Source organism: Saccopteryx bilineata, chromosome 1, assembly GCF_036850765.1.
Source record: "Saccopteryx bilineata isolate mSacBil1 chromosome 1, mSacBil1_pri_phased_curated, whole genome shotgun sequence".
NCBI classification, from domain to species: Eukaryota; Metazoa; Chordata; class Mammalia; order Chiroptera; family Emballonuridae; genus Saccopteryx; species Saccopteryx bilineata.
In genome coordinates, this window is record NC_089490.1 from 245,683,684 (window position 1) to 245,804,980 (window position 121,297).

General features: G+C 42.2%; 3 protein-coding genes and 1 pseudogene across 5 annotated transcripts; 2 read left to right on the forward strand and 2 right to left on the reverse strand.

Moving 5' to 3' along the window:
- The first annotated feature begins 7,884 nt into the window (after positions 1-7,884).
- On the forward strand, positions 7,885-19,446 carry PTGER4 (prostaglandin E receptor 4). Its single transcript, XM_066240250.1, has 3 exons — positions 7,885-8,436; positions 8,894-9,806; positions 17,632-19,446. Exons 2-3 carry the CDS (start codon positions 8,937-8,939, stop codon positions 18,217-18,219), a joined length of 1,458 nt encoding a protein of 485 aa, XP_066096347.1. The 5' UTR covers positions 7,885-8,436; positions 8,894-8,936; the 3' UTR covers positions 18,220-19,446.
- A 4,062-nt stretch (positions 19,447-23,508) lies between these two features.
- TTC33 (tetratricopeptide repeat domain 33) lies at positions 23,509-67,829 on the reverse strand. Its single transcript, XM_066240265.1, has 5 exons — positions 67,546-67,829; positions 63,232-63,453; positions 31,808-31,889; positions 29,837-29,968; positions 23,509-28,328 (listed from the first exon to the last, which is right to left on the reverse strand). Exons 2-5 carry the CDS (start codon positions 63,450-63,452, stop codon positions 27,975-27,977), a joined length of 789 nt encoding a protein of 262 aa, XP_066096362.1. The 5' UTR covers position 63,453; positions 67,546-67,829; the 3' UTR covers positions 23,509-27,974.
- Positions 58,438-59,496, forward strand: LOC136320351 (E2F-associated phosphoprotein-like; annotated as a pseudogene).
- A 3,637-nt stretch (positions 67,830-71,466) lies between the features above and the next one.
- Positions 71,467-107,012, reverse strand: PRKAA1 (protein kinase AMP-activated catalytic subunit alpha 1). 3 transcript variants are annotated; one of them, XM_066240281.1, is made up of 9 exons: positions 106,863-107,012; positions 92,071-92,212; positions 89,953-90,046; positions 86,288-86,432; positions 83,859-83,946; positions 81,548-81,772; positions 79,593-80,079; positions 79,370-79,496; positions 71,467-74,673 (listed from the first exon to the last, which is right to left on the reverse strand). In XM_066240281.1, the coding sequence occupies exons 1-9, from the start codon at positions 106,987-106,989 to the stop codon at positions 74,429-74,431; spliced, it is 1,680 nt and encodes a 559-aa protein (XP_066096378.1). In that variant the 5' UTR covers positions 106,990-107,012; the 3' UTR covers positions 71,467-74,428. The 3 variants fall into 3 exon arrangements, with proteins under 3 accessions (XP_066096378.1, XP_066096395.1, XP_066096388.1); XM_066240298.1 differs by lacking the exons at positions 86,288-86,432; positions 89,953-90,046 and having other exon boundaries at positions 106,863-106,993; XM_066240291.1 differs by lacking the exons at positions 89,953-90,046; positions 106,863-107,012 and having other exon boundaries at positions 92,071-92,205.
- Positions 107,013-121,297: the final 14,285 nt, after the last annotated feature.

The following is a 121,297-nucleotide window of genomic DNA, read 5'->3' on the forward strand; positions in this document are numbered from 1 at the left end:
CCAGACATCCTTGTAGTTTCTTTTCTTATAGGTGCAGATGCTTTGCATCTATTTTAGGTGAGCTTTCTTGTCTAGCTACATATTTAAAGGTCATGATCATGCTCCCACGATATATACCCTTTCACCTTCTCTTGGCACAATGTTGGCCCTCCAAAGCAAAAGATCCCAATGGAAGTTCTTCATGGCCCTTCCAGAAGTGCCTAGGTGTATGGCCAGTAGTCGTGACTGCCACAGCCATGTAAGTGCAGGTTCCCATTAGATTTGGACAGACAGTAAAGAATCAGCGGAGCCGAAAACTGGTGGGCCATTCCTTTTATTCTAGCTCGCACCCACCAGCCAGGGAGTAAACACAAACACACAGGGCTCCAAAATCCACTCACACATTCTCTGGTTCCACAACCAGGAGGATGTTTTCCAGTTTTTCCTAGAATCAGAGGTTCCCCTACCAGCTCAGTCACCTCTAGCTCCCCATCTTCCTTCTCATCTCTGCAGAGACTCTGCACAAACTGGCTTCTCCTTCAGCACCCTGCCATCCTGGCTGCCTTCTCTGCAAAAACATGGCCTCCTTCCTCCTCCTATTCCTCCTCCTCCTCCTTTTCTTCTTAAAACTTTTTGGCTGAAAACCCCTCCTCCAGCACACATTAGAATAACAATGGCCCTTCCCAAGCAGGGAGGTAATTAGCAGTTTCAAAGATTACATATCTGGGCAGCCATTTATAATAATAAAAGCAAGCAAAATCAAACAACATAAATTTTACAAACTTATTTGCCCAACACTAGGTAAGGAGGACCTCACACACATACCTACACAGTTTTAGAAAACCACCATGTTAGGATCTCTGCGAATTAATTCTGCACATATCATATGCTAGATCAAGCATGGCAAAGAAGTCAACCCTGACTGGGTGGCTCAGTGAATAAAGCGTCATCCCATTGTGCCAACGTAGCGGTTTCCATCCCTTGTTGGGGCACACAGAAATAACCAGCGAGTGCACAGCTCAGTGGAACAACTGAGTGGATGGTTCTGTCCCTCTCCCTTCTTCTTTCTCTCTCTCTGTCTCAAATCAATAGAAAAATATTTTTAAAATATTTTTTAAAAGCATGGCAAAGAAGTTTCTCTTCTTCTGCCATGGCTCGTAGATTGGTGCTGTGCCTCAGAAGGAAGGCTGTCCCTCTCTCTGACTCCAGTTGTGGATGGATAAGCACTGTGTGTAGTGAGTAGAGAGAAACAAAAATTGGTAGGTGATGAGGCTCCCACTTGCCTCATTTGCATCCCTAAAGTTATGATAATTCTTGTTTATGCCCATTCCCACTCTCCATACAGAGACATCAGAGGAGGGCCGATTTTCCCACTGCCTTTATATCCTATTATATCCTACAGGTGTTCTAATGCTACCTCCCTGGAAAGTTTACCATAGGCTTATCTAAGATCAATATTAAGGTTTTAGTATAACCCCTGGCACAGAGCTTATACTCAGTTGGTGTTACTGAGTACACTGTCCACTTACGTGTTGGCTCAAACAAAGCAGGAAAGTTGATTTTGGCTGTGTGTATGTGTGTGAACAGAATAAGCCAGAACTTCATGAAAAAGTATCTGAACATTTAAACATCAAAGAAGTTGTTGTCTGTCCCCTTGGTAGTCGCAGAAGGGGTAAACTACCCCAGAGAAAATAGAACATTAAATTAGGTGGTTATAAACTCAAGCCAGAAATGTTGTGAAGGGCTTTCTGCCTCCTGCTTTTGGCACGGGCTTCCTGGAAGCACAGGGTTGGGTGGTGAGTGACTAGATGAATGTCATTACTATCAGAGAAGTCTTACCTTTATCTTTTCCTAGAATTGGGGGGGGGAGCTCTGGTCTTTTGGGGGTTTGTTTGTTTGTTTGTTTTCCTATTAGACATTCATAAACCTTTTTTATTTTATTTATTTATTTATTTTTAGATTTTATTTATTCATTTTTATAGAGAGAAGAGAAAGAGAGAGAAAGAAAGAGAGTGGAGGAGGAAAGAGCAGGAAGCATCAACTCCCATATGTGCCTTGACCAGGCAAGTCCAGGGTTTTGGACTAGTGACCTCAGCGTTCCAGGTCGATGCTTTATCCACTGCGCCACCACAGGTGAGGCCGGTCTTTTGTTTTTTAACAAAAAGATAGGGAGAGGTGTTTAGGAGCGGCCCCTGGGGACGGCATGTAATTCAATGGTCAGTCCCTCCTCCGCCCCCCACAAGGTCATCACATTGACTCCCAGCTTCCAAGCAGATTGGGATTCATCGCTCCCAAACTAGCGTGCCTCCAGTTTTCTCACAAATATCTCAAAATAATACATCAGAAACTTACTCTAGAATAGAACCAGGTAAATTATGTGTCTGGGGTAAAATTCACTAATATCTCTTTAATTAGCACTGTGATTACATAGTCAATATTAAATGCACTCCTGAGCAATTATCTAATGCAGTTCAGCATCATAAGCAGGCAATAGAAATCATCTCATTGAAAGCAATTCTTTCCTTCTCATCCAAACGCAGGGAAAGGGGTTGCCTAAACTGTCGGAATAATTGTCTTAAGTCTCTCTTTGTGACTATACACACAACCAGTCTTTGGATGTTTTGGGTTAGCTCCAGGGAAAAATAAGTCCTATCAAAGTTATATATATATATATATATATATATATATATATATATATATATATACTCAACTTATCAAGATGACTTCTAATCAGTTTATGCCCAACAACCAATCATTTAATCATTAGAAGTAAATTTGGGGGACATAATTGTATGTAATAATAATAACTACAATAATAGACTATTGGTGTTAATATAGAAATGACATTTTATTTGTATTCTTTATTATATTGCTTAAACTTCGAAAGAACCAACTTAGTAAAAACTACTTTTCACTGCAGCAAATACCTATCATGGCTTTGAACCCAGATTTTCTTGATCTCAAAGCCATTAACGCTGAGGAAGAAATAAAAGAGTACTAAGAGTCATAGGGTTGGAGTTTCAGTTGGGCCAAGTAATACAAAGGTTAGGGGTGCAGTTTGGGGGATCACACAGGTGTAGATTAAAATGTTTGCCTTGCCATTTATCAACAGTGTAATCTGTAACACACTCAACCTCTCTGAACTGGGTGGGGTTATTATTCACAAGCATCAGAAACTGAGTGTGGTCAATGTAAGCAGGAGAGTAATGCATGGGAAAGACAGCCAGTCACACAGAGTCAGTGGGAAGGCTGGCAGTCGCAGTCACCTTCCCACCTAACCCAGGTGGTGAGGATGCCTCCAGTGGCAGCCACTCCTACTGTGGGGACCTCAGCACCATCCCCAGAGTCTGTGTAGTCCTTTTATAAATCACCAAACTTCAGTTTGCTCATCTGTAAAATGGGCTTATTATTATGTTCTATAGTAGGTACAAAACAAAATTGTACCTTCCTCATAGCTTTGTTTGAGAATTAGATGACACGAAGTATATGTATAAAGCATTTAGCACCGTGTCTCACACAGACCGAGTTGGATAAATTTCAGCTGGTCTCACTAATTGTGCCTTAGAGCAAGTCACATAGCTTTTCTGAGCCTGTGTTGTCATGGCAGAGAGATGATTCCAATCATCAGTATGAGTCAGAGGCTCCCATGGAAACAAGCAGCCCTTCAAGTCTTCATGGGTTGTTTCTCTTTCAATTCATTGTCCCAGATAGATCACTGGGATTGGAATAAAGTCCCCAACTCATGAAGACATTCAGCAACCCAGTCACCTCCATCTAATGGCTCTACAATACACCAGGGCCTTATATCTCATGGGCAGAAGAAAGAAGACAGAGAGCACCTCCGAGGATCACAGTCTTTCAAGGGCCAGGCCTGGAAGTGGCACACACGCTACCTATATTCCATTGACTGGAATCCGGTAGCAAAGGCTTCACATAACCCCAAGAAGTAGGAGAAATAACATCCAGCTATGTGTTCAAGGAGAAAGGGAAATAGGATTTGGTGAGACAGGGCAGTCTGCTTCACACCTGCCTAACACCCTCAGGAAGTCACTAATAAGAGCACAGCAAGTGTGAAATGCTGTGGAAAGTGGTTTACAAGCTACAGATAAAGGCAATGTGGTTGATAAAACCACAGAGTCCCTGTGTGCTTTCTGAAGTGCTAAAATACACAGCAACTCTGGGGGCGTGAGAAGGAACTGAAATATAATCAGAATGTCCATCGTACTGTAGAATAAATACCTGAACTCATAAGGCTTTATCTCGCCACCTATATATTCAATAAATGAGCAACAATAAGTAAATAATTCCCTTGCTTTGCTAATTAGCTCAATCTACAATGGGTGTGCAGTGGGAATGCTGAGGGGGTGAGGAAGGGAGAAAGAATAAAAGGGAACAAAGCCATCACTTTGAGGAGTATAATTGTCAGAGAAGGAGGCTGCCTGAAGCAATTACTTGGAGGCAACCAGTCTCTCAGCAGTAATTTATCACCACATGAGATGTTGGGGAGTCAATCATAGTACTGACGTTTGTAACAACTCCACGCACTAGATTCAGCATAAAGTTCATGCTTAGAAAATAAAAATGATTAGGGGACCACATATTTGAAATGCACCATTAAAATGGGAGGGCAGTCCTCAGGGTCACAAACACAACTGTGGACTTTTTTCATGCCCAAGTTCAGGTGAATTGCATGCTTGTAATGCACTGAACCAACTGGGTGAGTGTATGAAAGGCAAAAGTGTCCAAGACTACAGCGTTATTTTTATGAGAGAGATGCCTGTTTCACTCTGTTTTGAGTGTCCACATGGCCTGTCATGGAAGACAGAAAGCAAACACAATTTGCACAGGCTTTGCTCCATGCGTTAGTGCTTTAGCAATGCCCTAACATCTGGCCAGCTTCGGCTTCTGATTCATCCTGCTGCCTTCCTCCCAAAAAGTCAAGTATCCCCTTTCTCACCTATTCCTTTGACCCAAGGACTATACAACTGAGTCAAAGAGAATGTGGTTGGTGACTCCCAAGCAGCCTTCACTTTTGGGTTCTCACCTTATGGTGTTTACTCCAAAAAGTAGTCAAATAACTAGCCAGAAGAGAGCTATCAAACTGATCAGTCAGAGCAGATTTAATGATAGTTCTAAAGAATTAAACCAGCCCTGGCTGGAGGTTCAGTGGATAGAGCGTCGACCCTGTGTATGAATGTGCTGGGTTCAATTCCCAATTAGAGAACACAAGAGAGGCAACCATCTTCTTCTCTCCCCTTCCCTCTCCTCCTTCTCTCTCTCTTTTCGTCCCAAAGCCAGTAGCTCAATCATGGCCTCTGGCGCTGAGGATAGCTCGGTTGGTCTGAGCACATCAGCCTCAGGTGCTAAAAATAGCTTGGTACTCTAGCATCAGCCTACCCCCAGTGAATCCTGGTCAGGGCCCATGCCAGAGTCTGTCTCACTATCTCTCTTCCTCTCATTTAAAAAATGAAAAAAGAAAGAAAATAATTAAACCAAGGTGTCCCAGTGCAGAGCAGAGAAGCAGGATTGAGGCAGAAACCATAGGGGAGGATAGAAAACAATGTTTTAAATTAAAAGCTCTTTCTTGAAAATATACAAACAGTGTCCACATAGTCATGGCAATTCTTCATTTTCTTTTGCAATGTAGATTCCTGGCAGAGTGTGTAGGACATTGGACTACACTGTCCCAGTTTTTCAGATCAAGAATGATTTATTTACCAACTCCTCAACTTCTGCTATGGAAGCTAAACTTAAGCTTTAAGAAACATGCGCCAAAAAAGGGGGGGTACAGGTAAACCTCATTACATTTTTTTTCAGTCTTATGTCCTCAGATTCTTATTTCTTTTCATCTTCCTAAAGTTACTGTTGAAAGAAAAATTAAACCACTAGTAAGAAAAACAGCTCCATTAATAAAAAGCCCAATTTATCAATGACCTGCTAAAATCTGTAATATCTAGAATCACCAATTACTGTGTAATCATCTCAGCAGTCTGCCTTAATTTATATATCTAATATACTCTATCCTGAAAAATTAACACATACCAATCCTTTTTTCCACTGTAGGAACTTTGAATGGAAAGAGTACTGGATATTTTTATTAGCAGAAAGTGAGACAGGTAGGACTTCCTACCTCTCCAACCTACATTTACTGACAACCATCTGACAGTGACAGTGATGCAATGTGGTTAGAGAAGAACAGGGACAGAATGTGCAGTTTCTCATTTCTAGTATTGACTTGTTTTTAACGCTGACAAGATCGTAGAAGTTTCTATTCAAAGGAAGCACAGGTATCAGAAGTAGTTATGGTGGTAAGACAGGACTGAGAAATGGACCAGTCGTCATCAATTCTTTGTGTATTGGCTAACAAATGCATTTTTGTTTCTGAACCCCTGATATTCATGAGGAAATTGTATAAATAATAGAATGATGCTGTATTAATATATGCCCTAGTGCCTTACCCATGTCATTGTGAGTCTAGATACCAAAAGTCCTGTAACTGAAACCTGGAAGGCCCTCTTTGTTTCTGTCACTCATTTGTTACTGTGACATTTGAGAGTAACTGGAAAACCAGATAAACTCTTAGGTTTGTTCATTCATGAAATAACATTTAAGGACTCAGTGCCTGCTTATCATATAAAAGAATCGAGTCACTTACTTACCATGTGAGGAAATGTAATATGTTAAAAGGCATGTATAGGGCACAAGCAAAGAGGTTTTTCTAGGAATTTATATTGTGTGCAGGCCCACACAGTCTCACTTTATGCTTTAAAAAAAATGGTGAAACGGTTATAACACCATAAAGTTTCACAATCTTTATTGTTTGTTTGTTTTCAGTTCTGATTTTAGGAAATAGAGCAGTAAGAAGTGAATAATGAGCACACAGAAAAACTGTTCCCATCGTTAAAAAATTTTAATCAAAGCATAATTCAAAGGAATGAAGTAGAGCAAACTGGTCTTCCAAGAGTGAACCATGGAGAGTTCACTGGAGAGTTCCTGTACTCTCCTGACGTTCAAATCCCTGTCGCACCTTGCATCAGCCTTTCAAAACTTTCGTGGCCAAGGTGTCTAACGTGAATTTAACAGAGCAAAGTCACACAGCTCAGTCTAACCAACCGTTTGTTCCTACACGGCGGAATTCCTGGAAGGAGGAGCAAGATCTCGGCGGTTAGACAGGCACTCTCCCACGTGGTACGCGCGGGCCACCTCTCTCCACTACTGCAGGGCTCTGCCACCTGCGCGGGAGAGGCTGCTGTCCCGTCTCCTTTATCGCCTGGGGCTGCCCTACCGAGCGCAGCACACAGCCTGAGAACCGCTAACCAACCCCACTTATGGTGAGAGGATGACTTCTTCGTTGTTTCCCCGCCCAAGGCTGGTACCCGCCCGCCCATCCACCCACCGTGCCTGTAGCGCGCACCCTACTTCTAACCCGGGGCCACGCGCACGCTCACACACACCCTCAGCCGCTCCTGGTAGAGTCCTAAAGCAGTTGGCCTCCCTTCCCAGCCACCACGTTGCGACCCGCGTGTAGAAGTGCGAGAAATGGCCCACTAGGGGCGGGGAACAGTGAGTTAGGGGTGCGGGGTTCAGAGGGGCTATGAGGGTGCCTGGGAGAGCACGGGGCTACCCAGACGTCCCATTGACTCTCGCCATTGTCAACACAAGGCGAGGCTGTCTCCGCGACCTTCCAGCCTCAGCAAGGCAGCGAAGCCGCGGAGAGCGTCCCCGAGCGGAGCAGCGGGACCCGCATCACCCGGAGCCCCGCCCTCCCCGCCTCGCAACCTCCCCGCGCGGCCGAGCGAGGGCGCGCCCCGCCCCTGCCTGCCCGGCCAATGGGCGCCCGGGCCGCGCACGGTGTGTCCCGCCCCCGCCAGGGAAACTTGAGGCAAGAGAAAAGTTTGTACAGAGAGAGGCTGGAAGGCAAGAGAGGAGCTCGGAACCCGGCGGCCCGAGAGGAAGATGAGCGGTCCCAGGTCAGAACCTCGCGCCCAGTGGACCTCGAGCCGCCGCCAGGACGCCAGAAGCGACCTCAGTGGCAGCCGCCAGCCCCGATAACTGCTCGTGCTGCCCAGGACTGCGAAGGAGGGTGGCCCGAGCCGGGGACTGAGGCTCGGTGACACCTGCGCGCGGGACCGCACACCTGAGGGCTGTCCGCCCGCGGACTGGACCTGTGGGCTCCGCCGAGCTTGGATCGTCTTAGAAGAAACGGGAAAATAAAAAGAAAGGCGCCCAAAAGCCGGCTTCACAGATCCATACCCACTGCCTTTCTAGTTCCCCAAGTTTTTGAAAGCTGGTCACTGACTCCAGTTCCAGAAAACTGGCATCCACCAAGACCCGGCTCTGAGAAGGCAAAGGATTAACAAGCCTCCCATTGCGCGGGCCGAGGCTGAGGGCAGGTTGGAGGCGTGTCCAGCACTTCGGGGCTTGACGCTGGGGGCTTACACGCCGCGACCACCACAGGTGAGATGGGGTGGGGGGCACCGGGCAGAGAGCAGAGGGTGGGCGCTCCTGGAGCGGAGCCAGGGAGGGGAGAGCCGTGCTCTCCAAGTTGTCCTCCATGACTTGTTTTCAATGAGAATTTTATTGACTCAGAATCTGTCGGGAATTAGAGCGAGCCACTTTTCCCCTGAGATAGATCTTGTTCATCTTGGCAGTGGAGTGGAGTGGAGTGGAGTGAAGTTAGGTTGGGGGAAGAAGGAGAGAGAATGGCAATAACAACTTATAAATATTAATACGAGTGGAGTGCTGCTGCCGGCAGGACGTATCCGGAGCCTGGAGAGTTCGGTAGCTGCAGTTGGCAAGTGGCTACAATTCACAAAGTAGCATCAGCATATTGTGTTCTGCGCGGGTCTGACACTTACTTTGCAAGTGGTAATTTCTGCTCACAGCGCCTGTGTCTTTTCCCTGCCATCTCCAGACCTAACCTCGCACGTCAAGGCCGCGCACCCCTGGCCAGCACCATGTCCACCCCTGCGGCCAATGAGTCCACCTCCTTGGTCCCAAACAGCCCGGTGACCATCCCAGCGGTGATGTTCATCTTCGGGGTGGTGGGCAACCTGGTGGCCATCGTGGTGCTGTGTAAATCGCGCAAGGAACAGAAGGAGACGACCTTCTACACGTTGGTATGCGGGCTGGCTGTCACGGACCTGCTGGGCACATTGCTGGTGAGCCCGGTAACCATCGCCACGTACATGAAGGGCGAGTGGCCCGGCGGCCCCGCGCTGTGCGAGTACAGCACCTTCATCCTGCTCTTCTTCAGCCTGTCGGGCCTCAGCATCATCTGTGCCATGAGCATCGAGCGCTACCTGGCCATCAACCACGCCTACTTCTACAGCCACTACGTGGACAAGCGGCTGGCAGGCCTCACACTCTTCGCCGTCTACGCGTCCAACGTGCTCTTCTGCGCCCTGCCCAACATGGGCCTGGGGAGCTCGAGGCTGCAGTACCCGGATACCTGGTGCTTCATCGACTGGACCACCAACGTGACGGCGCACGCTGCCTTCTCCTACATGTACGCGGGCTTCAGCTCCTTCCTCATTCTCGCCACCGTGCTCTGCAACGTGCTGGTGTGCGGCGCGCTGCTCCGCATGCACCGCCAGTTCATGCGTCGTACCTCGCTGGGCACCGAGCAGCACCACGCGGTCGCCGCCGCCGCCTTCGCCTCCACCGCCTGCCGGGGCCACCTTGCCGCCGCCTCTCCCGCCCTGCCGCGCCTCAGCGACTTTCGTCGCCGCCGGAGCTTCCGCCGCTTCGCGGGCGCAGAGATCCAGATGGTCATCCTACTCATCGCCACCTCCCTGGTGGTGCTTATCTGCTCCATCCCGCTCGTGGTGAGTGGCCCGGCAGGGCACCCCTCGGCCCCTCTCCCGCACTCGCCTCCCTCCTTCGCCTCCTGCCCCCCCCCCCCCGCACCTTCCCCTCTCATTCCCTGGCAGTAAGTAGGCACACCTCCTCCAGGTGTCAGCTCCAAGTGGGGGCTGGGGTCCCCACACTCAGCGTCTCAGAGCTGGCCCAGCCCTAACGAGATGTAGCAGGTGCTTCCCAAAAGCCCGGTTTCCTTTCTCAGCTGGGACTGCCCCTCCCCGCTGCTGCCTGACATTGGCCTTGAGCCTTACGGGAACCCCCGCCTCTCCCTCAAATGTGGAGGGGAAACCGCTGTCTTGTGACTGAGCCCTGTCCTCTACACTGTGAACTTCAGAATCCAAAACATGAGGGGTGCTGGTCTCTGGGTGCTCCATTCCTTAGGGGAGCGGGGATTTGATTTATGTTGGGTTTGGGCGTAGATTCTGCAGAATTTTCGAGCCAGAAGACAAATGCTTTTTAGTCTAGTCTAACTCCCTTACTTTACATAGGAAGTGACTTGCTTAAAATAATCTAGCAGAACTCGACTGCGGAGGTGCATCGTCTGGTTCTTCCCCTGCTGTGCCTGGAAGAACATCTCAGGGAAGGGTTGGATTGCAGCCGATCCCACACGGGGGCGGGGGACAGTTTCCTTCGTCCTCTGTAGGCTCAGGAGAGCAAGGTTTCTCAGGGGACCAGTTAGGGGCAGGCTGATGGACAGAGGGTGCTGAATCTGAATTCTCAACAACTATGAGAGGTACAGGTACCATTCTAGAGGAATGGTGCTTTCAAGGTGATCATCTTATTTACTGTCGCCCCAACTCTGCAGCTCCTGATGAAGCTCAGACCTCTAACTCCGGGATTACATCATGCCTTCCTTCTAGAACACTTCTAATTTTAGCCTTCATGCCCAGTGTCCTTGGGTTTTGGTACACTTCATTTTTAGAACCTCACCTTTTTTAAAATTGCCTCTGGATTAACTTTTAAATAAGCAGAAAAGCTACCTAGTAGTTCTCCTCTACTTCACCCGTCATTAAGATGGAATGCACCAGAAACCAATGGGCAGATGCACGTAACACTTAATCTAGAGTTTTCCTTAAAAGCAACTACTTCTGAGGTTTTATTTTCTGTTTGTTTGTTTGTTTTTTTATCTCTCCAAACACTGCATTCCTGGAAATTCTAAACTACGAAGTCAAGAAGAGATGACTTCTCTTTCTTATGCTGATTGAGAGCAAGAGAAAATAAATATAATGGGCTGTTATTCCTTTCTTCCCCTTAATAATACTGTCCAGGAATATTTAATATAAAAAATTATGTCTCTGATAAAAGTGACTGTAAATGGAAGGAACTTGGAGGAGGCTGAGGGCCAGTGTACAGTAGCTTCTTGCCAATTTGTATGAACAGAAGTAAATATAATTGGCTAGAAGGGCCTTTAAACCATTCCAGGACCAAATATAATTTAGAGTTAAGTCATACTTGAGTCACATAAATATATTTCACTATGTGTAACGGCAACTCGGAATACAGTGTGATTTTGGAAGGACTAGAGAAGCTCCCACTGGGGCTTCGTCTCTGGCCTCGGTCTTGTGCTTTCTCGGCCTTGTGTTGCACAGGACCATAAATGACAAAGTGAGTGGTTGCTATTTACAGAATATCCACTTTAAGGGGCCGAGGAATTAGAGCTAGAAGGTTAGCAACATTCATGTACTTTTTAAATGTGTTTTGGTTGGAGGTAAGCACCTGAAGCCATTGATTTAGTTCATGGTCACAGATGTATTGTTTTCTTCCAAAGCATCGAGAGAGACATAGAATGCTTAATTCATCTTATGGACCAAAGGGGCAGCCATGGCCCTATGGTGCAGGGCCATTTATTACAAAGCCTTTGTCATTATTGAAGAGGCTAGAGGCTAGAAATTATAGAAGCTGCATTTGTGACTTGAACAAATTAACCACATTTTAAGTACCAAATACTGTCCACTCTGTGGAATAAAGTCATTGATGTGTAGTCGATAGTAAGTTCTTTTACCTTGAAAATTGAAACTGGCCCAGCAAAGGAGTAAATACACAGTGAACCTCTGACATACCTTTGTTAAGTAATAAGAAATTATATAAGTCGTCATAGCTTCGGTTTTTAGCCTTTAGTTTCGGCTACCCAAAACTAATTTCAGAATCATTTTAATTGTAAACGAATGATATGCAGTAATTATATGCATACTACTCATCCACCCACAGTTTAGCAATTACTGAAGGAACTAACAGGGAAACTTATCCACAACTTCAGTCTTCTTGGACTTCTATCTACCACGTTCTTGTTTTCTCATTTTCCTCACATTCATATTGTAATTTAAGCTTAAGGTTTCTGAACTCTGACATTTAAAGCAGTCAGAATTCAGAATTACTTTCAGTTCTAAAAGAACTAATGAAGCATCTCTTTTTTTAAACTTGATCAAATCAAGTCAGTTGCTAATCCTATTTGAGGAAAATCAAACTCTTCAAAACATTGAGAAGCTTTGGAAAGGCTAACAGACTTAATATAGTTTACTTGGAACTTCAGAAAGCTTGTGATACAATCATTAAAGAGCAGCCAAGTTTTTGTCTTTTAAACATTAGAGAAGAAAAAGCCACGGCGACTCTTAGAGGGCTGCTGATAGTTCAGTAGAACAAGTAAATATTAATTTGTTATCCCAAAATATGGATGTCTCATACATAGTGCTTGGATTGGAAATTTGAGAAAGATTAGGAAATTAGTTGTGAATATAAGGAACTGTGCTGAACTTGCAAAGGTTTCTAAAGTGAGTCATAAGCAACTAACAGAAGGTGTGAGTACAAACTACAAAGGAACATTACATGACAGGAAGGTGCTTCTTGTCAACCAGGCTGTGGTGTTTTTAAGGACAGGAGAAGCTGAAGAAAGAGTTTATGCTTAAGATAAATAAAAGGGATTGTGTCCTTTAGAAATATGCAAGCAAGACAGCCTCATAAGGTCCCGTGTTACAATGCTGTAGCTAGATCAACCCTGGTGCCTATGTTTGCTATTACCAGTGTTAAGATAACAATTATAATCTAACCTCTGTCTCAGAACTAAACAGGTGCACTATAGGATCTGGGAAGGCATACCCGGCCCCCATGCAAGCATTACTGTGTTTATTGTTTACTTATTTCTTTTATTTTCTTTCTTCCTACTCTGCAGGAATAAGGATCCATTTCTGTTAGGGGTAGAATGGACAATTTGATTAACCTTCTGGCTGAAATTTAGGAAAATAGCTTCCTGTGAGCGTTTTGATTGCTTACCATAAATTGATTGTCTGCATAAAGCCCTCCCCAGCATTTGATCCGCAAAGGTTTGTTAGGGCAGATGACAACTATATTGTAGATACACTTCTGCTTCCAGCAGGCAGACTGCCTGTGGAGTCAGAATCCCTGATGGGATGTCTGGTAACTGAAATGCGCATGTCCAGGGACAAGTCTGCCACAGATCTGGGTGCCTTACGGCAGAACTTGTAGGACTGATGATTTTTCAAATAAATGGAGCTGAGGTTTTTTTAAAAATAGCAATTTCTAAAAGTCATTTTTCGGTCAGAACCTAACATTGCATTTTTGTTGTATCTTGAAAACTGCAGTGACAGAAAAGTATTTTCTGTCGATGATCCCCCATCATCTCCATGAAGCCTGAGGAATTAAACAGGGCTGGCCAGCGTTTTCACTCTCCCTGTGCTGGTTTCCTCAACTGCAGATAGAAAGTTTAGATCATTATGCAACTTCCTGCGTGGCTGTGGGTGGGTCCCGTCCAGGGCTCTCTCCACCAAGCTGTGCTGGCTCGTCCAGGCATGGTTTTATTGAACATCTACGAACAAGGTTTCCTTTCCCCAGAGCTGAAGTGGTTCTCCAGTCTCCTTAGTGGAATGTTGAAAGAGTTTTAAAAAAAAGTGCTTCAGAAATAAATTTTTGATTTAGAGACTGACCTGGAGAGATTAAGTAATTTGCCTGCAGTATCTGGCCAGTTAGGGACCCAGAGGGAAGGAGAACTGAGCTCCAACCACCCAGTTGAGAACTCTTTTCATTATTCTTTATTTAAAGTGTTTTGTGCTTTTTATTTTTGTCACTAAAGCAAGGTAATAATTTCTAGTCACAGCTGTGTCAACTTTGGACTCTTCACAAGAAAGTGAGATAACTGAGCACACACAGGTCATCCTTTGATGTGCTTGAAACAGAACAAGCAGACACACACACATCCAGTGACAGGATTGGGTCACTTATTGGAAAGCATTTCTGCTTTGACAGTCAATTACTAAAAATCGGTTTCATCAAGATCTCAGCATTCTTTTTTCAGATGTTTCCTACCAACAGGTTATTCTTAACAGGAAGTTCATGTTTTGATACAGTGTCATTAGCTGTACTGAAAAAGCTACAGCTAAACTGTGGTTTTCCAATTATTGATATATTCTACAGTAGCTAAGCTTCTACATATGGGTTACCAAAAGAGTGTTAATAGCCAGCGAATATGTCATAAGTGAGCCATTTTACTAAGTGCTTTCATAATTTATACATAAATTTTCAGGAGCAGAGCCAGAATCTGAATAGAGATTTGTTTTAATTACAAAGCGTGGGCATTTACCTCTACAGCAAATAGCCTCCTCATAATTTGGCTGTTGTCATATGTTCTGCTGAATTTATCGTATTTTCTCCTGCACCCAAAACTGTAGTCATCCTCAAGAAGTTGAGAATACTGTAAGGTACGCCAACGTTAACAATAAACTACACGCACAGCTCTGCAGCTGCTAAAAGTAGACTAACTTTTAAAATTGCAACAGACTATTTTTGTTGTTTGTATTCGGTGAATTTTTTCATGGTGTTTTCCCCCCTGAGTCAGAGGTTCTGTTTTTATCAGCAACACGCTCTCCCAACCCTGAGGGCCGCCCGCACGGCACATGTCTATTCATGTAACCTAGAGCACCTGTAGGACGAGAATCCCAGAAAGTGCTCACCTGCTCACGTGACATTGCTGTGGATAATTCCCATCCTCATCTGGGGTTTCTCCCTTTGGGAAGAACACATCAGTAGCTTTGAAAATGAGGGAGAGATTACTATAATTTTTCAAGTGTTATAAAGTGCATGGAGCTTGTGCTCATTCTTGTCTTTATTTTCTGTGCTTCACGTCAATCTCCATTGAGAAGATGCTGCGAAGGCAAACTCATTCGTCTTGATTCTTTCCAGACAATGTGATCAACTTCTGAGAACGCTGTAACCTGAATTTTGACTTTTGCTTTTCTACTCACCTTCTTGCGCGCGGGTGAACTCCCTCTACTGAAACAATATTTGGTGACCAGGCTCGGTGCCTTTTGTTCATTGTGAGCTCTTCCCCACCCCACGGAACTCTAAATTAGGGTTTCCTTCATTTCCTGCCCTTATCTGCTGAAAAGCAGGGCAGAAATTTCCCTTTGTGAAGGTAACAAATCCTTCCCTCCCTCCCTCCCCAGGACCGGGAGAGGAGAGTGAGCGTTTTATCACAGGAGCTGGGGCAGCACCAGCATGAGCCTGCATAAACCTTACTAAAAAAATCCAGCCCTTATCTCCCACTAGCTCCCCGTGTATTCCCAAGTTGCTGCCCGCGTCTGACTTCCCTGGAAGCCCCAAAGCTCTTTTCCCTGTTAAGAAGAGAATAGAAGCTTCTTTCAGTTACTTTTTTTTGTGAACTCCTATGCATGTAAAAATTATGAATACAGTTGAATTTCTTCTCTCCTGTCACAAATAATCAATTAAATAGAGCTTCCTTTCATTTCCTTCTACGGTAATCAAAATTAGTTACTGCTGGGGGGGGGGCTCAGAAATGATTCTTTCTCTGCCTTCCTGTCGTCACCTTTGATTATGAAAGCCCATTAAATTTTGACAACCCTCCGACTTTTCTAAAAGGTCACAGAAATTTAAAAATAAAGGGCTAACCCCCAAATACATTCCTTTAGCTGCAAATTGTATTCCTTTTATATCCATTTTAACTGTTCAGAAATTTTCTTCATTATTAACCATGTTTTCTTTGAGGTAGTGGTGGGAGAAGCAACGAGCAGCAAAGCATTTAAACGTTAAAAATATCAAATGCGAAGTTCAGACTTAACAGAAGATTTTGTTCTGAAAAGGGCGAGTCTTAGAGATAGATACCAAATGCTTCTTAGGAAGATTCCGTGGGACCAAAAAGTCCCCGGTGGAGCAACACTGCCCCCTAGCGGCCGAATGTCTCGAGTTCTATAAACCCTGCCATCGGTTTTTTCCTTTGAGTATGCACACACCGAGACTTGACTTAATCTGTCATTTCTTTGATCCTTAGGAATATAGTATGTGATATAAGTAGATATAAACCTCATGCTTTTTGCGACTAATCCCACTGCCTGGAAATAATTGTTAAACAGAAAGCCAGCTAGCCTGATAAAACAGAAAAAGCAACGTAGAGGTCATCTGTAGACCTGGGGCCCAGGCTGGAGTCGGCCACCAGCAGAGTGGGGCATCTTGATAAGGTGCCCCAAATCTCTAGGTCTCAACCGCATTGCACCTGAGAAGAGCTCGTCGATCTAAAGGAGGTAAACCTTACTTTGTCCACACACAGCTGGGAACCTCAGTAGAGATTACACAGAAGGAAGAAACCCATACGCCTTGTTCCACAGTTTTTGCACTTAGATGAAAAAGCTTTACATTTCAGAATGAAAATGATAATAATAATAATAATTGTAACTGATTATAGGAAGAGCAAATCTTTTTAACTGTTAAAAATAGGATTCTGAAGTAGCAAGCAGGTCGTTAAGGTCTCTGGTGCTTACTTCCCTATACCTGGCCGTGGGTAAGTGGGCTGGCCAGCCCGCCTCCTGCCTCCATCAGCTCAGACCGCACTGGACGAGCCTCCCTCCTTGCGTGTCGCCTGCTCTGGCGGCTCCTGGCTGTTTACCAGCTCAGATGCGATACAGGCATGAAGGCAGGGTTCTGAGTGGCGTTTCAGGACAGAGTCTCTGAGAGGACTGGGCTCGCAAGCGCGCAATAGCAGGGAGCCACTGAGGCGGCGGAGCAGCATGGCCAGGTCTGCGTTTTAGAAAGAACCTTCTGGTGGCGTTTGGAGGATGGACCCGAGAGGAGAGCCGCTGGAGAGGGGAAGCTAGTTTCGCGGCTGATGCAGGAATCCAGGCGAGAATTGCAGGCGGAGGGAAAAGACTGGACCAGGCTTCTAAGGGAATTTATTATGACTGGGGAACAGGCTCACAGAAAAAAAAAAAAAAAAAAGCTTCTCTGGTCATTCTGGAGAGGAGATGCAGACACTGGTTTAAAAGTTTCCAGCATATTCTTTCTAGACTAAAATAAAGGACTCTCTGGGCTTGTTGTCTGTGACAGCTAGATGGTTAGTTAACCTACAGAATGAGTTTTATTTTTTTTAAATACATAAATGACAGCTGGAATAAGGGAAATCAAAGACTATTGGGGGGGGGGGACATATTCCTTAGAATCATCAAACCTTTAAAAGCACTCAGAAATGAAGTTAATAAAATGCTTCTCAAGGGAACTTTATGCATATGTTACCTGTATATACATTGCATTTTTGTATGACACCTTTGATCTAGTTAAGATATTCATAAGATAGTTTAAAAAATATTTAAAGTTTTACTAATTTAAAATATAAATGTAATTTCAACGGTTAGTGGTTTTTCTGAGACTGATGCTGTTCTTTTTGGCCCTTATAACCGGAAAAGAGGGTAGGGGCCTAATGTTGCTAAATTAAGCACCGCATCGAACCTTGCTGATTAATAATACAATCTAATTGTGGCCATCTTCTCTGTGTAGGTACGAGTGTTTGTCAACCAGTTGTACCAGCCGGGTTTAGTACGAGAAATCAGCAGAAACCCAGACCTGCAGGCCATCCGAATTGCCTCTGTGAACCCCATCATGGACCCGTGGATATACATCCTCCTGCGGAAGACAGTGCTCAGCAAAGCCATGGAGAAGATCAAATGCCTCTTCTGCCGCATAGGCGGATCCCGCAGGGACCGCTCGGGGCAGCACTGCTCGGACAGCCGCCGGGCATCCTCCGCCCTGTCTGGCCAGTCGCGCTCCTTCCTGTCCCGGGAGCTGCAGGACATCAGCAGCACATCTCAGACCCTCCTTTACATGCCAGACCTCAGTGACAACGGCCAGGCAGGCAGGAATCTGCTTCCAGGGGTGCCCGGCATGAGCCTGCCCCAGAGCGCAGACACCACCTCCCTGAGGACTTTGCGAATATCGGAGACTTCAGACTCCTCGCAGGGCCAGGACTCGGAGAGCGTCTTACTGGTGGACGAGGTCGGGAGCAGAGCTGGGCCCACCCCGAAGGGCGGCGCCCTGCAAGTCACATTTCCCAATGAAACACTGAACTTGTCAGAGAAATGTATCTAGTAGCTAAGGAAAGAAATACAGCACTATTTCTGGAAGCTTATAAAATCCCGTGCAATAGACACATAAAAAGTGACGAGATGAGCCGTGTTCAGAAGGGCTATTTTCGTCCTGTGACTCACATGGAAGAACATCTGGGTTTTGAGCACTTTTCAAACAATCAGGTTGATTCAAACGGCTCCTGAGGCCTGAAACACACCTGCCGCCACCTCTCGAGGTTGGACTTCAGTCGCAACTTGATTGGCGAGATCTACTGTCAGTTTTCGACTTGACAGGAAGTTGGCAGAAGTTTAGCTATTTTTAGAACATCGGGAGCTTTATGTCAGCAGGCAGCAGAAGGCCCAGTGGGGAAGGGCTTCAGTCCTGTAAACCAGGAGGACTATTTTGTGGACCATTTAAGTGTCTCACTAAAGCATGAAATGTGAATTTTATTGTTGTAGATATGATTTAATGTATTTAAAGTATTTTCTTCTCTGTGAGAAGGTTTATTGTTAATACAAGGTATAATAAAATTATGGTAAACCCTCTCTTTCCAGTATAACTAGCTGAAGTTATAGATGTTAGATTTTTTTTTTTCATAAACAAATTCAGGCCAAGGTGTTGAAAATTCAGTGACACTCCTCTCTATAAAACAGATATAGATTTTTTAAATAAGTTTAGTCCTATTAAAGGAATAAAGAAAAATACTATTTAAGACATGAAAATGATAGATCAAACTATTCAAGTTGTTTCCCAAGCTATGTATAATACATAGTGAAAAAAATGTTTAGTGCTGACTACATGTATTTATCTAGAAAACTGATTTCTGGAGAACCTAACATGCTAGCCAGTATTTTTCTACTTTTGTCCCCACAAACTGGTACTTTTAAAACTGTTACATAAGTTTTACAAAGTCTTTAATTAATAACCCATAGTTGAAGTGTACAATATCAAAGCAAATGTCCGAGCAGCTTGTTTGCCCCGACATTGTGCATAGCTTTACTTCCCTAAGGAATGATCTAGAATATCCTTGAAAATTTAAGAGGAAGACAGCTTTGCATGCACCATAACAACCTTCACTTTGAGATGTGGAAGGATTGGTTAAATTAGCCTTTCACAGATGCTAGAAAAGTCTAACGAGATAAAAGATGCAGAATTGTGGGCACGTAAGGGCCACCTTCTAACAATTCCGTGTAATGCCCTGTAATGCTGGACATGCACATGAAATAAACTTTCTCAAAGAATTATCAAGCATGTTTTGTTGCTTAAAAGTGTTGTTTTTGTGACTTGCCTGGTTGTAATTAAATTCTGAGCCTGAGAGTCATATGGCTTAAAGAAGCAGTTGTAACAACTGAAATTATTTTGGAGATTAAAATAAACAAATACACTCAATCTGAGTTCTGTATCTTTGGTTTTGGAGAACTGTAGGGTTTTCGTTTCAGGTTGTATTCTGTATCTTTTCAACTGTAATATTTCAAAATTTTATTTTGAAATAATGTCCAATTTAGAGAAAAGTCGCAAGAACAGTACAAAGCCTTGATCTACTTAATGGAGAACAGTATTTAGAAACCAAGACCTAGTACCAGGTGTACTCAAACTCACCAGTTTGTGTGGGTGCTGGGAAAGACAGCATTACTTCCCACTTGTAAATTCTCTAGATCAGTAAGAGGTTCTCAAATTAGAGCACGTATCAGAGTCACCTGGAGAACCTGAGAACACAAAGTGTTTGATACAGTAGGTCTGGGTGGGGGGTGGGGTGCACATTTCTAAAAAGCTTCTAAGTGATGCTGTCTCCACCAGTATGAGGACACACTTTGAGGAGCAATAAGCCCAAGGAGTGGGGTCATAATTTGCTGTTTGCAAGTTTTTAAATGTACTTTTGGGTGACATCAGAAAAGCAAGACTGTCGTTTTCACAGACCTGATGGAACAGAGATTCCCAGCTGAGGCAGGGATAACTCAGACTTCTAAAGTGGTCTAGTAGTTCACCAGTTCATACCTATGAGGTTTTCAGTGAATGTTTTACGTGTGAAAGAGGCGTATTTCAGCCACATAAATAATGAGACAACACCTAGATTTATATATTAATGAATATATATATATATTTTTTTTCACTATGTTCATGGGGGGGACAAAAACTTCATTCACAACTTAGCATTACTCATATGATATTAAGGCATAAAATCACACATCTTTTACTTCAGGTTTGCCATCCAGACATTGATTCTGGCTTATTCTTTTTCATTGTGATATGTCACTTATTTTGAAATTTGCCTTGTATTTTCAGTATATTTAGAGTGCAACCGCCACTGCTAGCTAATTCTACAATAGAACGTGTTCATCGTCCCAAAAAGAAACTACATACCCATTTGCAGTCTCTCCCTATCTCTGCCCCCAAGCCTGGCAACCGCTATCTGGATTTGCCTGTTCCGGATATTAATGGAATCATGCCATGCAGGTATGTGGCCTTAGCTGGCTTTTCCCTCTTAGTATGTTTTCAGGGTTCATTCATGGTGTAGCACTAGTCCACACTTCATTCTTGTTGATGGCCGAATATTTAATTGTATGGATAAGCCACATTTTGTTTATCCATGCCTTAGTTGGGTTGTTTCCACTTTTTTTGCTATTATTAATAATGACAGCAGTATTTGTGTACTAGTTTTTGTGTTAACATATTTTCAACTCTATATATCTGGAGTGATATTGCTGGGTCATATGGTATCTAGTTGTTTAATTTTAGGAGGATCTGCCAAAATATTTTTCCAAGTAGCTGCACCATTTTACATTGCCACCAGCAATGTACAAGAGTTCCAATTCCTCCACATCCTCATCAATACTTGTTATTGTCCATCTTTCTGATTACAGCCATCCCAATCAGTGTGAAGGGGTCACACTATAGTTTTGATTTCCATTTCCCTAGTAATGAATTGATGAATTGAGGCTGAGAATATTTTCATATGCTTATTGGCCTTCTGTATATCTTATCTGGAAAAACATCTATTCAAATTGTTTTATGTGTCTGTATTAGTTTGCTAGGGCTGCCATGACAAAATACTATGAACTGGGCAACTTCAACAGAAACTTATTTTCTCTCACAGTTCTGGAGGCTGGAAGTCCTAGATCAAGGTGCCGGCAGAGTTCGTTCTTCGTAAGTGCTCTCTTTCTGGTTTGCAGATGGACGCCTTATTGCTATATTGTCACCTGGCCTTTCCTCTGCACATGCATCCTTGGTGTCTTCTTATAAAGACACTAGTCATACTGGATTAGGGCCCACCCTTAGGACCTCATTTAAACTTAATCGTCTCCTTAAAGGCTCTATCTCCAAACAGTCACATTGGGGGTTAGAGCATCACCATACGAATGCGGTGGTAGGGCACAATTCAGACCATGACAATGTCTTCATTGTTGGGTCTGGCTTATTCTTAAACTCCAATATTATTTTTAATCCACATTTATTCCTCATTCCTTATTTATTCATGAGGTTTACCAGCTACATTACACAAAGATGGTTTCATGTTGTGAAATGAAACCATTAGAGCTTCAAGACCATTAGAGCTTCAAATTTTCTATGCAGGGAAGTTCTGGTTGTCTACTTGGCTTCTAAGAAATCTTACCTAGTCCCAGTAGGATATAGCAGACAAGTAATTTTAACACTATCTCCTAAGCTTTAAGACAATCTAAACATCCAGGTCAAATAGTTTGTGAGTAGTAGAGCTACTAAGGTACTTTGACCAGAAGATCATGGAATGCAAGAATCCCGCCCCAAAGCACTGCCAACTCTCTCCACAAGTCTCTTAACGCAGTCACAGATGCAAAGGGCTATGGACAAATCAAAGCAAATTTGTATTTACGCATAGCCATGCCTTTGGCTGTAGACCTTAACATGGAAACATTCAGTCTCCCTAAAGCACCTGTGCTAGTTTCAAAACAAAATGAGACATGAAACTCGCTCTCCCCCACCACTCCCAGCACCCCCAAACCGGAGTCTGAGATGCTGCGAATATCAGTTCGTGACCGCTCTCCTGGCATTCCAAAATGGAACCAGACAAAAGAAGACTGGTAGCAAGAGAGAGCATTTGACCGTTATAAGCTATAAGGTCAATAGACAGATTGATTGTATTTCATGTATCAAACTGGAATAAGATTTTAAAAGCACTCCCTGAAAGTGTCAAAAATATGAAATACGGCCCTAGCCGGGTGGTTCAGTGGATAAGAGCGTCGGCCCAGAATGCAGACATCCAGGGTTCAATTCCCGGTGAGGGCACACATGAGAAGTGACCATCTGCTCCTCTCCCCCTTCCATCCCCCTTCTCTCTTTTCTTCTCCCACAGCCAGTAGTAGCTCAACTGCTTTGAGAGTCGGGCCTGCTGAGGATAGCTCTGTTGATTCAATCCTCAGATGAGGGTTGCTGAGTTCAGGTGCATGTGGGAGTCTGTCTATCTCTCACTTAAAAAAAATGAAATATTTAGGAATAAATTTAAAAATATGGAGACCTATTCACAGAAAACTAAAAACCATTATGAACTTTAACCTAAAACAATGACAGTTATGCCATGATCATGGATTCAATTAACATTGTTAAGATGGTAATTCTTCCCAAACTGAGATTCAATGCAAGTGCAATCAAAATCCCAGCAGACTTTCATATAAATAGAGACAAACTGATTCTAAAAAGTATAAGGAAGGGCTAAGAAACTAGAATAGTAGCCTGACCTGTGGTGGCGCAGTGGATAAAGTGTCAACCTGGAACGCTGAGGTTGCTGGTTTGAATCCCTGGGCTTGCCTGGTCAAGGCACATAAAGGAAGCAACTACATATTATGAGTTGATGTTTCCTGCTTCTCTCTCTCTCTCTCTCAAAATCAATTAATAAAATCTAAAAAAAGAAAAAGAAAAACAAGCCACAGACAGGGACAAAACATTTACAATATACATACAGGTCATAAAGGATTATTAACCAGAATAGAGAGAAAAAATTCTTACAGCTCAATAAAAAGATAACTCAAAAGGCAAATATTTGAACAGGTACTTCCCCGAAGAAAATACAAATGTCAAGCACATGAAAAGATGCTCATCATCATCAGGAAATACCACTTACACATCCACTAAAGTGACTCAAATTAAAAACAATGACACCACCACGCAGTGACAAGGCTATAGAGCAACTGAAGCACTTTCATACACTGCTGGTAGGAATGCAAACTGGACAAGGTTCACAGCTTCCTTTAAAGTTACACATACGCTTACCATTCGACTCAGCAACTCCACCCCCGGGGTATTCATCCAAGAGAGATGAAAACATATATCCACACAGACTTGTGACATATATACATAGCAGCTTTATTCATAACAGGTCAAAACTTAAGATACTCATCAACAACCTAGATGTCCAACAATATGAAAAGCTACAAATTGTGGAATATCCATACAACAGAACAGTACTCAGCAATAAAAAGTAACATACTACCGATATGCACAGTAACATGGTGAATCTCAACATGGGTGCATTTCAAAAGTATTATACTGAGCAAAGCAGTGCCAGATGGAGTACATATTGTATTATATCTGAAATTCAAATCTAATTTATAGTCACAGGAAGCAGAACAGTGCTGGCTGTTGGGGTAAAGGGGAATGACTGCACATGAGCATGGGAGAGCTTTGGGGTGATGGACATATTTCAAAACCTGATCTAATGGTGATTGCATAGGTGCTTACATCTGTCCAAACTGTAAATTTATAATGGGTGTGTTTTCTCCTGGGTAAACTGTACTTTAAGAAAGTTGACAGTGTGCAGAGGATATCATGGTTCGTCTCACATTCTTTCCTGCCCATTAAACCTAGAGTCAATATTGTGGTCTATCCCAAGTCTAAGTCAGTAGACCTTTTACATATCCTGAACAAATGTTTACATTTGCAATAGAATTTCCACAACTTAAAAAAAAAATCTGATTAATCTGATTATTAGAAAAAATGTCCTAATTTGGTTTTTGTCTCATGCTTACTTTGAAATACAATCTGCACTAATCTTTGTTGGGGTTAGAGGGATTCCTGTAAATATCCCCTGTCCACTCCGGACTTCTGAGCCACTTGACTAAAGGAGCCAGGCGAACAGAGAATCGGTATATCAGGCTTATTGCTGCAGAAGTCTAGGTTAGAGGGTGTAATTCAGGTTTGTGCCAACACTGGCCACTTAATATCAAACCCCCAATTAGACAGACCTGCTCCCCAAGGTGCAGCTGTCCTGTACTACCACAGGTCTCCCTTGTAGAGGCAGAGGGAGATGCTTCACTGCAAAACTTACACATCTGTGAGGTCTGGCTCTCCGCAGGCTTGACAAGGCTAAGAGAAGAGAGAAAGGAGCTTTATGTCCAGTTGTTTATCATAAAGTCCCTCTCCTTTATGATAAACATAAAGGTGGGGAGGTGGGAGGGGAGAGATGAGGACCCTTGTTAATAGTCATCCAAAGCAGCACTGTGAAAGGAAGCCGTCACCACCCTCTGCCTTCCCAGCAAAGTGAACATCAGCACGTCTCAACCTTTCTTCTCCACGGCACACACAGCATGCGCTAAGGCACAATCCACGGCATGCCCGCAACAGGCCACCCCTTCTCTTCCGTTCCGGTGGGCATATTTAATTGCAAGTGACTAAAGTGACACTGAAATTTACTTTGATAACGATTTACAAAATAAAAATTTCTGTATTATGGTTAAAAAAGAAAACACTATTTTCTCAATCCTAAAATGACATCAAGTACAAAATACAGTTTAATGCCTCCCAGAAAAAAACAACCCACACATACACATTTAATATATATAGCCTTTGATTTGAAGATAATTACAAATCTATGGTCTTGTGTCAATTCAGAACTTCTTTAGAGATGGTTATATATATCATGAAATCAAAGTCCAGAGTCAATTTAGAAAGGCTCCTGACTCACAGAGCCTGAAATTAAAGAAATGATTGACCATTTCCTGCTGCTGGGAAAGCAATGAAACAAGTTTTTGACATCGTGATATAAAGCATAATATTCAAACTAAAAAGGCTATCCTGATCAGTGATAACCATGGAGACCCCAGCTTTCTGAGACAAAGCTTTTTTATTTAGGTCTTTTTATAATTTTGCCATACAGCATCAATTTAAAAGCTTTGCATACTGAGACAACTACCATGAAATGTTGTACACAGGCCCTAAGTGTGTGATCTATACCTTGAATGACTTTTCAATGTTTACGTAGCATTTTTTAGCATATTGAAGGTAAATGCTCTATAATCTAAGAACCTGCTGTCTAGAGAATAATATATGATTCTCAAATTATCAGGCATAGTGTGGGTGTATAGTGTTCTGACTAATGAGTGTTTATGCTACACAATTTCAACCAAGAAAAATACAAATTACATTTGATACAATTTTGGTGTTTAGTGTGTCAGGAAGTATAAATATCTTTAATACTACCATGAGCATCAATTATTTTTCTTTTAGAGTCAAAAGAATTTGTTATTACAGTTGGTAAGTTTAGTAAACATCAGTACATCAGAATTCACATCCTTATAAAATAAAACATAAGCATTTTTCTCTTCATGCAGAGAAGAATGTTAGCTAAGCATTTGGGGGGCCTAGGGAATGAGCTGCCTTTCTTCTCCATGATTTAGGATTTCTTTTCCTCCTCCATCTATGTGTAACCACTGTATGTCTTATATCTAAGCAAGGAAGAGATGACCCTGGCCTACCAATGTCAATCCAGGGGGACCACAGGCTCTAAAGCAGCGTCCTGTGGCAACAGGCACCCCACCCTGGGTTTTGCCTCGTCTGGGGTTGAGGCATGAACCTTCTACCGGAAACAGTCCCCAACTGACAACTATCTGTCCTATAATATCAAAAGTGATGACTTCTTGCTTTCAGATAAGGAAAATATTACAAAGAAATCCTCTTCCTTTTTTACAAACAGAAGAAACTGAGGTTAAATTACTCCAAACTAATTCAGCTCTTCATAGAAAAAGCTAGCATTTACTGAGTACTTCATAGGCAAGATACCATACAAGTGCTTTACATACTTTATTTTCATACATGAAAAAAGTAAATCAAATTTTTTAAAGGCGAACAACACAAAATAATGGGCAAATCTTTGAAATACAGAAAAAACTATTCACAAATTACACAATAACAAACACCTATTACTTAAAACATACCAACTTCTTCAGATATCCAACTATATATATACCCTTTGAGAAAATCCCTTATTAAACAAAATAAAATATAATTAATATTTGTCTTTTAGGATCACTCTAAAACTAACCTCTCCAACCAGAGCTAATTTTCTAATATAACTTTGGGGGGAAATGTAATACTTTTCAAGCCAAGTACTCACTTCTCTGATTCTGAAAAGAGAGGTAAATATTCCAGTACAAGAAAAAACTTTTTAATCATCTCAGAAAAATAGAAACCATTACTGACATGCTCCAACAGGGTAAGATTTCTTAAAGTAAAATAACTTACTTTCATCTCTAACAAAAATAAAATGAACTGTACACCAATAATAGCTTCCTGAGTGGGCAAAGTAATAGTGCCCGGCAGTCCTATATAATTGTACCACAATGTATGTACTACAAAAATAATTCACATTAGCAATGACAACATTGATTAGTGGGCCTGTGTTGCTTCAGTGAACTGTTTCTTCAAATATATCCTTCTCTATTCATGGGATCATACCATAAACCACATTTCAGGTTCCGTGTACCCTGTGCCTAAGTTATTCACTCATTACAACACTAATAATAACATCCCTGGGTTGTTTTGTTTTGTTTTTTTGAAGATATAGGTAATTCATTTATTTAAAATTGTAATTATTTCTCATTTTACTGAGTAGTTCCAAACAAGTTATCTAGAAAAGGAATTCAAAATCATCAGCTGGAAAGTTATAAGCTATCAATTATATTTCCAAGGTTTTTAAGTTTTTATAAAGAAAGAAAATACTGCTTGTGACTGGAACAACATTGCAGTACAATTAATTTATGATGTAACTATAAGAGCCATTCATTAAAAAGAAAATGCACATCTTAAAAATGACTCACTTGTGGTAAGGACTATCTACTTTAATAATTCAAAAAATAAAACCACCATTCTCACATTTATCAGTACTTCCCACATCCAACAAATACTGAAGGTGGCAACTACCAGGACTATCATAATTTTAAAGTCCAAACCACCACCAATCAAACCTAAGGGAAACTACAGAAAATGTTCAGAACATACACATTTGCACTCATTTCCAGCTGAACTTTCAAAGAATCTACATATAACCAGATGACAATTCTGAATCCAAATAAACGTCAAAAGTAGTCAAGCTTTGTGACAAAGTCATTCTAATGAAACAAGAACACAGCAGGCTTTTTTTTTTTTTTAGGAGGGAAACAAACCACTTACTTCCTTTATCATAAAAACATCAACAAATCCACATCCGAGTAACACTGGCCATCAGGTTGTTCGCTATTTGAGCAGTCCCTTCCCAGGTGCATCATTAAAGTATCCCCTTATATATTTGGATTAAGTTTAATCAAAAACCGTTGTAGTCAGAGTTTTGATCTTAAGAAGTTTAAATTATAACTTACACCAAAGCAGAGTCCAAACACTATATAATAATTCTACCCTTTAGTTCTTCTATGCCTCATCTGAAAAGCTTATTTTACAAACAGGAGTTTTGCCCTGTTTCTCCAGAGTAAATGCCCATGCGCCTAACACTTTAACTGGCAATCAAAAAGGTAGATTCAAATAGTTCCCACTGTGCTTCATCGGGCTTTGATAAAAACAGAGCCATCGGGCGCGGCTGCACCATCTTCCTCCTCGGTGACGGTCTCCACAGCCCCAGAGGCTGAGACAATGACCATCGTCTTGTTTGCTGAAGCAGGCTTCTGTTTTTCAGCAATAGCTGCACAGACAGCCACAATCTCATCACTTTCAAAGTCATAGTCGGGGATGGACTTGGGGGAGACATGCATCACTTCCGCCGGTGCATCACTCTTTTTAATCCTCTGCGCAACCTTCTGCTGCTCCTGGAGAGTTCTGGCCCAAGACAGGTCTTCTTTCCATATTTCCGGGTTCATAGGGTAGATATGAAGGGCCACCTGGAAACTTCGAATTGCCTGGGGAAAGAAAAGGTCAGGTTTTTTTCTTCTGCTGTGACTGTAATTCATAATGTCCAAATATCTTTTATTAACACACTAGACTGTTAGGATGCCTTAACCACTGGTTATGACTGGGATGAAAAAAAACAAAGGTTATAAAAGTGTGAAAGAGACTGACAAACTGCTGAGGAGGACTAAAAGTCCATTAAAACAGAAATATTATGGTTCAAAACAAGGTAAATGTGTTGTTCAGCTTCTGTAGGTCAGAAAATACAAGAATCTAGGGATTTCCTGGGCTATATCACACTCAGGAAGGTAGCAGGAATACACAACTTTGAAATCAAAGGCTGAGATCGTTATACTGCTAACATGCACTGACTGTCACAGGAGACAAAGATGTAGATGCTGCATAATGGTAAAAGGGTCGATTCTCCAGAACTATGTACTACATAAATACATATGCACCCAACATCAGAGCATCTAAGTATATAAAGTAAACACTGGCAGAACTGAAAAAAAAAAAAACATAAGGAAATAAGGAAACAGAAGACTTGAACAACCCTAAAGAGCAAAGGACCTAACAGACCTGTACAGAACACTTCCTAACAGCAGCAGAATGCACATTATTCTTAAGTAATCACGAAACATTTTCCAGGATAGATCACATGTTGCACACAAAACAAGTCTTAACAAATTTAAAGACATACCAACCATCTTTTCTGACTACAATAGAATAAAACTACAAATCAACAACAAAAGGATAGCTGAAAGATTAACAAATATGTAGAAAATTGAACAACACACTCTTGAACAATCAGTGAGTTCAAAAAGAAATCAAAAGAGAAATTAGAAAATATCTTGACACAAACAAAAATAAAAATACACTAAAACTATGGGATGCAGCAAAAGCAGAACCAAGAGGAAAGTTCATAGCATTAAATGCCTATGTTAGAAAACAAAGATCTCAAGTATAAGAGCATACCTTTATACCTCAAAAGATTAGAAAATGAAGAACTAGGCCTATAATCATTTTCCAACATACACACCTAATTCTGCTCAGAAATCTAAATAATAACTCATAGAGATTATCCAATAATTAACTTTTAACTTATTGGCTGTTGTATTTAATTATGTATTATGTTTTTATATATGGAAAAAAGTAAGTTTACCCTTGTGAGTCTGCAAGAAGTTTATTCTTGTATTATTATTTATTAATTACTGTATTATTTTCCATAAGAACAACTGTAAACCTACTTCTGCCCATGCCTGTAGTAAGAATTGTCTGGTCCAGACAAGTTGAGAAATGCATTAAGTACCAGATTATAGTAAACTTGACACAATGAGTATTTCGTTTTTATCATGGAAATAACGGTAATAACTCTCATCTGTGTTTGTGGTTTAATACCTTTAAGAGATAATTTGCAATTTATTTTTTGCACAGATTTGATAAATGACTAACTTTTGGGTTCACTTAATCAAAAATGTTAAAATAAAACATTAGCATTATAATCATCTGAATTCTTTACCAAGACTATCTCTCCTAATCCAAGCTGAGCGCGCCCCAAAGTCTGCCAAGACTCCCACGAATGCGGGTTTCTCTGGACAGCCATCTCTGCAGCATGAACAGCAGGGAACATTTCATGAAGTGACATCAGGACCTATAGTCAAAAGACAGAAACCAAACCTGTCAGTAATATTCAGAAACTAGCAAACCACTAATAGACAACCATGCATAAATAACCCTTTTCATTTTTAAACATCTATTTTTACCCTAGTAAACAGAGTATTTCAGTGGTTTTGACCCTCTCCATTGCCATTCAGGGTCAGAAATTATATTCTTCTTCCTGCTCCTGAAATACTACAAAAATATAGACTAGTCCCTTTCCAATTACTGTGCCCTGCTGTCCATTTGGTTAAAACCATGCAGTCCTACTCCAGCCATGGTTGCCCAGAGCTATCTGACCTCTCAATTCTACTTCTATTTATTCTGCTTACAATGTGGATTTTATGTACCCGAGGTCTTGCTGTTCAACTATGTATATTTAAATTTGTTCAACACTCATCCTGTCCCTAGTGAACTCCCTCTTGCTATAAAAATCAGTTAAATACTCCACAGGCCTCCCCACCACTGGGTTCTTCAAACCACACAAACCATAAAAAATCAGGGACTTCTAGAACCCTCCCCCCAACCTAGGAAAAAGGGCTTGGTTTTATCTATAATCTTTGGGACCATATGCATCTCACAAAATCTGTGACACAACCATCATTATCAGTTGCACATTAATCAACTCATCTCATAGAGTTTACCACAAATCCTGTCTTGAATATGTACAAATTCAAGATTGAAAATGACTTATCCAAAAAAAAAAAAAAAAGAAAAAAGAAAATGACTTATCCAAATGAAGGTCCTCATACCACTATTATTATTTGTTTGTTTGTTTTCTGGATAAACTAAAATCAGAGCTGATAAAGAACATGCCCCCCATCTGAGGTGACCATCAGGAAAGATATCTGTTAGGTGTATAGACAAGGAGGCCCTGGCAAAAATATGTCCAATGCTCTGAGACTTGGAATCTTTTGGATAACTTAATCAAAGCGCTCAGAGGTTTTCTTTATAAACTTTCCCACAAAAATATTAGAAATGTAATTTTAAGTACAAATGTTATTTTTAAACTATTAATAAACTGAGTCTGTTCTGACCTCTGGCTAAGGACTAGTCCATTTGCAGAGAAATATCTTCATCTAGATTCCAATCCATCAGAAGAAACTAAGTAATTGCTAAGTCCACTACAATTAATTTCCGAGGAAAGCAAACACATTTTTTATTTAGGAGACTACCAGTGACTTTTTAAAATGTGTCCATCTGCTTAGTTAGAATGAATAATTAACTGCACTGTGAAGGTAAACAAATTTGTAACTTGATTTGTAAGGAAAAGCCATAAATAATACTGTAATAGTTTGTTGTTTTTTAGTGAAAGAGACAGAGAGAGAGACAAAGGGACAGACAGACAGGAAGGGACAGGGATAAGAAGCATCATTCTTTGTTCTTAGTTGTTCATTGACTGTATTCTCCTATGGGTTTTGAGGGGGTGGGAGGTAGAAGCGGGGACTACAGCTGAGCCAGTAACCTCTTGCTCAAGCCAGCGACCATGGACTCAAGCCAGTGACCTTAGGCTTTAAGCAAGCAACCTTTGGGCTTCAAGCCAGTGACCATGGGGTCATGTCTATGAGACCATACTCAAGCCAGCGACCCCACACTCAAGCCAGGTGAGCCCACACTCAAGCTGGTGACCTCAGGGTTTTGAACCTGGGTTCTCTGCATCCCAGGCTGATGTTCTATATACTGCGCCACTGCCTGGTCAGACTGTAATATTTTTTTTCAAATAAATTGTATTTAAAAAAGAAAACAAAAGGACATGCTGTTTTGGTTCATTGTTGCTTACCAAACAAACACAGTGCAACTTCACAATGCAAGGAAAACCCTCCCCAGTCCTTACCTGGGATTTCATCTCATACAGGGTAGCATCGTTCGGGGTTAACTGCAGCGCCTCATCCCACTTCTGAATTGCCTCTCGGTATCTGTGGTTGTTAAAAGTTACACTTACATCATGTTTCCAGTTAAGTCCTTGAGAGTACATAACCAAATACTAAGGAATCATTGTTTATCCAGAAATACCACTATTCAAAAACCGATGAGAATGACATTACAAAAAGAGGAAAATTTAAGAGATAAAGGAAAGGGACAGCAAAAGAGAAAAAAGCAAAACATCAATAAGAGACATTGAAAATCTTTCTCCTAGATTTTACTTTCTGGGCTGAGCAATCTCCACAAGCATTTCTCTTTCTGTCCTCCACCTCAGGGACTGCATATGCTGTCATTCACTTTCGATGCATTATAAAGAACTTTTCCGAGGCATTTACCAGCCAGTTGCAACGCTGGGCTCGAGACTACAGCAGTGCAGCCGACAGAGATGACAACCTAAAACGTTGCCAGGTGATTTTGTCCAGGTTCTTCACTTTTAAGTTTCCTTGTCTACAAGCTCTGTGAACACAGAGACCATGTCCTGTTCATCACTATAAACGCATGGTAAGTTTATAAGATACAAGTCGGCCCTGGCTGGTTGGCTCAGTGGTAGAGCGTCGGCCAGGCGTGCAGGGGTCCCAGGTTCGATTCCCGGCCAGGGCACACAGGAGAAGCGCCCATCTGCTTCTCCACCCCTCCCCCTCTCCGTCCTCTCTGTCTCTCTCTTCCCCTCCCGCAGCGAGGCTCCATTGGAGCAAAGATGGCCCGGGTGCTGGGGATGGCTCCTTAGCCTCTGCCCCAGGCGCTAGAGTGGCTCTGGTCGTGACAGAGCAACGCGCCGGAGGGGCAGAGCATTGCCCCCTGGTGGGCAGAGCGTACCCCTGGTGGGCGTGCCAGGTGGATCCCGGTGGGGCACATGCGGGAGTCGGTCTGACTGTCTCTCCCCGTTTCCAGCTTCAGAAAAATACAAAAAAATAAAATAAAAAAATAAGATACAAGTCAAATAAATGATAAGCAGTAAGGAGATGGTTATTTCCACCACCACTTTTTCACTGATGTTCTCCTAGTCATGTCTCTCTTTTTTTTTTAACTTTTCTAAATTGATTTTAGAGAGAAAGGAAGTGGGGGAGAGAGAGAGGCAAGAACATTAACCTGCTCCTGTATGTGCCCTGCCTGGGGATCGAACCAGCAACCTCTGCAATCGGGCCAACACATTAACCAACTGACCTGTCCAGCCAGGAAATATCTCTTTTTTGAGATCCACAAGACATACAGTCAGCTAAAATCACCACCTAGATGTCCCCAAAACATCTCAAACTCAGTATGTTCAAAACTCACATTCTTACAGGGTAATTTTTAAACAACTACCCTGGCCAGCAGCTCAGTTGCTTAGAGCACTGTCTTGATATTGTTGGTTGAAGCCCTGGTCAGGGCATATGCAAAAGTCAACCAATGAATGCATAAATAAGTGGTACAACCAATGAATGCATAAATCAGTAAAACCAACCAAAGAATGCATAAATAAGGGAACAAATGAATGCATAAATAAGTGGAAAAAAACAAATATGTCTTTCTCACTTTTCCTTCCTCTCTCTCTAAAAATAAATTTTAAAACTTTCTAAAATTAATAAATAAAAAAAAAATCTAGAGTTGCATTTTGAAGAAATCAATGACAAAATAATGTGTAGTTACATACAATGAGCATTCACTGTAAGAAACCTAATTTCCTGTAGCTTAAGAAAGGCTCAGCCTGACCAGGTGGTGGCGCAGTGGATAGAGCGTCGGACTGGGATGCAGAGGACCCAGGTTCAAGACCCTGAGGTCGCCAGCTTGTGTGAGGGCTCACCTGGTTTGAGGAAAAGCCCACCAGCTTGAACCCAAAGTCGCTGGCTCCAGCAAGGGGTTACTCAGTCTGCTGAAAGCCCGCGGTCAAGGCACATATGAGAAAGCAATCAATGAACAACTAAGATGTTGCAACATGCAATGAAAAACTAATGATTGATGCTTCTCATCTCTCTCCATTCCTGTCTATCTGTCCCTGTCTATCCCTCTCTCTGACTCACTCTCTGTCTCTGTAAAAAATAAATAAATAAATAAAATTTAAAAAAAAAAAAAAAAAAGGCTCAAAAAGAAAAAAAGTATTTCCTAACTGCATGTTTTCTCAAGACAGCCAGATTTAGGGAAAGGGGAATGGATCAGAAAGAGGTTATAGAGATGACATGCTAGATGCAGACTACAGGTCCAGTAAAATATATATATATACTTTAAAAATGAATATTAAAAAATATGCTGTTTTACTCACTGTCATTTATTAAAAGTATGTAAACATAGGATTAGGTTGTCATAAAATCTACTTTCAGTAATTTAAACTACTTACACAAAATAACAAATGAGTCTTTAAAAGTTTCTATTGTAATTTATTACAGACAAGAACAAACAATTCAAGATGGATCAGTTCACCCGGGAAACAGTAGGAAGGAGCTCTGAAATTACATGAAGGTATACACATGCTGAATAAAGGTCATTTTTCAAAGCAAATTAAAACAATGATGTCAACTTGTACCTAGTACAGGACATTTCTTAGTTGTTACTTTATTGAAAGGAACTACCCTATTCTACTCCTTGCTATACTGCACAATGTATTTTCTGAAATAAGTAGAAAGTCACAATTTTAATCTCCCAACTGTACTTCAGTTACAGGGATCACTTAAAACATTTTACCATTTATATTATTCATTCATAACATTAGCATGCACCTAAATGTTACAAAATAAAATTCACCAGAAATTAACTTCAGTATCTAGGAATAATTTGGGTCAAATAAATATATATATATTAGTAAATGGGCAACACCATAATTTCCTGCCTTAGTTTAATTATAAGTATACAATAAAATCACAAAATATAAAAAAAAGACAAAAAATAAATAGCCCCCCCCCCCGCCTTCACCAGGATAAACCCAATCACAGGTCTTTGTGCTTCCTGAAAGAACAATGCTGTGGCCCCTTATCTAAATCATTCTGGTAAATAGCACCTCATGGCCCCAGTTCTTTTTCTTTATAGAACAATTTGAAAGTTTACATTTGTTTCTGTGTTTGGGTAAACCAAAAAGCTCTATGTAGACAATGCGATAGGTATTCTGCAGACCAAGGTACATACAGCTGTAGCACCCAGCAAGATAGCACTTAACACATACCAATAGTTTCTGAAGGAAGAGGGTGGACAGACTCTGTGGATGAATTAGCACAATGTGGAGCAGGCCCTGACAAGAAAACAGCTCCCACTGCCTCCTGCAAAGCTTTCAATTCCACAGCTAGAAATGTAGTCTTAAGAATCCTAATGTATCGCAGCATAGTTGGAGGAACGAGCAATAAAAATAGAGTACAGGGAGATGACGTCAGAGTAATGGTGCGGTAGGAAGCGATACCAATAAATATCCCCCAAAACTCAACAAGATCTTCAACCAGAAACAGAAAAACCTATCCTTGGAGCCTCCAGATATTTCGCAATACACCCGAAGGTATGGTTGAGCAAAAAATTGGCTAAATATATAATCAAACCCCGAAGGAAATAGGGAGTAAGAAATGCTCCGCCCTCCTCACTAACCTAAATAGGGCTGCTTTCACTGGGAACTGAGAATATAGAAACCGAGGTGGGCAAAAGGGGTGAATAGATCCAGGCCGCGGCACAAACGGCCGAACCAGGCTGTGGCACGGAGATCCAAGCCAAGAAAAACTGTGCCTGTGGAAACCCAGTCAATACAAGCTAACAGTCGCGCCAAACCCAGACAAAGAAAGACAAGCGGGGCAGCCATTTTTCCCAATCTCCTGGTCGGCGCGCACAGATAGTGGGCGAGAGATTCCTCCGAGTGCCTCGGAAGTGCGCGCCCGTGTTATCCCACAGAGGGGCAGAATCAGGGGCCTTTGTGTGGGTCAAAAGCGGAATCTCCAGGCTGCCCCAGCGCCCTGAAAAAGCCGTGCAAGGGGAGGGAGCGAGAGCCAATTCCAACGCTGGAACTTATCCGTGCGGGCGGGGGTTTCACTCAGAATGTGAGACTGCCAGCCTGATATCCTGGTCTGCGCACAGATAGTAAGCGAGAGATTCCTCCAAGCGCCCCGGGAGTGGGCGCCTGCCCGTGTTACCGTATAAAGTGGCAGAGCCAGAGGTCTTAGAGTGGGCAGAAGCCCCGCCTGATTATGCTAGCAGCTCTGACTGACTGAGCCTTACCCAGAGCACTGTGCTGAGTGGGAACAGAGTGGGGAGTTGCCAGCTCTTTGAGCCTCTTACTATCCAGGCAGAGGCAGCAGCAACCCCATAGCTGGATTATCAGGCTACTAATTGAGGAAGGAAAGACTAGGAGAGAGGCTCCAGGAACACAGACTCTCTCACTGTCAGAGCCTATAAATGCTAATGAGCCTCGACTGCCAACGAGACTGAAGCACAATACATGATACTGCCATAGAGACTTATCAACTGCAAACCTCTACCTGAGCGTGCCAAAGGGGCAGAACCCGGGGTACAGAGTCACCGACCAGGAAGAGAGGGAGAAAAGACAAAGCAAGAAGATAACCTCTCAAAATCAAGAATAATCCGCAGACTTTATAACCTATCCCATTTTATTATATTTCTTCGTTTGTTTCTCTTATCTTCATTCTTGATTTTTTTTTCCTCCTACAATTTGGTCATTTAACTCTCTGCCGGTCTTACTCTCTCCTCTCCTTGAACTACACTACCCATAAGTGTTACATCTCCCATTATTTTTTCTTTCCTCTCCTTTCTCTCTATGAGGGTTGCATTCCAAAACCCTTAACTCTCTCTCTATCTTCTCTTTTTTCTTCTTTTAGTGGTTCCCTCTTTTTTTCTCTATCTCTTTCTTTTCTCCTTCTGTATTAGTTTCTTCCTCTCTCCTTTACGTCTCCTCTCATTCAAACCTCAATAACGAACAAATTATCTTATCTGGGACTCAAACTTATATTTGTGGCATTTTGGGGGATTTTTACTTCACCTTTTTAACTCACTAGCAGGGCTCCCATCCCTGGCTCTCCATTTTATCTAGTTCTTATTCCACTAAATACAATAGTAACTTTTTAATTTGTCCCCCATTTTCCTGTTTCCCGCTTATTCCTCTCATCATAACTCTGAGTAAACCCAAAAGCAAATCATTTTATTCTTGACCCAAATTTTTTCCTTATTTGCTTTTTGTGGGTCCATACCCCCTTTTTTTTCTTTCTTTTTTTTTTCCCCCTTTATTACTTTTCCCCAATTCAGGCCCTCCATTACAGGAATTGTTTGTTCTATTTAGTACAATAGAAATAACAGTTCACCACAGATTTTCTCAAGAAAGAGGGGAGAGGAGAGGAGAGGAAAAAAGGAGGGGGGGAATAATTTCCTTTGTTTTTAATTTTTATTTTATTTTACTTTTCTTTATTTAATTATTGATTTCTTTAAAAAAAAACAACTCTTTTTTATTAGATTTTTTATTTTTATTTTTTTAACTTTTTATTCTTTATTAAATTTCATTAATGCTATCAACAAAACCACCCCCAGATGCCATTAAAAAAGAGAAAATTGAATATGTATACAAAAGAAAGAGAGGTAACACAGATAGATGAGGAAAAATCTATGGAGAAAAAATTTAATATATTGGAAACCTTGGAGTTAAACGACAGAGAATTTAAAATAGAAATCCTAAAAATACTCAGAGATATACAAGAAAACACAGTAAGGCAATTTAGGGAGCTCAGAAAACAACTCAATGAACACAAAGAATATATGTCCAAGGAAATTGAAACTATAAAAACAAATCAAACAGAGATGAAAAACTCAATTCACGAGCTGAAAAACAAGGTAACAAGCTTAGCTAATAGAACAGGCCAGATAGAAGAGAGGGTTAGTGAAATAGAAGACAAGCAACTTGAGGCACAACAGAAAGAAGAAAGAGACTCAAAAATAAAAAAAAAAATGAGATAGCCCTACAAGAATAATCTGACTCCATCAAAAAGAATAACATAAGAATAATAGGTATATCAGAGGGAGAAGAGAGAGAAAATGGAATGGAGAACATAAACAAATAATTGAGAACTTCCCAAGCCTGTGGAAAGAACTAAAGCCTCAAATTCAAAAAGCAAACAGAACTCCGAGTTTTCTTAACCCCAACAAACCTACTCCAAGGCAAATCATAATGAAATTGGCACAAACCAACAGCAAAGAAAAAATTCTCAAGGCAGCCAGGAAAAAGAAGAATACAACATATAAAGGAAGGCCCATTAGATTATCATCCGATTTCTCAAAAGAAACTCTACAAGCTAGAAGAGAGTGGACCCCAATATTTAAAGTACTGAAAGAGAGGAACTTTCAGCCACGAATACTATACCCATCAAAGCTACCCTTCAAATATGAAGGAGAAATAAAAATATTCACAGATACAGAAAAGATGAGGGAATTTACCATCAGAAAACCCCCACTATAGGAATTACTAAAGGGGATTCTCCAATCAGATACAAAGAACAAAAAAAAACAAAGCCACAAGTAAAAGCTCCAAGAAGAACACAATGAAACCAAATTTAAACTGTGACAACAAAAAGAAAGGGGGGGAGAGGATGAAGATTAACAGTAGCAAAGGACGATGGAGTGCAAAAATACTCACAAAATAGTGCACTACAATGAACAGGGTAGGAACCCTTTTCATTACTTAAAGGTAACCACCATTGAAAAAACCACCACAGAAGCACATGATTTAAAAAAGATAGCAACAGAGGAAAGATGTATGGAATACAACCAAATAAAAACAAAAGATAGAAAGATGAAAGAGAAGGATCAAACAAGACACAAAACTAAGAGAAAGCAATCTATAAAATGGCAATAGAAAACTCACAAGTGTCAATAATTACACTAAATGTAAACGAATTAAACTCACCAATAAAAAGGCATAGAGTCGTCGGCCTAGCGTGCGGAGGACCCGGGTTCGATTCCTGGCCAGGGCACACAGGAGAAGAGCCCATTTGCTTCTCCACCCCTCCGCCACGCTTTTCTCTCTCTCTCTCTTCCCCTCCCGCAGCCAAGGCTCCATTGGAGCAAAGATGGCCCGGGCGCTGGGGATGGCTCTGTGGCCTCTGCCTCAGGCGCTAGAGTGGCTCTGGTTGCAACATGGCGACGCCCAGGATGGGCAGAGCATCGCCCCCTGGTGGGCAGAGCGTCGCTCCATGGTGGGCGTGCCGGGTGCAATCCTGGTCGGGTGCATGCGGGAGTCTGTCTGACTGTCTCTCCCTGTTTCCAGCTTCAGAAAAATGAAAAAAAAAAAAAAAGGCATAGAGTAGCAGAATGGATTAAAAAAGAAAATCCAACTGTATGCTGCCTACAATAAACTCATCTAAGTAACAAGGATAAAAACAAATTCAAAGTGAAAGGCTGGAAAACAATACTCCAAGCAAATAACATCCAAAAAAAAAGCAGGCGTAGCAATACTCATATCTGATAATGCTGATTACAAGACTGCAAAAGTACTCAAAGACAAAAATGGCCATTTCATAATGGCTAAGGGGACACTGAATCAAGAAGACATAACAATTCTTAATATATATGCACCAAACCAAGGAGCACCAAAATATATAAGAAGCTACTTATTGACCTTAAAACAAACACTGACAAAAATACAATCATACTTGGAGACCTCAATACACCGCTGACGGCTCTAGATCGGTCATCCAAACAGAGAATCAACAAAGATATAGTGGCCTTAAACAAAACACTAGAGCACCTGGATATGATAGACATTTACAGGACATTTCATCCCAAAGTGACTGAATATACATTTTTCTCCAGTGTACATGGATCATTCTCAAGAATTGACCATATGTTAGGCCACAAAAACAACATCAGCATATTCAGAAAAATTGAAGTTGTACCAAGCATATTTTCTGATCATAAAGCCTTGAAACTAGAATTCAACGGCAAAAAAGCGGAAAAAAATCCCACAAAAATGTGGAAACTAAACAACATACTTTTAAAAAATGAATGGGTCAAAGAAGAAATAAGTGCAGAGATCAAAAGATATATACAGACTAATGAAAATGATAATACGACATATCAGAATCTATGGGATGCAGCAAAAGCAATGATAAGAGGGAAGTTCATATCACTTCAGGCATATATGAACAAACAAGAGACAGCCCAAGTGAACCACTTAACTTCCCACCTTAAGGAACTAGAAAAAAAAGAACAAAAACAACCCAAAACTAGCTGAAGAAAGGAGATAATAAAAATCAGAGCAGAAATAAATGAAATAGAGAACAGTAAAACTATAGAAAAAATTAATAGAACAAAGAGCTGGTTCTTTGAAAAGATCAATAAAATTGACAAACCCTTGGCAAGACTTACCAAGGAAAAAAGAGAAAGAACTCATATAAACAAAATCCAAAATGAAAGAGGAGAAATCACCACGGACACCGTAGATATACAAAGAATTATTGTAGAATACTATGAAAAACTTTATGCCACTAAATTCAACAATCTAGAAGAAATGGATAAATTCCTAGAACAATACAACCTTCCTAGACTGAGTCAAGAAGAAGCAGAAAGCCTAAACAAACCTATTAGTAGAGAAGAAACAGAAAAAACCATTAAAAACCTCCCCAAAAATAAAAGTCCAGGACCTGACGGCTATACCAGCGAATTTTATCAAACATTCAAAGAAGACTTGGTTCCTATTCTACTCAAAGTCTTCCAAAAAATTGAAGAAGAAGCAATACTTCCAAACACATTTTATGAGGCCAACATAACCCTCATACCAAAACCAGGCAAGGATGGCACAAAAAAAGAAAACTACAGACCAATATCTCTAATGAATACAGATGCTAAAATACTAAACAAAATACTAGGAAATCGAATACAACAACATATTAAAAAAATAATACATCACGATCAAGTGGGATTCATCCCAGAATCTCAAGGATGGTTCAACATACGTAAAACGGTTAACATAATACACCATATCAACAAAACAAAGAACAAAAACCACATGATCTTATCAATAGACGCAGAAAAAGCTTTCGATAAAATACAACACAATTTTATGTTTAAGACTCTCAACAAAATGGGTATAGAAGGAAAATATCTCAACATGATAAAGGCCATATATGATAAACCATCAGCTAACATCATATTAAATGGCACTAAACTGAAGGCTTTCCCCCTTAAATCAGTAACAAGACAGGGTTGTCCACTCTCTCCACTCTTATTTAATGTGGTACTAGAGGTTCTAGCCACAGCAATCAGATAAGACAAAGAAATAAAAGGCATTCATATCGGAAAAGAAGTAGTAAAGGTATCACTTTTTGCAGATGATACGATCCTATACATCGAAAACCCCAAAGAATCCACAAAAAGACTACTAGAAACAATAAGCCAATACAGTAAGTTCGCAGGATACAAAATTAACATACAGGCCCTGGCCGGTTGGTTCAGCGGTAGAGCGTCGGCCTGGCATGCAGGGGACCCGGGTTCGATTCCCGGCCAGGGCACATAGGAGAAGAGCCCATCTGCTTCTCCACCCCCGCCCCCTCCTTCCTCTCTGTTTCTCTCTTCCCCTCCCGCAGCCAAGGCTCCATTGGAGCAAAGATGGCCCGGGCGCTGGGGATGGCTCCTTGGCCTCTGCCCCAGGCGCTGCAGTGGCTCTGGTCATGGCAGAGCGACACCCTGGAGGGGCAGAGCATCGCCCCCTGGTGGGCAGAGCGTCTCCCCTGTTGGGCGTGCCGGGTGGATCCCGGTCGTGCGCATGCAGGAGTCTGTCTGACTGTCTCTCCCCGTTTCCAGCTTCAGAAAAATACAAAAAAAAAAAAAAAAAATTAACATACAGAAGTCAATAGCCTTTCTATATGCCAACAATGAAACATTTGAGAACGAACTCAAAAGAATAATCCCCTTCACGATTGCAACAACAACAACAAAAAATACCTAGGAATAAACATAACAAAGAATGTAAAGGACTTATATAATAAAAACTATAAACCATTTTTAAAGGAAATCGAAAAAGATATAAGATGGAAGAATATTCCTTGTTCTTGGTTAGGAAGAATAAATATAATCAAGATGGCCATATTACCCAAAGCAATATACAAATTTAATGCAATTCCCATCAAAATTCCAATGACATTTTTTAAAGAAATGGAGCAAAAAATCATCAGATTTATATGGAACTATAAAAAACCCCAAATAGCCAAAGCAGTCCTAAAGAAAAAGAATGAAGCTGGGGCATTACAATACCTGACTTCAAACTATATTATAGGGCCATGACAATCAAAACAGCATGGTATTGGCAGAAAAATAGACACTCAGACCAATGGAACAGAATAGAAAACCCAGAAATAAAACCACATATATATAGTCAAATAATTTTTGATAAAGGGGCCAACAACACACAATGGAGAAAAGAAAGCCTCTTCAATAAATGGTGCTGGGAAAACTGGAAAGCCACATGCAAAAGAATGAAACTGGACTACAGTTTGTCCCCCTGTACTAAAATTAACTCAAAATGGATCAAAGATCTAAACATAAGACCTGAAACAATAAAGTACATAGAAGAAGACATAGGTACTAAACTCATGGACCTGGGTTTTAAAGAGCATTTTATGAATTTGACTCCACAGGCAAGAGAAGTGAAGGCAAAAATTAATGAATGGGACTACATCAGACTAAGAAGTTTTTGCTCAGCAAGAGAACTGATAACAAAATAAACAGACAGCCAACTAAATGGGAAATGATATTTTCAAACAACAGCTCAGATAAAGGCCTAATATCCAAAATATACAAAGAACTCATAAAATTCAACAACAAACAAACAAACAATCCAATAAAAAAATGGGAAGAGGACATGAACAGACACTTCTCCCAGGAAGAAATACAAATGGCCAACAGATATGTGAAAAGATGGTCATCTTCTTTAGTTATTAGAGAAATGCAAATCAAAACTGCAATGAGATACCACCTCCACACCTGTTAGATTAGCTATTATTAGCAAGACAGGTAATAGCAAATGTTGGAGAGGCTGTGGAGAAAAAGGAACCCTCATTCACTGTTGGTGGGAATGTAAAGTAGTACAACCATTATGGAAGAAAGTATGGTGGTTCCTCAAAAAACTGAAAATAGAACTACCGTATGACCCAGCAATCCCTCTACTGGGTATATACCCCAAAAACTCAGAAACATTGATATGTAAAGACACATGCAGCCCCATGTTCATTGCAGCATTGTTCACAGTGGCCAGGACATGGAATCAACCAAAAAGCCCATCAATAGATGACTGGATAAAGAAGATGTGGCACATATACACTATGGAATACTACTCAGCCATAAGAAATGATAACATCGGATCATTTACAGCAAAATGGTGGGATCTTGATAACATTATACGAAGTGAAATAAGTAAATCAGAAAAAACCAGGAACTGCATTATTCCATACATAGATGGGACATAAAAGTGAAAGAGACATTGAAAAGAGTGTGGTGGTTACAGGGGGAGGGGGGAGAGGGAGAGGGAAAGGAGGAGGGGGAGGGGCACAAAGAAAACTAGACAGAAGGTGACAGAGGAAAATCTGACTTTGGGTGATGGGTATGCAACATAATTGAACGACAAGATAACCTGGACATGTTATCTTTGAATATATGTATCCTGATTTATTGATGTCACCCCATTAAAAAAATAAAATTATTTAAAAAAAAAAATAGAGTACAGTATCCTAAGAAAGATATGTTATCTGAGAAAAGAGAATCCTAGTGATCACTGGAAACTTTGTGAGCCATAAAATAGATATAAAAATTCTAAATAAAGGATTAGCAAACTAAATCCAGCAATGTATTAAAGTACAAAATCTCAAAGATATAAACAGCTGATTGTTCACCGCAGCATTATTCACAGTGGCCAAGACATGAAGACAACTGAAGAGTCCCTCAATGGATGACTGGATAAAGAGTGGTGCATGTATACAAAGAAATACTACTCAGCTATAAAAAAGATGAAATACTGCCATTTGTGACAACATGGATGAACTCTGAGAATATCATGCTAAGTGATATAAGTCAGATAGAAAAAGTCAAGAACCATATAATTTCACTCATATGTGGGACATAAAACTGAAAGTAACAAATGAATAAACAAGACAAAGACTCACAGACATAGATATCAATATGGTGGTTACCAGAGGGAGTAGTGAAAGATAAAGGGAGGTCAAATGCATGGTGACTAAAGGAGACTTGACTTTGGGTGGTGGGCATACAATACAATATACAGATGATGCATCATCACAATTGTGCACTTGAGATGTTCTAACCATCAGTGGGCTCCTGCTGAATGCAAACACATGAGTAACCTAAACATGGAGCAGAAGAACAGCCCAGCTGAGCCCAGCTGTCCCACCCACCAAATCATGAGAAATAATAAATTGCAATTTTAAGCAAAAAAAACAAACCCAAAAAACTTACACTTGAAACCTATATAATTTTATTACCTAATGTCATCCCAATAAATTTAATAAAAATACATTTTTAAATGTGATTTAAACAATAAACTATAAAATCCACATGACCACGTACAGTACACCTCAGAAAAAAATTATGAAAGGTTTCATATCTAACAGATGATGGGGTGAGGGGAGTATCTGACAATAATAGTATAATTTAACAGCCATTTCTGATTATTTATAGTTATTCCCTAAATGTTCTTTAAAAAGAGTATATATACATCAAAGAAATTTAATCTCTTGGTGCTATACCCACTTAGATTTAATATTACTTCTAGAAGCAGTAGGTGATTTCAAGCCTATCTCTAAATAATATTTCTAAATTTATTATACACACAACATGAAAAACTTCAGAAAAATGCTATGTTCTGGCTTCTTTTTCTGGAAAATTAACTTGTTCCTTCATAATAATCTTTTACCCACAATCTTCTAACAGATGAAGCAAGAGTCAATTCCGTAGGACCTAAGAGCAGTAATGCATTTCCTCCAGTATCGCCCACCTGTCCGACCTTGGCCCCGCCCTGCCCACCCAGCTGCGCTTTTCCACAAGTCACACCTTGGTTCAGGAAGGCCCCAGTGCACACACACATACACAACTTCTGTTCCCCCTCTTCACCTGTTCAAAGGCACTCTCTCTCAACTCTAAAACCAATTTAAAATCCCGTTCTTCATAAATACCGCTTAACTGACGGCACAGTAATACATTTCATAGTAACACTTTGTTTGCAAAAGTATTTTAAATATAATTATTTAACAGACAACTATTTTCACAAAAAGTTAACTCGGTACTTATAAAAGCCCTACAAGACTGGCGTTACTTGATCTTGTTTACTGATGAGGCCAGAGGCGGAAAGCAGCTGCACTGCTATCCTGAGGCAGGTGTTCATCCTGCCGAACCCAGTACTTGAAGCTAGCTCTCTAACCACAAGGCCAACATGCTCTCCAGCAATCCCAATGCCATCTCTGGTTTAACATTTCTCTAACTCCTCCATGAATTTTTCTTCTCTTTACTAATGAGTTCAGAGACCAAGGGGTGGATTCAGTCATATTCTTTCTCGACACACTCCACAACATGGCGAGGCACAGAGATGGTGCTAGTGTCACAGATTCTACCCACCTCCTTTATCCTACCTTCTCCAAGGGAAGTCTTGGGAGGCATCAGAGAGAAGCATGGAAGACATGACTAGAGGGGCAGGAGCTAGCATGCTGATCATACATTTAAAAAAAGGAAAGAAGAAATAATAATAACTCTACCTAAGACAACAGTAGCCAACACTTTAACCCTTATTTTTTCCATCTTATCATTCCAGGTATGGAAATTATAAGAAATCCCAAGACCAGGGGATTGAGAATATGGGTAATAAGAAACAAGAGATCAGAGAGCTAGGTAACCTAGTTGTTAAAACCCTGGGATGTCTGAGGTTTCAGGAATCTTGGACATAATAAAGGTCCAGTGGCCCTGGCCGGTTGGCTCAGTGGTAGAGCGTCGGCCTGGCGTGCACGAGTCCTGGGTTCGATTCCCAGCCAGGCACACAGGAGAAGCGCCCATCTGCTTCTCCACCCCTCCCCCTCTCCTTCTTCTCTGTCTCTTTCGTCCCCTCCCGCAGCCAAGGCTCCATTGGAGCAAAGTTGGCCCGGGCACTGGGGACGGCTCTGTGGCCTCTGTCTCAGGCGCTAGAATGGCCCTGGTTGCAACAGAGCAATGCCCTAGATGGGCAGAGCATCGCCCCCTGGTGGGCATGCCAGGTGGATCCCGGTCGGGCGCATGCGGGAGTCTGTCTGACTGCCTCCCGTTTCCAACTTCGGAAAAATACAAAAAAAAAAAGGTCCAGTTAGTGACCAGCTTAGGCTTTGAGGGACAGTCCCCATCACAGCTAGTTCTCAGCTCCGCTGTGCTGCACACGCAACCTCAGACAACACATAAACACCTGTGCCTGGGGCCCCAATGAAGCCGTATAGAAACAAGCTGTGGTGTGCCAATGCCACTCTACTTGGCCCAACCGATGTTCAGTTTGTCACATCTATCAAATATCCATCTTATTTTCAGTCCTACTTTCTGTCTAACTCAGCCAGGAGCAGTTATCAGCCCATGAAGGGCATTTAAGGCAATGACATACTTGGAGGCACTAGTGGTGAGGACCAGGGCCGCTCCTTCAAGGCAAAAGGCAATCCTGCACAAAGAACTGCCCTGCCCTAATGCCAGCGGCACTCTTGCTGAGAAACAGGACAGCTTACCCTTCCCCACCCCACAAAGCTGCTCAGGTACCAGCGCTGCTTACGTTACCCCAAAGTACAAAATAAGCTAACACGTTCAAGCTGACACTGACCATCACTAGTTCTAACTGCCCTTTCATTAGGCAGATGCATCGTGCACTCACGTGCCAACATGCACATGTGCAAACTCAGTCACGCAGATTTCAGGAAAGAAGAAAAATGTCCTCTCCCCTGGGCTGCACTGCCGTCGTTTGAGCACGGAGCACTCCTGACTGCAGAGGCGTGGCTAGGTGAAACCTGCTCTGCTGCCCACCAGGCACACTGCGGTTAGACACTTTCCGCTGGCTGAGCAGCAAAACGGCGGGCACAAACTTCTCCACTGTCAGCGTGTTGAGTTCCCTCTCCTCCCTCCCTTCTCTTTGCTTTACTTCTCCTGGCCTACAAATAAAGGGTCACACCAGCTAGGCTCTCCATCTTTGGATCGTAGGAAACTTGGCACCTAATGAATAAATGGTCTCTCATAAATTCTATAGCATATATCTTAATTCAACTTCAGTTTGAAAAAACTGAGCAGACACAGCCCTACTGCAGCTGTTGGATAGGAAGCATTAAAAGATAAAAATTTGGTTTAAAGTCACTATGGTTAATAAGTGACCAAAGTCTGATTCAACCAGTTTAAAGACAACCTGGACAGTATCCAATTAAACTAGCACAGGAAGGAAACAAAATGAACAGCTCCAGGGGTGGCACAGGGCAGATCAGACAATATCCTGCACTGAGGTAAGGAACAGCTGGTGATCAAGCCAAGAAAGGTAGATAGCACACTCATTACCAGAAAGAAAGTCAAAGTGTTTAGCTACCTTGCTCCCAATCAGATTTCTTTTTATAGCTTTAAGTTTATAGCTTTTAGCTTATTCTTTTTTTTTTTTTTTTTGACAGAGACAGAGTCAAAGAGAGGGACAGACAGGAACAGACAGGAAGAGAGATGAGAAGCATCAATTCTTCATTGAGTACCTTAGTTTTTCATTGATTGCTTTCTCATATGTGCCTTGATGGGAGGGGGCTACAACAAATTACAACAGAGTGAGTGACCTCTTGCTCAAGCTAGTGACCTTGGGCTTCAAGCCTGCAACCTTTGGGCTCAAGCTAGCAACCATGGGGTAATGTCTATGATCCCACGCTCAAGCCAGTGATCTCGGGGTTTCGAACCTGGGTCCTCCACATCCCAGTTCAATGCTCTATCCACTGCACCACCGCCTGGTCAGGCAGCTTATTTATTTCATAAATATTTATTGAGCAACTACTCTGGGCCAGGTAGGAGTCTAAGAACTGAGGATGCAGCATTCAACAAGACATAAACAGACCTGGGGGGATGGGAGGAGGTGGAAGAGGGTAAAGGGGAGATCAATGGAAGCGGAAGCAAACCAGACTCAGGGAGGTGAGCATACAATACAGTACACAGATGATGTATTACAGAATTGTGCACCTACAACTATATAATTTCATTAATCAGTGTCACCTCAATACATTCAATAATTTTAAAAAGATATAAACAGATATTACTCTTCTAGATCTTACATTTCAAAACATTTGCATGTGGAAAGAAGACAGAAAAAAAGCAACAGAAATAGAAGGTAAAACGTGGTAAGTGCCATGACAACAAATGGGGTGATGTGCCAGAGTGACCAGCGGCTCCTCAGAACATGGTCAGGAAGGGTCTCTAGGAAGACATCTGAGCTGAGACCCGAACGTTAAAAACGCCTCAGCCAACTGAAGGGCTGGAGAGAGTTCGTTCCAAAGAGCAGGAGAGCCCAAGGCAGAACTGGACACCCACGTTCTGAGGAAGGAAGGAAAGCCAGCATGGCCTAGCAGGGAGAGGGCAGGGAGAGGCGGAAGACGGGGCCACGGCCATGGTCACGACCACAGCCACACAGGGACTAGAAGGCCTCTATTACGAGGGTGGATTTAACTGCGTGTGATGGGAGATCCGTACCATTTTTATGTTACAGAGACACCAACCGATCTCCATTCTGAAAAGATCAGTCAGGCCCAGGAGGAGTGTGCCCGGGAGGGTATGACAATGAGCACAGGAGAGCCGTTAGGAGGCTGACCAAGTAACCTAGTAACAACACCAGATGACAACACTGAAAACGGGGGAAGAGAGAGATTCAGCCTATGCTTAAAAAACAAAGTCACTCGGCCTGGACCGGACACAGGAGTGAATAAAGGAAAGGGACCCAGGATGGTGTCCTACTCGGGGTCACCCGGGAAGCAGTCTGGGGCTTCAGCTCACTCTGTGGAGCAGGGCCCCAGGGAAGCAGGAGTGAGGGAAAGAGAAGCAAGGCAGGAAGAGGGAGAATGAGCACCAGGTGCATGTTAAGCTACAACAGCTTCAGAAACCACCAATGATCGCTAATCTTGAACCACTTGTTCAGAGACTGCATGAGACCTGCATCTTGGAAGCAGCCCGGCAGGGGGAGGGGAGAAAGACTCTATCTGCAGGCTTCCTCCTGGACCCTGTTCCCCTCAAGGCTTCCCATCCTTCCCACTCCTGCTGTGACCCAGTGCCTCTGGACCTTAGGACCTTCTACAGGTCCACCTGGCCAGGGTTGAGCGGGGCGGTCTTCCAGCGTCAGTTACTACCTTGCGTGGGGCTCTGGTCTGTGGAGACAGCAGCAGCTGCCAGGACTTTATGGTCTCAAAGGCAGGGAGCCGGAGGTGACTGGGGGACATGAGCTCTGGCTGGCACATAAACCAGCAGACTTGACTCCTGGTGCATGGGCTTAAGTCACTGTGTGGAGGGTGGGGCCGATCACTGACAGGGAAGACCAGAGAGGAGCAGGTGTTTGGAAGGAAACTAAGGGCTCTGTTCAGACATGTTAGGTCTGACACTAGCCAGCCCTCCAGGGGGGCACAGAGCAAGCGTGGAGACCCGGACCGGGTCTGGGGCAGGTAGGAAGACAGAGTCACAGGCGCGCCGTAGACAGTCAGTGGCCCAGAGATGGCGCCGAGAGCAAGAGACCACGGATGTTTTGGAAGGAAGAGGCGGTACGTGGGAAGGGCAGGTGCTTTCTAAATGCGGTAGCCCACGACATCCGGAAAATGAGCAGAAGAAAGGTCAAGCAAAGAAGATGATGGAGGAGTGGACGCTTAAAGAAAGGGAAGCACAAGAGGGCTGAGGCTTGGGGAGCAGTGCGTTCAAGAAAGGAGCGGTCGGCAGGGCAGACAGTCTCTGAGAGCAGACACACGACGAGACCTGACAACGGGGAGGTCATACAATCTTTGTAAGAGGGGGTCGTGGGTTAGTGGTCACAGAAACCTGGAATAGCCTGAGAGGATGATGTATCAGGAGACGGAGGTGCTGAGACAGGACGTGCCACGGCTGGGCTCCTGACCCTGCACAGGGTGACAAGTCCTCCCTGCGGTCCTCATGCCCGCGTTTGCCCCTCAGCTGTCCAGTGCTCATCACAGGTACTGTCGTAGAATTACTGTGCAGGAACTGCCTACAGATAAGCGATTTCTCTAGGTACTGGAAATTCCATTTTTGGAACACATAAGCTCATCATTACCCTTGGGTCTCATTTATTTATTTTTTTAACTCTTGAACTTTGCCTTTCACAAATTATACTTTGATGTTATGTCATAGGCCAGCATCAAGGAGAAAACGAAGTAAAGTTAATGAATATTTTAGATTCTTATCTATTAAAAATTGATTGTTTTACCTCTGACATAAAAAAGGGCCTACCAAATCGTTTATTAATAGCTTATTTTAAGCTCTTGAAAAAAAGAAGAGATAGAGTCTGTGGTAGAGAAAGGCAGAGGAATGGGTGGACATGTGAGGTTAAGGGAAATGTTTCAATGGATACCATCAGGGTATGCCTGTGTGCCAGTGAGAAAGGGACAAACGAGGAGGAGCAGATGACATCAAAAAGAAGATGACTGTCACTAAACACATCCAAGCTGGCACTCAAGAGAATGTGTCACATGGCCAAATCACCCACAGTTCACTTTGATAGTTATACTTTTCTAGATAGAGAAAAATTCATGGTAAATTCTAATTATATTCCTGCTTCACACACACACACACACACACACACACACACACAGACACACACACGCTGATTTTCTTCAAAGAAAAAAAGAGACCACTTAGCTACATGATCAGATAGCACCATCTAGCGGTTGAAACCTTTAAAGTCAACATATCAAAGTTGGGACCCAAATTCTAACTACCAAGAAGGTATAGCCCACTTAGTAGTAATTCTAAAGAAAAATATCTAAACAAAACAACTTACAGAAACCTTTAATACTACATGAAATGTATCAATCACATAAAATCCTAAGATACAATATCTAAAGTACATGCACTGAGTGCTTACCAGGTGCTAGGTGGCATGCTAAGCTTATACATAGACTTGCTCTTTAATCCTCCAAGTCTATAGATAAAATTCCCCATTTTGCACCTGACAAAACTGGAAAGTAACACTTAAAAAGCTGGTATGCTGCCCAAGTTTACACAGATAGAAATGATAAAGCTAGGATCTTAACAGAGGTCCATGACTTCAAAATCCATACTCAAATATTCAACTCACAATACTGTCTCTTATAAAGCACCCAAATTATTTACAGATTGAGTAGAAGAGTAATCCAGTTTTTGGTTGCAAAAAATCATGAATACTATAAGACAGAACTTCAGAATTTAAAAACCGTTCCACTGCAAACCAAATTTCCTACGAGTGGTTATAGTTAGTTTCTAATGAAGTCAATAGGACAGCAGGAGACTGATGTTGACGAACTGTACCTCCTTTAAAGGAAGGAGGACAGGCCCTGGCCGGTTGGCTCAGTGGTAGAGCGTCGGTCTGGCGTGCAGGAGTCCCGGGTTCGATTCCCAGCCAGGACACACAGGAAAAGCGCCCATCTGCTTCTCCACCCCTCCCCCTTTCCTTCATCTCTGTCTCTCTCTTTCCCTCCCGCAGCCAAGGCTCCATTGGAGCAAAGATGGCCCGGGCGCTGGGGATGGCTCCTTGGCTTCTGCCCCAGGCGCTGGAGTGGCTCTGGTCCTGACAGAGCGACGCCCCGAGGGGCAGAGCATCGCCCCCTTGTGGGCAGAGCGTCCGGGTGGATCCCGGTCGGGCGCATGCGGGAGTCTGTCTGACTGTCTCTCTCCGTTTCCAGCTTCAGAAAAATACAAAAAAAAAAAAAGGAAGGAGGACATGAACCACTTGGGTCATTCAACACGGAATGTGATCAGACAATTCTCCACATGCTAAATAAAACCAAATGAGAAAATACTGAGGGTTAAAAAAAAGAAAACCACAAGAGGCAAAAGAATGTATCCCAGGAAACAGCAGCGGCTCCCTCCTCTTTATCAGCCTTCCTTTCTGCCTCCTTCTCTAAGCAATTCCTCCAGAAGCATCCCTACATCTCTACCATTCTAAGGACTATTGCGCATTCCAACCTCAAAGCTGTTCCATACCTTGTTGCACTTAATCCTTACCATTACCTTACAACAACAACAAAAAAGCCCCCAAAATGTTACGTGATTGTTAAATATCCTCTGAAATACCAAGTAGAGGAGATGAGATTCAAACTCAAAATCTGTGGATAGATGCAACTGCAAAAATCCCCAGCCACCTTCCAGATTAAGACTAGGACTCTGTCACTGTTCCCAGGGCAGAGGACAAACTGAAGAAGGTTAACAGGGTAATAAAATCACTGAGAACCCCAAATCTGCAATATCCACAGTGAGAGTTTTATTGAAATCTAAATTATTCCATGTATCAATTAACTTGTGAAATATCAGCAAATACAGAAGAAAAATACATCCTGAATATTTATAGAGAAATAGGAAACAAATACAGAATTATTTAACACTTCAAGTTTGGTTTTTTAAATCAAATGTCTGAAAATATAATTTTCTCTCTCTCTCTCCTCTCTATAATGAATAAATAAAATCTTAAAAAAAAAGAGAGAGAGAAAGAAAAAGCCTGACTGTGGTGGCGCAGTGGATAAAGCGTCAACCCGGAAACGCTGAGGTTGCCGGTTTAAAACCCTGGGCTTTCCTAGTCAAGGCACATATGGGAGTTGATGCTTCCTGCTCCTTCCCCTCTTCTTTCTCTCTCTCTATCTCTCTCTCTCCTCTCTATAATGAATAAATAAAATCTTTAAAAAAAGTGAAAATATAATTTATATACCAACATATATATCTGCATATTTTAAGCCTACTCATTGATGGGTTTTGGCAAACGTATATACATCTATGTAAATACCACAACCATCACAATAAAGAAAATTTTACTGACCCAAAAAGTTCCTTGTGCCCTTTCTCATGCACCCACCCCAATTCCTGGCCCCACACAACCACTGATGTTCTTGTCACTATAGATTAGATTTCTCATTAAAGAGACTGTACAGATAACATCATACTTGATACACTCTTTCTGTGAGCATGATTTCTGGATGCATCAATTATTCCTTCCAAGTGCTCATTAGGATATCACTGAATGGATATACCACCATTTAATTCACCTACTGATGAATATTTTGGTTCTTTCCAGTTCATGGCTACTGTGAACCAAGTTCCTAAAAACATTGTTAGGCCAGTCTTCATGTGGATATAAGTTTTCATTTTTCCTGAGTAAATATCCAGGCTTAGAACTACTAGCCCTAGCCGGATAGTTCAGTTGGTTAGAGCATCCTTCCAAAGCACAGAGGTTGCTGGTTTGACCCCCAGTCAAGGCACATGCATGAACAGATCGATACTCCTATCTCTCTCTCTCTCTAAAATCAATCAGTAAACTTAAAAAATAAATACATAAATGTTAGATTGTATGATGAGGTGTCTAACTTTATAAGAAACAGCCAGATGGCTTTCCAAAGTAGTAACACTATTTTATATTTTCATAAGGAATGTATGAAATTTTAGTTGCTCCATATCCTCGCTTGACATTGTCAATCTTTTCGATTTTAGCATTCTAGTGGTTATATAGTAGTATGTTGTGGCTTTGATTTTAAATTCCCTGACTAATCATGCTGAGTAGCTTTTCATGTGCTCATTGGTTATTTACATACCTTCTTTATAAAATAGCTTCAGTTCGAACAGCTTGTCCATTTTTTTAATTGGAGAATGTCTTACTGAGTTGTGGGAGTTCTTTATATACTCTAAGAATAAGGCCAATGGCAGATACGTATTATAAATCTTTTCTTCCAATCTGCGGCCTGAAGTTTCATTTTCTTAATTATGCCTTTTGATAACCTCAAGTTTTGTTTGGGGAAAACTAATGACTTTACAAAACTTACTTTGATCCATGAACATGGTGTGTGTGTGTGTGTGTGTGTGTATACATATATATATATATATACACACACTATATATATATTTTATATATAACTCATTTTAGGTCTTCTTAAATTTTTCTTAGCAATGGTAGTTTAAAAATTTTTTAATTTTAAATTATTTCATTTTATTCCCATTGTTGACTTATGAGCCTACTATTATTATTTTTTAGTGGTTGGTTAGGGTTAAGTTTCAAATAATATGATACCACTTCACATATAAGGTAAGAGCATAACAGTAATATAATTCCATGCTTCCACCTGCTTTTTTACTATTGTTGTCATACATTTACTTCCATACATTATAAACCTCCAATATGTTGCTACAGATTTTAAAAATCAATTATCATTTTAAAAAATCTTAAAACCTTAAAAACAGCCTGACCAGGTGGTGGCACAGTGGATAGAGCATCAGACTGGGACGCGGAGGACCCAGGTTCGAGACCCTGAGGTCGCCAGCTTGAGCATGGGCTCATCTGGTTTGAGCAAAAGCTCACCAGCTTGGACCCAAAGTTGCTGGCTCGAGCAAGGGGTTACTCGCTCTGCTGAAGGCCCACGGTCAAGGCACATATGAGAAAGCAATCAATGAACAACTAAGGTGTCACAAGGCGCAACGAAAAACTGATGATTGATGCTTCTCATCTCTCTCCGTACCTGTCTATCTCTCTCTGTCTCTGTAAATAAATAAATAAATAAAATTGATGTTTCTCTCTTTAAAAAAAAAAAAAAAAAAACCTTAAAAACATTAGTCTTCATATTTATCCACATGTTTACAATTTCCAGCACTCTTCACTCTTCTGGGTTTTTTTGTTGTTGTTTTTTATTTATTTTTAATTTTTTAATTTTTTTACAGAGACAGAGAGTGAGTCAGAGAGAGGGATAGATAGGGACAGACAGACAGGAATGGAGAGAGATGAGAAGCATCAATCATTAGTTTTTCATTGCGCATTGCAACACCTTAGCTGTTCATTGATTGCTTTCTCATATGTGCCTTGACCGTGGGCCTTCAGTAGACTGAGTAACCCCTTGCTGGAGCCAGCGACCTTGGGTTCAAGCTGGTGGGATTTTTGCTCAAACCAGATGAGCCCACGCTCAAGCTGATGACCTCGGGGTCTTGAACCTGGGTCCTCTGCATCCCAGTCCAACGCTCTATCCACTGCGCCACCGCCTGGTCAGGCCACTCTTCTGTTTTAATACAAATTTCCATCTGGTATAATTTTCTTCCACTTGAAGAACTTCTTTTAACTTTTCTAATGAGTTATCACAGCTTACTTTGTCTGATAGTTATTTTGCCTTGTTTCTGAAAGATTTGTGTGGTAGATATAACTCAAAGTTGATCGTTTTATTTTCTTTCAGAACTTGAAAGATGTCATTCCGTTGTCTCAAGTAGACCTCAACCTCAGCTGCTACACTTGGAAATCAAAAGAGGTACTTCCAGGAGGGACTTGTTTCCCATGAGCTGTTCCCTGCACTGCCTGAGAGAGCAGAGATGCTATGACAGGCTGTCGTACGGGCACTTCTCTGATGGGTGGCTCTGACTCAGACTACCCACGCTCTTGCCCAGCAGCCTGAGACTTAACCCAATCTTCGCTCTCTCCTCCACTCAGGATCAAACACTGTAGACTGATGGCTCTCCCAGATTACCCAGTTCTTTTACCATCTTCTCATAGAAAAGATTCTGGCTATAGAGGTGTTTCTACTAATAAAATCTTTGCATAGCATTCAATCTGGTCTTGGCATCTGTTTCTTGAAGGACTGAACATAGCTGTTAATTCCATTTGGTGTATTTTTTTTTAATTTCAGATAGTCCATTTTCCAGCCCTAGATATTCCATTGGTTTATAGCATTCATTTCACTCTTGCTTAGGTCCGTGTTACCTTTTAAATATTTGAACATAGTTATTACCATTTTAACCTCTTTGTCAACTACTTCTATCATCTATGTCATTTCCCAGTCTTCTTTTACTGACTGATTATTCTCCCGTATATGGGCCAAAATTTTCTCCTCCTTGGCATATCCGGTAATTTTTTACTGATGCTGGATACTGTAAATAATATGCTCTTGACTTCTGTAATCTTTGGCTCTGTTCTGACATGCTACCAATTTGAACCCTCCAAAATCTGTTTTTAAGCTCTGCTAGGACAAGCCTACAGTAGCCTTCACTCCAGGATATTGTAGTCATTCTAATAAGGTACAGAAGACTCTATCCGAACTCCAGGTAATGTCCCTGGTGACCTCCAAAGAGTCTTCCCTATAGGTGGTTGAAGCTAAGACATCTATCTCTTTGGTCTATATGAACTCTGGAATAGCCTGGCTTACAACTTTCCAGTCATTTTATTCCAACAGTTTGTGGAACTTTCCTCTCAGCTGAGTACTCAAGAGAACCTCACACAGACTTCTAGAGCTCTTTCTCTGAGCAGCTTCCTCTTTTCTGATACACTAATCCATAACTTCCAGCTGCCTTAGCTTCTCCTAAACCCAAACTGCATCGTCTCAACTCAGCAACCGCTATGGTGGGCTGGCTCTCCCTGTCACACGCGTACAGCCTGGACTGCCTTCAGGTAGAAAGTAAGGGAGATCACAGGGACACCTTATCTGTGTCCCTACCCTCAAAAGATCAGAGTCCTATGTTGACAATTATACAATGTTTGAAAACAGTGTTTCAAACCTGTGGTGGCACAGTGGATAAAGCGCCAACCTGGAACACTGAGGTCGCTGGTTCAAAACCCTGGGCTTCCGGTGAAGGCACATACAGGAAGCTACTACTACAGCTGATGCTTTCAGCTTCTTATCCACCCTCTGTGCCTCTAAAAATCAATCAATAAAATCTTAAAAAAAAAACAACTCCAATTTGCAGTAGTTTGTGGCTGTCCAGGTCAAGTTCTTGATATTGTCTACTGGCTGCAAGCTGAAGTCTACACCTAATTTTTAAAGTATTTTTGTATTCCTCCTTGGATTTCAGCCTCACAAGAACCCCATGAAGCAAACAGTATTGCCAATGAGAAAATACACCACCAATAAAGAATGCAGAATAATTGAGATTAGTAGCTAATATTTATTAAGTGTCTACTATGTGGCAGGCACCACAGTAAGTGCTTTACATATGTAAGTTCATTTCATCATCACAAATTATATGGTAGGTTTTTACTTTGCTGAGAGAGAGAAAATCATTGATTTGTTGCTCCACTTATTTACGCATTAATTGGTTGCTTCTTGTATGTGCCCAGACCGGAGATCGAACCCACAACCCTGGTGTATTAGGATGATGCTCTATCCCACTGAGGTATCCAGCCAGGATGGCATTTTTTGCAGAAGAAGAAACCTAAACACAGAGAGACTGAAAAATTACAATGCTAGTAAACATACAGCTGGGACGAGGAATAAGCCTATCTAGCTTTAAGGCCCAAGCCCTTAAGCCACTATACTATGAAGCCTGTTCTTATTTTCTTATTGTGTAAGTCTTCTGCACACAAAACAACTTGGAGGGTGAGGGGGAATGTATGGATGATGGGGAAAGGAGTGAGACCTAGAAAAGAACAATTGTTCTCAAGCGCCACATTCTCATGCAGCAGGAGGAGAGGACATTTCTAGTCTCAAAGGCCCTTTGTGGCTGGGATATAAAATGAAATATATTCTCAGAATACTTCTATAGATACAACACAATGAATGAGAGTTAATTCACAAAAACCTATTTAACTCGCCCTGGCCGGTTGGCTCAGTGGTAGAGCATCGGCCTAGCGTGCAGGAGCCCCAGGTTCAATTCCTGGCCAGGGCACACAGGAGAAGCGCCCATCTGCTTCTCCACCCCTCCCCTTCTCCTTCCTCTCTGTCACTCTCTTCCCCTCCCGCAGCCAAGGCTCCATTGGAGCAAAGTTGGCCCGGGCGCTGAGGATGGCTCTGTGGCCTCTGCCTCAGGCGCTAGAATGGCTCTGGTTGCAACAGAGCAATGCCCTAGATGGGCAGAGCATCGCCCCCTGGTGGGCATGCCAGGGTGGATCCCAGTCGGGCGCATGTGGGAGTATGACTGCCTCCCCGTTTCCAACCTCAGAAAAATACAAAAAAATAAAATAAAATAAAATAAAAAACCTATTTAACCATAATCTAGCTAATAGCAGCTTTATAAATATTCAATAAATATGTATTCAGAGCCTAATAAATGTCAGAGATTGTTCTAAGAGCTGAAGACACAATACAAAAGTCGGACAAAACCCTGAAGCTTGTATTTCTACAGAAGATAAATAAATAACGTATAAATAAAAAAATTAATAAATGAATAAGGTAACTTCAAAGAGGAATAAATGCCAAGAGAAAATGCAAAAGGCTGCTGTGATGGAGGGAACACGGGGTGCGACTTCAGACTGGGTGGTCAGAGGAGGCTTACTGAGGACGTGACACGTGGGAAGAACAAAGAGACATCAGAAAACAGGAAACAAAAGCTTTTCCTACAGGAAGTTATAAAATAAAGTTGTATGAGAACTGTATTCAGACACACAAGGAAGGACTCTGCCCACATCTTTGAATGTGCCAGAGGGCGGAGGCCACCATGCAACGACTCCAAGATGACCGTGGCCCCTTCACAGCGGAAGAGTCCAGGGACGAGGAGCAGCTCTGAGCAGCTCCAGAGACAAAGTGGATGTGCTTTCCCATGGAACTCCAACCAAAAACAAAAAATCGTCAAGGGTGTCTTACTGGAGAGAGTGAGTCATCCAGCAAAGATGAATTTGAAACAGAAATGGAAGCTGAATTAAACCCCGCAATATGGAGGGACAAATTTTCCCACAATGGAGGAAAGATTATCCTCCCTGGAAACAGGGTCTTTCTCAGGAAATGGGAAAGTTGGAACAGCTCTGACAAACTACTATGATGATATGTATTTTGATTCTGATTCTGAGGATGAAGACAAAGTAGCACAGGTGACAAGAAAAAGAAAGGACACAGGATTCCAATAAATGATGAGTTATTCTACGATCCTGAAAAAGATAACAGCGGTCAGACCTGGGTTGGTGCACAAAGAAGAGGCTACCATGTGTGGAAGACAGAGGCCATGTCCACAAGAGCCTGTTCCAAACAGTGGTGCCGCCTTGAATTGCCCTGACTGCATGACCACACCATGTCTTGACGATCAAAGGTGTGGATCATATAAAACTTAATATAGAGCAATGTTTGTGATGAGTTATTCTGTCAACAAAAAAAGGGTTCTAAGATACAAAACCAAAAAAAACAGGAAGAAAAGCGAGAGCATAGGAAGATGAAGGCTCCCTGGCCTGCAGTGGCGCAATGGATAAAGCATAAACCTGGAACACTGAGGCCACCAGTTCAAAGCCCTGGGCTTGCCCAGTCAAGGCACACACAACAAGCAATCAATGAATAACTAAAGTAAAGCAACTATGAGTTGATACTTCTCACTCCCTCCCCCTCGGTAAAATCAATTAATGAAATATTTAAAAAATTTTAAAAGATGAGGTCTAACCACAAAGATGCTGCTGAGACAGAAGAGGAAGAAATGTGTCAGCCAGTTCTATGCCCCGAGTGTCCACTGAAGTGGCAGTCTACAAGGAAGAAGTCTTTCACTTTTTAAAATGTTTTAGCAAGCCATTCCTAAACAGCTAGGCTGCATTTAATTAATTGCCCAATACTTATAGAAGGCAACAATGGATAGTTATTTTCCTCCTGCCTATGCAGACCATGTGACATTTTGAGTGGGGGTCTGAGGAAGCAGAGTTTCATTCTTTTTGGAAGAGAATGGTTACCCAACTTCATCCCTCCCCCTTCTTCAAATAAATCTCCCCCAGGTCTGCTGGGACTGACTATTCATTCTCCTTTTGATGGAATTTGGAAACTTGGAGCATTTGATTTATTAAACCTCTCTTTAGAATTGAAATGTTCTGGATTTTTAAGATAAAAAAATAAAAATAAATACTAATGAGTGAATAAATAAATAATAAATAAATAAATAAATAAATAAATAGCAAGGAAGGCCAGTGTGGTTTAAACGTAGTGAAAATGAGTAAGGTTTAAGATAAAGTTGATTTGTAAGGCTAAAACCCAGTTTTATTTCTTTACTATAATTTCACTATTTCTGCTTATATTATTTTCTATTTATATTATTTTCAATAAAGTTTAATATTCTCTTAGGTATTTTACACTAGTATTTCTATTTATTTCTGGCAGAGAGTCTCCAAACCACTCATTCACATGAGATGCCCTCACCTTCTGTTGGGTTCTTCCTAGAGCTGCGTATACTCTGCTCTAAAATGCTGAGGGGCAAAACCGCTCACTGATCTCGCAGTGCTCTTCATTCAAAATAAAGCATCTAATGCACCTGACTCAAATGAAATGACTCAATGTTATGACTCGAAGCAAATAAACAAGATAGTTATGTTGTTTATCTCTTAGTTGATCTCGCTCCTCTCCGCCAGGAAACTCAGAGGGAATCCTAGGGCAGTAACTGAAGAGCTCTTCCCAGCCACACACCAGTGTGGTCCAGAGGAAGAGGCAAAAACAACAGTTAATGAACTTTCAACAGGCACAGGAATTTCTAAAGATGTTTTATGGATGTTCTGAAAGTGATTTCATAACTGTGGGAAATCTACAGTTGCTTTTCTTCTAAGACAGAATGGTCAAACTCACAAAGTTCTACGACAAAACATCTCTGTGCCTGAAATACCATAAATGAGAATTCACCTCATATTAGGCTATTAAACTGTTACCTATACTTGATTGTAACATATTTTATACCCTTACTTCCCATTTTGGGGTGCTGATATATTATAGCTAAAGTATTATTTTATGTTTTATATTAAAATATATTAATAAAAAATTATGCCCAAAATTAAAAATAAAAACAGCTAGAGACTAAAATGTTGGTTTTTCACCTTTGACTCAATTATGACAGTAAAGAAATATAATAATCAAAAGCAAAGTATGGACCTTGTTTGGATCCTGGTTTTTAAAAAACACAATTTAAAGACATTTAGGTAAAAACTGGGAAAAATCTTGCCTGACCTGTGGTGGTGCAGTGGATAAAGTGTCAACCTGGAAACGCTGAGGTTGCTGGTTCAAAACCCTGGCTTGCCTGGTCAAGGCACATATGAGAGTTGATGCTTCCTGCTCTTTCCTTCTCTCTCTCTCCCCTCTCTATAATGAATAAATAAAATCTTTAAAAAGAAAACAAAACTGGGCCCTGGCCGGTTGGCTCAGCGATAGAGCATCGGCCTGGCGTGCGGGGGACCTGGGTTCTATTCCCAGCCAAGGCACATAGGAGAAGCGCTCATTTGTTTCTCCACCCCCCCTCCTTCCTCTCTGTCTCTCTCTTCCCCTCCCGCAGCCAAGGCTCCATTGGAGCAAAGATGGCCAGGGCGCTGGGGATGGCTCCTTGGCCTCTGCCCCAGGCGCTGGAGTGGCTCTGGTCACAGCAGAGCGACGCCCGGGAGGGGCAGAGCATCACACCCTGGTGGGCAGAGCCTCACCTCTGGTGGGCGTGCCGGGTGGATCCCAGTCAGGCGCATGTGGGTCTTTCTGACTGTCTCTCCCCGTTTCCAGCTTCAGAAAAGAAAAAAAAAAAAAAAAAAAAAAACCGGGAAAATCTAAATGTAGCCTGCATATCAAGTTACAGAATTACTAATTTTCATAAGTGAAAGCTGTTGTGTTTGGTAAAAGAACATCCTTATTTTTAGGAGAAGCGTCCTGAGTTAGGGACTAGTTGTCATATGTCTACAACTCACTTTTAAATAAATCAGCAAAGGCCCTGGCCGGTTGGCTCAGCAGTAGAGTGCCGGCCTGGCGTGCGGGGGACCCGGGTTCGATTCCCGGCCAGGGCACATAGGAGTAGCGCCCATTTGCTTCTCCAACCCCCCCCCCCCACTCCTTCCTCTCTCTCTCTCTCTCTTCCCCTCCCGCAGCCAAGGCTCCATTGGAGCAGAGATGGCCCGGGCGCTGGAGATGGCTCCTTGGCCTCTGCCCCAGGCGCTAGAGTGGCTCTGGTCGCAACAGAGTGACGCCCCGGAGGGGCAGAGCATCCCCTCTGGTGGGCAGAGTGTCGCCCCTGGTGGGCGTGCCGGGTGGATCCCGGTCAGGCGCATGCGGGAGTCTGTCTGACTGTCTCTCCCCGTTTCCAGCTTCAGAAAAATTAAAAAAAATTAAAAAAAAACAAAAAACACATAAATAAATCAGCAAAAAAAAGATAAGTATACAATTGTGCGTGTATATATTTGTGTGTAGGAAGAGATAAATAAAGCAATTATTAAGAACTTTTGAATCTAATGTAAAGTACAGTATAGAGAATATAGTCAATAATATTGTAAAGACTATGCATTGGTGCCAGGTGGGTATTTGAAAAATTAGGGGAATCCTTTGTCCAGTATATGATTGTCTAACCACTGTGCCGTACCCTGAAACTAATACAAAAAAATATTGAATATGAACTGTAATTAAAAAATAAAATTTAAAAAAAAAAATTTGAGTCCAGAGGAGATATAGGGGAATTCAACTATTCTTCCAGCTTTAACACAGATGTGAAATTTTTAAAAATACAAATGTCCTTTTCCACCTCTAAGTTACAGAGAAACCTTTCTATAATTTTTTATTAACTGCGTAGTTTGACCCTTCCCATTGAGATTTTTAATTCTTCTAGAGTTTATTCTGTATATGTGAGATACAGATCATTTTATTTTCCTCCATACAAATTCCCAGCTTTCTCTATACAACCTGAACAATTTGTCATTTCCCCACTGATCTGTGAATGATTTTTGGTTCCACTGAAAGAGCCAAGAATAAGAAGGGGAAAAGGAATAAGAAAAGTAGGGAAAACAGTGAGGGGAAAAAGAAAAAAGGGTGCATATAAGGGGAGCACAGGAGCTTAGCTGAGGAGGGGCTAAGAATAAACCAAGCTATTATCAAATTCTATATTTACTAAAGTATATAAGAAATCATTGGAAAAAAGTAACTGAACAACCTGTTTAAAATACACATAAATATATTCCCTCAAAGCTATTCAGGAAAGATGTAATTTATCTCGTACATATTATCACAAAGAGAAAGTGTGCAGAAATTACACCATCTCCTACCAGCCAGTAAGCTGGATTACGTTGTTCTGAGCATTTACTGTCCTTTGGACAGAAGAGAAAGGATGGCAGAGCAGAGACATTACAAGCTCCCTGAAGCATCTTTTCTACAAACTTTCAGATTCTATGGGGATGTTTAAAGGTGGCTTTGAAACCTGTTTCTTTAATATAGCACCTAGATCAGATTTTAAAATATTAACTTATAGAATTCATAACTCTTCATCCCCTTACTGACAGCAAGTCAGAAAATGTCCATGTTCTCTGTAAAAACACACCTTTTGTTTTCAGCCAGGGTGGCTCCCTCATCCTTCAGCTGCTGGCTTCTCTCCACACAGCCTCCCAGGAGACTTTCTCTCCTGCGCTTCAGGGTGTGAGGCCAGCTCCCGTCGTCTCCCTCTGCTACGTCCTTCTCGTCCGCAGCCTCTGCCTCGAACTGCTGGGAAGTGACCTTTGAGACCTTCTCCCCAATTTTCCTCTTCCATCCGAAGGAAGCCATTCTGAAAAGTGACAAAAAAAACAGCTATAAATTTCAAACCTGGCCCCGTACAGAAAAGTATTCCAGCCAGGTGAAGAAAGAGTAACAATCAGACTATCACCACTGTGTAATCCTAATTAAACAGGGGCTCCAGGAAATAATCACCAAAGGCTACCAACATCGAGAAAGACAACTGGAGTCCTGGCCACATAGTTTGGTTGGTTACAGCATGATCCAGAAGCGCAGAGGTTGCCAGTTGGATCCCTGCTCAAGGCACATACAGGAGTGGATTGATGTTCCCATCTCTCTCTCTCTGTCTCCCTTCCTCTCTCGCTAAAATAAAATAAAAAATAAAAAAGGACAACTGGCTGTCAGGCATCTCCTGATGGAAGTGGCACGCCACCCATCATGTAGTCTTGCCAAAAATTAATCCTGAATCCAATCAAGCCTCTAGCTTATAAAAAATATAGAATCCAGAGCATGCAAAAAATCATGACAGAGATGCAGACAGAAAAAAGAAAACAGAAAGTAAAGAAAAACAAAACTGGTTTCTTCAAGGAGAGCAAGATGGGAGGTAACACCTTTATTAAGAGAGGTCGGGCTATTAAAAAGCTGTGGTACATATACACAATGGAATACTATGGGGCCATGAAAAAGAAGGAAATATTACTTTTTGCAACAACATGGATAGACCTGGAAACTATTATGTTAAGTGAAATAAGCCAGACAGAGAAAGAAAAATATATGACCTCACTCATCTGAGGAATCCAACGAACAATATGAACTGAGAAGCGGAATAGAGACAGAGGTGGGATCAAAGGATCCAGAAGGAAAGGGGACAGAAGGAAAGGGGATGATAGAGCAGAAAAGCAAATCCTGGAGGGAAGGGGGGAGGGCGTTACAGGGAGGGGTATAGGGTGAGATAGAATGGGGAACACAGGGGAGGGGAGGATGTATTCGGGGGGACACTATAATCTATGTAAACACAATAATTAATAATAAAAAGAAAGGCCTGGCTAGGGAGGTTAGTTGTTTAGAGTGGTGTCCAGATACACCAAGGTTGCAGGTTCGATCCCTGGTCAGGGCACATATGATTCCTTATAGTTTTCTCTCTTTTCACACTTGTTTGAAATATTCCATAATAAAAAGTTTTTAAAAGATTCACACTTGGCAAATTCACAGTATTGGGTGAATCAAAAAGATAACAAATGTTCATTTGTTTTGTAAATCTGCAATGATATAAAAATATAAGCAATAAAAAAAGAATAAAAGAATAATTGATGGAACAAAGTTAAAGGAAACCCTGAAAGAATTCAACAAAGATTTATTGAGAGAATAGATTTAGTGAGGGATCTACTAATTATATAGATGGGCTTAAAAACAGAGAAACTGCCCTGGCTGGGTAGCTCAGTTGGTTATTGTCCGTCGTACTGATATGCCAAGGTTATGGGTTCAATTCCTGGGTCAGAGAACACATAAAAATCAACCAATGAATGCATGAATGAATGGAATAAACGATTGATGTTCTCCCCCCCCCCCCGCCCCCTAAAATCAAATTTAAAAAAATTTTTTTTTAAACACTGAGAAATCCTTGGATTTTTTATTTTTTTTTTTTGTATTTTTCTGAAGCTGGAAATGGGGAGAGACACACAGACTCCTGCATGCGCCCAACCGGGATCCACCCAGCACGCCCACCAGGGGCGACGCTCTGCCCACCAGGGGGCGTCGCTCTGTTGCGACCAGAGCCACTCTAGCGCCTGGGGCAGAGGCCAAGTAGCCATCCCCAGCGCCCGGGCCATCTTTGCTCCAATGGAGCCTCGGCTGCGGGAGGGGAAGAGAGAGAGAGAGAGAGGAAGGAGAGGGGGAGGAGTAGAGAAGCAGATGGGCGCTTCTCCTGTGTGCCCTGGCCGGGAATCGAACCCAGGACTTCTGCACGCCAGGCCAACGCTCTACCACTGAGCCAACCGGCCAGGGCCTCCTTGGAGTTTTTGTATAAAATTTTATATGCCTGTGTGCACCCTTTTAGGAGTCTATGACCCCCAAGGAGATTATGATCAACCAACTGATCAACTTGAGGGATAGGAAAAGCAATGAACCAGAGGTCTTCTTAAAACTATCAAAAAATGGGCATTGTGGGAATAAGGGAGAGAGAAAAATGAAATAGAAAGTTCTAGCAGATATGAAGGTCTCCACCACTAATGCACATGGCTGCAGTGAAGTATAAATAACCACTAGAAGAAGGGGGACAGACGAAGTGAGGGCAGCTGTGAGGCCATCCATATGGAAAAGCCCAGATAACAGCAGCACTTGGAGGGGTAAAAAACCATGGGCTATGTGCCTAAGTTCTTAATGAATATGAGTGAGTGCCAACAAATTATAGCAATCAAGGAATGTACAGGCCAATAAAGGTGAACCCGATGATAGATGATTGCCAAAGGAGCAGGAATTTCTAGACAAGCCTAGAGAAGCGACGGGTTACAAACTATATTAAGGAATTAGGGAAATGCCAGACTCTCTCCCCAAACCCATTAGGAGAGAATGAGATACCTCTATTTGAAAATGACTACAAGTAGTTAGGGGAAAAACCAAGTAATGGTTGAAAATGGAAGTGTGGCTACTATGGGACAGAAGCCCAAAGGCACAGAGTGAGGGCAATGTGAGTGTGAATCATTAGGAAAGTCTCACAAGATAGTAGGATAATTCAAAATAAGAAAGAAGTCTTATACTTATGACTGTCCCTAAAGGTCACAAGAATGAGGATGATTTAGTTTTCTGATTTCAAGTTTCCAAATGGAACTTTGTAAGGCACTCTATTAATGGGTGGGAATCCTGTACACTATAACTCACTGGTCAGGTCTGTAGGTTATTGCCAGCAGGGGTTAGGGTGGGAGGAAAGGAAAAAAAAGGACAGAGAGACCCACGCATCCAACCCAAATCATTGTTATAAATGCTGAAGGCAGATATAGGTCAAGGCCCCAGACCGTGGTTCTCAACCACATATGTGTAAAGGCCACACACCAGGCTGCTGCAGGTGTTTCTGCCATTCTCCTCCACAAATCCTTTAAGATCATCTAGAGACCAGAGGTTGTGGAGGTCAAGACACAATGAGGTTTTAGGAGTATAAAAGACCTGATGACCCCTATCAATTGACAAGTTTAACCCTGAAGAGAGGGACTAGAACATATTCCTCTCACACAAGAGCTAATATTGAATGAAAAGTATAGGGAAGTTCAGGGGTAAAGGAAAAAGAAAATGACAAATCTCAGACTCCCAAGCTTCACATTTTTTCAGAGAAATTGAAGGCTTGTCGTCTGTTCCACGTAAAGGGAAAAGAAATGGATCTGAGACATGACATTAGAAAAGGTTTGAAATAGTCACTGTGAAGGATAGGAAAAGCAACCATAAGAGATAAGTCAAGATGCCAAACAGCATCCAGGGAGCACTGAAGTTAACAAGCACCAATCTCTTACCAAAACCATTAGTAAAGTATATTTTTTCTTCAAGACTGTTTGGAGACCACAAGAGTCTTACAATACAGAAATGCTATAAGGGAGTCAACAAAGGATGCTAGGATGTCAAAGAAGAAACCCTTCCGCCCTGAGTGAATTTTGAAGAATAAAAATTAGGCTTAAAAGAAGAGTGAGTCCTGTAACATATACAATCCACTTTCCGCCTTAGAACTGATTCAAGTATCTTAAACAGTACGAGTTTATTGTTCTTCTAAGGCTATCTGAGCATTTAAGTAAAACCTGTTAGAAAGGAGGCTTTTTGAATCTGTCGTTAGATGCACAAGACACCAACACCCTAACCTTTCCATTTTGCACCAGGATTTTTTTTAATCATACGGATAAATCATCATCAACGGCGTTTCATGTTAAGCTCATAAAACCACGCATTCGTTTCACGCAGAATTATATTTGATGCCATGAAAATTCTCAACAGCGACGTTGTAGTCTAAATTCTTTCGCTGCAGCACCCGGCGGGCCCTGGGCCCACTGCTCCCCGCGCCGGGGGAAGGTCAAGGCCGACCACGCCGCTCAGCAGGCCGCAGCCGCCGCCCTGCGCCGCGGCGAGCGAGGGCCCGACCCCGACCTGCTCGTCCCCGGCCACCAACCTTTGTGCGCCGGCTTCGTCGTTGCCCCGCTGGAGCCCAGCGCCAACCCTGCTCTTCCTCAGGTTCCCCGCACGCAACCCGGAGCCCCAGCTTCCAGAAGGCCACGCCTCCGGCCCCGTGTTTACATTCCGCTTGCCCTTTGCCCACCGGAAGCGGATATCCTCCTGCCTGACTTCCGACCTTCCTCAGTGCAGCGGCTCCCAAGATAAGGTGCGGACCAACTCGTGGCGTCCAAACCGTCCAGAGAAAGCCGCTGTGAAGAGACGCTTCGCAAAGCCTTTCGCATCCTCCCATTCCTTCCCCCAGACCACAAATCCCAGAAGCCACTGCGGCCGACCCGTGACCCCGTGACCCTCTGGAATTTGTAGTCTGAGCCAGCCTGAGCCAGCCGGGCTTAGGGCGCCCTCTAGCAGCAGGAAGGAGTGTTGAGTGCGCAGGCACCAGCGGGGAGTGAGCGCGCACAACTGCGGCTGCGCGGCTCAAGTGCTCTGAGAAAGAAGCCCTCGGGGCGCTACCCAGCCTGTCTGCAGGTTCTGCGGCCGAGACTCTGGGGAAGCGATTTATGGGACTGCCTGCTTTAAAAGAATTGGCACTGCCTGACCAGGCGTTGGCGCAGTGGATAGAGCATAGGACTGGGAAGCGGAGGACCCAGGTTCGAAACCTCAGGGATGCCAGCTTGAATGCAGGCTCATTTGGTTGGATGGCAAGGCTCACCAGCTTGAGCCCACGGTTGCTGGCTTGAGCAAGGGGTCACTCACTCTGCTGTAGCCCTCTGGTCAAGGCACATATGAGAAAGCAATCAATGAACAACTAAGGTGCTGCAATGAAGAGTTGATGCTTCTCATCTCTCCCTTCCTATCTGTCCCTCTCTCTATCCCTGCGGAAAAGGGGGTCAGGGGCGCTATGCCGGGGCTCAGGTGTGGGCTTCAGGTCGGAAAACACGTTGGACGTGGGAGGAAGGGCTACGGTGTGAAAAAGCTGTGGTTCATGTCCTGAAAATAAGTAAATGGAAAATCACACAGGGCAGTGTTTAGGAGTTGTCACTGTAGGTTGTCCCTACCACGTCGGGCTTCCTCTGGTCACCAGGCTGGGGGGAGTGGCCCGGTCCATCCGCATCCGCCACCGCCACCAGGTGTGACCACGGAAACATCTCCCGACGTCGCCCAGCGTCCCTGGAAGAAAAGCCACCCCTACCCGGGTGAGAGCCACTGATGCTGCGTCTGCACAGATCCTCCGAGCCCCGAGCCCCTTTCAAAGTCACAGCTGTTGTCTCAGTGGGTCAAAGTGCTGCACCACCACCCCCCGCGCCAATCGGGTTAGTCACTCAAAAAGGGCACAGAGGAAGCAGTAAAAATTATTTATTTTTTTAATTAAAAAGGGACAGACAGAAAGGGAAAGATGAGAAGCATCAATTCTTCATTGTGGCACCTTAGTTGTTCATTGACTGCTTTATCATATGTGCCTTGAGGGGGGGGGGGTTACAGCAGACCAAGTGACCCCCTTGCTCAAGCCACTGACCTTGGGCTCAAGCTGGTGAGCCTTGCTCAAACCAGATGAGCCCCAGCTCAAGATGGCAATCTTGGAGTTTTGATCCTGGGTCCCCTGGGTCCCAGTCCGATGCTCTATCCACTGTGCCACCGCCTGGTCAGGCTAAAAATAAATTTACTAAGGTGAGTAAAAATTATTAAAATGACCCTTGAGTATCTTTTCCCCCCACTGATTAAGAGAGGAGCACACTTCCTTTAAGTACTCGGTATGGCACAGTAGGGGAGTATTGACAAAGTACTTGTGCAGAACCCCGAAGTGTGAGGTTGTTTTACGGACTGAAATGCGTGCGTTTCCACTGGAACACAATTTTTACTCGCCACAAACACACCTGGTGGTTATTCAGGCTGGGGGCTTGGATGGGCCTTTTCTCAACATTGAACAAAGGGAGCCTGTTCAAGAAAACATATGGTAGAGTAGCCAATGATAAAATTCAAAAATGTAAACAAAAAAAAAATTGTGGTTTTGGAAAACATCTGCCAATGTTGTTGATCTTGACAGCTTCCCAACACTTCCTTATTTTTCTGAGATCATCACTGTTAGTATCAGATGGGGCTCTTACATGTATTTTTGGATTAAAGGCTTCAACATTTACGAGCTGCATAAATGAACCTATATATTAGGGTGATCAGTGCAGGATTGCGGTGGCCAGCCTCTCAGGTCTCCTCTGTGTGATTTCGACCATGGCATTCACTCTTGTAGTTCCTTCCTACGCCACACCAGGGTTGTTTTGTGTTACTTACAGGACATCACTTGTTATTAATTATAGAAGACATAGGGGGCAGTGTTTCTTAAGCTGGATAGAGGTTTACACCGCCATGTTCACCACAAACCTGAAACACTGAAAATTTGAGCCAAACTTACGATTTCTGCCCCTTTCTACATATGTATCTATAAAAACCTTTAAAATGCATGAACCTTCCTACCAGGACACTCAGATCAGGATGTGGGCTGTATGGTCACACTGCCATAGTAGTCATTGTAAGGTATTTTTCCCCACCAAGGAAGAAGGAAGGGCGTAGCCACGAAGTGTGGAATAGCAAAAGATTTATTTAGTACAGCGCATCCCATCCAACGAGGTTCCCTAGTCCGGGGACAGGGGCCAGAGAAGTCGCATGGAGAAATCTGCGTGGGGAAATTTATGGGGTCTGCAAGGTGAAGGCAAGTTGATATGACTTGGCGAAATCCCACTGGCTGAGGGACAGTCACTCTTCTCCAAAGGATTTCTGGGAAGTCTCCTTTGGCGCACATGGGTGTGGGTGGTTCCAGACAAGTCCCCGGCCTGGTTCCTCACCTGACCTTCCCCCATTGCCCACCAACCTTCCAGTCATGAGGGAATATAGTTTGCAGAGTAATCAAATGTCTGAAGCTGTACCGCTCTCTAGGGTACAGCTTTCCTAAATTACTCAGACCTCAACCTTGATCGTCTCTACACTGGTAGAGGCTACTCCCACCCATTACTTCTCTACTTACTTTGGTCTAAGATCTTGACGCACCTATTGATTAATTCAATACATTTACCATGCCTACTGCCTACAGAACACAATCATCTTCCTAACTGCTAGAACTCCTCTAAACTTATCATAGTAAATATTGGCATTCACAATAGAACACTTCAATATTAATTTTTAAACAATTTTTTGTCCAGTTGTGTACAGTCAGGGTAAATACCTAGAACAATTTATAAGTTCACTAAAAGAACCACCTTATGTGTCTATAATAATCTTTAGTAGTTTTGTTAAAATTTTCCAGCTATTTTAAAGATTTCAAATGCCAACAATTCAGTACAGCATTTTTCAACTGGTGTGCCTAAAGAATTTTTAAAAATGCAATGCCTGACTGTTTAGTCAGGGGCACTGACTTTTTTCCTTAGATTGTCAAATTAAAAAAGGACAACAGTGAACACAATAGCCATCTGGTGTGAATAAATCAAAATTATACCTAGTTTTATTGTCAGATGGGCAAAAAATACATTTTTTGGTGTGCCACAGAATTTTAGTAATTAGTTTATGTGTGCCATGAGATGAATTTTCAACCTTCCCCGTCTCATGGCACACATAAACGAACTGAATTCTATCAGTAGTGGAATTTTAACTAAATCTAGTGTTGGCAGCTACAGATAAAATGGTAGCTGCTCTGGCTTTTATCACAGGTATCTTAATATTTTGTTCAGGTGGTTGACTTTAGATGAAATCAAAACTAATTTAGTTGAGAGAAAAGTTACATTTGAGTGCTAAAATGTTCAAGTACATACTTTATATGTAGGCATGTGCTTTAAAAGGAAGGTGCACAGATGGTCAGCTCTAAAGAAGTGTTGTTTTGTTTTTTCCACTTAGTTTTCCCAGAGGTTAAAAAAGTTAAGCACATTGTAACAGATGAAAAATGATGTTTTTCTTTATTATCCATTTTCTAAAACAAAGTATTTTAAATTTTACACATCTGATCAGAACTCACATGAAAATGAGATTTCTGTTATGGATATGGGCAAAGGAAGGAAGTAAGGGGAAAAGATTTCAACAATATACATTTTTCTTTCATTCCAAAGGTGCAGGTGCCAGTCAGAGCACATGGCGTTCTACACATAGCCATAGTCCACCAAGCATTAATTCAAGGCGAACGGTATCGCTACAAGGTCAAAAAGGGCAGAACAGAGGTATGAAAGGGCAGTACTTTTTATATAAAATCATTTAAAACTCTGAAAAACTATAAAAGCATTTCAAGAGAAAAATATAATCAAAGTAAAAGTAATGGAGTTTATTTCAGTGAAATTATTTTAAATTAGATATATTAAGCTCCCATATTCCCCAACCTGGTAGAAAAGTTCCTCTTAGTGAGAAATCATTTATTTTAATGGCAAAATTTTTACATATCAGTAAAATCTGCTATATTTAAAACTATGTATATGGTACATTTCTGGCAAAAACCTTATACATCTTTCAGTTGTCAAAACAAAGTAAAAATATGGTTGCATAAAATCACAAAAAATATAAATTGCTGAAAAGATAATAAAAAAAGATTAAAAATCATTTGCATTGACTCCTTTACATCTTCAATTAGTAAGAATTTGCAAACCACAATAAATTTGTGAAAATTCTGATGCAACCTTTACATACTCAACCAAAAGTTGTCATTTCAAATACCCCAGCTTAAAAAAGAATTTACTGCAATAGTCTGTGCATTTATCATACTATTTGTACAAGTGCAATATTTAAATATCTTCAAAATAAAACTCAATAACTAAAAGGAATAACAATAACTTAAAAAGAAGCAAAGTTTACAAAATTAACAATTTTTAGAAGGTCCTATTTAATTGGTTCCTCCTTTTGTACCCCCCTCCCCACAACAGCTTATAGAGACATTATAACAATGTCTTAGTTCTATATACAAATTTGTAACTTTAAAAATACAGTCTTCTGTTAACATCAGGAACAATGCTGTATTTAGAGAGCCTACGTAAAATCAGTATCTTCAAAACAGAGGGCCACATACAAGTTAAAATACAGTTTTGAACTTATATTTAAATGGAACTCCTATTATTTTATACAGCTTTCAGATTTTAAATTGAATAGAACAAGTCCTGGACAAAAAGAAGCCAAGGGTTTTGTTTTTTTTAATTCAGTGCATGTTTCTACGGATACTGGAGCCAAATTTACAACTACAAGTAACTATGCTGGCTATCACGACATCTGAGTACATTATGGCCTAAATACACAGGTGCTCAATGTATTTGCCAAAAAAGAAAACTCTATATTAACAAATACTCTTAAAAGAGAAAAGAAGATAGCTGTTGCAATGGAAAAATGATTCATAGGGAAAAGTCAATTTCTTGCAGTTAAAATATATAGTATAAGGCAAATATAGGTAATACTTTTTATTAGCATACACATGATACCAATATTAAAGGTGACTTTAAATCTTCATTTACACCTATTATGTAACACTGTTACTAAAAGCGAGACAAATAGAAATCAGAAATTTTAGGAACATTAAGCATCTTTAGGTAGTTCCCATAATGCTACTTTTTAAAGAGTAATTAAAATTCAAAACAAATGTGACTATCAATCTGTTCCATATTTTATTGAAATAATGTCATTCCTCACTAAGGAGACATAACTGAATCTGGTTTGAAATAACTAGCTATAAAAGAAATTTGGAGAACTGGGGAAATCTAAATATGCATGATTAGATGACATCAGGGATTATTTTTATAGCAGGACACTTTTTAAAGGACACTATCATCATTTTTAAAACATGCTGGAGGTGTGGAGGGGTGGCGAGTACGTCTGCAACATCCAAAAGGTTCAAAGAAGAGCACATGCACACACATGTGTGTAACTGTACCTGTACACACAAATACATACATGCTCTCTAAATACATAGAAAGCAAACATGGCAACCAACATGTTAACAGTGTTGAAGCCAAGTGGCAGATACACATGTATAAAAGTCTAGAATCAAATCTGGGACAAAAAGTATCTGAACATTTAAATGGTGTGTAAGAGAGTCTTTTCTGTGCACCGAATCAATTTAAAAGATACACAGTAGAAGGACAAGAAGTGTTTGCATACACTCAATACTGACTGACAGGAGGAAGAGAGGAATTTGTGCTGTTGGCAAAAACAACATGATTTATTTACAGTATATGCAGCTCAGCTCTTGTGACAGAAAAGAACAATTTATGTACAGAATGCAGCGGGACAAACTGTCAAGATTAAACTTAGTGCCTAGAATATCTGAACATGTTAGTTCTGTGTGCTTTTTGGACTTAATCAAGGTAAAGAAAAACTTTTCATGTGTCTAATATCTTTGATGTGACTTGCCATACACTATAGAATATTAAGGGGGGACACGGAAAAGACATCCAGACAGTCCCTACTGTTAGAAGATACTTGCTACTTAAGAAGGAGCCCAGAAAACAAAACCACCTATAAAGTTCTCTGGGGATTCTAGGCAAATATTTACTGGATAAATTTATGAAGCAAATATATAACACAACAGGTAATAATATATGAAGGCCTTTATGGTAACTTAATATTCTACACAGCCCTGTGTATACTAAATATAAAATAGCCAAAAATCAAGTGAGCCTGAGAGACCTATTAGTTCATTGTGTATATTATGCTCTACGCCTACTGAACAATGAACAAAATTCTCTGAATTCGTTTTTGCACATTAGGCTTTTAAATATTACTCATGTTCCAATCCCTGTGCAAAATGCATTTCAAAAGGCCAATCCTCAGTTATAATTATGTATATAACTTGATTATAAGTGGAAGCATTTGGCTATGATTTATTATGCATGCTTATTGCTATCAAAGAAATAAGCAAAGTTTTAGGTTTACTGTGCAAGAATTTTAATGAGATTTGCACACATCTCAAAAAATTCTATGGTGTGACTGCCAGGCCTTGGAGTTAAGTCTACAGGGGAGGAATCAAGTGAGGTCACAGATGAGGTAAGAGACGCTTCTGCGGATTTTCCTGGAGCCTCGGCATCGGAATCGCTCCTTTGGCAAGATCGATAGTTGCTAATTGATCCGGATCTCTGTGGTGTAGCAGTCCCTGATTTGGCTTCAGTAATTTCATCTGGGTAAAAAATAATTCAATTTATTATAATCCATTACACTTCCCCCCAAAATGTTTTAATAGTGTTTAATTTTCTTGAGGACAACCACTGACCAGCAAACAAGAGTGTGTCTGTTTTGAATACCTTCCTAGATAGAGATGTAGCATCTGTACTAACTTGCTCACCTCTTTTTCACACACAGTGTGTATTCTCCTGATGGCTAATCCAGAGTGGCGCGCTACGTAGCTACTCATCAATCTTGCAATCCAAGATTAAGAGCCCAAATAAACTAATAATTAGGGGCAGAATAAATAGCATTCCTTAGCAATAAAATAAGTCCCACTATAATGAATTCATAGCATAAATGCACTTTTGGAAGATGTCTTAGAAATCATCTCATCCAACTCCTTGTTTTAGCAAATTGGAAACAAACCCCCAAAGTTAAGTGACTTGCCATAGGTAATGGACAGAGAAGGAAATCTAGAACCGGGCCTCCTAACTCTCATCTCAGGGCTTTCTGCTCTCCCATTTTCTCTTCATATTTAAGATCTCATAAAAGAGCAACAATGAACAAACTCAAGGAAATGAACAAAAGCAGGGAAAAACTAAAGCTGGGAACAAAATACAAAAACAATAAATGGTCTTTTGATTACATTGGTAAACCCAGGTGCTAAGGTTGAGAATTCAATCCAAATGCAGTAAGAAAAGTAAAACCCATTCCATTCTCAGAGTATATTAGTATGTTAGTAGATAAACATCCTTTGGACATAAAGATAAGCAGACAAACAGGTTTGGTCAGCATATCACAGCTCAAATCTGTGTCTTTCTGATGCTTTGTAGGTATGATCTTTTAAGTTCATAAAGCAGACAAAAAATTCATAGGCAATTCTCACCTGACAGTCCCATACAACCTTTTTTGTTGGGTGTGTGTGTGTGTGTCAGAGACAGAGAGATGGACAGAGAAAGGAACAGAGAGGGACAGACAGACAGGAAGGGAGAGAAATGAGAAGCATCAATTCTTTGTTGTGGCACTTTAGATGTTCATTGATTGATTTCTCATATGTGCCTTGACCGGGGAGGCTACAGCAGACCAAGTGATACCTTGCTCAAGCCAGCGACCTTGGGCTCAAGCTAGTGAGCCTTGCTCAAACCAGATGAGCCTGTGCCCACACTAGTGACCTCGGGGTCTCGAACCTGGGTCCTCCACATCCCAATCTGACACTCTATCCACTGCGCCACCGCCTGGTCAGGCAATCCCATACAATCTTAGATGAACAAAAGTGGCAACACATCTTAAGTCAACTGATTTGGCCAATGAAGATCTGCCATATGCATTTACCTACGCACAGGCTTTGTTTGTGAGAACGCTCTCATATATATACAGCTACACCATTTTATAATGATGGAACAGAGAAAATATTTACTTGAATTACAAGTCAGAGGCGTTCCAACAAGCTTTTTAATAGATAAGATAAATTAGGTTTATGGAAAAATTAATGACATTTCAAACCATGTTATGATTACTGTACCATTTACTGTATTAGTTTATCATATAGATACTTTGGCATTTAAGACCTTTTTCCCATTTAAAAATAAAAGCAACAACAAAAACTAAGTGTCTGCTTTCTGCAATTACTTTACCTCAAGTTAACCTACAGAGCTGAGAAGGAGAGATTCTGGCAAACTGTACATACTGGTAATCAGAGATATAAAGTATTTTCTAAATAAGACTTTCTTTTTCTTTTTTACATTTTTCCAAAGCTAGAAACGGGGAGGCAGTCAGACAGACTCCCGCATGCGCCCAACTGGGATCCACCTGGCACGCCCACCAGGGGGCGATGCTCTGCCCACCAAGGGGCCATGCTCTGCCCCTCCGGGGCGTCGCTCTGCCGCGACCAGAGCCACTCTAGCGCCTGGGGCAGAAGCCAAGGAGCCATCCCCAGCGCCCAGGCCATCTTTGTTCCAATGGAGCCTTGGCTGCAGGAGGGGAAGAGAGAGACAGAGAGGAAGGAGGGGGTGGGGGTAGAGAAGCAGATGGGCGCTTCTCCTGTGTGCCCTGGCCGGGAATCGAACCCGGGTCCCCCGCACGCCAGGCCGACGCTCTACCGCTGAGCCAACCGGCCAGGGCCCTAAATAAGACTTTCATTTTCAAACTATTAAAAGAGGCCCTGACCGGTTGGCTCAGCGGTAGAGCGTCGGCCCGGCGTGCAGAAGACCCAGGTTCGATTCCCGGCCAGGGCACACAGGAGAAGCGCCCATCTGCTTCTCCACCCCTCCCCCTCTCCTTCCTCTCTGTATCTCTCTTCCCCTCTTGCAGCGAGGCTCCATTGGAGCAAAGATGGCCTGGGCGCTGGGGATGGCTCCTTGGCCTCTGCCCCAGGCGCTAGAGTGGCTCTGGTCGCAACAGAGCTACGCCCCGGAGGGGCAGAGCATCGCCCCCTGGTGGGCATGCCAGGTGGATCCCGGTCGGGCGCATGCAGGAGTCTGACTCTCTCTCCATTTCCAGCTTCAGAAAAATACAAAAAAAAAAAAAACCCTATTAAAAGAGTAAAACAATACTCAACATAATTAACGTTTCTTTAATAAAATTCAGGAAGGAACTTGAAGATTTTACAGTGCAACAGCATTATTATTTTGATGACCAATTAAAAGACCTAATTTAAATTCTAACTATTTCGGTGATGTGATCGTCAGGTTGTCCACAGCTGGTAACTGAGATGCTCAGCAACCTAGGATTCAGGTCGATGCCACCGTTAGCTAGCCAATACATTCCTTGGACATAAAGTGCTTTAGTCCCAGGAATCATTCTACACTGAATTTCTACACTGTGATCTAGTACTTAAGTATACTTATTGAAAGGTAAATAATATTGGAATCATGTAACTGTCACAAAAATTATAAAACGTGCACCTTTCTGATTATATCTCTAGTCTCAGGCTGGGAGGAAAAGGCTGGTTCATGGGAGAAAAATAACTGGAGGTCGTACAAAAAATTTCTCTCTCAAATGTCCTTCAACTGACCTGTGGTGGTGCAGTGGGTAAAGCATCAACCTGGAAACACTGAGGTTGCCGGTTCAAAGCCCTGGGCTTGCCTCGTCAAATGTCCTTCAAGAAACTGTACTCAGCAAGTAATTCTTGTCCTGTGGGCTACTAATCCAATCTATTTACAGTACCTTGTCACTAAACTCTAGAACAGGGGTCCCCAAACTACGGCCCGCGGGCCGCATGTGGCCCCCTGAGGCCATTTACCTGGCCCCCGCCACACTTCTGGAAGGGGCGCCTCTTTCATTGGTGGTCAGTGAGAGGAGCACAGGATGTGGATGCACCCTGTGCTCCTGGAGTATTGTATGTGGCGGCGCCGCAAAGCACGGTGTCGGCTCACAAACAGTACTACTTCTGGTGACGCGCGATGCGTCACGGCTCCGGAAGCTTGTCATATCACTTGTTATGGCTAGCAGTGACAAATACGGAACCGAACATTGACCATCTCATTGGCCAAAACAGGCCCATAGTTCCCACTGAAATACTGGTCAGTTTGTTGATTTAAATTTACTTGTTCTTTATTTTAAATATTGTATTTGTTCATGTTTTGTTTTTTTACTTTAAAATAAGATATGTGCAGTGTGCATAGGGATTTGTTCATAGTTTTTTAATAGTCCGGCCCTCCAACGGTCTGAGGGACAGTGAACTGGCCCCCTGTGTAAATAGTTTGGGGACCCCTGCTCTAGAAGTTAATAACTATACTCCCTTTCTGCAAGAAACTGTACTCAGCAAGTAATTCTTGTCCTGTGGGCTACTAATCCAATCTATTTACAGTACCTTGTCACTAAACTCTAGAAGTTAATAACTATACTCCTTTAATGAAAAATAAAAACTTTATTAAATATCAGATATACACAGGGGTGGGGGAGATGTATTCGATGGGACACTTTAATCTATGTAAATTAAACACAATAAATTAAAACCAATTAAAAATACACAATAAATTAAAATCAATAAAAAATCAGATATAAAAATTATTTAATAAAAATTTACCAAAATATCAACAATTATTTCTATGTAAAATATTTTATCTTACCAGAATGAACCACATAAAAAAACAGGTATGTGGTAGAAACTATCACTTTAGGATCAGACTACATCTGGCTTTAAGGATTCTACAAGACAATCTTTAAAGGACGATGTAAGGTTACAAGCCCTGGCCGGTTGGCTCAACGGTAGAGTGTCAGCCCGGTGTGTGGAAGTCCCAGGTTTGATTCCTGGCCAGGGCACACAGGAGAAGTGCCCATCTGCTTCTTCCCCCTCTCCTTCCTCTCTGTCTCTCTCTTCCCCTCCCGCAGCCAAGGCTCCATTGGAGCAAAGTTGGCCTGGGCGCTGAGGGCGGCTCCATGGTCTCCACCTCAGGTGCTACAAGGGCGCCTGCCTCAGCGGAGCAACACCCTGGTGGGCAGCCAGGCGGATCCCGGTTGGGTGCATGCGGGATTCTGTCTGACTGCCTCCCCGCCAGCTTCTTAACTTGGAAAATATATATATAAAAAAAAAGAATAGCAAGATTCACAAATGTTGATATCACAAAGGCACAAAATTTCACATTTTACATTCTTTTGTTATTGGATTACTAGGAACAATTCAAGAAGTTTCAAAAGAATTAAAAACTAAAAAGCCAAGTTAGGGAACAAGGTCTAATGTCATCTATGGTGTTTTGTGATTTACATACCATCAATACTTCGGAAATCCAATAAATACGTTCTACTATCCACTTGGTATAACTGTAGACTCATTTTGGAGTATGTACTTGTCACAGGATTCTTCCTTCGAACACGCAAATAATATGGGTTTACAACCTAGCATATGGTATGAACATAAAGTCAAAATCAATTTTTCTATAAAACACAAGTCTGCCAAACATGCTAACAATCAGAATGCTCTTTCTTTCCTACCTTCCATTCATAATCCAGCTGTTTAATTGCTCTACAAACTTCCGCCATGATATCATTTGGTCGACTTTGACTTCTAATTCCCAGATGCCATTTTGCTTTCCTTACACCTTGGTGTTTGGATTTCTGTGGATTTAGTTCATCGAGGGTATGGCGCGTCCTTGGTGTTTCAGCAACCAAGAAGGGTACTCGCTCAGGATGGGGCCGCGTCAAGTGATGGTCATCAAGAAAAGAATCAGGTGGGCTTGTCGCCAGATAGAAATCTTTGGCCTCATTCATTATTCTCCTGTTATCTATTATGAGGTGGTAGGCGACTGCCAACGGGTCCTGGTGGTTTCTGTTATAGAGGCAGCTGAGGACCTCCTCTTCTGAGCACTCAAACTTCTCACACACCTCCTTTAAGGCTTCGTCATCAATCATGGTTGAACTATATGACGGATCCTCAGGAAAGAGATATTTGGGAAGATCCTGTTTAAACCATTCATGTTCCCTGGAAGAAAAAGGTAGGGCCAGGAGAAGGATTTTGAGTAGAGGAGACTGAAAGTGACCGTTTAGGGAATTTAGGATAGAAATGTATTTATATTATTACTCATACTGCATTATCATTTTTTAAATGGAGATTTTCCTCTTTGGACTCACATTTCATTTAAACATCAGGGGAATGCTGCAAATCACCTCGAATTTTAAGAGGGAGAAAGCAAGCACTGTTGTGGTCAAAGGAAAAGAAATGTGTATTCTTCAGATTACATTTAATTGAGAAAAAAATGTGTAAGACAAGAAAAGGCAGCGTCTCTCACTTAAGACAGTTTAAAATATAAATTTCAGAAAATGATCTGTCCTTTCATTGGTTGGAAAAATCACACCCTGGCCTCTGTGGTCTCTTTTCTTTCTGGTCTACAGAATATGAAGGAAGCTCTGTAAGTTCTCATAATCTCTCCTCCTTCTTTGTTGCCCTAATGCAGGGATCCCCAAACTACAGCCTGCGGGTCACATGCGGCCCCCTGAGGCCATTTATCCAGCCCCCGCCGCACTTCCAGAAGGGGCGCCTCTTTCATTGGTGGTCAGCATCCTGTGCTCCTGGAGTACTGTATGTGGCAGCACCACAAAGCGCAGCGTGGCTCGCATACAGTACTACTTCCGGTGATGCGAGACGCACGCGTCATGGCTCCGGAAACGCCTCATATCACTTGTTATGGCTAGCAGTGACAAATATGGGACCGGACATTGACCATCTCATTAGCCAAAAGCAGGCCCATAGTTCCCATTGAAATACTGGTCAGTTTGTTAATTTAAATTTACTTGTTCTTTATTTTAAATATTGTATTTGTTCCCGTTTTGGTTTTTTACTTTAAAATAAGATATGTGCAATGTGCATAGGGATTTGTTCATAGGTTTTTTTTATAGTCCGGCCCTTCAATGGTCTGAGGGACAGTAAACTGGCTCCCTGTGTAAAAAGTTTGGGGACCCCTGCCCTAATGTATTCTCATCTACTATTCCCAGATGTGCATCTGATTTCTCTCTTCCTTGTCCCTCCATCTCAGAAAAATGTGCTGTCCTCCTACCGATCCTCCTTCCCTAAGGTAGCCAGTATTGTGTGTATTTTTAAGTAACAAAATAAATGTTTCTATACACCATCTTTTTAACATAAAAACAGTACATATTGCCTGGTGTGTGGTGGCACAGTGGATAGAGTGCTGACCTCAATGCTGAGGTCGCCAGTTCGAAACCCTGGGCTTGCCTGGTCAAGGCACATATGACAAACAATCCATGAACAACTGAAGTAAAGCAACCATGAGTTGATACTTCTCATTCCTCTCCCCTGCCTTCTTCTCTGTGTAAAAATCAATAAATAAAATCTTAGAAAAAAAACAAAAACACTGCATACTGCCCAGCAACTTTTTCTTCAACTTATATCATCGATACTATCAGATCGGATCATCTCCAAGTTGCTTTATTACCTGATATCTTTGATTGTGGCCCTCTTCATGGGATCCACCTGTAGCATGTGTTTCAATAGGCTAATCACAGAAGGATTTAAATACTGAGGAGTATAAAATATTCCATCACATATCTTCTTAAAAAGGGTTGGCACGTGGTCGTCATCAAATGGGAGGGTTCCACATAGCAGAGCATAGAGAATAACGCCACTGCTCCATATGTCCACCTCTGGACCCGCATACAATCTGCAACAAAGAATACCCACTGGATTAAATAAGCACTAGTAACTTGAGAGTCAATCACTTAATCAAAAATTTTATGCATGTATACTTCATAAATAATTATTAGTCAGAATACAGTTTTTGTAACCACTGCTGTATACTACATGGAAAGATTTTATACTAATTCTATCAGTATTTTCTTTGAAAACAAAAGTCAAGCACTTTTTAAAGTTATAGACTATACTAAAATTCTGTTTCAACTACCTTACCATGAGCCTCGTGAGAACCAACCCATAGGGCCAAACCTTGAACAAACATATCAGTGAATTTGAAACCACTGTTGTTTGGTTACTTTCATCAACTGCGAATGTTCTTTCCTGATGGACTCTAAATCCACTCTCCCCTTAACCCAAGACCTCGCAAGGTAAAGGGGCCTACGGCTGTGGAAGGAAGCCAAGCTAACTGGTTCACAGAAGGTTCTATGTGCAATACACGGTAGTCAACTGACTAAACAAGCTGCTGACTAGTTAAATAAGCAATTGAAGTCTGGATTCAGAAAAAGGAGTTCTTTAAATTGGTCAAATAAATTGTGGAAATGATCAAAAACCAGTTTTGAAAGTAAAAGTTTCCATTCATCCAGACCTTACAGAAAGGCCTTTTACCAACCAGGAAAATCAAGACTTCAGTCATGGCCCACTGTGTGTACACATAATTACAATACATTTATTTTTACAGCCACCTGAATCTAGGTTCAGAATTGTTTTCTTCCCAAAAGACTTTAGACAATACAAATGAAATAATTTTAAAGGAATTTTTAACATTGTTAATACAAAATTATGTAACTTGATAAATCTAAAATTAGAATATTCTGCCTTATTCATAGACATTAGTTTACAGAAATATAATTTCTCTAAGGAGGTTAGGCAAGCAAACTTATGACAATAGGAAGAAAGTACTATATTTCTGCATATGAATTAATCAAGATGTGAAATATTCAAACAAAGAAACGTGGTTTGAATAAAAGTTCTAAAAGCGAATTATAAAAACTAGTAAATAAAATCAACTTTCTGGTTTGAATTTCAGGGGTATAGTGAAGAACAGTTACTCTTTAAAAATACTAAATTTCCCTGTCAACTATTCAAATAACTGTACCTTGCAGGATTCTCATCTTCTCAAACAACAGGTTAATAAAATGAAAGGTCAAAATTCTTGTAATATTACAGTCTCTAAAAGATTTTTAAAATGAAAATTCAAAATAAATGAAGTCTGAGGATTTTATTAATAGTTTAGTCCAATTCTCCAGGACACCTTAACATAAAACTTTAAGCTACTACAAAGTACCATCTATTTAAAAAATTAAAGCTATACATTACACTTTTTTTTTTTCTTTTTTCTGAAGCTGGAAACGGGGAGAGACAGTCAGACAGACTCCCGCATGCGCCTGACCAGGATCCACCCGGCAGGCACGCCCACCAGGGGCGATGCTCTGCCCACCAGGGGGCGATGCTCTGCCACAACCAGAGCCATCCCCAGCGCCCGGGCCATCTTTGCTCCAATGGAGCCTTGGCTGTGGGAGGGGAAGAGAAAGACAGAGAGGAAGGAGGGGGGGTGGAGAAGCAAATGGGCGCTTCTCCTATGTGCCCTGGCCGGGAATCGAACCCAGGTCCCCCTCACGCCAGGCCGACGCTCTACCGCTGAGCCAACCGGCCAGGGCCTATACATTACACTTTTAATCCGTCATTTAAGTAAACAGTAAACCACTTCTAACTACTTGCTATTTCTGTATTCTTCAAGGTTTTAATGTCTGACCTATCTTTAAAACTCATTAGTTTTAAACCTTCAATTTCTCCCACCAAGAAAAATATAAGTACTCTCATCTAACTACTTTAATATAATACTGACTTTGCATACCAAAATTCTCCTCTATAAATGGGAGTCGTTAATTATAATGTTTTGTTATTAAAACAGAACACTTGCTGGATAAGAAAAGAATGATGTTAAATGTCTTTCCCTTCACTACAATTAAACACAACAGGCACTACAGACTAACAAAATCTAGGAGAAAAGGACAGTGACAGATGTTCTGAGGGAAGGGAGTATCAGATACTACCTTCCTGAAATTACTTCTGGTGCAGCATAGTTGGGTGATCCACAGCTTGTTCTTAAAAATTCACCATCTGACATCATGTTTGAAAGACCTGAAAATGCACAAAATCAAGTCCTCAAGCTTTCCCAACGACAAAAATAAAAGCACCACTCCATTCAACAATACAATTGAGTTTGCATCATGGTAATAAATCTTTTTATTCTTTGCTCCAACAAAATCCTTCAGTCTTTACTGTTCCCAAATATTTTGCCACTAGGCCCTAAAATTTGTAATCTACTTCAACATTTAAAGTTAATGCATTTTTGGAGTTTAATAAGCATATATTAAGCTATTAGTCATTGTGCTTATTAGAATAAACTTGGCATGTTTATATTTTATTAATACAGAAATTACAAGAAATTTAGAACAGAGAAGAATTAAAAATGAAAGTTTCTCTTTACCCCTGTTCTGATTCTTTAATAAGATATAATTTTGAAAATCAAAGTTTCCTCAGAGTTCTCCAAAATGATACCTGTCTTCTCAAAAATGTACTCTATAAAAATAATTATGACAACTGAGGTATAAAGAAGTCAAATAATTTAATCGGTTACCAAAAACAAAACAAAAATCGTAGCTCAGGGTTGGCTGGCACTGTTCAGTTCATCTCTACACTTTGAAAAATACGAATATTCAAAGCTGAGGAAAACAGTGATTAGAACCTCCTCAGATTGAAAGGCAGCTATGCAAACAAGGCCGCAGATCTCCTTTCTTTCTCCTAGACTTCACCAGGTCAACAGTAACTTACTCAAGAAATAACAGAAAGTAAATTCAGTTCTGCAATCCAAATAACGTTCCTCATGGCTGAAATTACGTTTTTCGAGTTGAAATTGATTTTCAACCAATAACCTAGTTTTCTGTTTGTTTTTATCCTGTGTACTAATGTCATTTTAGTAATGTTTCAGGGAGTGGAGACGAAAGGTTCGGTCTGCAATTTTTAACTGGAACTATGCCTTGACTTCCCTAACCTTCCTTTGTAGAGTTCTCCTCTTTCATCCTCTGCACTGTATTTATTATGAACACAGTACAGTCTTCATTTTTTTAGCCTATCTAGTTATTTTACCTCAGATTTTGTCAGATCAATTAAGTTTTCTTCTCTTTCACATTTGGAACATATTCTTTATTTTTCTTTTTAATTTTTTTACAGAGACAGAGAGTCAGAGAGAGGGATAGATAGGGACAGACAGACAGGAACAGAGAGAGATGAGAAGCATCAATCATTAGTTTTTCGTTGCGACACATGAGTTGTTCATTGATTGTTTTCTCATATGTGCCTTGACCGTGGGCCTTCAGCAGACCGAGTAATCCAGGGGTCCCCAAACTACAACCTGTGGGCCACATGTGGCCCCCTGAGGCCATTTATCCAGCCTCCGCTGCATTGGTCATCAGTGAAAGAGGTGCCCTTTACATCTCATGAGTCATTTCATTTTTATAGTCCAGCCCGCCAACAGTCTGAGGGACGCAAAGCACGGCGTCACTCACATACAGTACTACTTCCGGTGACGCGGGACGCACGCAGCATGGCTCAGGAAGCGTGTCATATCACTTGTATGGCTAGCAGTGACAAATATATGGGACTGGACATTGACCATCTCAGTAGCCAAAAGCAGGCCCATAGTTCCCATTGAAATACCGGTCAGTTTGTTGATTTAAATTTACTTGTTCTTTATTTTAAATATTGTATTGTTCCCGTTTTGGTTTTTTACTTTAAAATAAGGTATGTGCAGTGTGCATAAAGATTTGTTCATAGTTTTTTTTTATAGTCCGGCCCTTCAATGGTCTGAGGGACAGTGAACTGGCCCCCTGTGTAAAAAGTTTGGGGACCCCTGGAGTAACCCCTTGCTCCAGCCAGCAACCTTGAGTCCAAGCTAGTGAGCTCTGCTCAAACCAGATGAGCCTGCACTCAAGCTGGTGACCTTGGGGTCTCGAACCTGGATCCTCCACATCCCAGTCGAACGTTCTATCCACTGCGCCACCACCTGGTTAGGCAATGACCTGTTTTTTTCTAAATATTTTTGTTCCTATAATTTACCTTCTGGCTTTCAAAGTTTGAATAACTCCATCCCAGTCTCTTTCCTCTTGTTCCAAAATTGATCAAAAGACACACTGGAAATCAGTCGCTAACTTCTTCTCACACAATAGGCTCTCTGAGTGATGTCTCTGCTGCCACCACTTAAAATGTCTACCTACTTTCACAAAGCTGAATTTTAAAGACATAAAGCTAAGAAAAGAGAATTCCTTATCTTTTTTCCTTTCTGTGTGCTCATGAACAAAATGGTGAAGACATACTACTTAGGGATACTCATATCTATTACATAAATGTAAAAGTTATCTGAAAAAGGCTATTCATGTTCGTTAAACAAAATGAACGTATGAAACTATAAAAATCTCCTTACCAAAATCAGCTATCTTTGCATTCATGTGTGCATCAAGCAGGACATTTTCTGGCTTCAAATCTCTATGGACCACCATATGCCTGTGACAGTAATCCACACCAGAAAGGATTTGTTGGAACAGACGTCGACTTTCTTTTTCATCCAGCTAAGGAAAGTAGAGAGGCATCTTAAAAGTGTGTCTTTCAAAGGAAGTTCTTCTACCTATAATTCTCCAACCCATAAGACTGTGAATGCACAAAACCTTCCTAATGAACCTCACTTATAAGATACTTTTGAAATGCAGAAGAGATACATGCAGCACAAAATAGAAATGCCAAGAGGATCTGGGAACGCAAACCAGTAACTTTCTAATGTTATCACATTGTTATAGCTTGCTTTCCTTTATATCTCATGAGCCATTTCAAACAGTTTCAATCTCTGCTTAAAACTGTTCTTTCCCATAAACTGAAAATGTTTCATCTTTCATTCCTTTAACAAATATTTTATTGAACACCTTCAGTGTGCTGGGTACTGTTTAATGATATATAGCAACAAATAAAACAAAGCACCTAATATAGATGACAAAAATAGATAATAAAATAAATGATAGTGCTTTGAAGAAAAATAAGCAGGATAAGGACACAGAATTACGTCGTGATGGGGATACTATTTTAGACTATATGAGTAAGTCACATTTAAGCACTGTTAATGAATTAGCAAGCAACCACCTTATTTTATATTCTGAAATAAAAGATGTTTTAATTTTAACAAAAAAAACCTTAATTCCACTTATTTTATAAAATAAAGGCATTTATCTTTACTTTGCTTACTGAAAAAATTCTCATGCTGCAACAACTTTTTAAAAAATATTCTTTAAAAGATTCTCTTTTCATTTATTCATATTTCCTTATTTTATGTTTTTTACCCCCATTGTCAGTATTTGGACATGCTTGTTCCCAGAAAGTCAGATTTAATAAATGTTATTAATCCTTATAAGGCAAAAGACTATAATATGCAACCCTCTAGGAGAGGCCACAAATTAGGATTCTAAAACCAGACTTTTATACCTTAAATGGCACAGGCACTCTGGGAGAAAAGATAATATAATTTTTTTGAAAGCAAAATTAAAACTATCCAAGTACTATGAGATATCCTTCCTCTAAAAAAATACTAATACATGAACAATCTAAACTTTTATTTCTGCATTTCTTCTAGAAATCATTTTATAATCAAATATGCAAAAGGAAAAAAAAGAATGTGTTCCGCCTGACAAGGCGATGGCACAGTGGATAGAGCGTTGGACTGGGATGCAGAGGATCCAGGTTTGAGACCTTGAGGTCGCCAGTTTGAGCGCGCATTCATCTGGTTTGAGCAAAGCTCACCAGCTTGGACCCAAGGTCATTGGCTTGAGCAAGGGGTTACTCAGTCTGCTGAAGCCCCACAGTCAAGGCACATATGAGAAAGCAATCAATGAACAACTAAGGTGTCGCAACAAAAAACTAATGATTGATGCTTCTCATCTCTCTCCGTTCCTGTCTGTCCCTGTCCATCCCTATTTCCCCCCCCCCCTGTAAAAAAATAAAAAAAAAAAAAGAATGTGTTCCAAATGTGAAAGAGAAGAAAACTTAATTCATCTGACAAAATCTGAGGTAAAATAACTAGATAGGCTACAAAAATGAAGACTATACTATGTTCATAATAAATACAGTGCAGAGGATGAAAGAGGGGAACTCTACAAAGGAAGGTTAGGGAAGTCAAGGCATAGTTCCAGTTAAAAATGGCAGACCGAACCTTTCGTCTCCACTCCCTGAAACATTACTAAAATGACATTAGTATACAAGGACAAAAAGAACCAGAGAAGAAACAGCAGTGACCAAGGAGTCACTGAGCTGGAGAGTGGATGAACAGTGATAAAGACTTCGCCAACCAGAAGACGCTGAGACCTAAGCCTACAGGGATGGAAGCCAATAATGAACCTGCCTGTACACAGGACCTTGGAAAGGCTTAGAAACTGGAAGTATTGTGAATTTTTGATGGTAGACATGAGAGGTGGGCTAAAAGGACAACTGGTTGAAGAAAGAAGTTTTAAACTCACCTCTACGAGCGAGTAAGACCCATTATTTACTCTCCAGCCAGGCTGACCCAGCTCTGTCCTCCGGGACACCAAGGCAGGGATGAGGTGCCAGAAGGAAAACATGGGGACTAAGTGAAAGTCAACACACTACCTAGTGACCCCTCCCTGCAGCCCTCTGCCCCATTCAGCCTCCAAACGCTGGCAGCTGAGCTGAGGTTCTCAAGGCACTGGAAGGCTTCTTGTGAAGCAACTCTCCAACCCAAGGAAAGATACTTGTAATTACTGACATTTGGTGTACCCTAAGAAAATGGACAGGTCCCTACCTAATCAACCTATGGGGAGGTCCACCAATCAGTAAGTTCCATACACATGAGCTTGGCACTGAGTCCCTCACTCTCAAATGAGTGGACAGCCAATGAGGAAGAGCCAATGTACAAAAGACAAGGACCAATGAGCTGAACCTAAAAGAACAGAGCGGTGAGCACAGTGTACAGAAATGATGCAAGGAACACAAGAAAAAAAATGTCACTAATTGTCTTCAGACAGGTAAGATTAGTACATCTGTGGAAGAAAAAGGTGTTTAAAAAAATTTCAGAAAACAATAAAGATTTTGAAATAGCAAATAGGATAAATGAAACTTTAATAAGCAGCAGATAAAAACAGAAAAAAATGCCTATAATATAAAGTGAACTGACAAAGAAATAAAGAATGAAAGAGAAAACAAAATACCAATTCGTCTTGTGCCTACTTCCATTTTTCTCCAGGCAGAAAAGGGGCGAGGAGGGGGAATAGTGAATAGAAGAGTAGAATCCTTGAAACTTAAAGGGACTATGTTAAGAAATGGCAAATCAGAATTAACTGGTTAAGGAGTTGAGTTTGATGAAAGTAAACATATGCTATATAGAATGAATGACTGAAGGATATAAAGAACTGAAGATTGGGAGGAGAGGAAATGGACTCTCAGCACTAGATACGGCTCTTCCTGTGAGAGGCTTTTGCCCACCACACATACAGCCTGGACGGCAGGAGCAGTGTTCAGGGTCGGAATCTGCCACTTAAGATACTGTTCAAAATGTCTTCTCCAGCTCCTTCGAGCTCTAAATTCTTTAAGTCCAAGTCCCACCTCCTTCATGGAGCCTGTCCTTCCTACTTCGGGTACATCAGACTTCTGAAACCAAAAACTGAATGCAACTTAAATGTGGCTAGGGTTGACTACCAAGGCCTAGGTTTTTAAGTATTTAAGAGCATATTTTGTAAGGACTAAATATATACTTTAAGGTATACATTAGAAATATTTGTATGCCCCCGAAGCATTAAGTTTGAGGTTCATGAGTTCTGTGGTCTCATTCTAATTCTGTTACTAATAAATCATGTGACCTTGAGTAGATACAAACTGTGAGTCTCAGTTTCCATGTCTGTGTAAGCAGGCTAGGGAAATAATCTTTAAAGTCCTTATTAACTCTAAATAATCTATACGTCTACACAAATGTATGACTAAGGGGAAAAGGTTATTAAATAGACCTCTCAACAAAATAGCTTTCCGGTATCTTGAAGCTAGCAAGGGATAAGGGGAGTTACAAAATAGATACAGGATTAAATCAGAACAGCTTACCCTTCCATTTTTACAGATATAATCAAATAGCTCTCCTCCTGAGACATATTCCATCACCATGAAAATATCAGATGGTGTACTGATGACCTGGTACCTGGTGAGAGAAAACATTATCTACCAGTATTAACACATGTATATTCATTCACTCAATAAGTATTTACTAAGCACCTATAATATGCCAGGTACTGCGCTAGGAGCTGAGAAAACTGCAGGAACAAAACTGCTCTGCCCTCCTGGAGTTCATGTTCTCGGGGCCAGGGCACACATGAAATAAGTAAGCAGGATCTCAGGTGGTAGAGCATGCTATGAAGAGCAATAAAGCAAACCAAGGGGACCCTTTCACATGGAGTGGTCAAGTAAGGCCTCAAAGATCAAGTAACAGCTAGGCAGAGCATAATGAGAGTAAGGGAGTAGATTGTGCCGTGATCTAGAAGTTGAACCGGGCAGAGGGAACAATGGCAAGTGCAAAGGCCCCCCAGGGGAAGCCTGCCTGGCATGGTCAAGCAATGGTAAGAAGGCGAGCACAGCATGAGCTGGGAGAGAGAGACAGGATGTGGAGCCGACGGGAGGCCCAAGGATCTCACAAGCCATGATGGAGCTCTGGCTCTTACTTTAAGGGAGATGAAGGTTTTAAAGTAGTAACGTGATCTGGCCTATTCACACGTTAATTGAGGCAGCATCGTAAAGAACTGGAAAGGCGGATGCAGGAACTACGGCAACAGTAGTCCCGTGATCTGGCCTGTCACAGGCTAACTGTGGCAGCATCATTAAGAACTGGAAAGACGGATGCAGAAACTAAGGCAACAGTAGTCCCGTGATCTGGCCTGTTCACAGGCTAACTGTGGCAGCATCATAAAGAACTGGAAAGGCGGATGCAGGAACTAAGGCAACAGTAGTCACGTGATCTGGCCTGTTCACGGGCTAACTGTAGCAGCATCATAAAGAACTGGAAAGGCTGATGCAGGAACTAAGGCAATAGTCCACGAGCGAGATGAAGGTAGCTCAGACCAGGTGGATAGCAATGAAGGAACGGAGAATGAAAAGATGGAATGGATGGCAGGAAGTGAGAGCAACAGGGAAGTCAAGAATGGTTCCTAAGTTTCTGCCCTGAGAAACTGGATGGTAACTGAGATGGTGACAACGGTGGCAGGAGCAAGTTCGGGAAGGTAACAGAGATTTGTTTCAGCCACAATGAGTTTCACATGCTTCGTGGACTTCCACACGGAGGTGTAAGGCAGGCAGTGGGCATGTGAGTCTAGGGTTTGGGGAAGAGGCTTCAAAGCAGGAGATGAATATTTGGGTTATCAGCAGAGGGACAGTATTTACAACCTGGCGCCTCAATAAACGAGAGGTGGGGTGAAGCAAATTTTTTTATCTGCCATTCAGCACAGAAGCCTAAGTCACTTTACCTCATAGCCTACAGAATAAAGCTGAGCAGTAAATGAACTATCTGGCAACTGTAAGATAACAGAATCGTGACTTTCCTTTCGAAATACTGGACTCCTGATAGTCTATTATTTGTTAATTGTTATATCAGATATAAACAACACAAGGGAAACACATGTTGCTGCGTTGTATCTGGTGAGGCTAACTGACACGTGGAAATTTGGAGGTTAAGAGTTCGTACTGAGCAGCCCTGGCCGGGTAGCTGAGTTGTTAGAGCACTGTCCTAATGCACCAAGGTTGTGGGTTTGATCCCTCATCAGGGCACACACCAGAATCAACCAATGAACGCATAAATAAGTGGAACAATAACTCGATGTTTCTCTTTTCCCCTCTCCCTAAAATCAATACATTAAAAAAAAAAAGTTTGTACAAGTAGATCATTGTTGGTTCTGCAGCAAAAGGGATGCTGAATATTATCAATCAGAAGGGCACTGACCCAGTAGACAAGAAAGAATGAGAAAGATAACTGCTGAAAAGCACGAGGGAAAACAGGAACATAGGTTTAAGTGACCATCAGTGGAGTTAGATAAATACATCAACAGGAAGAGACTTCAAAACCCTCAAGAACAGACCAAGAAATGTCAGTCATCTTTCTCACTGATCGTATTATAATCAGGTTAGCAAAAATGACAAAAAAGGGTTACGACTATATTTAATATAATCAGTTCTTACAGTTTAATAATGTGAGGATGCCTGAAAAGCTTGAGGTTCTGAATTTCTCGGCGGATTTTTCCGACCACATCGAGGCTTCGAATCTTCTGCCGATTGAGTATCTTCACAGCAACTTTATGCCCCGTCAGTTCGTGTTTGCCAACTGAAGGAGAAATCATTTTAATGCATTAGTGCTGGGCTTGATTAGTTACATATTTAGACACATTGTAAGAGTAGTGATCTTAGCATTCTCAGAAAATGACTGAGCAAATTTAACTTCCTTTCGATTTTGCCTGATTTACCCATAAATGTTTACTGGAGTGATTAAACAGGAGAATACATAAGAATCTGGTAAGAGTAGTTCTGGGAAGGAAGGCTGAATGGCTAAGGGAGGGAGAAGAAAAAGAGACTTCCTTTTTATACCATTAAATGCTCTTAATTTATTTTTCATTTTTTTAAGCTATCAGACATACAAACTGAACTCTTTTCTTTTGCTATACAGTTCTATAGATTTTAACACATGTTGAAACTGGTGTAACCACTATTACAATCCAACACAGAGCGGTTCCATCAGCCCAAAAAACTCCCTTGTGCTATGGGCAATCTTCCCCTATCCATAACCCCTTGAAATTTTTAAAATTTGGTTTGTGAGCATATAGTTTCTATTTTTAAAAATAAGAAAAAAAATTAAGTGATTGCCTTTTAATTTTGAATGTAATGCCCTGATACTCAATTGTGGTAGAATTTAAATGTTTTTATAGAGGCAAAGTCTCCAAAAATTTCATTTCTCTTCACCCTTTCTCAAGAACCTACTTGAGAACACATATTCTCTCAAAATCAGCAAGGAAACCAGGAAGATGGTATTCAATATAGGAGAAAAACTAAGAGCATCACAGATACAGTAATGAAGCAAAGTCTTTGGTAACAGATGTAGAACAGGCCAGAATCAACAAATCCACATCACAGGAGCTCCAAGACGGTGATTTTTCCGTGGAATAAATTGTCTTCCAACTTTGAAAGCATGGAATGTTGTACTGACAGGCTTTACAAAGACATTTAAGATGTGGGGGAACTCAGGCTCAATGAAAATTAAGCAAATAAAAAGAAATGAGGTAAAAGAACTCAAGGAAAATTAAAAGTTCTGTAAGAAAATACAATCATAGTATTGGCTTACCAAATAACTTTATGCTATCACAATTATAAAAAATATGGGATTTTTAAAGAAAGATATAATTTTATTAGGAGAATGAAGGTGTAGAGGAAAAGGTATAAGAGAACTAATATCCTCATCTACCATAAGAAGAAGTCAGTAAGAATGAAGAGAATGCTTGTATGCATGCACATATCAATTCGAAATGTGGAGGTTTAAAAAAAAAGAAAAAAACACTTGAAACCTATATGACGTTATTGACCAGTGCCCAAATAAATCATATTAATAATAAAAAAAAGAGTGATAAATATATAAGAAGAAATAGCTAAGAGTTGAAAGTGGGGATAAGGAATTCTGTCTTATATTGTAAATACACCTTGGCACTATTTGACCTTTTAAAATATACATGTAATGCTTTGCAAATTTTTTCTTTAATTTTTAAATAAATGATTTAGGGTTTAGCTTTACAGGAAGATAACATTTTCTTCTAAATGAGAATAGTTGGTGAGACCATTGGCAGAGAGCTTTTCTGGCACACTCGATCATCATCAGCTGAAAATCAAGGGTGATGATAGCAAGAAATCCCCTCTTTGTTGGTTGCATTTGTTATGGACTGAATTATGTCTCCCCCCAAGTTGAGATAGTGAAGCTCTAACCTCTAGTCCCTCAGAATGCGACAGTCTTTGGAGATCGAGACTAAGCTAAAATGAGGTAATTCAGGTAGGCTCTAGTTCAGCCCAACTGGTGTTGCTCGAAGCCATTTGGACACACAGGGACAACAGGGGCATGTCCAGGAGACCCTGTGCACACAGCGGCAGAGGCAGCCATCCACAAACTCAGGCCAGAGTCCTCAGAAGAATCCGAATCCCCTTAAACCTCCATCTCAGGCTTTTAGCCTCCAAAGTGTAAGTAAAGAAATGTCTGTGGTTAAGCTGTCCAGTTAGTGGTATTGGATTATGAGCCCAAAGAGGTTAATAACAGTATTTTTTACTATTTCTAAGTTGAAAACTCAATATTGGTACTTTAAACTTCCCCTGTTTAAAACATTATCTTAAAGAGTTTCTTTCATGCCAATCTTAACAGGCTTTCCTGCTTGAGCTGGGGTTTGGGATAAAGCTGAGCCTCACTATCCCTTAAAAAACACACAGAAAAGCCTGACCAGGCCGGGCGCAGTGTATAGAGCGTCAGACTGGGATGCGGAAGACCCAGGTTCAAGACCCTGAGGTTGCCAGTTTGAGCACGGGCTCATTTGGCTTGAGCAAAAAGCTCGCCAGCTTGGATCCAAGGTCGCTGGCTCGAGCAAGGGGTTATTCGGTCTGCTGAAGGCCCATGGTCAAGGCACACATGAGAAAGCAATCAAAGAACAATAAGGTGTCGCAATGCGCAACGAAAAACTAATGATTGATGCTTCTCATCTCTCCGTTCCTGTCTGTCTGTCCCTGTCTATCCCTCACTCTCTCTCTCTGTTTCTGTAAAAAAATTTAAAAAAAAACAAAACCCAAAAACTCAGAGATCATTGGGTTCAATAGTTTTCAATAAGTCAACATTTTTCTGCACCAGGCTAACCAAAACAATGAATGCTAACCAAAATAATGAGTGCTAACCAAAACAATGAGTGATAGGCTCTTCTGCCACACCACAGCCACTGCAGCTGAGAAAGGCAGAACTGGATGGGGAAGTTCCTCACTGCTTTAAGTGTTTTTAAGCATTGGCTACTTTGCTTAAATATTTTAATTAAAATATTAAACCCAAGATCAATTTATATAGTTATTTCACAATGGGAGAAAAAAGCCTTTGTTATATATGAGTAAAAGAAAAAAGTGCTTAAGTCAGAATCCTAATTCTCAATCCTTTTCAAGAATACAATTTACAGCCCTGGCCAGGTAGCTCAATTAGTTAAAGCATTGTTCCAATACACCCACCCAGGTTGCAGGTTCGAACCCTAGTCATGGCACATACAAGAATCGACCAATGAATGCATAAATATATGAAACAACAGATCAATGTTTCTCTCTCCCTTCCTCTCCCCCCAAAAAATTCAATAAATAAAAAATTTTGGCCTGACCAGGTGGTGGCGCAGTGGATAGAGCGTCGGACTGGGATGCGGAAGGACCCAGGTTCGAGACCCCGAGGTGGCCAGCTTGAGCTCAGGCTCATCTGGCTCGAGCAAAGAGCTCACCAGCTTGGACCCAAGGTCACTGGCTCCAGCAGGGGGTTACTCAGTCTGCTGAAGGCCCACGGTCAAGGCACATGTGAGAAAGCAATCAATGAACAACTAAGAAGTCGCAACGCGCAACAAGAAACTGATGATTGATGCTTCTCATCTCTCTCCGTTCCTGTCTGTCTGTCCCTGTCTATCTCTGCCTCTGTAAAAAAAAAAAAAAAAAAAAAAAAAAAAAAAAAAAAAAAAAAAATTTGTAAAAGGAATACAACTTACAACTAAGTTCAACTTCCATTTTGTCCAGATCCTTTAACCTTCACAGTACCTCCACAACACAAATCTTTGCAGCAAATGAGCAGCCACAACTTCAGTGCAGACAACTGTAACCCAAAGGATTATGGCAGACTCATAAGGTAAAATGCCACCTTTAAATGACTACAATGTAAAAGGAATCTCTAAATTTAACTACCTTTTACACAGCTCAATAATCTCAAAACCATCTATGGCTAAGAAAATATAGCAGCGTCCAGAAAGATGGCAGAGTAGCAAGCAGAACGCAGGAGATATACTTCTAGCAAAACCTCATTAAAATATACATGAAATTAGTGAGGAAGAAAACCCGACAGTCCCAACTAAAATAAATTGTGGAAATCAAGCACATTCTTATTTCTGAGAAGGCTCTCTCCAACCTCCAATACCAAACAGGTGTGATTAAGAGCAGTCAACTTAATGGTTAAAACACAATTCAGGAAATATTTTCTCTCGGAGACCTAATTTATGGATACCTGAAGAAATAGTAATCTCATCTGTTCCAAGTATCCCTAAGATCTCTAGGTCCTGGTTTACTAAGAACCTTTTTCCATTAACCACACAATGGAAACAGACTAGGAAATACACCCAATTACTGGATAATACTGGCAGACTGAGACTTGGAAATAAGATATTAAAGCAGAATCCCTTTAGGACTGAACTCCATCTCAAATCAACCAGTCTCCCCTCATATCACACCCTGCTCCATTTCATTTCAAGCCTAAGTAACTTTAAGAAACAAGTGAGGCCTGACCAGGCAGTGGCGCAGTGGATAGAGTGTTGGACTGGGATGTGGAGAACCCAGGTTTGAATCCTCGAGGTCACCAGCTTGAGCGTGGCTCATCTGGCTTGAGCAAGGGGCCACTTCGTCTGCTGTAGCCCCCCCACCAGTCAAGGCACATATGAGAAAGCAATCAATGAACAACTAAGGTGCACCAACGAAGAATTGGTGCTTCTCATCTCCGTTCCTCCTGTCTGTCCCTATCTGTCCCCCTCTCTGTTACACACACACACACAAATTAGGGTTATCCAAATCTCCAGACATATACTCTGTCATAAATAAGGGACTGCAAGAGAAGAATCAAAGCATTCTCTCAAATTCACTTGGCATCATGTACTAAGTAAGCATCTTAGTTAACTCTAGCCCAGTTAATGCTCCCAGTGAAGAGAGCACTGACCAAAAGCACCCTGGATTCCTGGGACCTTCCTGGCCTCTGATGATAAAATAACTGTAAGGCATCCTGGGCAGGTAGTCCAGCTGGTTTGAGTGTCAACCCAATATACCAACGCTGACCAATACACCAACGCTGAGGGTTCGATTCCCGGTCAGGGCACCAACCAGTGAATACATGGATAAGTGGAACAAGGAACAAACTGATGTCCTTCCTTTCCTTCCCTCTCTCCTTCCCTTCTTTCCTTTCCTTCCTTTCTTTCTTCCTTCTTTCCTTCCTTCCTTCCTTTTTCCTTCCTTCCTTCCTTCCTTCCTTCTTTTCCCTCTCCCTCCCTCCTTCCCTTCCTCTCTCATTCCTTTTTCTTTCCTTCTCTCTCCCTCCCTCCCTTCTTCCCTACTTCCCTTTTCTTTCCTCTGTCTCTCTCCCTCTCCCTTCCTCTCTCTCTAAAACAAATTTTTTAAACTAAAATATATAAATAGTGCCTGACCTGTGGTGGCACAGTGGGTAAAGTGTCAACCTGGAAACGCTGAGGTTGCCGGTTCAAAGCCCTAGGCTTGCCTGGTCAAGGCACATATGGGAGTTGATGCTTCCTGCTCCTCCCCTCTTCTCTCTCTCTCTCTCTCTCCCCTCTCTATAATGAATAAATAAAAATCTTAAAAAATAAAAAAATAAAAATAAATAAATAAAATATATAAATAATTGTAAGGTAAAAAAATTTACAATACAAAAGAGTAAAGGCGAGGATACACATTAAGCTCACCCAAGAAACGAACATTTTAGCCTAACCAGTGGTGGCACAGTGGACAGAATACAAACCTGGAATTCTGAGATCCCAAGTTCGGAACCCCAAAGTCACCGGCTGGAGCCCAAAGGTCACTGGCTTGAGCAAGGGGTCACCGTCTGGGTTTGTGCCACCCTCCCACCCCCACGCCCACGTCAAGGCACCTACGAGAAGCAATCAATCAATGAACAACTAAAGTGAAGCAACTAGGAGTTGATGGCTTCTCCCTTTCTCCCCTCTCTCCTCAGACACACACACACACACACACACACACACACACACACACACTCTTCCCCTCTCAAATTAATGGAAAAATTAAAAAAAAAACTCACCTGAGTTTAAATGTTTTTGAAAAAATGAATACAATTTTAAAAAAACTGTGAATCTAGTTTATATATAATGTAATTTAGGTATACAATTTACTAGTGAATATTCATGACATACTTCAGATATGCTGACTCTGACTCTCCCCAACCTCTGGAGATCAGTGTTAACAGCCTCACTTGACAGGTCATGAAGCACAGGAAGATGAGATAACTTCTCCGAGGTTACACAGCTAGTGGCTTGCAAAGCCAAAACTGGCAACCAGATCTGACCCAAAGTATTGTGCTTTTTCCAAAAATGCTAAGTAAAATGTAGTAATTTCTTCTTAAAAAAGAGAATCCTCAAAAGGACATTACATAGTATAATAAACGAATATAAATATCTTTTAATAAAACACAACTAAAAGTTAACATATCAAAGGAATCTGTAATTTATAGTCTTACAGTTTTAAAAGACTAAGAGATTAAATAATAATTATGCTAGAAATTCACTCATTCACTTAAGAAGTAGTTAATGAGTGCCTGCAACTACTATATGCCAGGCACTACTACTATGACCTTTTTCCTATGAGAAAATTAATCCAGTCTATAAAAGTCTACCTTATTTAAATTTCAATGTTTTAAGACAAGATACTGAGAAGACAATTATTTATTCTTTCAAAGCAATTTAAGTTACTCAAAAATTAAGGTATTATTATTTTAATTAAGTGAGAGGCAGGGAGGCAGAGACAGACTCCCGAATAGGCTCTAATGGGGATCCACCAGGCAAGCCGACTAGGGGGTGATGCTCTGCCCATCTGAGGCCATTGCTCCGTAGCTCGGCAACCAAGCTATTTTTAGCTTCTGAGGTGGAGGCCATGGAGCCATTCTCAACGCCAAGAGCCAACTTTGCTCAAACCATTCTAGTGGGGGTTGGGGGGGAGAGAGAGAGAAAAAGAGCGAGAGAGAGAGAGAATGTGAGAGAGAGAGAGAAAGAGATGGGGGGTGGAGAAGCAGATGGTCACTTCTCCTGTGTGCCCTGACCGGGAATCAAACCCTGGACTTCTGTATACCAACATTCTACCACTGAGCCAACCAGCCAGGGCCTAAAAATTAAGGTATTATTAAGAAGACATGACGCCTGGCAAGGCGGTGGCACAGTGGATAGAGCATCAGCCTGGGATGCAGAGGTCCCAGGTTCGAGACCCCGAGGTCGCCAGCTTGAGCGAGGGCTCATCTGGTTTGAGCAAAAGCCCACCAGCTCGAACCCAAGGTCGCTGGCTCCAGCAAGGGGTTACTCAGTCTGCTGAAGGCCCACAGTCAAGGCACATACGAGAAAGCAATCAATGAACAACTAAGGTGTCGCAACGTGCAACGAAAAACTAATGATTGATGCTTCTCATCTCTCTGTTCCTGTCTGTCCCTGTCTATCCCTCTCTCTGACTCACTGTCTCTGTAAAAAAATAAAAAAACAAATAAATTTAAAAAAAAAGAAGAGATGCAATAGAGGAAAAGCCACATGAGGACACAATGAGAAGGAGGCAGCCCTCTGTAAACCGGGAAGAAAGGCCACACCAGAAACAAACCCTGCCAGCACTTTGATCTTGGACTTCTAGCCTCTGGAACTATGAAAAAATAAAAAATAAAAAAGAAGACATGACAAGCATACAACTGTAAGTGTATAAAATATAATGACAACTGATGTGGGTTGAATAGTGTCCCTCCTTCCCAAATTCGAGTTCACCTGGAACCTCAGAAAGCAATCTTATTTAGAAATAGGGTCTTTGCAAAGGTAATTAGTTAAGGATCTCAAGATAAGATCATTCTAGGTTTAGGGTGAGCTCTGATCTAACGACTGGTGTCCTAATAAGAGGAGAGAACACAGACAGAAACACACATGGACACACACACACACACACACACTTAGAAGTGACCACATGAAGGCCGAGGTAGAGACTGTAGATTTGTAGCCACAAGCCAAGGAACGCCAGCAGCCACCAGAAGCCAGAAGAGGCAAGGAACAGACTCTCCCCTAGTGCTGTCAGAAAGGCTGTGACCCTACTAACTTCACCCTTGATTTTGGGCTTCTGGCCGCCAGAACTGAGAGTAAAATTCGTGGTTTTCAGCCATGCAGTGTGTGGTACTTTGTTACTACCGCCCTAGGAAACAGATACAGTATGCTTACCAGTGTATAGGTAACTTTTCTAAAATGAGGCTTACCATTAACAAGTTAACAGAAGCAATCTCCTGTGAAAACAGGTTTTCTAACTTGTACTACATATGCCCAAATTCTCTCAGATGGGACACACTATCCACGACTGGGAGGAGAACAGACGCGGGCGTGGGCGTGCAGCAGCACTGCTCTGTGCCCTCCCAGGGTGGCATCCGTACCAGTCACTTGGTGGACAGGACTTCCTGCTCCTAGATTATATGTCCCCGCCCTGTGGTTTCCTGCTTTGGGAACTCATCTTTCACAGACTAGCAAGAACCAATTCTGACAACCCTCTGCAGTGTTCTAACGTAGGGGTTCTAAGTTTCTATGGACTACAAAAATCACAAAACTGAAGTTACTGTGATAGATTTCCTACAGTACTCTCTACACAACACCAGGACACGGAAAACGGTGTCACAGTCAAGGAAGTCCGGGAAAGGACATATGTTCTCCCTTTTCAAAACTCACTGTGCACAGTAACACAGCAAGGGCTCTGGAAAGCCCTGTAGTAAAGAAACCTGTTACCAGTTGTTTAACCTGGTATTTCCTGGTCTTAGTTAGATATAGGTTTTTCCTTCCAAGGGTTTCAAATAATGTCCCAACACTTACGACTCTAAAATACTTGTTCTTTCAGATGAGGCAGTATCCCCTTTAACTATTCTTCTCCTTCTTTCCTTCCATCAAATCTTGGAAATTTAAGGCCTTCATATGAAAATCCGTGTGTCTGCCTTACTTACAGGAACAGAAATATTTGCCATGAACCCAATTACTAAAATACTTCAATATCAGAATTTCAATAGCATGATACTTTTGAAGCTACAGTGTCTGATAGATTAGGAAACACAGATTAACATGTTTAAGCCTCACAATAAACCTAGTTCTCTCAAAACTAAATATTCTCCACTGATTTGCAGCCAAATGAATCACTGCTCTATAACTGTTGGGCAGATAAAATATATTATGCTCATTTTGTTAAAGATAGTGCTGCCCACATGGATGCCCGTAGCCCAGGTAATAATATCAGTTGCCCTCCTTGCTTGGGATGGGTGCGATTATACTAATGTGTGTTGGGGGAGGGCTTTCACTCCAAAAGGTTTTAAAAGGAGGAGCTAGGAGGCCATCTGGGGAGAGACCATGTTGTTCCTGGGTAGAGTGATTTCGTTCTAGAAGAGCACATGAAGGCAGGGCAGGGAGGCCACGTGGAGGAGGCAGCCAGAACGTGGATTAGGGGAAGGAGAAGCCAGTATGTGGAGGAGAAGGAGATGTGGAAAAGAAGTAAGACTGACAAGGTGTTAGCCTTTGATTCTAGGAAAACTCAGATGAGTCAGTAGCGTTGTGAGCGCTAAACGAGTGGGATTTAGAACCCAGTGTGTGTATATTCTCACCGGCCAAGTGCGAGCTAGGATTAAAGAAGGGAACACCAGTTTTCCACTCTGTTGATTCCTTACTGTCTGTCTGAATCAAACCTGAACCTGAGTTGGCCAGGCGGCTTTGATGTCAACCGCGGATACTGACAATACAATATTCAATCAACATCATCAATGGACCTTGTCAGGATGTGCATTACTGAGATGCCCTCCTTCCCAAGCTCAAAAGTTTACTCTTTACACTCACTGTTTACAGTAGCACTAAGGTGTTGCTTTTGAAAGAAATGGAAGCCTTGCACATCACTCACAGAACAGGTTACTGGAATTCATGTCTCCCTCACAAGAACAGCTGATTAGTCAACTAAATATTAGCTAACAACCTATTTTTGCTCTCTAAAGGGAACTCTGTCTTAACTGTAGAACACTGTAACAAATGTTCTCCTAATCTCACACATGTAATCCTGAAGTGGAGCAAGATCATACTTTGAAAGACAGGAATTTAAATAGGAAAGAGATGCCACCCACAATGATAGAAATAGCTACTGAAGATATTTTAATCAGTTGACAATTTCACCCCCACTCTAAAATTAAAAGAATAAAGATCTCACTTCTAAATTAGGGAAAAAACAATCCTGGAGAAGGGTAAACTTTAAAAGCTATAGGTGGAAATTTGAGAAAGCTACCTTTTAACAAAACATTTCAGAAGCCCCTACAGGCATACCAAATATCCCTGTCTCACCCACCGCTAGTTTAAGCAATAAAACAGTACCACTGAAGCCTGACCACGCGGTGGCGCAGTGGCTAGAGCGTCGGACTGGGATGCGGAGGACCCAGGTTCAATACCCCGAGGTCGCCAGCTTGAGTGTGGGCTCATCTGGCTTGAGCAAAAAAAAACAAACAAAAAAAACTCACCAGCTTGGACCCAAGGTTGCTGGCTTGAGCAAGGGGTTACTTGGTCTGCTGTAGCCCCATGGTCAAGGCACATATGAGAAAGCAATCAATGAACAACTAAGGTGTCGCAATGAAAAACTGATGATTGATGCTTCTCATCTCTCTCCATTCCTGTCTGTCCCTATCTATCCCTCTTTCTGACTCTCTGTCGCTGTTTCTTAAAAAATAAAAAAATTAAAAAAAAAAACCAGTACCACTGAAGCCCAGTGGTATTGTTCCAATCTCTCTCCTTCCTCTCTCCCCAATGACAACTACTATCTTCAATGTGTTCTTCCCAAGTATGAATCCATAAACAATATAGTGACATGGGTTCCCTATGCTTATCTTGCAAACTTAATTTTGTATATTCTTTTGAACACAACTCAAAAAGTACAAAAGTATACAGTGAAATGTCCCGTGGTAACCAGTTCTCCCCTGAACAAAAGTTACAGTTTCATGTGTATCTCTAAAGAGACACTCTATACATAGTAGCTACACTTAGATACATATCAGTATATTTGCCCTGCTTTTTATACAGAAATGGTAGGTATACTATTCAGTGTTCTACTACCTGCTTATTTTCCTCTTAAAAATACACTTTGGAATTGTTCCCTAAATTACTCAGTCTCTTGCTTTATTATTTTCATGTTTGCAGGCATCTCACTATATAAATAAACTATAACTTAACTATTTTCCCATAAAAAATTACTTCTGAGCTTTTGCATTTCAAGCAATATAGCAAAAACTCATTATTTCACACACATAAATATATCTATAGGATAAATTACTAGAAGTTGAATTACAGGTTAATTTTAACAAATACTATCATACTCTGCAGAAGTGGTACCAATTTATACTCCCATCAGCAATGTATGAGTGTCTTTGCATGTTTTTAAAATTTATCTAAGTAACATGAGTGTACATCTTCCTCTACTTCTGCTTTAGAGATATAATCTTATATACTTGCGATTCACCCAGCTCTAGTTCATATATAGATCTTTCTCTTAAAGAAACATTTAAATGGCCCTGGCTGATTGGCTCAGTGGTAGAGCGTCGGCCTGGTGTGCAGGAGCCCGGGTTCGATTCCTGGCCAGGGCACACAGGAGAAGCGCCCATCTGCTTCTCCACCTCTCCCCCCTCTCCTTCCTCTCTGTCTCTCTCTTCCCCTCCCGCAGCCAAGGCTCCACTGGGAGCAAAAGTTTGCCGGGCGCTGAGGATGGCTCTGTGGCCTCTGCCTCAGGAGCTAGAATGGCTCTGATTGCAGCAGAGCGACAGTCCAGATGGGCAGAGCATCACCCCCTGGTGGGCATGCTGGGTGGATCCCGGTCAGGCGCATGCGGGAGTCTGTCTGACTGCCTCCCCGTTTCCAACTTCAGAAAAATACCGGAAAAAAAAAAAAAAGAAACATTTAAATGACTTCCACTGTGATTCATTCACAAATAGAACAGTCAACTATTTTCCTGAAATTGCAGTTTCATGTAGAAAGACTCACCAACTTCATAAACAGATTCTATGCATAAACAACTCATTTGCAGATGACCACCCACCCCACTAAATAGGCTGCCTTCTCTTGGAAAACTAATAAAAACTGACATTTTAATTTACTGCAATAGTCACATTACTCTTTGTTCATCCATGCTTTTAAAATTCTTCCACTTGGGAAGAAAGGAGAGTTGACCAGGAAGGGAGTGGAAACTCAGCACCTTGACAACCAGGAAAAAAACCTTGTAAGTAATAAAAGATATAATTCCAAATTAACTCTAGTTAACTGTTTAAATTTTCCCCTCAAAATGTTACCACTAAGTTAACAAAGGATTTTTTTTAGCCTATAATACAAAAAATTAATAATAATAATCCATATAAATTTACAGTCCCCTCCCTCCTCAAAACTTAAATTTCATCTAAGCATGGAATATTATATTGGGAATTTTTCTGCATGCCAATATCACATCTTCTGTTAGACTCATTTTCTATGTTAAATTTGCCAATGTGTTTAACTTTAAAAGCTCTATCTACTCCAAATGTCTCCACTGAAATATAGGGCTAATCATATTATTCATAAGAACTCATCAAATTAAAGCTAGTGTAAGTAGTTACCAACATCACCACTATAATAGCTATTTTTGCCTGCTCACTGAGCATCTATAATATATTCCCCTTTCTCCTAATAATACTCATTTTTGTGTAGCTATCCTGTCCCCCCACACTATCCCGAGTACTTCAGAAGGTTACGCCCCCCCCCCCACACACACACACACTCACATATCCAAGAGTGGCCATATTCCTCTAAGGGTAATTCCATTTCCCTTGCTAGTGCCTACTTAGGAACACAAGCCTAAGCTAATTGGCACAAGGCATCCCTGGCCAGAGACACTGGATGCGCCAAAGACATTCCTAAGAGGTACACTAGGTCCTCCTCTGGAGAAAGAACTGCAGAAAGAGATGTTCCTTGCTAAGTTGAGTTGGATTTTCTGTGACTTGGCACAAAAGGCACCACAACTGTTTAACAACTTAAAAATCACTGGTTGAAGATTCTGCCCAACATCAACGAATATACTGATGAACAAACTGAACCATATATATGAAATCTATGATCCTTTGACTAATATTGGCCTTTCTATATTGGAAGTAGTTGACTTATTTGATGAAGTTGTTGACACACGTGGAGAAGTGAAGTTTATAGGACAACAGTCACTGTTCCTCATGTCACAACCACATCACAGATGAAATCTAGAAAACAAAAAATTTCTTCTTGCTTTCCTATCTGCCAGGCCAAAAGTCACAGAGCAAATCTAAATAAAAGAGAGAGAGAGAGACCTGACTCAGCTGAGGTCTCTACTAGGAGAATGATGAGCATCCCAATCCAAGCAGAATTGTGGGAGGGGTGAGGGCATCAATACTGCCATCACTGGGGGGGTGTGGTGGGGGGGAGTGAATGAGCATTTCTTACCAGTACTTGAAACTAAAAGTCTATTATTGCTAACAGGACAGGTAAAGATACAGCATAGCCAAGATAAAGAAATAACTTCAAGGGCACAGAACCCTCTTACTGACCTAAAACAGACCCATGCTACTGGATGTCATTACCCTATTCTGGCACTTGCTTACTTTCTTACATTGTTGGCCTTGCTGATTTTCATAAGAACGTGGTTGCTTCCCTGTGGACTATAGCGCAATTTTCCAGTCCTATGACTCAGAAAGGGAAGAGAAAGAAGGGTTCTCCTCTTCCATCCCTAGATAAAATCAGAAAATGTTTATTTAGCTCTAGTAGAACAAGGCTCCGTTAGTTAATTCACTGCACGGACTTTCACAAACTTTTCTTTCTTTCAAGGCTGATATTTACATTCACGTCATAGACTATTATTTATCCAAGGCCAATACATGAATCATTATGTTTCATACTTCTTTCCTCAGCATCCCTAATAACAAAGTCAATATTTTAGAGGGGAAAAAATATATCTGCCTCACAAAGTTTGCAGTTAAACTTCTGGTGCCAGAATTGGAGGACTGGAGAGCAAGCGTGCTATTTCCAGAATACTATGTTGAAACACAAGGGGAAGACAGTCCACACTTTTCTTCAAAAACAAAATAAAAGTTTTCAAATGATGTGTGCTAAAATTGTTCATTAATATATAAATACCTTGTAAAAATAAATGGAAAGGAACCGCATTAATGACCTAATAAGTACAATCTGGAGGCAACATCCGCACTAACGACGAGGTTTGGCACACAGACTGCAGAACTGGTAAATCGGAAACGCTGAAGGCGTGGAGTCCACATTCAGAACATAAACCGTACATCGCAAATACAGGACCAGTTTAGTGTTCATTAACTCCTCTGAAAAAATAAAATTAGTCATCCTTTCCGAAAGATGGCCTTTCCCACCCCCCAATTATTTAAGCTGCCCCTAAAGCAACCTGACTGGAGGAACACTTCACACTGAAGAGGCTGGAGCAGGTAAGTCGCAAGCCTCCCGAGGAGGACGGAAACACGGACAATGCCGAGCACCGCCAGGGGAGCGATGGGCTGGCCCGGAGCCGAGGGAGCCCGGCGGCGGGACAGGAGCCGCCCCCGGGAGCTCCGGCCAGACCCCCGCGCCCACCCGGCTCCCGCGGCGCGCGCGGCCCCGCCCGCCCATCTGAGAAAGTTCGCGCGCCGCCTCCCCGCCCGGACGAGCCCCTGGCCGCGGCGCCGTCGCCATGGCGACCGGTGCCCACCGCGCCCCTACGGGTCGGGGCGCCGCGCCGCAGTCCTGCCGTGGCCTCGAGCTCGGCTCGGCTCCGGCCGGCGCAGGACCGGCTGGCCAGCCCGGGAGGCGAGGAGCGCAGGGCGCTGCGAAAGAGAAGAGGGGCAAGAAGCGGCCGGGGCCCGGGCGGGGGCCCGGGCGGGGGCCCGGGCGGCGGTCCGGCGTCGCCCCACAGGCCCTCACCCTTCACTTTGCCGAAGGTGCCGACCCCCAGCGTGTCCCCCAGGATGTAGTGGCCGATCTTCACCCGCCCGTCGTGTTTCTGCTTCTCGGCTGTCGCCATCTTTCTCCAGGAACTGAGTCTGCGCATGGCGCCGCGGGAGGGGGCGGAGGGGGCGGGCAGGGCCACGCCGCGGGCGGGCGAGAGGGTTGGGACGCGGGCGGGGGCGGGGGCCCTGGCAGCCGCCCTGCGCAGCCCGCCGCGGCCCGGCCCGCCGCCGGCGCCGACGCTCCCCTGGGCGGGGCGGCCCCGTCTCCCCGGCGCGCCCGCGTCTCCGCCGGCCGCCCCCGCTGCGCTGCGCTTCGCTTCGCTTCGGTCCTCTCCGCCCCGCCCGGTGCTCTCCGCCCCGCCGGGCCTTTGCCCACGCGGATCTCCCGGACGGTGCCGGCTGAGTCGGGAGTACCGCGCTCCTGTGCCGCGAGCCCGCGCGGGCTGGGCAGATAGGTGTGGCTTGTATTGAAACAGGGTTGGGACGCCGCCCTGCCTCTGCCTTTCAACGTTTTCTTTTTCTCAGCGCGGGTGGAAGCTAGAAACCACCCAGAGTCCTCACTTGCTTTTTCGATCCCGTTGCCCCCATAGCCCCATCCTTGCCCCCTGCTCCCCCTCCCCTCCTCTCCCTCCCCCGCCGCCGCACTCTTTTAACCTTGGGCCAGTAAGTTGCTCTCGGGCACCGCGACAGCGAGTACGTTGTGGGTCTTGCCTCCTCCTGGGCGCTGTCTTGAAATTTCCTCCCCAAAGCAAGTACTGTTGGAAGGAACAGGTCGGGAATTTGTGTGACTATATTTGCGTTCGAGGACTGGGATATTACCCAGACATTTTGATATATAGGAATGAATATTTTAGATTACCAGATAAATGAAGGCGCTCACTGAACTGAAAACAAGGCTCACAGTTGCATCCATCAGATGAGTCGACTAAAAAAATATTTTGTAAAGATGACTAGCATTTAAAATATATTGTAATGAAAACACTATCACCATCTTGAAATAAAAATGATTTGCACTTTTTAATTTGAAACAGCTCTGGCTTAAGGACTTAATTGTTTACTGGTCCACAGGGCTTAGATACCACCGCACTACTAACTCCCCAGTGCGCTGGAGGCCGCTGTGAGCATGTCCACTGTTGGAAGTCCGTGTGGCAACCTCCGGGGCTTGATTCCGATCAAATGTTTAACCACTTTTAGTTTTGCATTCACTGAAAGGATGTTCTTGTGAACTTAAGGGGTATGCGCGTTTTTCTAATACAACATCTTTATTACATTTTTCCCCCATATGGACGTCTTTTTGTACTTTTTATTCTGGTAACAACACGCAAGCTTACGAGGGTGCTCTGGGTACCCACCATATTTTTCATGATCTGCAGGTGAAAGCTGAAACACTTGATCTGGAATTTTTGACTTGGTAAATTTTTGACAAGTCCACACTTTTTGCCACAGTAAGTAGTCTGCCTGGGGGCCTTGAACTGGTGAGTGCAAAATCCCAGCCATGACTGGTGTCTGTAGAAGTCTCCGGAAGGAAGCAGAACAGAAGAGATGACAAATATTTATTGTACTTGGAACGAGTTAGACTGTTATTTGTACATATAGGATCATGCCATATCTCAGGGGGTATATTTATTTGTAAAAAAATTTTTTAAGTGAGTTTATTACTCAATTATATTTTTCTAACATGGGAAGAATCAAGTGTCCAAAAAAAGAGAAAAAAACAGTTTATATGATCTCCATTTTGCAGTGTTATAGCATTTGGGCTAGTGTCAATGGGCAAGGAGTTGGACTCTTCATGAAAATAATATAAAAACAGTAAAAGACTAAAAAATATTTTTTCCTCAGTGAAAGTTATCAAACTCTGAATTTTTATATGCCTCCTATTTATGAAATCAAAGTAACATGTATTAAGCACTGCTTTGTTTCAAGCAAGGTACTGCAGGGGAAGCAAAAGGCTTTGAGCTTAGAGTTACATTGACTAAGCAGAGAATGGTTCCCGCGGGCCTCAGAGAGATCATCAGTTCCTACTTTATTATGGCCTGCTGGTATTTTGAAAGGCCAAAAAGTTAAGAAATATTTGATTACTGAGCTATTGGGGTGGGGGGAGGGGCAGTGGTTACTGTTGTAATTTTTGCTCTCTGGTTTCTTCACCTTCACTGGTTTGCCTGTGAGCTCTGCAGCTCAGGCTTTTGGGATTGCCACGAAGTGCAAAGAGCTCTCTGGATTCTCTTAGGGGGGAAAAAAACACCAAAACCTTAATGCCTCCCACCCCCAGAAATAGCATCTTAAATCACTTTAAATTTGTATCACATCTAGAATTTAGCCCAGAAGGTTTCTGTTTTAACATAAAAGAAAAAAAAAAATCACAAGCTACCTCAGCTCTAGACAGTGCCAGTTAAGCCACAGAGCATCTTGCAAGGGAGCAAACCGTAGCTGAATTTTGCAAGCCCACTTCCAGTCTCTTCATGAAACTATGAAGATCCAATTAATAGAGTAATATGAACATTTTTTTTAGTAGAAACATCAGTTTGCTTCTGCTTTGGAGTTACTTTAGATTATAATTCTATTTATTATTTTATTTATTTTTAAGCATGGTGGGAAGATTTATTACGGTGAAGGGAAATTATATACCTTAGGGGATGTAGAGGGTAGATAGGTGATCGTAGCAACTGCCCGAGATCCCTGGGAATCCTCCACATGTTTTTTGTTTTTTTTTTTCATTTAATGTTTTAAATGCCACTGTTCACTCAAAAGCATTGTTGGAGAAATAAAACCTAAAATCTTAGATCAAAAGAATTGAATGGGAACTTAGAAGTTATCCTAGCCAGTCTCCCATAGTCTGTTGAAGCAGATTTTACTGCTGGTTTTTTTTTTCCTTGTCCCATTAAAAACTGAATCCAATGAACATTTCTAAGAAAGTAAATAATAAGCCTTCTTTATTTCTCTTTTTCTCTTGCCTTTTTTTTTCTTAGATTTTATTTATTCATTTTATAGAGGGTGGAGAGAGAGAGAGAGAGAAGTGGGGGAGGAGCAGAAAGCATCAACTCCCATATGCGCCTTGACCAGGGAAGCCCAAGCCCGGCAACGTCAGGGTTCCAGGTTGACGCTCTATCCACTGCGTGACCACAGGTCAGGCAACCTTCCTTCCTTTTTAAAAAAAATTGTCACATTTTCTTCCCCTCTCTCTGTCTTTCATTTTCCCATTGATCTGTTCCCCAAACCTTCATCTCCTTCTTTTCTTCAAGTATCTAATAACTGCCAGACACTGTGGATAGATACAAAATGAAAAGTCATGTTCCCTGCTCTGGAGGAACTCCTAATCTAGTATGGCAGTTCTCTAAATTCCAAACCCTCCCCCAGAATAGATAACATTCACATGTTCACCATCTTCCAGTGTAGATGCAGAGATAAGGTGGACTGGCTTCTACTGAGTCTTCACACCCATGCCTTGTAACTCTGCCCCTAACAGAGCAAAGTCAATTGGAATATATGTGGGCAGGAGTGACATATAGCAGCCTTGAATCCACTCTAGTTTAAGGGGAGGGAAAAAGGAAATTGCTTTCAAACTTCAGTATGTCAGCTTTCTTTTTTTTTTTTTCTTTTGAAGCTGGAAACGGGGAGAGTCAGACAGACTCCCACATGCGCCCTACCGGGATCCACCCGGCACGCCCACCAGGGGCGAGGCTCTGCCCACCAGGGGGCGATGCTCTGCCCCGACCAGAGCCACTCTAGCACCTGGGGCAGAGGCCAAGGAGCCATCCCCAGAGCCCTGCCATCTTTGCTCCAATGAAGCCTTGGCTGCGGGAGGGGGAGAGAGAGACAGAGAGAAAGGAGGGGGGTGGGGTGGAGAAGCAAATGGGCGCCTCTCCTATGTGCCCTGGTCGGGAATCGAACCCGGGTCTCCCGCACGCCAGGCCGACGCTCTACCGCTGAGCCAACCGGCCAGGGCCGCGTCAGCTTTGATCAGTAAAAATACGTTACAGTTCATCTCAGCGCTAATGAAGGCATAGGAGAGCCTCCAGTCTTGGGGGAGCCCAGCAGTTAGGAGTCCGCTGCTTCCTCTGCAGCCCTTCGGAGATGCGAAGGGAGCTGAGTCCTCTTAACCTTTTCCTCTTAAGGACGGCATTATGTTAATACAGCCTACACTGTCAGGTGGACATTGCACCTCCTCATGGTTTACCTCCAAATACCGTGACCAGAGCTAAAAATTCGGAATATTCCACTGCTACTAGTGCAGCCTAATATTCCCTTAGTATTGTAGTTACAGTGGAACAAATATTCAGTATTGATTAAACAACTAGGTAGATATTGAGCAGTTTGCTAGACTCTGAGGAATCAGAAAAAAGAACACCATATCTGCCTTCAGCTTGTCATAGCAAAAAAAAAAAAAAAGGTCATAGCAATGTCATAGATGCTACAATAAAACCACACATGTGGTCCTAAAAGGGGATTATGAGAGGAGGGCATAACCTTTAACTGTGGAGATCCACAGGGCTTGAACTTGAATATATTTAGAGGAGCATTAAGAGGTGGTGCTTTGTACTCAAGGTAACTGGTGTGGGGCAAGGGGGCATTTTGGGTGCGGCATCCCAAGTAGGGGACAAGCATATGCAGAACCGCAATGGGAAGCAAGTCTCACAGTTCTTTGAGAAGAGCTAGTGGTGACAGGTGATAAAATATGGATATTCAAAGGGCTCCATAAAAGAAAGAGGTAAACAGGACTAAATCCTGCAGGGCCTCATACGTGCTTCGCGACTTGAATTTCTCCCTTCTAGAAAGTGATGAGCCATGGGAGGCTGTGAAGTCAGTGCATCTTAGAAACACATTATTCATCAAAGAAACGGATAGCTATGGCGGTCTTTGGGAAGGGAAACTAAGAGTCTAGTGCAAGGGGCAGATATTTTCCTGTGTATCCTTTTGTAACTTTCTGGTTTCAAACCTTAGGACTGTATCACAGAGTCAAAAAAAAACTAGCTGTTAGAAAAAAAATGTTTGTTTAAATCTGACTTCGGTGTGGAAGATAGATTGGAAAAGAGCAAGACCCAAGTGGTAGTATAACAGGAGACTTGCAATTATCTGGTGTAATGGCGAGGGAGGCAAGCCCCACCTGTGAACAGGCTGAATGAGAAGTGGAATCAGCAAGGAGAGGAAAAGGAAGGAATCATAATTACCTCCTGGGTTTCAGGGGAGATTGTCAGGAAGGTGGAGAATGAAGCTTCAGTAGACGTAATTCTATTTATATTATTGAGGCATCAGAGAGACATTCAAGTAAAAATATCCAGTAATATACTGGCAGTTCAGGTTTGTTCTCCAGAGAAAGGTCAGTCTAGTGATGCAGACAGGGTGTCATTAGCAAACACATGGGTAGGTGATAATGGATGAGACCTCCCCAGTCTATAGAATGAAGGGATCTGAGGACAGAACACTTACTTAGGGAATGTGGATAATTAAAATCAGGGGTCCCCAAACTATGGCCCCCAGGCCACATGCAGCCCCCTGAGGCCATTTATCCGACCCATGCCGCACTTCAGAAGGGGCACCCCTTTCATTGGTGGTCAGTGAAAGGAGCACAGATGCATCCTGTGCTCCTACAGTACTGTATGTGGCGGCAGCGCGAAGCACGGCATCACTCACCTACAGTACTACTTCCGGTGACACGGACACACGTGTCACAGCTCCAGAAGTGCGTCATATCACTTGTTACAGCTAGCAGTGACAAATATGGAACCAGACATTGACCGTCTCATTAACCAAAAGTAGGCCCATAGTTCCCATTGAAATACTGGTCAGTTTGTTGATTTAAATTTACTTGTTCTTTATTTTAAATATTGTATTTATTCCCGTTTGTTTTTTTTACTTTAAAATAAGATGTGTGCAGTGTGCACAGGGATTTGTTCATAGTTTTTTTATAGCCTGGCCCTCCAACGGGCTGAGGGACAGGAAACTGGCCCCCTGTGTAAAAAGTTTGGGGACCCCTGGTTAAGATGATCCCGAAGCAAGATAAGCCTGTGGAAGATACAGGAAGAAAAGCAGTCAATTTATATTAGAATCTCCTCAGGAAGTTCAGAGATTGAAATTAGTTTGTGGATAACTGTCCCTTGTTAACTAGGGTTGGTGATTACTAACTTTTGGTCTGAATTTTTTTTCAGGGGTCCCCAAACTTTTTACACAGAGGGCCAGTTTACTGTCCCTTAGACAGTTGGAGGGCCGCCACATACAGTGCTCCTCTCACTGACCACCAATGAAAGAGGTGCCCCTTCTGGAAGTGCGGCGGGGGGTCGGATAAATGGCCTCAGGGGGCCTCATGCGGCCCATGGGCCGTAGTTTGGGGATGCCTGATTTAGGTCAATATGTTTGCAACTCCTTCATGATGACAAATTTTAAGCTTCAATGACCCTTGTAGAAATAGGCCCAGCACTGTTTTCTGGGGTAAATCTGCACGCTGTTTACAAGGACTCCCTTGTCCCATCTCGAGGAAGGTGTGGCTGGTTGGTCCTAGTTGGGTTCTTTTTAATAAGAAAATGTCAACCCTGCCCACTCCTGAGTTGATTCACTGAGTATTTGGCACATGGATCTATCCATGACCAGCACAAAAAAATATGTTCATTCACCAAAATATGTAGTTCCTAAATCTTTGCTACTCTATTATCGGTTAAAGGAAATATAACCCTTGGATGGTTACCTGAAGGGTAGGCTGATGGTCTAAATAAAACCCCTGGATTACTTGAGACACTTGGGGGTTGAGGGTAATTGCACTGTCCCGTTTCTGGTCACTGTTAGACTTGCTTTTACTCAGTTTGCTGATACAGGGGTTGATAAGCACGTGAATGGCAACAACCTAATAATTTGGCTCCCCAGTCAGACTAGTAATTTGGTCTCCTTCAAAATAATATTCTTGAAAACTTTGTTCAACGTTCATTTGAGTGGACAGAGAAAGAGGACAGCTGGAGTAGTGTCCCACAGAACAAAGGCCCTGTGGTGACTAAACCCTAGCTCCTCAGACAGCAGCACACAGGCCATGTAAGCATGTCTTTTGTGGGTGGGAAGGCCTTCATCCCACCCAAGTGACTTATCATACTAGTTCTTTTTAGCCATATCCTTCTGAGAAGAGCTCAGGTTAATAAAAATTTCAGTTATGCTTTGGCACCTCAGAGGTGAATAGTATCCTTTCACCGCCAGTCAGCTGCTAGTCTGGGCTCCCTGCAGTCTGCGCTGTGTCTGGACTCAGTGCACCTGTCTCCCGGTGCCACTGGGCAAAGCAGGCATGCAGGTCTCTCCTCCACCTCTCCCAGAGCCACAGCCTGCCTCATCCCTGGTTTATGTACCTCCCCCTAAATTCCTTATTTATAGTTTACTTTGCCAGATATTATTATTATTATTATTATTTTGTATTTTTCTGAAGCTGGAAACCGGGAGAGACAGTCAGACAGACTCCCGCATGCACCTGACCCCGACCGGGATCCACCCGGCACGCCCACCAGGGGCGAGGCTCTGCCCACCAGGGGGCGATAATATGCCCCTCCGAGGCGTCGCTCTGCCACGACCAGAGCCACTCTAGCGCCTGGGGCAGAGGCCAAGGAGCCATCCCCAGCGCCCTGCCATCTTTGCTCCAATGGAGCCTTGGCTGCGGGAGGGGAAGAGAGAGACAGAGAGGAAGGAGCGGGGAGGGGGGGGGTGTGGAGAAGCAAATGGGTGCTTCTCCTATGTGCCCTGGCCGGGAATCGAACCCGGGTCCCCCGCACGCCAGGCCTACGCTCTACCGCTGAGCCAACCGGCCAGGGACAGATATTATTATTTTTTTTTAATGAGAGAGAGAGATGGACAGGGACAGAGAAGAATGGAGAGATGAGAAGCATCAATTCTTTGTTGCGGCACCTTAGTTGTTCATTGATTGGTTTCTCATCGATTTGTTGTTCCATTTATTTCTGCATTGTTTCTAGTATGTGCCCTGACCTCAGATCAAACCTGCAACCTTGGTGAATCGGGACAAAACTCTAACCAACTGAGCTACCTTGCCAGGGCTCAGACACTCCTGGTTTTGATGACTTTGACGTGTATTGGTTAGGTATTTTATGGAATGCTCTACTATTGGAATTTGGTGTTTTTCTCATGGTTAGACTGGTGTTACGAGATTAGTCTAGAAGAACATAATGGTCCATTTTCATCACATCAGAAGTGCTCATACTATTACCCTCATTTATTGGGCATTGATTCTGCCCTTGATTACCTGGTTAAGGTTATGTTTGTCAAGTTTCATACTTGACAACTACTATAAGACCTACTATAAAGTTGGTCTTTTTCCTCCTTTCCATATACTACTCTTTGAAGGAAGTCACTAAACAGTCTTCACTTAAGAACTGGAAAATTGCCCTGGCCGGTTGGCTCAGTGGTAGAGCGTCGGCCTGGTGTGCGGGGAACCCGGGTTCGATTCCCGGCCAGGGCACATAGGAGAAGCGCCCATTTGCTTCTCCACTCCCCCCCCTCCTCTCTGTCTCTCTCTTCCCCTCCCGCAGCGAGGCTCCATTGGAGCAAAGATGGCCCGGGCGCTGGGGATGGCTCCTTGGCCTCTGCCCCAGGCACTAGAGTTGTTCTGGTCCCGGCAGAGCGATGCCCCGGAGGGGCAGAGCATTGCCCCCTGGTGGGCAGAGCATCGCCCCCTGGTGGGCAGAGCATCGCCCCTGGTGGGCGTGCCGGGTGGATCCCGGTCGGGCGCATGTGGGAGTCTGTCTGACTGTCTCTCCCCATTTCCAGCTTCAGAAAAATACAAAAAAAAAAAAAAAAAAAAAGTGGGAAATTCTGCCTGACTAGGTGTAGTGCAGTGGATAGTGTCGGCCTGGGATGCTGAGGTCCCAGGTTTGAAACCCTGGGGTCACTGGCTTGAGTGCAGGTTCATTCAGCATTAAGTGCAGACTACCTGGCTTGAGCATGGGGTCATTGGCTTAATCATCGACACAATCCTATGGTCACTGGCTTGAACCCAATATCGCTGGCTTGAGCAAGGGGTCACTGGCTCAGCTGGAGCCCTCTGGTCAAGGCACATGTGAGAAGCAATTAATGAACAACTAAGATGCTGCAACTACGGGTTCATGCTTCTTGTCTCTTTCCCTTCCTGTCTCTCCCTCTCTCACTGGTTACTTCCTGTGCTTCTCCAGAGTACAAAAATAAGAATGGTCTTCTGGAGTTAGAGAAAGTGTTTGTCAGGCTATGGGGAGTTATTTTGCCTGTTTAACAGTTATATTTTTGATCAATTGGCAAGCCTATTTCTCAATTCTTAAATTATCTGGGAGTGGGTTAAATCAGTTTGCTGATTAACCATGGAAGCAGGTAAAGTGCTTGGTGTGGTGAAGTTGAATTGATGGAGAAAGTATGACCTTGAGACTGAACTTGAGCTCACATGGTAGTAATCTCCGGAACATGGCATCTTGGCTCTCTTTTCCTTACAACCAAATCCCCAAGTGGCTGCGGAGCCTCAGAGATAATCCCCAAATGCTCAAGACTCCCAGAGCTGGAGAGTACGAGTTGACTGTTTTTGTTTTAAGCAGTGTTTATCCATGGCCCCTCTCCCCTTTTCCTACCCCTTGGTTCACTGATGTATTCCCAATGCCTAGATCAGTACTGGGCAGTGTTCAATTTATTTTTGTAGAGTTAAAAATGACTTCATTGATTATAAATTTATCTTGGTGATTTGGTTAATATGAACTTCACCTGAGACATAAGCCACCCTCATTGTTGTGATCAAATCAAATGTCTGAGCTAACTGTGCTTAGAGTCTATATAGCCTATAGTACAGACCACTGACTATGGTTAATTCAGCAAGATACGTGTTGTCGCCTGACCAGGCGGTGGTGCAGTGGATAGAGCGCTGGACTGGGTTGCTAAGGACCCAGGTTTGAGACCCCGAGGTTGCCAGCTTGAGCATGGGCTCATCTTGTTTGAGCAAAAGCTCACCAGCTTGGACCCAAGGTTGCAGGCTTGAGCAAGGGGTTACTCAGTCTGCTGAAGGCCCGTGGTCAAGGCACATATGAGAAAGCAATCAATGAACAACTAAGGTGTCGCAACAAAAGAAGATTGATGCTTCTCATCTCTCTCTGTTCCTGTCTAACCCTCTCTCTGTCTCTATAAAAAAAAAATTAAAAAAAAAAGATACATGTTGTCTTACAGAGTTTTCTTTTCTGCTATTATCAAAGTGATACCAATCACTCAGGGACGATATCTATATAGTAATAATAATAGTTGCCAACATTTTTTTTTTACTATTGACCTCTAGAGAGAGAGCAGCAGTCTGCGCCCTGACTAGGGATCAAACTGGCAATCTCTGTGCTTAGGGACAATGCTTTAACTGAGCTATCCAGCCAGGGTGAATAGTTGCCAACATTTATCAAACTCTTTTTTTTTTTTCCCCCCTGAAGCTGGAAACAGGGAGAGACAGTCAGACAGACTCCCGCATGCGCCCGACCGGGATCCACCCGGCACGCCCACCAGGGGGCGACGCTCTGCCCACCAGGGGGCAATGCTCTGCCCATCCTGGGCGTCGCCATATTGCGACCAGAGCCACTCTAGCGCCTGAGGCAGAGGCCACAGAGCCATCCCCAGTGCCTGGGCCATCTCTGCTCCAATGGAGCCTTGGCTGCGGGAAGGGAAGAGAGAGACAGAGAGGAAAGCGCGGCGGAGGGGTGGAGAAGCAAATGGGCGCTTCCCCCGTGTGCCCTGGCCGGGAATCGAACCCGGGTCCTCCGCACGCCAGCCAGGCCGATGCTCTACCGCTGAGCCAACCGGCCAGGGCCTATCAAACTTTTATCATGCACCAGACACCATGCTGAACACTTTAAATGCACCACCATCAACATTTCACAATCAATGACGTTTCGAAGTAGGTAAAACCATTTTACAGGTAAAAAGTGGGCTTCAATTAATTACCTAACCTAAAAGCTAGTGACTTGTGTGTGATTTGGTTTTACCTATCTACTTATATAGTAAATGCTCCATTAATTTTGATGAAGACATTGATTACTCAACCCCAAAACACTAAGCTTGTTGCTGTGTAGGTTTGTCCTGCCCAGCAGGGTAACCAGCAGCCACACATAGCTACTGAGCCTTGGAAACGTCACTATCTGAATTGAGATGTGCTGAGAGTAAAACACACAATTTTGAAGACAATATGAAAAAGAGAATGTAAAACATCTCAATAATTTTTATACTGATGACATGTAAATACTATGTTGAACATTTAAATAAAATATGAGAATTAGCTTCACTTTTTTTTAATTTTTAAATGTGGCTACTAGGAAATTAAAAACTACATACGTGGTTTGCATTTGTGGCTCATAGTGTTATTTCTGTTGAACAAGGCTTGTCTGGCACATTTTACAGACATGTACACGTTGGCCAAGTCAGCAGATTTTCCTCAGGTTGCATCTGACAAAGAGCTCTAAGCCTTACATGGGGTATTTTGGGAAGAGGCCTATGGTTTCTCCAGGGCTGGGTTCCCAGTGTGTGGCTCTCCCAGTGCCAGCCCCCGCAGCATGGGGGGCTTTTATAGTGCCAGCTTGGATGTATTTTATACTGTACGTTATTTCTGGTATTTATAGAATGAATTGTTTTAGTCCAATAACTGAAGCTTGCTTATTTTTCAGATACTGAATGCCTGTCTTTCCAGCTACAGATTTTAGCATTGGTCTAAACTCAAGACAGTGATAAACACTACAAGGCAGTGATACTGTCTTTAAACCTGTTCATTCATCTGTTCAGATTCTAAGAGTTTTCTTTTTTCAAAGGCTTTATTAATTTTAGGGAGGGGGGGAGCAGGAAGCATCAACTCCCGTATGTGCTTTGATGGGGCAAGCTCAGGGTTTTGAACCTGGGACGTCAGTGTTCCAGGTCTATGCTTTTTCCACTGTGCCACCACCACAGGCCAGGCTTTTTTTTTTCTTTTAACTTTAAAACTCCTTTCCCGTTGGAGTCATCCACCCATCTGAGCACCTCTCAAATAGTTTCTTTCCTGGCCTTGCGTGACTCAACCCTATCCTGGCTCCTGGGCTAATTCTGCAACTCCTGAGGTCGACTGTCAACTTGAACATGTCTGCTTTGGCTCCCACTATCTAAATGGGCCTAGCACCCAGTAGGCACCTCATCACATGTATTACATTGAGCCAATGAATGAACCACTTCTCTCTCACCTCCTAGGCACATCTCCCCAAATCTGAGTCTCTCTAAATCGCTTTTCTGGAGTTTTCTTTTTTTTTTTTTTTAAGATTTTATTTATTCATTTTAGAAGAAGAGAGAGAAAGAAGGGGGAGGAGCAGGAAGCATCAACTCCCATACGTGCCTTGACCAGGCAAGCCCAGGGTTTTGAACCAGTGACCTCAGCATTCCAGTTCGATGATTTATCCACTGCGCCACCAGAGGCCAGGCCTGGAGTTTGTTTTCAAATGGTTTCAGCTATAACTGAATCAAGGATGGTTACTGAAGTTCATCCAGAAACTGAATCCCAGGGAGACCAAGAAACAATCCCATTCACAATTACTTCAAAAAGAATAAAGTAGCCAAGAATAAATTTAACAGAGTCCCTTTCTCTCCCCATCACTCATGTCTACCAGTTCTTAGCGTCACCTGTACCTCCATTTAAACTGTCTCCACCATTCTAACCCTAAGGCAGCTTCCCTTCACAACCATGCAGATCTCCACCCTCTAGCCTCTCTCCACTTAAACTGCCATGTTTACCCCATTCTTCCCAGACACTTCCTTCTGGTGCTCTATAGGCATCTCTCAAAACTCACTCCACCACCCTGCCCACCTCCATTCTGTATTCCCTCAGTGAAGGCACTGAACCCCCCCTTGCCTGTCAGAAACCGGCATCCACACTTCCTGTCTTGCTGGTATTTTTGAGGCCCGCTGCCCTGGACATGTTGATTTTTATGTACATGATCCCACAGAATGCTTCCAGCTTATGGTACTGGAGAGCAGAGTTTAGGAGCTCGTTCCTTGGGTTCAAGTTTCAGATGATCAGTCAAGACCTCCTCTACAGCGAGCCCTGCTGCCCTCAGTCCACATTCTCTTGATTTCCACATGGACCAAGAACCTGCTGCCTGCTTTTCCAGTCAAGACACATCTATACCACCACCCAATTAACCTTTTTTTTTTTTAACTTTTTAAAGGGGGGGGAGAGAGAGAGAGAAGACAGGAAGCATTAACTTATAGTAGTTGCTTCCTGTATGTGCCTTGACCAGGCAAGCCCAGATATTTGAACCAGCAACCTCAGCGTTCCAGGTCAATATTTTATCCACTGAACCACCAGAGGTCAGGCCCAATTAACCTTGCTAATAACTAATCACATGTGCTTGAAACCTTCAATTATATATCATTGCTTAATTAGCCTTCTTTTCCCAAACCTTCCTATTCTCCTAACCTGACAAACCCCAGTGTGACAAAAAAGCCAAGTAAACAATACATGAGGTACAATAAACAATACATGAGGTACTTGTGTGCCTGGGCCTCCTTTCATCTACCCACTGGTGACACCTATCTGGTCGAGTGCCTTCTGCCCAAGAAACACAACTTTCTTAGCTGTCCATAAGGTAACTGACCTACAGGTGGGTGTTGGTCTAGTATACTTGTCAGTCTCAATGAACCACGAGTGGCATCTGTTGTCAGATAAGGGGTCCACTGCCCAAACCTCAACTCGAATTTTCAGGGCACCAGACCCATCAGACATGAACTTTATCGAACTGAATGCACCTGTTTGCACTTTATTTCCTGTAGTTAGGGCACATAGAGGAACAGATGTTTCTCTTCCTCTAAATTAATAAATTTTAAAAAACATTTTTAAAAAATCATACCTTCATTTGGTCTGTGAGCCACCTAGATTTATGGGGGTAATTACCATAGCACCAAAGTAATTTCCCATGGACACCAACTTTGTGCTAAGGGCCATACTCACTGGCACACAAGAGCTAAGCTCACATTATACCCAGTACACAGGCTTTTGTGTGTGAGAGACAGATAGGGACAGAAAGGAAGGGAAATGAGAAGCATCAATTCTTTGTTATTGCTGTACCTTAGTTTATTGATTGCTTTCTCATGTGCCTTGATGGGGGGGAGGGGGGCTACAGATCGAATGACCCCTTGCTCAAGCCAGCAACCTTGGGCTCAAGTTGGTGAGACATGCTCAAACCAGATGAGTCCATGCTCAAGCTGGCAACCTTGGGGTTTTGAACCTGGGTCCTCCACGTCCCAGTTCGATGCTCTCCACCGCGCCACTGCCCATGTATCACCTCACCCATTGTGCCCACTTCTTTTCCTGCCCCAGGACCCAGGAATTAATTCTGCAGGTCTTCAGGCCAGAGCCCACTTGCCCCAGAGCCTAATGTGTGCTCCTGTGCTCCTTACCAAGTGTTTCACCAAGGGATCAGCGCCATC

Coding starts and splice junctions, on each gene's coding strand:
- TTC33 (XM_066240265.1), bottom strand. CDS start 63,452: ATGGCTTCCTTCGGATGGAAGAGGAAAATTGGGGAGAAGGTCTCAAAG. Junction 29,969..31,807: donor TGTATGAGATGAAATCCCAG/GTAAGGACTGGG, acceptor TTTTGACTATAG/GTCCTGATGTCACTTCATGA. Junction 28,329..29,836: donor GATTAGGAGAGATAGTCTTG/GTAAAGAATTCA, acceptor TTCTTTCCCCAG/GCAATTCGAAGTTTCCAGGT.
- PRKAA1 (XM_066240281.1), bottom strand. CDS start 106,989: ATGCGCAGACTCAGTTCCTGGAGAAAGATGGCGACAGCCGAGAAGCAG. Junction 80,080..81,547: donor GCCACAATCAAAGATATCAG/GTAATAAAGCAA, acceptor TTTTTCTTCCAG/GGAACATGAATGGTTTAAAC. Junction 74,674..79,369: donor GGATTTCCGAAGTATTGATG/GTATGTAAATCA, acceptor TTTTTTACCCAG/ATGAAATTACTGAAGCCAAA.
- PTGER4 (XM_066240250.1), top strand. CDS start 8,937: ATGTCCACCCCTGCGGCCAATGAGTCCACCTCCTTGGTCCCAAACAGC. Junction 9,807..17,631: donor TCTGCTCCATCCCGCTCGTG/GTGAGTGGCCCG, acceptor TTCTCTGTGTAG/GTACGAGTGTTTGTCAACCA.